This window comes from Scylla paramamosain, chromosome 12, assembly GCF_035594125.1.
Source record: "Scylla paramamosain isolate STU-SP2022 chromosome 12, ASM3559412v1, whole genome shotgun sequence".
NCBI classification, from domain to species: Eukaryota; Metazoa; Arthropoda; class Malacostraca; order Decapoda; family Portunidae; genus Scylla; species Scylla paramamosain.
Genome location: NC_087162.1, coordinates 23,852,948 through 23,992,947, shown reverse-complemented (window position 1 = coordinate 23,992,947; position 140,000 = coordinate 23,852,948). Strand labels below are relative to the sequence as shown.

Sequence of the window (140,000 nt, the reverse complement as noted above, 5' to 3'; positions counted from 1 at the left end):
GTAGTGTTACAGAGTGGCAAGAACGCAGCCTCTGCTCTCACAACACGCGGCCAGCAGTGCGGGTGAGGCGGCGGCGCAGGCGTGTTAGCGTCACGACAGCCAGGAAGTGACTGCCTGGTGCACCTGTGAGCTCACCTGCCCGGCAGCGACGTCATCTTACGTTGTCGTACCGCTGTTAAGTTCTTGCGGTGGCCGCGGTGACAGTCTGGCAGCCATGTGTCACTCGCACTATTATTGCTGCTACTATTTTGCCACTACCAGCATCCATCCTACTACTACTAATACTATTGCAGTTCCCACCATCATCACCACTAATATTACTACTGCTATTTCTGCACCTCCTCGTATTTTTGTACTACTACAGTAGTACTATCACCATTACTACTTTTACTATTATTATTACTACTACTACTACTACTACTACTATTTCTCTCTCTCTCTCTCTCTCTCTCTCTCTCTCTCTCTCTCTCTCTCTCTCTCTCTCTCTCTCTCTCTCTCTCTCTCTCTCTCTCTCTCTCTCTCTCTCTCTCTCAGCTTCAGTACAGTTTAATAGTAGGTTCTCCACTCTCTCCGTCAGCGATGATACATCATACAAGTGGTTGGTATCGCTCCTTCCCTTCTCCGCTGGGCCAGACAAAACCGCTCGGAGCCCTGCCAAGCACTGGGCCCGCCACCCTGGTGATAATTTCTTCGCACACTCCCGTCGTAAATCTTAATGACATCATGTGTTGTCTATGATTCACTGACTTTGACTTACACAAGGGAAGGTGAAATTACCTATATCGGTCGCTGAGACTGATAAACATTAGATAAATTTACAGTACATGCACAAATACATTAACACAAAAGTTATGTTAAAGGCGGAGGAACATCGTGCACTCCTGTAACTTCTGTTCTTCACTCGGATAAAACTCTAAGGCACCGTCATTCCAAGTAACGTCATTCTTATATTATATTCACGTCTGATACTCAAACATCCCATTGTATCTTTGCATCCTATTATAAATCTCTGCGTTCCATCCTAATATATATACTTGTCTGACGAGGGCTCTTCCTTATCAATTTATTTAACGTCTTCGAGAACATACTGCAATTCTTCGCGAAGCGCCATGAATATGCATGTTTGGGAGGCTGTCAGTGAGCGCCGCGCCATAAACATCGCACCAAATATTTATGAATGATCTACGCAGGTTAAAGGCAAGCGTGTATCAGTCAGTGCTTTGTTTCCATACTGATCGCTAGTATTGATTTGGGACAACGAGCAGTGTACGATACGAGAGAGAGAGAGAGAGAGAGAGAGAGAGAGAGAGAGAGAGAGAGAGAGAGAGAGAGAGAGAGAGAGAGAGAGAGAGCATCCAGAGGAAGCAATGAATTTCCTCTCTTGTTCGACTGGATGACGCTGGCACCACAGCATCAGTAAGCTGACCTTCATGACGCACATCACGCAGCTCGCTAGAACAGCGGCAGGAAAATTAGCCTTCCTCAGGACGATCTCCTGGCTTCTTGACAGCAGGAGCCGCCAGCTGTTGTACAAGGCCCAAGTCTGCTCCTCGCTGGAGTACCCTTGTCTTACCTGGGGCGGTGTAGCCCCCTCGCATCTCGCGTTGCTTGACAAGGTCCAGGGAGGGCGGAGAGAATTATTTAGGATGGCCAGCCTGGCCAACGGACCAGCCTGGACAGCCTGCAGCACCGCCAGGACGTGGCAGGCCTGACCACCCTCTACAAGGTGACACAGGAGGGAACGTCTTACTTGCAGCCACTCCGGCAGCCACCTCGGCAAGTACACACGAACACTATGGATACAGCCCCACTGCCCTGGCCACACCGTGCTCACACACATCCCATCACCAAAGACAGTTCACGCAAACGTACGTGAAGTGATGAAGTTTTCTAGCCTCAAATATGTGTCAGGACGACCTGAGTGTTGCCGTGTGTGGAGGTCAGAAATTTAAAGTGTTGGCGCATGTCTGGTTCAGTGGTGCGTGAGAGTGACACAAGTACTGGTAAATTTACTATAAAGTATATATACCAAGGTTAAGTTTTAAGATAGTGGGTACTCACACTACCTCCTTTAACCTGTAAAATCTTTTTCTTCCCTATGTACCTTGTACCTTTAAATGTATTAAGAGAGAGAGAGAGAGAGAGAGAGAGAGAGAGAGAGAGAGAGAGAGAGAGAGAGAGAGAGAGAGAGAGAGAGAATTTGGACAGATTAACCAATATAGGCAGTATCCAAGAAGTCGGTAGGTCTATATGTAGTAGTCCCTGTATAATACACAACATATACCAATGCTTATATATGTACATGTAGCTACCTATAAGTGAAAACACACACGGAAGAATGAACAGTCACGCAGTTAGAAACACACAAGAGCAGACTACCAGTGACTAGACCAGCACTTATGTAACAACTATAAATAAACATTAGATCAAATTAATAAATAAATCGTTTGATAGCCATAAAAAGTTTTTGTCCCATGCGCAGCCAACCAGTCTCCAAACCCTAACTGCGTGGATCTTGTGTTGAGGTACGTGACTTACCATCAGCCCGTTAAAATGAGTTTATTACAAGGGCTAGTCCTGACCGCTTGTAATAATCTAAAGTCCCTTTTCTCCTTTGTTTAAGAGTGGCACATCTACAGGTCAGCGCGCTCCGTACACCACCCAAGGTAAGGTGCAACCATCAAGTTTTCATTGCAGTGTGAGCAGGCGTGTTGCTGTCATGGATCTCAGGAGCCTATTCCATCTCCCAGGACATATTCCGTCGTTTTTGGACTTGTGCTAGTAAAGGGTCGCCCTAAAATCTTGTTATTCTTTAGCAAAGTTATGTGCCTCTTCAGGCTCGAGCACCACTTAAATCGCAAGTGAGCACGTGAAAGTTTACAAAAAAGATTGACACAGGTCCCTGTAATGATAACACGTCAGATGACATGTGACCTCACGACAATCAATCTGCTCCTCCTGCACGCTCAACGCCATAATCCCTTTGGTTACAGCTTTCAGTTTTGCGTTCCTTCATCATACCTTGTTGTAGCTTCCTGATGAACACATCAACAATGCGAATTCAGAAAATTAAGTTGATACCATCTCCTTGCAGTTTGGAACTCGAACTCCGTGGAGCAAATTACACGGTCAATTGATTTCCAGATTCTACAGCTGAACGTCCTGCCGAACTAGGATAATTTTTTTTGTTACAGCCCTTGATCAACTGACAAACAGGCTTGTATCTTATTGGCAAGTTGTGACATCTGACCTGACAAACTGAGAAATGAAGACTAAAAGCAAGCCTTTATCAACACTAGCCAAAATTTCAAAATTACAAATGGTTAATGAAACCCTGTTACACTTTGCTACAAGAAGACCTTTATTCACATCCTTAACCTACAATGGACTAAAGAATATGACACAAACTGTTCAACTGCACATCTTGAGACGAAGTCCTTATCAACAAAAATAAACTTGAACTGTACAGCCACAGGAGGTCCTGCGAACACCTCCACTCTGTCCCTCAACAACTCTACTATACAATTTCATACAAATTGGTGATTGATTTTTAACAATACTAGATTTGTATTTCTTGGCCATAAGAGAGCTGTGGCAGTCCTTCAAGCGAGGTAAGTGAAGAGTGTTGCTGTCAGGTGTGGGGGAACTGCTGTTGCTGCTGCTGCTGCTGAGAAAAGTGTTTCCCTGACTGCCTTCACACTGACACAAAGCTTTTGTCCACTTACTAAAATATGTCCCAACCTGAAGGTTTACAATTCTTACATCTAACACAGATTTGTGCTTCAACACACCACCTCCAGGGTGCAATAGTTCCACCAAGACAAAGACCTGCTCCACCCTTGAGAGAACACCAGAGCAGGCGGCCACGGCAGTACTGCCCACCCAGCCCACTTCTTCACCACTGCGGCCACCAACACCCTCCATGAAGACACTTTACAGCAGGATGAAAAGCCTCAGGATATAAGGGCACCTTATTTACTACATGATAATACTACTTACATTAACTACTAGACAGCCTTTCAAGTATATTATGAACCTAAGTAGGAAGGAGGGTGGAGTTTGTACATGCTTTGCGCCCATGATTACTTTTGCATATGGTACGAAGTGCTATCACAAGAGATGGATGATGCCATGCCTCTGAGAACCAGTCAAGCTGAAGGCATGTTCAACTCTTTGGTAACATCAGTTGCTGGTGGCACTCAGCAGTCCTTGCCACACACCTGTATCCTTGGAGGCTGAAGGAGAAACACACCTAACACTTTGTGAAGAACTTGCTTCTTTGATTCTTGCTTCATTACTGCAGAAGCTCCTCAGCAAAGGCCATCATCATTATATAGAAATCTACATCATATAATATCTAAATATCTTAGGTACATCTCATCACATAATTCCCTGGAAGTTAAGATCACATGGAAATAGGTACATATCACTCAATGGAATTAGTATCTTTTCTCATTTTTGCACTCTGGCACACTGTTTATGGCTACTTTGTCTTACACACACATCTCTGTCATTACAGATTCCTCTGTAAATTTACAACCTTTAAGATGCACTTTTACTTCAGTCTGAAGGTCCTTACTATTGTAGGTTATACAGTTATTGGTCTTCTATTGATATAATTTACCAGTCACCAAATCAACTCAATTTTACTATAATCCTCAAGTAAATGACTTAAGATTATCACATACCTTTACAGCATTTTATAACCACTTCAAATGCTGCAATTACCAAATAAAGCATAAACAATATTGTAATGACAAGCTCCAGTGTCACAAAGAATAGCAGTAACAGCAAATTAATTTCATAAATAAACAAAATAACTGCTGGAAATTCTGAAAACAAACAATATTTTACAGTAATGTTATACATCACCTGGGTCCCTTAAATATCAGAGATTTCTATATTCTGAGGTATAATGAAAATTTTTCATCATAAAACCAAGTTTGTATTAATCTGCACCTGGCATATCTTCCTCAGAGAACTAAGTCTTACAGCCATCTTCAGCGAGGAATTGATATATATACTATATATATATATCTATATATATATTAGAAATTCATGTCACCACATATTAACATTTATGTCAAGTAGCTTTCAGCCAAGCACCGCAAGTCACAATGACTTTCTTGGCTCCTATCTGGAGCACCAAAAGTCAACATCAACACAGTCCTATACCATATAATCTCAAATCCTGCATTCTAAAATATAAAGCTTCGACTGCTGCCTGCACAGGGTGGGATGCGTGTGGTCAGGTGTCCTGTGAGGAACAGTATGTGTGCAGCACCTGTGGTCAGGCCTCGCCCTCCCTGGCAGCAGACACTTTCTGGACCATGCATGACCGAGCCACCGATTCAAACAACCTGCAACACCAAGGTCATGTGCTGTTACACACACTTACCACAACCAATAACCAGCTACTCATCATATTGTGCTGACAGTATAGGTAAGACTGAAGGCTGCCCAGCAACACCTGCCTCATGCCTCCATCTCCCTCCCTTCACTTCCTTCTGTCCCTTTGCCTCTCCTGTCTTCTATGTCCTACTGGCATGACCACAGCATCTGCTTTGCAAGACACAATTCACTACGCTATATGTACACATTCAACATGCATATAATAAAAAACATTAATATTGAAACTCATAAATTTACATACTATTGTAAGTCACTAGACAATGTGTATATATACCATTATAAAATACACAACATCCTTAAATGTATGATGTCTAGGCTCAGATTCCTAACTATTATAATTTCATGTTACTACTTTCTTGCTTTATGATTTAGTATATGATTCTATATATAACAAAATTCAGCCTCTAGATTTCTATCTATTCAATATATATTCCTCATGCACACATGCATATATAATGACAGTTACACAAACATGTAAGCAAAAGACAGATACTCACTTCTCAATTTCTGGAGCACACTTTACAAACTCATGGCTCCAGAACTTGAATGAGGGATTCTTGATGAGTTCAATAAAGGTGATGAGGAGTCCCCATGGGTGTGGGCGGTTCACTATCAGCCTTTCTAGCAGGACTCGGGTGATCTGTTCCTGGATTGCTTCTGTATTGGCTTCAGCAAAGAGGTGAAGGAGGGTGCAGCTGAAGTAGTGAGTGTGACTGTTGGGGTAGCGCAGCTGATTGGCAATGGCGTTCAGGAACAGGTAGCGGCCTGCATTAAATAACAAGTGTCAGGAAAAAAATTTGTAATAATACTAATCACAAGATGATCAAAAGCTGAGTACATTTTATTTTAATTTTTCCCTTCCTATATATCAAAAGTACCATAATTAAAGCCACAATATTTTACATTCTAAAATGAGACCACTAAGTGACTTGCATACAAAAGTGATCCATGAAACAGACAGGACTTGCCTTCAGTATCCAAGTCAACACCAAGATTCTGAAATATGTCCATGTGGGCGGAGTGTGCAATGGTGGACATGGAAGGAGTGAGGCCCTTGCTGTGGATCTGTGCAATGGCCTGCATGCCAACATACAAAACCAGGGCATTCATCACCGACATGTTGTACCGCATTCCAGGCTCACTAGAGACCTGCTGCAGGAGTAGAAACATCTTTAGTGAAGGAATTAATTGTCAATAATTACAATATGGCATGGAAAACAGTACACTGTGAACATCAGTGTTTAAATGTATAACTATACACATTATCACACAGGTTCTGATTAATATGATGTACCTGCAAGTAAGTTCTCATGTCAGAGAGAAATGTGACTGGTGTTCGGTTCTTTAGGTAGGAATCTAAATTCTTCTTGAAGTCAGGGGGCTGGATTAAGTTTGCAACAGTGGTGTGGATTTTGGGAGACACTGTAATCTCTGGTAACATGTCAACTTTGAGGTTTGGTGTGAAGGGATCTGGAAGGCGCATGTTTCTAGGAAATGCTGAAAGAATGAGGTTGCGCATCTGAATGCAGTTTGGAGGGATGACATCACAGAAACCATAGTGGTATTCACACAAGAATTCTGGAAAGTCATGCAACAGCACCAACAGCACACGCAGGGTACCCTGGAAAATGAAAGCTTAATTAGCACAATTTTCAAGTTCAAATATTTCTTGAATGTTTACGTATCCAAAAATACAATTATGCCATACTTCTTGAGTATCCATCAAACCATTAAGCCACACTAATAGTTAATCTCACCTTGTACAGCATGGTGAGTGGCTTTGCTAGCTCTGCATTTCTTAGGAAGGGAGCTAAAAACTTGAACAGATCTGCCAACAACATTGAGTACATTGACCATCCCTTTTGTTGTGGAGTGATGGCCAACATGCGGCCTATGAACACCCTGTGACTGACAATTTCCAGCCAAGCATAAGCAAACCCAGGGCACTTGCTGGGCCGCAACAGGTGCAGTGTCTGGGTGAAGGCCATCAGCACCTGCAAAGAGATCACATTATGTCTATGGACATAAATCCCATCAACAAAAGAAAGTGCACACAATCCTAGCAAAAAAAAAAGTATATAAATTCCTCACTCAAGAAAACTGTCATCTTTTTTACTTTGTCTCTGGGAAACCTTATACTCTTAGCTGTTCTTTACATACGGCTCCACTCCTCTCCACACAAACTGATCTACCCCTCTCCCTTGTAACCCTTTAAGTCCTGTAAGTGCAACATGTTTTAAGCAGCACATCTACAGTGGATGTTTCATTATCTGATCTTGGTGGAACCCAAGAGAGTATATTAGATAGGAAGATTCTTTGTATAAATGGTAACCCAAAATATCTAAAATTGACAAAAAATATACATGTATAAAATAATATTCAAATACAAAAATTCATATAATAATTGTCTGACATCAAGAGCATCCATCCTCTTGGAATGTTTTTTGTTCGATAAGACAGCTAAATCAAACTGTGTTGGATCTAATACACTCACCAAGGATGAGCTCTCACAACCACAACAATAATTTGACAGTAGTGTGGTGCCACACCATGCTGCACTACAGGTGCTACAGGGCATCACTTCAATAGAGCTTTCATCAGGTAAATTTTAACTGAAACTGAAACTTTGTGGAAGATTCATTAGCTGGAAGCATTCATAAGTTTTCCTACACATCTATACCATCATTTCCTAATTTCATGTTCTACCATCTCAGCAACAAGACTTGGAAAATTATCCATGTGACCTAATAATGCACATCTTACCTGCTCTTTTGTGGTGAACATCTAAATTATCTCCATTCTTGCCTTACTTGCTCTTTAGAAGTTGGTAAAAATGTGCTCTTTCTTTTTTTCTGTACTTTCTGCATAAATGTTAGTCAACCAAGAACACTGACCATCCATATTCACTCATCTTTGGTTGGCTACTCAAATGCAGATTCTGATCCCTAAATATCCAGACACAAATTCTGCTTTATTATGTGAGTTTTTTAATCATGAGACCATCAGGTGGCTCACTAGAACATGCATAAACAACTGATGTGTATATATGATTACACCTATCTAGTAATTAAGTCTGTAAGAAGAACTAGATGAGGAGTTTGCATAATAACCGACACTATAAATATGTTTAAGGCTGTACAGTCACAGATGCATCAAGAACAAAAATATTTGATCAATACTATACTATGGTATAGTGTTGTGCTTGTCATAGCAGCATCAAGTCTGGGACAAACCTTGTCCCAACTACAATTTTGAACAGAACTTAAGTCAAGCTCAGACTGGTAAGTTAAAAATAAGTTTGCCAAGCCACACTTGAGACTGGCTTAAGCTAGCACATAATACTGGTGAAGATAACAAAATGCTAACTTATAAATTAATAAACTTTCAAATTATACATACATGTATACTAAGAAACCAGTCTCCTAGATGATAAAGCATTATATATTTTTTATCAAGGTGATTGCCTTCTTTCTCAGAGAGAGAGAGAGAGAGAGAGAGAGAGAGAGAGAGAGAGAGAGAGAGAGAGAGAGAGAGAGAGAGAGAGAGAGAGAGAGAGAGAGAGAGAGAGAGAGAGAGAGAGAGAGAGGAGAGAGAGAGAGAGAGAGAGAGAGAGGAGAGAGAGAGAGAGGAGAGAGAGAGGAGAGAGGAGAGAGAGAGAGAGAGAGAGAGAGAGAGAGGAGAGAGAGAGAGAGAGAGAGAGAGAGAGAGGAGTCTGTCAAAAAAGGTACCATTCTCTAAGGTCTCATCAATATGAAACTAGAGACACTGCATAATGACAGAATTTTATTTTTTCTTTGTTTCCATAGCTTCTGCATGTTCTCCAATTCCAAGATTCAAAATCCAACACACCAAGCTGGGACACTAAAATGGCAGGTAATCATTGCAGAAGATTTGAAATCCCCATCAACAAAAGTATGATTGAGGAATGAGTGCCCAGTTCAGAGATGGGCCAAAACTGTCTCATAATGGTGTCCTCATGGTTAAGGCAGTGTAAAGATACTTCCAGCTATGGAAGGGATCTGCTGATATTGGCAGTGGCCACCAGATCCTCCATCTATTCTAACAAATGGTCTGAATTGGTAACCATCTCAAATGAAACAAGACCTTAGGGGTTGGGGGCAAGCAGCAGCAAAGTATGTGGAGGCTTTAGCCTCTCCCATATGCTTGACAGACATTGGAGCAGGAGCCCAGCATGACCATGTCTACACTGTAAGATCAATCACAAGTATATGCAAGACAGGGGACGAGAATTCATTGTCTTCATGTAACAACAGCCGTAATGTAGTCAGAAAATATTACAAAATTTTCCCATTGCCAATGGATAGAGTTTACAGAGTTAGTAAGACTTCAGACAACTCTGGTAAAACTGAGGTGTATGTAGAGGACACTGCCACACCAGGAAATATCTGGGAAAAAGGCTCCAAAGCCAACACCAACATCAGACGTTAATCCATCAGTAAAAACTGGTGTGCAACCCTCATGCTGGGATGCATGATTCAAAATTGATAACATGCCCTGGTATATCTGCCTTACTTGATGGTAGTGATCATCACAAGTACACTGCTGGGAGCTCCCGTGGTGCCAGAGAGAGAGGTCGTGTAGCTGCAATGGCAGGACAGGGAAAGGGCAGTTGGTCAGCCAGCATTCTTTCTCAAAAACTGAAAAGGCTGTGGACTTCTATGATGGGCTGAGAAGGCACGATTGAAAAATACATCACACAAGACAATCTAAGCTGAATTACCTGGAGGCTTCATGACCAGTGTCAGACAACAACTGTCCTTATAGGTCAAAAAGAGATATTCTTGGATCAACAAGATGTCTGGGAATGGGTGATGACAAATAAACACCCACCAACAGTTGAACACCAGCATGGTGAATAAAGTCAAATTACCAAAGTTTTAAGTATTAAGAAGCAATACAAGTGGGAAACAGCAGCAACTCCTCCATAAAAGTGTGACAGCAAGTGAAGAAACAGCACAAACATCTTGCAAGTGTATATGCTCATGTAATACAGTAAGTGAAACTGGTCAAACATCATGCCCAGAGAAGGATGTTTGCCATACAGATTAGTTTAGATCATGAGAAATTCTGGATAAAAAGACAAGAAGTAAAAGATGTGGAAGTCTGCCTGACTGGCCAGTGCCAGTATTAAAGGAATGAAACTCTAGACCACAACCAAGCTGGAGGAAGCCCTGGATTTGGCAAAATAATTCACATGAAATGTTTACCAGACATCCTACAAGATAACCACACTATTGATGGACTAGTTTAGCAGCAAAGCACATGTGACATAGCCTCAATGGTTATCCTAATGAGTAGACATACAACACTGGGAGTTATGATGTATCTCACTCTAATGGTTTATTAGATGAAACATTCTGGATACAACAATAGGAAACCCTTGTAATGTAAGTTTCTGTATTCTATTAGGGTAATACACAAAAAATAAATAAATAAACAAGATCAGCTGTAAACCATTCACCCTAGTTCCCTCTGACCCCCCCCCCAAAAAAAAAAATCAATAAAATTAATTAAATCAATAAACCTTAGCTGCCTAATATGCAAGATATAATAATATAAACAAATATAGAAGGACAAGAAACACAAAGATGTAGACTCCTGAGTAAACTGTGAACTGACCAGTAATGGAGCTGCAACAAGGTCATGTGGCAGTGGCTGCCTCTTCCAAGCAAATGACACAAGTCAGGAGCAAACTCACAAACTTCTGGACTCAAAAGAATGGGTATGTTTCAAGTTTTTGCATCCTTTCTCCTACTACTGTCATTTAGATGGGAGTATAGACTAAGATCATGAAAGGGACAAAGTTATAGATAAAAAGGAAATTATGCAAATTGTCTGAAGTCCATGAAAGATTGTTAAATATGAAAGCAAGTTAAGTATATATAAAGAAATTGGTAGATTTAGTAAGGAAGCTGGAAATTATAGCAGATGGCACATATCATAAATCTAACACAAAATGCAGATTTTACATATATTATATCCTGTCATTAAACTATTGATTTCTTTCTTTTCTATGTCCATAAAACTATTCCTCATCAACCAACCAAAATTGTTAATGACAGTGTGTGTGTGTGTGTGTGTGTGTGTCAAGGTTCTCATAATTCCTTCTTAGTTTCATTAAAGGCTTTTTAGCAAATGCTGCAACTTAAAAATGCATAGTAAGATATTTCTTAAATGTTGTCTATTTGATTCTTGAAGTATCAAGATACTCCAGGTACCAACGTGTTCCATTAATAGGAAAGAGCGCAGAAAGCAGAATATAACACGATGTGTAAAGGCATTACTTAATCTTGCAGCTAATTCTTTAGAGGTTTTTGTTAAATCTTAGTTATGTTTCTATTTTTTGGATGCTACCTCTCATATCCCAAGAAAATCTAGTTGTATAAATAAATTTAAAATAATGACATCAATGATATGAGCTTACTTCACATACCGGAAGATTGATTGACTCGAGGATTGTTTCAGGAGCATTCAATTCCAGGAAGAGCATAATGAGGATACGATGATATGGCAGCTGCTGGAAGTCTGTACTGTTGGATTCTATATCATGAATCATAATCCCACAAACAAGGCCCAAAACCTGAAATTAATTAATGAATGAAAATTCAATATTTTCATCTTCAAATGAAAGACATTACTTTTCTCACACATAAAATTATTGTTGATCTGTATGTAATTAAGTATAGACAGCAACTTTCTTAAATCACTCTTTTAAAGGATATTAATAAAGTATGTTCAACTAGTTATCAGTATAAGACTATCACAATTAGTAGTTTCCTTTACCTTATTAAGTAAGTTTATTTTTGTTGTAGGGTTGGTAGCTTCTCCTGAGTGCTTGACTAATAAGGCAATAAGCCGCACAAATGCATCTAGATTTTGGAAGCATTTGCTGCGTACGTAGGTGGGTGATGGCCCCTGCCCTTGCTCCAGGATGGAACGCACGCACAGGTCACGACACATACTGATGCATATTCTAAAAAATCTGAAAATCAACATTAAATTTTAGATGGTGATACATAACATATTTAGATGATTACTGCTATATGCATGAATCAATTTCTCTTCTTTACAAAGAAATTCTTTAGCTAACAAATTTTATGTAAAATACTATTTAAAGAAAAATTTAAACAAATAATTCTGACAAATAATTCATAAGAGATTATGTTTGTTTGTTTTTTTATGTAAGGACACTGGCCAAGGGCAACAAAAATCAATAAAAAAAATGCCCACTGAAATGCCAGTCCCGTAAAAGGGTCAAGGCAGTGGTCAAAAATTGGTGGATAAGTGTCTTGAAACCTCCCTCTTGAAGGAATTCAAGTCATAGGAAGGTGGAAATACAGAAGCAGGCAGGGAGTTCCAGAGTTTACCAGTATTGACTACCATTACATATTTACATCATTTACACAATAATCACTAAAAAATTTTGTGTAAAATAGTTTAAAGAAAAGTAAAACAAACAAATAATTCAGAGAAGAGATTAAGTATCAACTACCATTCCATATTTACTAACTTACACAATAATTATCGTACAGATATTACACTGTGACTCTCCTATCTTTACCTAGTAATGAGATCATCTGTCTTCAGAATACCATGAAGATTCATCTGCTTAACAAAATGCTGGAAGGCTGATGCAGACCCCTGGCCAGCCGAGGGGGAGTGGTACATGTTGATCCACTCACGCAACAGCACCTCTGTCTTTTCTTGCAGTGCTGGGGGATCCTGGAAGTCCCTGGCTTGTGTCACTCCAGAATGGAAGTGAAGACTTGGCCCAGCAGAGATAGGATTGTTCAAGTTACTGAGACTGTTGCTCCCAGGGATGCGCTCCCCAGTCAGCAAGTCATGCTTCATGCGGAGAGCTTCAATGAGAGCAATAAGACCCTCTGGAGCTTGCCTTGAGTGGCACAGACGTACCAGAGCCTCCAATGTTAGCTGCAAGTCGGTCTCACTCAACACACTATTGCTTGGGTCATCTATAAGATACATCTGTAGGAAAGAAAAAAACAATAAAAATAAGATACTAGTTATGCAAATGTGTGTGTGTGTGTGTGTGTGTGTGTGTGTGTGTGTGTGTGTGTGTGTGTGTGTGTGTGTGTGTGTGTGTGTGTGTGTGTGTGTGTGTGTGTGTGTGTGTGTGTGTGTGTGTGTGTGTGTGTGTGTGTGAAAGAGAGCAGATAGAGAAGAGGTGCTTGTAATATACAATAGTCTTTTTTCACAGTACAACCAAACTGTAAGAGTAAATTCATGTTACAGTAAAATAAATATGAGGGAATTTTCATCCATTACTCATAATATTACAGGTAAATTAGTTATATATTTGAAAATTCAAATCATATAACTCCACTAACCTGGACTAGCTGCATCACAAAGAGAGAGGGGAAGTAGGAGTGAACTCGGGGATCATCAAGGGTGCGTGCGAGATGTTCATCAAGAATTTGATGGTTGAGCAGGCTGGAGCGGATTAGCCAGTCTACCACGTCCAAGTTATATTTAACCTCATCCCGCCCCTCTGTCCAACACCTGTAAGAAAAGTGGTTAGTTCAGTGATTTGCAAACTGTATGCCTGACTATCATCAGTGTACTGCCTAATTTTCCTAAAAACTACACTGCCCACAGTGTTGGTGCAGCCACAAGTCCAAGATGTACCCTTAGTGTGCCAGTAAGCAACAATGTCTGAGAACCATTGGATGAAGCATGTGTCACACCTCTGGGCATCTTTGCAGGATTGCTAGGTTACACATGAAAAGTTCACAACCACAAGTCATGAATCCTGGTACTACTGATGGTGAGAAAAGAGAATACATAAAAGTAAACTTCTCTTATCTCTACAACATTATGACCAACTCACTTGGTAATATTTTTTGAGGTCCAGGGAACACCATAACAGCGATGATCAGCCATGGCCTTGAGCACTATGAGATGACAGTCTCTGAAGCGGAGTGCCAACTGGTTAAGCTCAGGTTCACTAGGCAATTCTCGTGCTCCCTCAATCAGGTTGTCAACACACTGCAAAAAAAAACAATCAGTTTGGATGATGCCAAAGCTAATTCATACAAAAATATCTACACTTAAAAACACAAAGATTACCACACACACACATACACACACTGTACAACCAGAGCAAAGGGGCACAAACCTTCCTCAAGAGTACTTGAGCAGTGTGGACATCTCTGTTAGTGCGTGTGAGTAGCAATCCTTCCCGTAGGGAATGAAGCATGGACAGCAGTGGGGAGCTTGGAGCCAAGGTAGTGAAGGTCTGAATGGTGTGCTCTAGTTCAGCACTGATTCTCTCTGTCAGGACAAGGAATGCTGTTGCTTCTTCATTTCCAAAGGCTTGCTGTTGTGTGTGAGGCCCTTGCTGTTGTTGTTGCTGCTGTTGCTGTTGCTGCTGCTGCTGCTGTTGTTGTTGCTGCTGTTGCTGCTGTTGCTGCTGTTGCTGCTGCTGCTGTTGCTGCTGCTGTTGCTGTTGCTGTAAAGAATTACAAGTCAATTTAAAAGTTTTTTAATACAAGGCCTCATATGACACTTTCATTTACAATAGGGGAAAATTCATTTATAAATAATAAATTCACATGGTCTTACCGAACTGATAGGCACTGGTTTGGCCAAAAACATGGTGTCCTGATCTGTTATGGGCAAAAAGCCTGGGATGTTACGGGCAAATTCTTCATACACAGCCATCTGTGGTGGGGTGATGCCGCCCACTTTCAGGCGTATTTGTTCAGGCATCCGTTCTACTTGGTAGGTCAGAATCATTGGATCACAGTAGCGGCGTCCCTCTGTTCGAGCTACTTTGCGAGCCTCATATTCCTGAAGGGAAAGATAATTGTGTCTAATGTACAAAATTACTTCTTCATTTTACTACTTGAGAGTTGATGGTTTGTCCATAACTTGTTTCATTCAACATATGATGGTTTATAATTTGAACTATGATAGGAAGTCAGTTATAACTAGATATCATGGTACCTGAGATGGCCAGATGAACATTTATAATATAACAAATCCTTGAAAGTAGAATGCCATATGATAATGAAATAATTCAACAAGGCATGGATGTGCTTTTATGGACTTCTACATCCTCACCTGTGTGTTTTATAAATAGCTAATTCCACTAAATATTTGAGACACAGTGCTACACATCCATTCAGGCAACTGGGTATTGTTTTCAATTAGTAGCCAAAGACATTACAAGTATAGTTTCCTTACAGCTTACATCATCATGCATTACTAAAACAAGTGTAATGAGATACCTGTGACAATCTTTTGTCCATTTCATTTACAGCTTTTTCAGCAGCATTTTTTTGGATGAAGGCACAAGCAATGCCAACATTCTCCTGTGCAATGGCAGCAGCAAGTTGCTCCATCTGTTCAACAGGTTGTGGCAGCTGTTGAGGATTAGCCTGAAAATAAAAATTTAAACCTAGTCAAAAAATCATTGAAACACCATTTCCTACACAAAGAAAGATGAAGTATTATTTCTTAGTAAATAAAACCACCATTTCCTATACAAAGAAAGCTGAAGTATTATTTCTTAGTAAATAAAACCAAAACCATAAAATTCTTGACCATATATTGTTTTACAATTTTAATTACAATTCCCTACCTCAATTATGATTACCTCACTTTTTCCTTTCTCTTACACATTATAAACCCTACTGGTACTACAGTAAGTACAGAGGGTGTCTGAGTTACAAGGTAACAAGTTACAAATGTTCGGAGATACGAACAGTCTACTCACAAAACTAGACACTTCTAAGTTTACAAATAGCCAGACAAACCTGTCTTATGCTTTCCAACAGCCACCTCAATTAATTATATGAATAAAGGCATGTATAATCCAAAAAAGGGAGGGAGGGAGGGAGGGAGGGAGGGAGGGAGGGAGGGAGGGAGAGAGAGAGAGAGAGAGAGAGAGAGAGAGAGAGAGAGAGAGAGAGAGAGAGAGAGAGAGAGAGAGAGAGAGAGAGAGAGAGAGAGAGAGAGAGTGTCTCATTTTAACCCTGGTTTGGCAGAACCCTGAAATCTCAATAATATCACATCACCCATAAGGCAAGGTTCTCTCTCTCTCTCTCTCTCTCTCTCTCTCTCTCTCTCTCTCTCTCTCTCTCTCTCTCTCTCTCTCATGGTATCAAGTAAGCAAGCACTACATTGTTTGCAGAATGTATGATACTTTTTTTTTTTTGTGTGCTGAAAAATTACGACAAGTTACGACCAAAACAACTTACAAGAAGCCTTCCGGAACGTATCTCGCTTGTAACTCAAACACCCTGTGTAGACTGGACAGGTGTGGGGTACAGTACAAAATCACTTACACGAGAGAAGGCCTGCATCAGTCCCTGTTTGATACTCTTGGTGATGTTGGTGGCCAGGTAATCTCGGCAAGTGATCATGGCCATAGCTGCAGTCAAGTTGCGCACCATGTGATGGGTGGCAACTCGCATCCGGGACTCGTCTGGATCCAGGGCAAAATCTTTCTTAATGATGTGTTCAGCAGTGGTGATGGCTATCTTGATGCTGCGCTCAATGACTGCTGCAACAATTTCCTGGACGGCTAGCTCCACAGCATGACGAACTAGCTGCTTTAATTGTGCATTGGTCGCCACACCACAAACCTGAAGAAGAAACTTTACACAATAGTTTTATGGTATTTCTAGATCTATTCAAAAGCACATAGCATATATAGCCTTACATTTCATATACACATAAACTTTTTAGCTTTAACTCACCTGAGGTACAGAGACAGATATGTGAGGCTCTAAGCCTCTAAGTGAGGCAACACTAATATCTGAGTAAATAAAGCGTGGTTCAGAGGCAGGTGGTTGCTGAGGCTGAATAGGAGTTGGAGTGGTGGAGGGATGGGGAGGCAGCACAGTGAGTGGGGTGGGAGTGGCACCAACTGAAGAGCTCTGGACACTGGCTGTGTTTGTGTCCACAATTGCACCTGGTGGAACTGCTTGAGACCAACTTGGGGTCTTTGCTATTTGAAGAGAAAATTATTCATTTAATCTCATGACTAAGAGACTCAATAATGATTAATTAAAATTGCTGTGTGTGTTAATTTGCAATAACATTCTATGCAAATACCCATAAACACCTCTGTGACAGGGAGGTTATAAATTAAGCTGAAAACTGAGGAAAAAAGTAAGTGGTTTAGAAATTATGCTTACGCATGAAAGAAGCTGTAGCAAAGACTGGCAATGCTGGGAAGAGAGGTGTAGATTCTGCTCTCTTAGATCCTCCAGGCTGTGAGAGTTGGGGCTTGAGGCGAGCAATGCGTTCCCGATCATTTAGTACATTAGCTGGTTTCAGATCCTGGGGAACAAGCACATTACCATTATTCTAACCATATTCTACAAGTAAAAAAAGATTAATAATAAAACCACAATAGCTAAAAACTCTCACTGTTCACTTAGTCTAGAAAACTTACATCCAGATTAATTTCCAGCTTGTTGCAGAGCACCTCTATCTCAAACTTGAGATGCAGTTTCATTTCTGGTTCCTTATGGAGCTCTGCCAAAACATTCATGATAGCCATAGTCCAAGGATTGGGAGCCTTGAACACCCGACTTTTGGCACAAGACTCCATCACCTTAGCAACGAAGGGTATCACATACTGCATCTCCTGTTATGGAAGACATATGTTAGCAAGAGTCTATACTATGAGTAATGTTTATTCATTCACATTAATGCAATATCTAACAACATAACTGCATAAAATTCAATTACAGAGATCTCATGCTCTGGCATAATGACGATAGATTTACCTGTAGTCCCTTATTGTAAGATTCAATCAGCAGGGATTTCATGTCAATATCTGTGTGAAGTATTGGTTTGTTTTTTGCTAAAGTGAGCATACCCAACCAATGACCAAGGTTCTTCAGCAAGGATTTGTCTGAGAAGTTGGCAACAGACTTGTCAGCCCTTAGAAGTACCTGTGTAATTAATAAAAAGCTTGGTTATAATCTTGCAACCAGTGCATAGATGAACACTGTGACAAACAATTATAAAGTATCTTGTAATCAAGTATCTTATCACACTCTGCTCACCTTGATGTTTCTGAGTGTCTCCCGACAGACCATCGAGTTGAAGGAGTTCATCTTGAGTTGGTCAAGAAAGAGTGAGTAGAGAGTGTGGAAGTTATTTTCAATGGAGGCTCTCTTCATAACCAAGTACTGAGCCACCCACAACCAGTACTCCTCTCCCACCACTTCACGTAGTTCTTCACACTACAGTAAAAAAATATTATTACCTCATGTTTTATACATATATATGTTTTGTACATGGTGAATGAACATTAAAAGTAACTCAATAAACCTGATGAAAGAAGGGTGAATAAAGTTACCTAATTGATCACTATAAAGTATGAAACCTTGAACACAATAAATACAATGGCTAGGCAATGATTGGAAATGGTGAATACTTTCAAGTGCTTTCAGACCATCCTATGCATGTATGGAACTGTGAAGGGAAACAAAAACTCAATAGTTCTGTTAAGCACAATGGAAATCCAAGAGAAAGATAAATTAAAAAAGCAAAGACAAAAACAAATTATACACACAAAAGAAAATTCACTCACCTTCTGAGGTAAATTGACTTGAGCTAAGTTATTAAATATGAAGGCAACTTTGTCTTGAATGTGCTCTGGAGGGGGTGTTATTTTCTCCTCTTTCTCAGTGGCCACAAGAAGCGTCTCAATATTGGTTGTAGTAATTGTTGGCTGAAATTAAAGCCATATCTTACTCATCACACAAAATTAATTCCACACTGTTGTGTCTCATAGTAGTAATAACTAATGAAGGTAAAACAATGACTTCTGCAATGAAAATGCAAAAATTAAGCAATAAAATGTACAAATTAACCAACATCCCTTTTTCATTTTCACCCACACAATCTTTTTTCATCATAAAATGTGTATGTTTCCAATATGATGAGATGGAATAATACCAAGAAAGTAGTCAAAGTTTTTCAATAAATATGAGATGTATCATAATTACCTTTCCAGACCCAACTGCATTGTTGGCAGCCAAGGGTAACTGAGGCTTGATAATAGCTGCAGCAGTGGTAGTGGTGGTGGTTGTGGCTGGAGGCAGACTTTTTGCTACAGATGATGCAGGAGGCACTCCTGGTGGTGGGGGAGCCCCTCCACCAGTGACTGGAGCAACCACAAGTGAAGATGAAGTTCCAGGCACAGATGAACTTGGGGAAACATTGATGGAAGGAGGCAGAACCACCCCAGAGGGACGTGTAGGAGGTTCTTGGGACTGTGTTCCATACTTGATATACTACAAGAAAATTTAATCATGACTATGTGACCAATATGATCTTTTTTTTTATGTTTACAAGAATTTTTGGATGTAAGAGATGCCATTAAAAAATAGGACCATCTCTAGCAAGTATAAAATAGACACTGTGATTCTTCTTTATCCACTGTCAGCTTCCTACAACATGCATGACTTATCTGATACTGGAATATTTTCATTTTTTAACAATTACTTTTTATTACAAGCTGTTACCATACTGATGTTTGCACCAAAAATCCTTCAAAGAACAGAGTCAGCATCACATGAAATGGTTAAGAGCATTGTGTAACCATAGTAATTAAATATATATCAACATATCACCTCAAGTATCATAAATCATGAATCTGATGACCATAGTTAACAAAATTTCATCATATACCTCAATTAAATGTGGCTGAAATTCATTGAAGTGTTGAATTGCCATCAGGTGTTGACAATATCTTGGGTACTCCTTGAGGCGGCTCCGAAATCTATCTAAGGCCACTATACCAAAGTAATACATCTTGCTGCCATGCGGCTTCTGAAGTGCCTCCATTACATATCTCAGAGCCACTCCAAGTGCCATGTATCTAGAAAACAAGAAAGGATTAGAAATGATATGTAAATTATATTTTCAGTATATTTCACCATATCAAGATTTCAAGATTCTATGTTGATCTTTACAAAAATGAAGAGCTTAACAAGAATGATGCAGTTATACATACTCAACTAGACCCTGTTCAATAATGCCACCAAACAGTCTTGCTGTGGTGAAGAGTTCCTTATCTGGATATGTCGGAAAAAATCTATATTCTTCAAAGAGATTTCTCAGCATACAAGAATAAACTTCCCTCTCTCTCTTATTTGAAGATTCATGGAATTTCTTCAACATATCTAAAACCTGGAAATGGACAAAAGCATTAAGTCAAGAAAATTTTTCATTACTAAAATTACAACAATGTTACATCAATTGATGTAATATTATCTGTTGTAAGAATCCAGTTATTAGTCAATCAATTAGTCAATATATATATATATATATATATATATATATATATATATATATATATATATATATATATATATATATATATATATATATCCAGGGGACAACCTAGGACCTCCTCCTCCTCCTCTAGGAGGGCAGGTCTGTGGCAGAACTGCTGGCAAGGGTTTCTGGTCTATAAAATTCTCTGTGGCTGCCCTCTGCCCAGAGCAACTGGTAGGAAACCTCCTCACCCTCTATGGGCAGAGTTTGTGCCACATGTGGTGACTCTTGCCGCAATTCAGGCATTGAGCAGGACAGTTTTCCCCCTCAAATCGCTGATGCACTCTGAGGTGGGATGCTAGCTGCTGCAGACACCGCAGAGAACCCAGGACCTGCAGTGCCTCTGGACATGCCCAAAGGCCTGACACTTGAAGCACTGCGGGGACTTAGGGGTGAGCCTCCTGACTGAGTACACAACCCACGAGCCTAGGTCAAGGGAGTCCAGGAGTTGCCCCCTGAACATCACCTCTACCTGACATGTGGGTTCTCTGCGGCCGTGCCCTTTACGAAACGAACACCTGTAGACAAACACAAGGCAAGGACACGCCAAGATGGCCTCAAGGGAGAAGGCCAATGGATATTGCAGAACAACACCCTTGGCCTCTATCATGGCCTCATACAGGATGATGCCGAAAGGTTTCTCTCGCAAGCCTTGTGCGAGGAGAAACACAGTCTCCTCATTCTTGGGCTTGAGCATAACTTGCACCCAGACAAGAGTACCAGATGCAAAAGGCTTGGGTACTCCTCCTCCAGCTGCCTCATGGCTTGGAAGGGTGTAAGCTCCTGATGGGGCAGGAGCTTATACTACTGAAACAAAGGCGGGGGTTGGGGAAATGTCTTGTAGCACCTCTTCCCCATCACCTGCCACGAGCCTCACTAATTCTCAGGTGAGAATAGGTTAAGGTGCCATCGGGCCATAGGAGTCTGGGGCATGGTGCAAGAGTCCCCCTCAGCATGGGTCAAAGACATCTGCATAATGCGAGAGCCAAAACCAGAAAATGTATAAATGAACTGTACTAAAACAGAGGATGAAACTCACCTCCTCTATGGATAGAGTGGGATGTGGCGGATGATTGTAGATACGTTGGAAGTAACTGTTGGCCTCATCTTCTACCTCCTTGCTTACTGACTGTGGCATATCAAAAATTTGTGACATATCCACTGAAAAAAAATAAATAATAAATAAGTTTTGTTGTTCTTTTTTCTTAAATACATAATTCCCATGGTTATTTATTTATTTCTAGCATTACATGAGCACAATACACACACAACCTCACTCTTCCATTAGCACCTCTTTCACACATGTACTTCTTTACCCTATCTTTCTATCTCCTAGAAGGCCTTCCTTTCCTAACTCTATTTTCCCTACATGCATTTTTCATTCCTTTCACTCTTTTGTCCATCTATCTCTCTGATGTCTCATTCCCACCAGGAGCATAACCCACAAGGGATGGCCATGACAGATTTGCCCATTCATCCTTTCATTATGACCAAACCACCTCTATATAATTTCAATGTCGATTAGCATCCACAAATGAAACCTCTGACACCAAAGATACAAGACTATGCTAAATTAGAATGAATGAATTAATTAATTAATGCATGAATGAATAAATGAATGAATGAATGATGAATGAGTGAATGAAGAAATAAATAAAAATGCAAGACATCATTCTCCTTATCTCACACTACAAATCTGTAACATAGCATCTTCCCTATCTCATGCTGCTTATGATCAGTCTTCCAGCACTGGAATACTCACTTTGTCTGGGGGGTGCAACAGTGGGTTGGACTGAGTGAGACCTCAGTGAGGAGGGCAGATTGGAGGAGGCAGGCAGTGCAGGGAGTTGAGATCCCACTGGTGCCACAGGAAGGGCTGGTCCCAGAGGAAGATTAGGCAATATGGAGGACAAAGGAGACTGGGATGTTCCTGGTGCAGTAGAGGGTCCAAGGGGACGACCTGGGGAGCCCGGAGCTGCCCCAATTGATCCTATCCCTCCAAAGCTCATCGAAGACGAGACAGGGGTTGGGAAAATTGAGGAGGATACACCAGCACCACCAAGGTTCAAGTTGCTGAGGCTGGATGTTATGTTTCCCAATGGACCTTCATTGGATGGAGTTGGTCCAGGACCAGGAAAGCCAATCTGGAAAGGATCACAAATTCTTTCAATTACCTCACATAAGCCAGATAAAATTGAATTTTCCCTTACAGATGTTACAAAGGATACAGATTAATGACTGGTGTGTGGCTTTAGGTTCCCACTTACCACACCAACTTGTGTTCTTCTGTTCATCAAGTTACAATTCTGGAACATCTGGATTATGGTGTCTGACAGTTCCTGGGACACATTCCTGTAAGACAACAAACCATAACACTTTCCAGTCACCACATATGCTCAAATTATACTTCTTTTCTTTCCATTAAAGCATCCTCTAGTAATCATCAATCCCTAACACTCATGATAATCAATGACTGAGGAGTGATCCACTACATCCTCCTCTAAAAATACTTGGGAACAAATATATGGATACATACATGGCACAAGCATTGAGGCAAACAAGGATGGTCCCCATTGTCTCTGGAGGTAGTTGGGAGGACTTGGGCAACATGTCTTCCTTCCCTCCCATCAGCTGGGGACACCTCCGCTGAAGAAACTTTACACAAGCTGATATGAATGGTTCTCCATGTTCACGAATTTTGTCGGTCAACCATTTGTCCAACTTTAAGAACTCACCTGCAAAGAATTCAAACATAAATAAAAGCTTGATTTGACCATCATCTAACCTGTGATGTGATTAATGGCACAAAACTTATAACCAAGCGGTTTGACACTTAAATCCCCAGCTAAGTGGAGACAAACTGGGCTTATCTCATTTCATGTTACAAAACTTAGAATGGCAGCACTTACGTCTGTAAGCCAGGCAAGCCAAGTCCACAACAAAAGGAAAAGACTGGGCGTTGAGGAGCAGAGATAAAGCTTTGAGGTCCTGTGCCACATCTAGGATACGACTCAATCTTGTCTGGTCGTTTTCCACCATCATGTACCATTCAGACATGGCATGCATGATGATCTGACGCACAGTGTTCGTGTGGTTCTGAAAAATACGAGTTTGTTAGGATCCTATTTGAAAACTGACCAAAAGTTCAGACTTGAGATGCATTTTCTGTACAATAAAACAGAAAAAACACTAACATGACACTGGTAATAGCACATCATATTTTAAGTCAATAAAATATAGGATATGGATATAGAGGGAGAGAAGGAAAGCAAACAGTTAGCAACAGCACACACACACACACACACACACACACACACACACACACACACACACACACACACACACAGAGAGAGAGAGAGAGAGAGAGAGAGAGAGAGAGAGAGAGAGAGAGAGAGAGAGAGAGAGAGAGAGAGAGAGAGAGAGAGAGAGAGAGAGAGAGAGAGAGAGAGAGAGAGAGAGAGAGAGAGAGAGAGAGAACTAGAGTAGGAAAACTAACCTGTGTGTGCCAGGCATGGTGTAGGATGATGGCAGCATTCGGGTGATTTCCAAGGAATATTGGGATGAGTGAGGTGATGAGATCTTGTCGCAACATTGTGTAGGGCAGGTTGACCTGAAACAGATACCAAAATTACATTCGCTTATAATCTGTGACCTCATATTTCCTGATATTGACTTCAATTTCATGGAGGGCAAATAGCCACAGATTACATGATTTGGTATGTACATTCATTTATACATAACTCTATATTATAAAAACATGCAAGCTGTGCTATGAGTCCCAAACATCTAACACTGGTAGTCTCTTTGGACTCATCAATATTGTGCTAATTAACTTCACTGTTACAAATGCTGAATCTCAAAAATGGAATGAAAATACCAATAAAGGTATAAATTTTGTTTTCTATGCCTATTAAGAAGCATATAAAAGGGAGTGCTTAAAGAGACAGTCACCAAAGGCCTTGGAGGAAGGCTCAGTGACCTGGGAAAGTAAGATCTCACCTGCACTAAGCCTAACACCAGAATATCTGGACAATGCTGGATAGGAAATTTAAAGAGCTCCTTCACAGATGTGTAGTGGCCAGCTTCACCCAAATACAGGAGGATTTCTAGCAATTGAACAGACTTCCAAGTAGCAACCTGAAATAAAGGTGGAGTTATTTTTACTTGACTGTAAATGATATCCTATGAAGAGAGAAAAAACTTATTCTAGGGAGAGAGAAAAAGTTATCATCATTGTGAAAAATTATAAATGAACATGAGACATTTGGCAAGTCTACTATAAATAAAAGAATAAACAGTTAAGCTCAAGCATCACTGAGATCACCCTTTCACACATACTAAATATGTATGAATCTCTTTTTTACAAATATGAATAACAAGAAAAGAAGTGTACCTCTTTATTATCCAATTCTGGAAGGGTCTTAAGGCAATCAGTTGAGATCATGTGGCAGTGAAAGTCAGTAAAGCAAAATATTTCAGGATTTTTGAGTATTTGTGTGATGAGATTGAGTTGCTCTTCTGTATTCTTCCACTGGTGATAGAAGCATTCCACCGGAAATAAATCAAGCCGTATTCCTTGGCCTTGAAGGAGACACCTGAAAAAAAAACCCTATATATTAGAATGGAGTCACAATACACCAGGTTACTCTTACAAATTTCAAGAAAAAAAGTTATCATACCAAACATTACTAAGATGTATACCTCAGACCAGTCATGAGAAGTTTTAAGCCCTGTCTGTCTTTGACCAAGAATCCTTTATGGTCCAGCTTGGTGAAGATTTCCTTAACGTTCAAATTGGGTACAACTTCTAACAGGCCCTTGATGAACACCTCAACGTTCCAGCCGTGAGGTCCCGAGAGGCTGCCTGAGCCTGGTACACCAACTTCATTTCCACCTGACTGTGACTGACTATTAGTAGCTTTGTCTTTGCTGTCACTCCATAAGGAACTGGGGGTGTTGAGGTTTTGCAGTCCAATCTGTAATAACCCAATGTTCATTAAATAAAACAAATTATATAATGACACTATATTTGGAAAAGTACTATCAATCATTTACTCATAAAATCCTTATTCTTGAGTCAAGTGAAGATTCTTAAGAATTTAATCTACAAAACTACTACTCATCCATATTCTGCTTTAAAGAATTCCCATTACTTGAAGAAGTGGCTCTAAATTCAGAAAATTGGTAACAGAACTTCACCTGTTCTGAGGGCAGACCAGTATGGGTGCGCACCATCACACCCAACACCTTGGCCACAGCTGCTGGGGTTATGGAGTTCACCCCAAAGTTGGCCAAGTTGTTCCGACATTCTTCAACAGTATTACAGAAACTATAGCCCAGTTCAAGCACCAGGTCCGCTAATGACCCATCCAGCTGAAAATTAAGATACATTAGCAGGATACTAGTATCAAGTAACAAACTTTGTTTAGTTTCACTCAATATAACAACTCATAAACTGCATTAATAAAACCAACAGGATATTACTAGGTTTTTGGCCATATTAGAAGGTTGTTCTTGAGTCATCTTTTCCATGAGGATGTCCGAGTCTGGGTAAAGCAAAGGAGCCAAAACCACAGGTACTCGTGATTGAGGAAACTCTCGTTGGAGTGCAGATATGAAAGCCTGTATTGACTCCTGAGGTAAGAGGGACACTGGTGGATCCCTCCACAAATGTACAATGTGTGTCAACAATAGATGTAGAGCTTCTGTTGAAAGCTCTAATAGTTCACGATCCTCAGATTCTGGGGAGAAAATACATAAATGTAATGGTCACATGCTACCTGACAGTTAATTAAATTTGTATGAACCTATGTTTTCTATTGCTACCCAATATAAATTGCAATCAAGTATATCAATGAAAACAGTTCAGAAACTCAAGACAATATACCATCCCAATAATTCATGAGGGACTCAAAGGCTCTGCCATAAACATATGCATCAATCATATGCATTCTGCAATTAAGTCATAGTAAGTTCTTACTGAAGTCACCTGCAGGATCCATGAGCAGCTGGTTAATCAATAACCACCACCTGCATCATAAACCTTTCCCCTTATCATCATTTGCTTTTCATGTTTTTATATTTATCCCATATATTCTGTCAATCCTCTATTACTCCCCTATGCATAAAGAAATTTCTTGTGACAGAGAATTATAATAGGTAGATCTGGATACCATAAGTAATTATCACAATTAGCACTCTACTGTATAAGCATGGACCAAGACAAATCTAAAATTAACAATGCTCACTTGAATAGGAAATACGGATATTGATAATCTTTCATGGCATACTTAATTTTCACAATAAAACTTTTATGATGAAAATCTCATGCTATGGCTTATGATTTACCTGTATCAGTATATGCACGAACAAGATCTGGAAGTTTAAGCTTGAGGATGGCAATGGACTGACTTCGTACTTCTTGGTTGGTTTCCTGAAGCAGGTACAAGCAGAGGGTGACCTCCTGAAGACGGGAGAGCTTCAAAGCCCTACACACGCCACTCACCCACTGTGGCTTGACCTGAAAGTATATAAATAAAAGTCCTATTTTCTTTAGCAACTATCTTTGGTTTTGATTTCAATAAAACAAAGGAATACTTAAATAATCTCTTTTACTCTTTTCCACATTTTCTAAAAGTTGAACTTACCCTATTTTTGCAAATAAAGCTGCACTTTACCTTGTTGGGATTTGGTGGGTTTGCTATGGCAAATGCAAGACTAGCAATAAAAGTTGAAGAAGGAAGAGTGGCCCCCAGATGCTGGAGAAGGAGGGCACTCGCCCCCCCGTTGGTAGATGACCAGGTGAGGGAGGCTACACCCACACTGCTCACAGCCTCCTTATCCTGAAACATCAATATTCACATCATCCAACTTTAATACACACCATCACTAAAACACAAATTTTAACAGTTGTCCTACACTGAGAGAGAGAGAGAGAGAGAGAGAGAGAGAGAGAGAGAGAGAGAGAGAGAGAGAGAGAGAGAGAGAGAGAGAGAGAGAGAGAGAGAGAGAGAGAGAGAGAGAGAGAGAGAGAGAGAGAAACTGTGGCTGACAGACAGACAACAGATGACAGACCAAGACAACAGAGACAGAAAAATAAACAAAAGAGAAAGACAAAGATGACAGGAATAGTCAGCATTACCTTTGCTAGATCAACATGCAGAATGGTCAGTGATTAGAAACAATTACAAAGAAGAACACTATTTCTTATGTAGAGGTGAAAACTACAATTGAAGGCAAAGGAATGAGCACAGGAATGAAACATGGAGTGGTTGGCCACTTCACGAAAAGAATAACAAAGTAAAATGGCCAAGAGAGTGAATATACAAATAGTATATGTCATTGGTGCAAGAGAGAAAATGAAGGATAAATTAAAGGAGTATGTAAGAGCATGGGATGAAAGAAACATGGTGAGAACATTCAAAGACAAGAATAAAAGGAAAATTCTGCTACAGGCATCCCTCTGGAGTTCTTGAAAGTATGCATCATATTAAGGTAGTATATATTATCAAATCAATATCATTCTATGGAATTTGGCAGGATATAAAAGTTACCTTGTTGTTATTGTTGTTGTTATTTGGTGAAGGCCGGTGGCTATCTCCTCCCTGAGACCCAGACCACTCCAGGTGACCAATCAACACCCGGTACAAATGTCGCTCTGCCTCTCCACCAAACTGACGTACCACCTATCAGGGAGAACACTGAAAGATTACTTGACCTGACAAATAATAGAACCAAACACTCAAAACATGGATAAGTTGTACAATATCAACATACAGTTAGCTCACACTCAACTCACAACTTCCTCAATATTTTCCTTTAACCCTCACTCCTTCGATATGCTGGTAATTTATCAGTTAGCCACTCAGTATTGTAATGGTAGTCAGCACATAAGAGGATTTATGACAGAAGGAAAATGTCAAGCACAGTGGAAAAGAATGCAATAGGTTACTGGCACTATGAGCAGTTTATGTAACAATGGTTATTGCCATTACTGATAATTAAAAACTATGCAGAGGCATTAAATATAAATCACTCATAATATAATCAAAACAATAATACCATTTAATGACCAATTACAAGTATGGCAAGTACTAAAGACCATTAGAAATTTTTCAATCAAGTAAAATATATAAACATCTGACACTGCCATATTGGAGATGGATTGTGCTTGGGGGAGAGAAAAAAAAATCCAATAAAGAAACAACTGCAAACTGGTATGACAACAAAGCTAATGTTGTATATTGATATTCTTAGTTATTTCTAAGTAATCCCACTCTTGATAACAAATAAGTATTTATATAAGTCTAAACTTATATGGAACACAGAAAACAATACTAAGTTGCCATAATAATCATTTTCTGTTGCATCAGTTCCTACGTCCACATGCATAACAAATGCAATACTTTAAACTTAAAATAATGATTTTCTTACAGCAATACAAAACTAAGTTACCATGATTTTCCAAGGCACAGGTTGTAGAGACCAGTTCCTGCACCCACATAACATGTGATGCAACCTCACAAAGACTGCTCATGTTAATTTAAGGCATGGTCAGTTCAATGTCCCTTTTCTCTTTCTGACTTGGGTAGGTATAATATTACTTAAAAGATTGCTATGTGCAGTACAAATGTGGAATATACTTATCATCATTATAACTACCACTACCCTCGTCAGGATTAAGTTTACTCCTGTCTGTCTGTTTGTGTGTCTTCCTCTTTATACAACACGTGATGCAAATTATCATCACAATCATCAATATTACTTTATCAATGTTACCACTACCACCTTCACAATAAATAAATATAGATCATGAAGGGCAAGGGAAGGAATATATTTTGTTTCCATGAAAGCAAGACTCTCTAACAAGCTTCCCCTTTAATGACCTTGTACGCACAATCCAAACATCAGCTTTATCTCTGTGATAATCATATAAAGCCAAAATGTACACACACACACACACACACACACAAATATGCATATATCATGTTCAAAGCAGCATGAGTAGTAGAACATGTGAAAGAAAACTTTTCAAGAGATCTTAAGCACATATTGAAAAAGACCAAATACCTAAATAACACTAAGAAATGTTGCTTCCTATGTACAGTAAAACCTCCAAAAGTCGGCATTCTATAAGTTGGAATTCCACACAGGTCAGAAGGCAACAAAATATTTAATAAAAAATAAAGGTCCCAAAAGGTGATTTCCCAAAATGTAAATCTGCACAATGCTGCCTTAATCAATTCAAACCAGACCAAGAATGGCACAATCTACACAGCAACAGCAACAATAAATGAACAGTATAGTTTATGAAATGATGCTACAAAGGGCTGTTGGTTCTGGTTGAAGGTTGCAAGGTTTAGCTATTGCAAAGGCACCTACCTGACATGGAGCTTTTTATGGTTTCATTTTGCAGTTTGACCTGCTCTTGTTTTTTTTTTCTCAAATATCACTTAATTTCCCTTGTACTTGTACCAAGCTGCTGTAGGGAAACAAACCCTGTTTTTGTTTACTTACAGCAGCTTGTATCTCTCTCTCTCTCTCTCTCTCTCTCTCTCTCTCTCTCTCTCTCTCTCTCTCTCTCTCTCTCTCTCTCTCTCTCTCTAAGTTGCATGACTCTCTCTCTCTCTAAGTTGCATGATTTCATAAAATCATTTTCACGGATAAAATTCATATAATAAAAATATTTTTATTCTTTGTGTTTACCACTACTTATGAGAATGCTTCTGGCCTATCATAGCAAGGGTTCACCAACACACATGTACGCACGTGCGCCCACAAGCACACGCATGCACACAAAGACTGCACTTTCTCTAGTACATTCTGGAGTATCTCTAATACATTCAGGAAAAATACTGCCATAACTATTCTGTAATCAGAGAGAGAGAGAGAGAGAGAGAGAGAGAGAGAGAGAGAGAGAGAGAGAGAGAGAGAGAGAGAGAGAGAGAGAGAGAGAGAGAGAGAGAGAGAGAGAAATTCTCTTGCTGAACACATGCCCAACCATGTGTGTGTGTGTGTGTGTGTGTGTGTGTGTGTGTGTGTGTGTGTGTGTGTGTGTGTGTGTGTGTGTGTGTGTGTGTGTGTGTGTGTGTGTGTGTGTGTGTGTACTGTTTCCAAGCAAATAAAACTGAGGCATTACTTGTTTACACAAAATTAATGAAGAGTTATTTTGGCACAGAATTTCCAACTTCTGGGAACAAAAATATACATATTCCTGCCTTACTTCACTGGATATGCTAGAAATCATAGAAGAGTAATAAAAAAAATCACTTCTAAAAAAATAATAATAATAAAAAATAAATAAAAAATACCTGCCGTTTTCCATAAGGGATAAAAATCTGGACACTACACACCACATTGGTCTATGTATAGAATACTCAAGAAGACAAGTTAAGCTGAATCAAAGTAAACATTGGATGGATGGTGTAACCACAGACTTTTCCCTGCATGTTACAACTTGGTCAATACAGGAAAGCACAGTTGTTGGCCCTCCATTCCTGCTATAGCACACACAGGACACCATGAATACTAGCCTTTTGCTCCTGCCAGGGTCCTAAGAACACAACTCCACAACTTAACACTGACACCAACAGCAAATAAATTCTAAACAATACAATAGCTACAATCAAACTGTTCAATACCTGAGGCAGCTTGCTCAAATAAGGAAGAGATGGACATCAGTTCATCTTGTGGTTTACTGTATTATACCTACTCACTACATAGATCCTCTTTTACTAGGAAACCCAAATGTCTTTATTAATTTGGTCAACTGATGTTTCCAGGGATTTTTGTGTAGATTAAATTACCTCTTACATACATCATTCTCTTTCTGGGTATGGATTCTTCTTCCCCTGATGGATCATCCAGCCATTATTTTCAATATTCTATTACTTAATTATTTCTTATCTCGTGTCAAATATGACAGACAGCTTGGTCACGACCATTTGGATTATTATGGTAAGACAACTGGTCGACAAGGCAACTCAATGACAGGATAACCAAGTGACGACAAACAGGGAACAACCAGGTTGAATGTCAGGAGTTAGGCTGCTGGGATTTAGTTGCCAAAAAAGTAGCCAGTTCACTGGTTGTGTTTGGAGTTCACATCATTATGAAATTCATTAAAAAAATATTTCCAACCCTACAACCATGGCCAACTTCATAGCCTCACACAGATCCAAAGATAAGACTGTATATAAAGCACTACATTCACCAGGGACAGAACATGAAAATTTATTGAAAATGTGATCAAAGGGGAAAATAGGAAATAGAAGACCATGTCAGTCAGCAATGAAGTGCAAGTAACCAAGGATATAACACATCACACAGAGCTAAAGTTTTAAGACAACTTTAAACACAAAACAGTCAACCAGCAAGTGAAATCATCTTATTCTGTTGCCCAGTTCTTCTGTCTCAAAGTTGACTACTGCCAAGCTGTCCTGTTGCCTATTTGGTTCTTGCTTAGGGGTCCCTTAACCCTTTTTCCAACTGGGTTCCTTGCAGCTCTCATATGTGACTCACTGGAATGGAAGTATGAAGACCATACAAGGCAGCTCACCTCAGTTACTACAGCCCCTTTCACACACCACTACCAATGGCCACCACTAGTTACCTCCCATAGTTTGCAATGGAGCCTTTCATATGAGGCCAACACAGTGGTGCAAGCAGGTAACCACCACCAACAGTGGTGCACAGTAACTTACTGCTTCCAGCTACCCAATCTTTTCACACTGGGATAAACAGTGGCTGCAACCAGTGGCATTGTGAGAAAGAGGCCTAAGGTAAACATAAGCTACACTTTTAAGTATACTACAGATGCTAATCTGTTCATCCACACCTGAAGCAAGCAAACTACATAAGCCTCCGTGAGTTAGGAAACTGAGCACTGATGGCTATGTACTGCCATACATTCAACAACCTGTGATTTTTTTATCATTACATAAGTTGGTGGTAAACTATTTTCTTTACACTGCTTTTGCAATTATGATATTTTACCACATTTCACAAATATGCAAAACCAATAACATTTACAAAACTGATGCTTACCATGAAAATCAAAGATTAGTAAATAAATATATATCAATGTATATTCAACCATTTCTTATTTCTGACAATAAAGATCTTCTCATGGTATGTCAGTCAGTCAATAAATGCATTAACTGGCTTACCACTCAAAAATATTCTTACATGCTTGAATTTTGCAATTACTATCTTTAACCATTCAAACAATATGATAGAATATTGTAACAGTAAAAACAAGATAAGACAAGGCACAATAACTGTGAAAGACTACAAGTGACCACAAGGCAGCAGCCTGTAAGCACTGTTTCCATATAGGATAATGCCATTTATTCAGTTCAGGACTTGAACAGATTAAATATGGCACCAGTCCAATGCAGTGCCCATCCCTAATGAATAACTGCCAACATTTTGCCTAGTACAAGCAACAGATAAAAATCTCCTACACTATACAAGCAACAGATAAAAATCTCCTACACTAATCATTGCCAGGAACATCTGGTGAAAGCACATCTATCAGTTCCTAATTACATGCATCAACTGACTCAGTCTCATCACAACAATAACAAAGGTCACAGGTGAAAAGCTACAGCTTGCAAGCACCTTTACTATATAGCCATTTCATCCTAGAACCTATAGAAGACAACCAGTTTCCTTATTAGTGCAGTTCAATCCAAAACTTTTCCATAATCTACATAGTGTTCTCTAGGTCTGATGCAGCAATGCTTCCAACAAGCATTCACATTCACTCTTTTACCTTGTCTTGTTATTCCATGATATTCAATTTCTTGTCACTGATCAATCCCTGATAAAATCTTTGTCTAGGTTCTACTTTTAGTCACAATTTACAGCAAATCTGTAGTCTTAAGTAATATTTCTATTTTCCTTGATCCCTTCCTGTTAGGGAGAGCAAACATCTATTGCCTTTCAATAACTGGATGGAGATTCACTCCCCTGGATTCCCACAAAGTTGCATTAACTGCTGTATATCAGTCTCTTTGCTAAGCAACAGTGACATTTCAAAACTAAATGTAACCAAATGTTATCTTACATGGGAGGGATATTTTTTTCATTCAACATGTTGGAATTGCCATGTACTACCAGGTGACGAGACCTATTTTTGTACAGTTTAAAAAACAAGGTCCTTTTATGATATTTAGATGCCCAGCACTGTTGTGACATAGCCTGACACACACGCCAACACATGTGGTGTAACTCAGAACTTGTACATACATAAAATTTGCATTAAAAACTGTATTTTCACTGTAAATTTTGTCATCTGTAATTCCTCTCTCCATTTGTGCCAGCCACCAATCTGATGGCCTAGCTGCAAGTAGGAGGCCCCTGTCTTCACCAATACGTTGATGGGAAGAGTCTTTTTTTTTTCTTCTGCACTACAGCTAAAACCATATCTACAAATTATGTACTAGCACAAGGCAACCAAGACAACATCAAAAAAGATTATGGAGAAGCCAAGACTCAGAAAACACTTTAGAATGCAGCATAGAAGGTTCCTCCCATACAAGTCAAGACGCCGTCTGCTGACTCACTGGTGGCTCACCACTTGTTTCACCACTCCCTACACCATCACACCAACTGCAGGACCAACTTGCCAGACAAGACATCTTTGCACTTCCAACAAAAGAAGTTTGCACCTGATACAAGAGACACTCTCTTAAGTGCCACTTTTTCAACTACAAACACTGCTTGAATTATGAGCCCAGTGCTGTCATGCAGGAACACTTTGACTGTGACAAGGTCTGATGTTGGCAACACCCTTACCTTTGATTATTTATTTACTTATTTTTTTCAAGGGAGACCAGATGCCTTGTCCTTCTCCAGCAATGAAAGCTACAACTAAAGGAAAATTTTTGTACTTATAAATTTTTAAATGTAAAAAGAAAACTGGAAAAATGAGGAAAAATTAATATAAAAGTTTTTTTCTTGATGCCAAAAAATAAATAAATAAATAAAAAGCAGATATATTAACAAAGTTCCTGTGTTTTCTTCAAAGCAATTAACTAGAAAATAAAATATGTGAAACAAAAAAGATCTTGTGTTTTCTTTGAGTCTCCTGTACACATTAATCCAAATTTCCTGAAATTCACAGAATATCATACATTTACACCAACAAACAACTCACTAAAATTTCAAAGCCATAGGATGTACCATATGCCTGGTAGGTACCCCCCCTCCCCTACCAGATTGGCCCCAATGATGCAGCTTTGTGCAAAGTATCTCCTTTACCTACATGTATTTTCAGGATCACACCTCAGGTAATTTTTGTAATGGCTAGATTGGATTACTTTATCATATAACCTAATATAACCTAACATCATTACCCTGAATATAGCTGATGCATCTCATCAAGTAATCAGTATTTTCATAAGTGTTGTGCTTAATGCTAGATACTATTGATTTTTGCATGATTCCTTTGTATAAAACATCCCCTTTCTTCAACTCTTCAGTTAAGTCTACACACCAATCATAAAACCACAACAATTTGTTATATATATACATATATATATATATATATATATATATATATATATATATATATATATATATATATATATATATATATATATATAAAACATTGCATCACAGCAGGAAATCATCCTCGCAAGCCATCCAATACACACCCTGACCCAAGAAAATTACACACGAAACAGGAAAACATAACCTGCACAATTTTATGCGGATAATCAATTATTGTAGAGAAATTTCTGACCACAATAATTACAGCATTATGTACATTATTATAGTCTTAAATTAGACTTAGACATGAATGAATACCAATGACTTCACTTAAAAAATCATACCTTGATGGAGCAAATAGAAAAATATTACCATAGGAAACTAATGCATTACAAAACTTATTTAAAGCAGACGAGCAAATCTCACCATTCTAAGGAGCTTTGCGGGACATGGATTTGTTTCATGGTGTCTCTGGCTTATTTCAACCTTTAGAATTATTTAGTTTAATTCATAGACACTTACTTAAACAGGAAAGTTGGGATGATTGGGAGGCTCTAAGAGTAATTTTCAATGTGATGGAGCTCCCCCAAACACCCTCCAGCTCAAGACCCCTGGGAATAATGTGCTGAAGCCCCCCCATGAAGGCCCCTGGAACACCCCAGTGGGAAACGGTATTATGGTAAGCTCCCTTACACCCCCACATGGATATTAACACAACACATTTGAGCTGGAGGACATGCACATCACAACCACAAAGACACCCATGAAACAAAGCCCGGGAGAGAGGGATAGAGGCGGTGAGAGGCAGAGGGCGGCGGCGGCGTCCAGCTGGGGAGTGAGGGAGAGTGAGGGCGACGGGCAGCTCTCACTTCATCACACACTCATTAAACACTTGCACACTACACCTTTCCCACCCAACACTTCCACGATCAACACACAAGGAACAGAGGGACACTTACTTCCTGAATCTCTTGTGCACTAGAGTTCAGGTTTTTCTTTGTCAAACTGGCGACCAGATTACCAATATGAGACAAAGCAGCAGTTAGCGAGTCTAGGTTCATAGTGCCATTAAAACGGCATCGAAAGCTTCAAATTGGCTTGAAGCTTTCGCGTACACCTTCTACAACCACCTAGTGAGTGTATCGGTAACTTCTCGGAGTCCAACATTAGGAAAAGTGGGGAAGAAGGTGGCCACACACTAGGTTATCTTTGCCTGGTCCTCCATGTTGGCTCACTCCTCCTACTCCTCCGGGCGAGAGGCGGCGCCACTGTCTGCCTCGCCAGAAACAAAATACTCCTCACTCTTCGATTCCTTCTCCCCGCGCCTCACCACGCCACATATACAATCCGATTTCTATTTATGATATGGTTTATAGAATCGAAATATAAATAGACGCGCCATTATGGAGATCTATTGAATTACAGACGCAAATACTACTACTATTCTTGCTGAAAATAGTTGAGTCATTAGCAATGCATGTAGTATATGGTAATGTAAATGTTAATCGTCATGAACGCATTTTCTACTAACCGGCATAACCCCTTTTGTTGTCTGAAAGTTTAATGTCATCCTTCATCAACACTGTCAGTCCCGTCTGATGGGGCTCATCGGGTGCCTGAACTAATCCCCAGAACACCCTACGAGGACTGGTTCTGCATCAAGGATCGCTGATATCCAGGATGGAGACCAGGCAGGGCTGAATGCGCAGACACAAAATTTTCCCGTTAAGTAACAAGGCATGTACCCTATGACCTGACGGTCAATTGACCGGGGAACTCAAATCCCACCTTCACCTTCGTAAGAGATGTATCACCTTCCCTATGTCGGCCACCAACCCAAATGAGAGCAGATTAATGAGATAAACCCCCTACAGGTTCCCATCTACTGACGAGAGAATGAACCAGGAATATGAATATCTCATTCACCTCTGGGAATGGACAAGGGCATCTCCAGTCTCCACGCAGCACAGGACTTGTGCATCAAACCCTCGCCTGCAGTGCTGGACCGGAAACACACACTTACCACCTGACAGGAACTGGACCGGAGGATTTAACCATTCTCCACGCACGACCTCGCTCCGTTCGCCACCACCCAGCGGAGACCGCTGTCTCCACCACACCACTCCACAAATACTGGAGGCGGCCGCACAATGAATTCCTATTAAATTTGTGGAATCGGCCTAATTATTAGGACACCACTAGGTGTCCAAGCAATGTGGAGGAGCGCACACTGCAGGTTAGATTCTAGCGCACACACACACACACACACACACACACACAGGTTATTAATACAGTTCTCGCACCTTTTTCTTTATATATAAAAATATATATATACTTAAATATAAATAGCATGTAGAGTATTTAGATTACCTCCTCAGATCATTCATTGCTGAGAAATCTGCGTAGCCGTCAGTTTTATAATCGAAATAGAGGAAGTCGAGGCGGTACTTATCGAAGAGCTGCATCAGTTGTTCCTCACTCAGTTGTTTTAGGTACTCAACTGCTGTGTTCTTATTTGTGTCGCCTCTGTTCTCCCAAGTTAATTTGAAGTTGTGAGGCAGTCTCCCGTTCTCTTGCATCATATCTATCAGAAAGTTAATCTCCTCTTCGAAATGCTCATATTTGATAATGTAGTCAAAGTGGAACTGACACACATGGCAGTGCATCACGACAGGGCGCCAGTGCTCGTCGTAATCCTCAGGGTCTGTGTGAATAAGGTAGTCAACGAACTCTGGGAAAGTGGGTTCTTTTCCTAATACTATATTCTGTGGTGAGTTTTCTTCCTCTTTTCTCCTGTCAGTCATTCTATTTATCCTGAACCTTTCCACGATGCGCCTGCCATAGGTCTTGTAAAAGTAGGCACCATCTTCTTGGGTGTAGGAATCCTCGAGCTTGTTTCGGTAAGCGGAGACGAGGCGATCGAATGGATGCCGAACGAAGAGGTACTTGAAGGAGGCTTGGATTGTCTCGTTCACTCGTTGTGGGATCTCTCTGATTGCAGATAAAAATGAGTTATTGTTATACCATACATATTATGCCATTGCACATCCTATGACATTCAAACCAAGTAAACCATCTATTCAAAACAAGTAGCTATTCAGAATACTAGAGGTTCTAGTAATTAGATCTACCAGTAAGAAAACAAAAAGATTAAAAAGATCTGGGAATGATAGAAACCAATTTGTGAGTTTAAACTCATCGTCACTGATGATTGCCATGTTCACAACCATCACCACCACCACTAACACCTTTGGGCATCCGGTTACGGCAAGGGATAGACGTTACATAATAGCAACGCACGTCATCGTCTGCTTTGAGAAGACTGTCCATCTCAACTTGTCTGTCTTGGTTTTGCCAAATTCATTAATCATCTTCCCTCGCTTGACTGATCGACCCTCTGAGAAAAAAGCATTATGACCATTGAAAATCTAATTTACAGTACAGTAGGGCTTGTGATGTTTATGCGTTAACAACTGAATAATTAATATGTAAAAGATCACTCAAACGAAGGAAAATAATTGTTGAATTTTATTATATAACTGGTGTATGGAAGGTTATCCTTCTATCTATCTGGCTAGCTTTCTATCTGTCTGTCTATCTATCTACCTATCTATCTGTCTGCCAGTCCGTCTGTCTGCCTACCTACCTGTCTGTCTGACTATATATCTATTTATTCATCTGATTTTAACTTTACCTGTACTTCAGTTCTAGTTCTTACGCACCTCCCCACTTTAGTGTGACTTCGATCGTTGTTGCAGCATCAAATTTTCAACCAGTCAGTATAACCACAGCTGTTGCAGCACTGTCGTAATGACTTCGCCGCACATGTGAATAATACCCCATATTATCTACACTAAGTCAGCGAACCATAAACCGTTTTGCGCCGTGACCCATTTTAATGATAGAAATTTCCAATCCCCGAACAGCACTCTCAAATGTATTTTTTTTTTAAGCATTTAATTTTATTTTCTCTTTACCTCGCTTTGTTTGCTATCTCGTGTTAAGTTTCGCATATACGTAATACATACTGTACCTCTTGGATTCATCTTTGCACTTCAGATTTCCTAAGAAAATATATTATATTTGCTTCTCCTTTTCCATTTATTTTGTTCTCATTAGAAGAAGCCATTAGCGGACACTTAAAATTATCTTAAATATTTTTAACAAGCTCAGGTGAAAGTTATGGAGATTTTCTAAGGTGCATGTACGATTCCAGTGTTAGTATAAGAAATATTCTGCATCACCAACTAAAAAATAAGCACGAGAACCTCCGTAATCATCTCTGTGGTCTCTGAAAACAGTCCTGATGAGAGAACAAAGCGTTTAAAAAAATACGGACCATTGTGTCGCTGGCATCTATAAGGTATTCATATTGACTGAAGTGATATTATCCTTTCCAGACGAGAACCTGGCTAGACCATACAAATAAAACGTCGCCACAAATAGCACTCAGTTAACGTCAGAGAGAGAGAGAGAGAGAGAGAGAGAGAGAGAGAGAGAGAGAGAGAGAGAGAGAGAGAGAGAGATTTCCACAGGAACCTGTTAAAAGTAGAGGAGATGCGACGCTGAGGTATTTCAGAATATGGTCCATAATCATCCTTACCTGTGGGCGGTTCTGAGGTAAACTTGAGGTGATATGCTACTTGACACCTTTCTCATGACACCCTCCGCCTCCATCAGTGCCAATGCCCACGACGATGACGCCACCTGTGAAGGAGAACCACTACTATGAAAACCATGAACTGCAGTACAAGTAAAAGTTGCATGTAAAGGATTGACAACAGTGTAATGCATGGAAAATAGCAGAGGAAAAGGTCAAATTAAAAGGAGGAATACAAGAATGGATGAATAGATCATTAAAAAAAAAAATGTGGATGAAAGGTGACTAGGCATATCGATGGAAGTGGAAAAAAATGTATGAGAGAGAGAGAGAGAGAGAGAGAGAGAGAGAGAGAGAGAGAGAGAGAGAGAGAGAGAGAGAGAGAGAGACCATACTGAGGATCATCACAGACATAAGAACATAGAAAAACCTGCAAAAGAAGAAGAAAAACAAGAAGAAGAAGAAGAAGAAAGCACAGCAAGACCCATCATACCTTTGGAACGAGACACCAGGTGAAGTTCTGGCGAGGGAAGTAGACCATGTGAAGAAGCGCTGCTTTCATGTGTAGATTGTAGTAGTGAGCAGCCAAGTTAGTGGTGACTGCGGCGGCGTCCCGAGCGTTGTGTTCCATCCTGGTCAAGGGCGGTGGGTGGGCAGCACATTCCGACCTCAATCTGGCGGCGCGCTCCTGAAGGTGCAGCTCCATTGCTCTTCTCCTTCCCTCTGCCTCCTGGTAGTGAATTAAGAACCATTATAGGAACGTTCTTCGGTTTCAGATTTTGTGTGTGTGAAGGAAAATAGCGAGTCGTTTTATAATTTTTAAGTAAGTGAAGGAAAATGGAGAGTAAAGGCTTAGAGTAAGCTAATACCGAACATTACACTAAATCAATACAAGACTAGCAGGCTTGGTAACCTAAACAACTTACGTATATGAAATAAAAGTCGGGTGTCAGAGAAGGAACACAGCGAACAATAAATTACTTAACAAATATTGAACATTATCACAGTTTAAACAAAAGAATAGCAGGTTAATAATCAAAATAAATAACAAATATGCAGCAAGATAATTTTTACGCACCGACACAACCCCATGTATGATGAGGAGGAAGTAATAAAGGTACAAGAAGTAGGTTATACAAGCTATGAGAAACCATAAAATCCTGTACTCTTTCATGGCAGATGACAAATACAAAGAACACGCCATCGCTCTTCACCTCACCTGCAGGAAGTCATAACGGCGGTGTGTCAGCAGAAGGCAATACAGCAAGGCGCAAATGAAGACAGTCTTCCACGCTCTTATGCCCCGAGGAGGCGTGGTAGTCAGGTAACCCCGTCGGCGCCACCTGCAGGAGTGTTTTCATTACTATGATAGTGTTGCCAGCTGTCGTTTCAAATCAACCTGTATTATATTCAAAGAGGTGAACGTTTATATTCTTAAGTTGATCATAATGCTAAGCACCATAATTCATTTGTTAATTTTCCTTATATTCCATTGTAAGATTTTGATAAGTAATTTGGTATCTGAATGGTTCTATTTGTATGCTAGTCTAAGGTCTTCTTAAAAAAAAGTGTATCCGAGATAACACTTGTGTTAAGTCTCAATATACGAATGAAAATGCATACGAGGGAGTCCCATTTCCCTCGTTCCGTCAATTTAAGGTGCCTCTTACGAAACAGGAAATACTTGTGTCACTATTTTTCCAACTTGGACGCATCACCAGACCGTGTCTTTTTATCACAGGCACATAATATATAAAAGTTCAAAGCCCCAGGAGATAAGATCCACTTCGAGTAGCATTCTTGTCAGAGGAAAACTATGCAACATTGGAAAGAAAAATTACATACTGACTGTAATGATACACACGCACATCTTATGACGCACTATAACATCACGTCTGCCGGGATGCTGCACCACTCACCTGGTCCTGCACATTTCCCACGTCGAAGAGAAGACATCGCGGAGCCGATCCACTGCGCCCATCACAGCCCAAGTGACCTACTGGTGCTGGGAAGACGACTGCTGTCTGACCCGGCACCTCGAAGCTTTAGGAGTTTCCAGCCTGAGTAATAATTCGCTCCCACCAGTATACCCTGGCTGGTGATGAACACTTCCAGTCTTTACGCACAAACCATACATGCAAATCACGTCTGGATGATATAATAGATGTTTCCTTACTTGAAAGTGAGTTGCACAAGGAAAAGCTATTAATGTACATACTTCACTGGAAAGTAATGAGTTTGAGTCTCCAGTAGGTTAATAGAAACACAGTGAAGGAGTAATGCAATGCATACGGCTTCGGTTAATGATAATATGGGCATAGGCAATGCTACATATGATCCAGCGATGAATAAAGGAGACTTCTTACGGAAAACTTGGCAACTTTGCAAACCTAACGGGACACAACCAGCTCTCTCAGCACACCCCAGTGTTCCTTCAGAATGTAGGATATCATTGTTAATGTTCATGTAGTTGTTACTTATGCATCATATCGATATCATGATTAGATGTGTCACTGGCTAGTGCTTTTTTTCTTTTGTTTTTGTTTCATGTATATAAGAATTCATACTTCCTTCTAGTTCTTTTCAGACTTGCTGCAAGGACGTGACAGGAATCTAGACACGTTTTCACATTTATCTATGATTTTTTTCTTTTACAGTATTTTATTGACACGTGATAGAAATCTAGTAATTTGAGCAGACAAATTGATAGTTTTAATTATCATTAAGTAGATTAACCTGTTTATTTGCGGCGATCTTGTTTAGTTTGACATAAAGAAGTTCGTTCCAGTAGACTACGCCCGGCAGCGGGATATGATCTCTGGAGGCGTACGGTGGGAGAGTTCAATGACCCCGCCCGATTTCCATCAGCTCAGCGGGAGGAAGAGTATATACCGCATATAAATTAAGGAAATAATACTGTATTTGCTCCAATCTGCATTCTCAATATTTTATAATACCTTATCTCTTTTAGTACCTTCGTTTTCATTAAAAAATTTCAGTCACCAAAGATGACACTAACATAGTAATGATACATTTTTTTACTGTTAGATTTCACCATTATACGCTCAAAGAAATTAATCATTCAACGCATAATTGTTTTTTTACAGAATGAGCAAGATTTTTCTCGTAATAACAGATCCGTCTGACAATAATAGAGGCTGGCGAACAGGTTACCGTTATGAGGAGACCAGGTAGGTCAAGGGAAGGCGAGGGCCGCGAGGCACTGATATTCAGTATGCCTGGTGCAGACCACGTATGCGAGTCTCTGCCTCCGAACTCCTCCATCTTTTAGTGTGTGGATACAAAAGAAAGTCTAAGAATTATTGACAACATGGAAATAACAAATTTTAAATGTTGATACATTTATCTACACCGAAATGTAGAGTGTGTGATACACATGCAGTCTCCACCAGTGTAACATGTATTCCTTCAATACATTTAGGTACTTAAAGAGATGTGCATGTCAAGCGTAAAGTGATGAATAAGTGATATATCTAGAAAAGAAAAAAAAATACATATACATATATAATACATTGCTTTCGGGTTGCGAGGTGAAAGACCAGTGTCGGCCAGATTGTGACTCCAGCATTTCCTGGACACAAGTTCTTCCCATGGAAAGATGGTGCTCCCTGGAATTCTCCGACGGGTGAACAAAACCCTTCCTGTTTTAATTCAAACCATCGCCATCATCTGCTTCATTCACTACATTGCAAAGGTCAGTCTGCCAAATTCGTGCTCATATGTTATATATATATATATATATATATATATATATATATATATATATATATATATATATAGAGAGAGAGAGAGAGAGAGAGAGAGAGAGAGAGAGAGAGAGAGAGAGAGAGAGAGAGAGAGAGAGAGAGAGAGAGAGAGAGAGAGGTGTAAGGTACTCAGTTGAAAAGAACTACAAAAGATCTCAAGAGAATACTAATAACAACCGACCTTTACATAGGTTGTAACTAGATGACATTGCTCTGCACTAGATTATTATATAGAATGCTAGCTATAATATCAAAAAGGAGAGTATGGTCTACGCTACTGTTTGCGAAGGTGGTTATAAATAAACGTTTATTGGTGCATGTTGCAGAGGGAAGCACAGTGTGTATTAAGTAACGAGTGCTGTCAGCAAACTTATGAGGCTTATTTGATCGGCAGGGTGTTCTTGTCAAAGTTCACACGAAGACGTCACATCAGGACTACCACTTCCGAACCAAAGCAGGCTCCCCCCACGCGCACGCCGGGCGAGGGACGAAGCTTACTGTAGGAGCACGCCCTAGCAGTTCCGGCCCACGCCATGCGGCCGTCAGCTCCTCCACCACTTCTACTACAACTGCCACAACCTCAACCACCACGCATATGCCCGTCTTTCCCGATGAAGTCATAGAACGAGAGCAGCAGCGGAGACTGGACACGTTACACAAAGCCTGCACCAGGTCGGAAGGTGTCACATACACACACAGTTGACGTACTAGATTGTGCTATCGTCAAATAATCCATTTACAAATTCCATGATGCTTATAGTAGTAACAGTGACGATGAATATGCATGGATCAAAGCTGTCCAATGCTCCAGGAACATGGTAATGTCAAAAATGATTTAAAAAATTTTTTTTTCTCATTTTCAGGATGAATATGGGATTATGGGAAAATGGAGAGGAGAGTAACTTTACAAAAGAAGAGAGTGTGGCCATAGCCGCTGTGCCCAAGATCCCATTGTACCAGGCACTGCTTGTATCTGAAAAGAAAAACCTCGCAGTGTGTCCAGTAGTAAGAGCAGGGACGCAGTGGGTGTCACGGCGCCTTCTGCAGCTAACAGGGAAATTCACCAAAACTCAGCTTTATCGGCTACACGAGCCTCCTTCTGCCGTTGTTCGGCATCACTATGCTTACCTTAGTTCTTGGGAAAAATACCCCGTGGTCCTGGCTCAATGTGTTACAATACTGATGGGGCGCCACCCACTGGATCGTCTCTTGGCATCCTACCGCCATGTGCTGGAAGACCCAGACAAGAATCACCACGGATATCTCCACTACGGGAAGCGTATTGTGCGCTCCTACAGGAAAGCACCAACACCCTCAAAGGGACCAACTTTTGAGGAGTTCGTGAGATTTCTTCTGGAGCATGACTCTCATCATCTGGATGAAGCGTGGCAACCCACCATTCGTCGCTGCACGCCTTGCCACATCCCCTATAACGTGGTAGTGCACTATGAAACTCTCTGGCATGATATGCAATGGGCGTGGAAGAAAGCGGGTCTTGAATCACTCAACACTACTGACTATTTTGTTCAGACCATCACTCCACAGATTCGAAGAGAGTATTTCTCTCAACTAACTCTTGCACAAATTATTTCATTGTATAAGAAATTCAAATTAGACTTTGAAATATATGGTTACTCCTTAGAGGAGCACATAGCCTATGCCCAGCCTGGAGATGAGGCCATAGATCCTGTCGTTATGAATAATTTACCTCGCAATAACCCAGACCTTCTTCAGAAGTATATGAAAGAAGAGGAGGAAAAAATGATGAAGAAGAATAATGATGGAGATGAGCTACAACTGCCTTTGGAGTCCAATTCTGATTTAGGGTTCTCCCTCACAGGAAAAAGGGGGCCTGCAGAGATAGCTGATAACTTTATTCCATATAGAGATGACAAGCAACCTCCTCAGGTCTTCAAAAATTTCTAGGTCTCTGTTGACTGGTCATTGACACCATATCTTGAAATGTTTAGAGCTATGTATAACCCAAAACACTGTTACACAGGAGGGATTAGGGTTATGTTTATATACTACTAAAACGTGAGGTTGGGCGATTAACGCTGATGAGAGGGTCGGGTGGGGCTGTCCTCCCTCTTAGCTCCCTCTAGAAAGATTTGTATCTATTCCTTCCAATAAAAGAGAGATGACACAGTCTATAATGATTGTTGAAAGGATTTATTGCACTGTATTTATGTGAATTTCCTTGTCTGCCCATGTTGCAGCGAGTCTCTGATATATACTGATGATAGCAGCTTAACGCCTGTATGTAAGGAAATTCTGGTTGACAGGCAGAATCAAAAGGTCAATTGATCGAAAGAAAATTAATGACCTCAGTTGAACTGAGGAGAAACTAAGGACAATTGAAATTGGAATCAGAAGATGAGCAAATGCAAATTAATGATTCAGGGCATTATATCACAAATTAACTCTGCATTTACAAGGGAATGTTTAGGACATGACAACATAATGTGATATCACTGTCTAAGAAAGCTGGGTGTTGAAAGCTGTTAGCTGAAAGATGAGATGTGACAGGAGTTTGCTGTAGCTATGAATTGAGGGCTTCCTGAATGAGCAGAAGCATTGTTTGTAAACTGAGTGATTTTTTAGTGATTAAACATACTCTTAGACTGGAAAAACATGAGAGAAATGTTGCAAATGTAACTGACCTGTCCCTATACCATAGGTATTCTCAGCAGGTATAACCGCTTTCATAAACTTTGTGCTGATCCCACTTTACTGTTGGGATTTTTTTTTTTTTTTACATCATATTGCACTCTTGTTTTATATTGTTGTCATGTATAAATCAATGGATGAAATTGTCTATTATGTTCTTTACTTAAAAAGAATAACAAATAAAAAATAAGTAGATGAATATATCCAGTAACTCAATTTCCTTTTTATTTATAATTTTCCAAAGAATAATGCATATTTTTAATATTTGAATTATTATTATTATTTTTTATTATTATTATTACTATTACTATCATTATTATTATTATTGTTATTATTATTATTATTATTATTATTATTATTATTATTATTATTATTATTATTAATATCATTATACAAAAATTCATTTGTGTTATACTGTGCTGCTTTTGGATCAGATTATTTTTGCCTTAATTTTAGTCTTAGTTTAATATTTTGTATTTTATTCTTTACTTATAAATCTGATATTACATGTACTGTGGTTTCATGTAATACTTTCTTAATCAACCTTGTATCATGCACCATTTTTTCCAGACAATGCTGCACCTTGCTCCAAGTTGAAATGGGGCAGAGATGGTCACATTATTATGCCAATGAATCACATGGTTTTATCAATACACCCTTTGTCTTTCTTTGTGTTATTCATGATGCTCACAGGTGATGTGTCATTGCTATTCATGATGCAATAAGTTTTGAAGGGATATACTCGTAACAGGGTCTACTCTTTTAAGTTCCCTCTACACTCCAGTCTATATATGTGTGTGAAACCTTTATCCTGATTCCAGAGGTTTTAAGACACTTATCCAAAGGTTGTATGATACCTAAATGATGAGATATTTATTTATGTATTTATTTATTTATTATTATTATTATTATTATTATCATTATTATTATTATTATTATTTTACTATTTTTTATATTTTTTGTTGCTTCCATTAATACATTGAAGTCCTGCCCTAGACATCCATTGACTTAACTTTACTGTAATTAAGTAATTTGAATGTTTAAATGTAATTTGCCATCATGAATTAATGGTTTCCACCTTCATAATTTCCATGATTTTATGATGAAATGCCTTGTTTGATAAATAACCTTGTAATATACATTACAACTGTATGAACAAAAACAGCTTCAAAGGCAGCTCATGGAGATACATATATTTTCATACATTTATTATTTGTGCATTAAAGTACAGTTATGTTTCTTGTCTAAGCTAATAGCTTTTGGTCAGTATGTACAACCCAGAACAAAATTATGTTGTATTAGCTGACAAAATTGCTTCTCATTCCTAGGAGAGACAAGTGGTGGAGAAACAAAGGAATAATAAATGCCATCTCCACTCATGACTAGCACTAGAGCCACAATATCAGATGTATATTACAGGTTTTAAGCCTGCCAAGTGGAGGGCTGTAAATAAAACTTGAAATCAAACATAAAAGAAGCAATGCTATATTGCACTACTGTCTCCCAGAGAGCTCATTAGCTAGGCATCAGCTCCACTTGGCATTGAGTCATTATACATTTGCAAAATAATAATAACTGAGAAAATTAGTCTTACTATATACTAAGCAAGCTGAGGCAGAACCAGGAATGCTTCAAATATAGGCAGAGTCAACACCCATGTGACATACTGACCACAGGTGCTGTAAGGAACAGGCCCTAAATTGTCATGACATAAAGAGAAAGAAAACTGTGAAAAAGGGTGAAGAAAAGTTACATTCAAGGTCCTTGTTCCTTGACAGCAAGTAAAGTTCCATAATCATTGTATGTATATTCACTTAACACTTTATAAGATTACATTTTAAAAAAGTTTTTTGTAACAATTCATAATGTTTCTACTACTCTTTCATTAAAACATATTTTTCCTGTCTAAAGGACTCTAAGGAGTGTGACAAGATGTAATATTAGTAAATTAGTTTGGAACAGGCTGAAAGTAGTTCAAGATGAAATATAGTACTACATAATATGTTTGCCTCGCCATCACTTTATGTAGTATGTCTTCCCACACAAGTTATCCTAAATTATGTTAATAAGCATGACAGCATGCTAGTCAAGTTCTCATGTCAAGGAATTTGGTATATTTCTGTAAACTAAACAAGGGATACTAATAACACTACAGATGAAGGGAATTCTTATGTACTAATTTGTCTAGGAAAATTCAAGCTCTTTGAAGTACATAGCATGATACTTAACTATACACCTTTAACACAGACCTCTAAAAACATGTTACATGTATCTTATCATAGAGTATTTATCTGTATGCATATGAGTATATTTGCATGCTTCATTTAATTTATAAGATATATATGTAGTATGTATATATATATATATATATATATATATATATATATATATATATATATATATATATATATATATATATATATATATATATATACTTCTAATAATGCACTGGCTTAATTTAGGACAACAATGAAGTGGACAGGAAGGTGACATAGGCTAAGCCGAGCAAACCCTTATGTAAACACCATAATACTTCACTCACTGCACCCATACAGTGACAGGAGACACAACAAACATATGAACTATACACGTAACCCAAATCTAGTGTCTCTCATAAAACTACAACCAAGACAATTTTTGAAGACACTTCACTGGTTTGCCGCCAGCAGTAAGCATCACAGGTTGGCACATAGTATCTAGCTCTTAATACTTGTAATCACTGAACAGAGGAAACTCTATATCCTTATCTGGAGGAATAAGATGTAGATACTTGATGGTATGCACATTCTCAAACTAATTATAACAAGCTCTATTACAACTTGTGTATAAAATCAATCTGAGCACACACACACATACATACATACATACATACACACACACACACACACACACACACACACTAGCAAAAATATAAATAAACCAATAAGATAATTATGAGAGGAAAAATCTTGTTGGATGTACTTTTGTTGTAGCTCTGACATAAGTAAGTTATTATTAATTATAAATGGAGTTATTCTGTATTAAAAATTGCAAATAATGTCAGAAACTGAAGATATACTCTATTAAATTATTAAGTTCGTTTGACACATTTCTAATCACAGTATTAGATTATGTCAAATACTTCCTCTTTCAGTTCTATAAAATCATTAGTGGGTTCAGATTTTTCTAAGAAAAAAATTAAGGCTATGTAATTTACATCAAAACTTACCAAAGTGTATATCCCAAATTTTCTGATATACCTTTTCACAAAATCTAAACATGAAGGAATACTGGAATACTGGTTTATATATATATATATATATATATATATATATATATATATATATATATATATATATATATATATATATATATATATATATATATATATATATATATATATATAATTATTCTGGAATCTCTAATATTTGTTCTATTGTCCTCAATTACTGTACTGCTGAGTTCTTTAGCTTTGTAAAATTTTAGTACCTACAGTTGCAGAAGATATTCAGTGATTCGATAAAATGATGCATTCATTTCACATTATGAAACAGATTTCTTACTTTATATTTTGATATTCTGCTTGTCTTACAGCATCACAATTTATGTATTCCACATGAATATTTCCATAACCTTACATTATGTAATTTTGAGAGAGAGAGAGAGAGAGAGAGAGAGAGAGAGAGAGAGAGAGAGAGAGAGAGAGAGAGAGAGAGAGAGAGAGAGAGAGAGAGAGAGAGAGAGAGAGAGAGAGAGAGAGAGAGAAAGTTACTGTACGGTGTTCTTCACTTTGATAAGTGACTTTTTTAATGAATATGTAATCCTTCAGTTACAATTTATTATCTATTGTGCTAGTTGAACATCTGTTGCAGTAAATTATGATGATTTTGAGGTTGTATTTAGTATTTCTAAATGCATCTGTTTGTAACAGTTACTTATACAAGATAGTAAGTAAAAGGAAAGGCCTGGCTTACAGCCACAACATAATCATTACAAGTACTTCAATTTTTATTCAATTTCAACAATGTAAAATGCCACTGAAGATTTCAACATAATATTAATTATGTATGCTATACTATTAAAAAAATCTCTTTCCATTAATATATTCTGAATAATACTGTCAGTCTCTGTCTGTTATCTCATTATAATTGCTAACAGTTAAGAGAATGCTTGGCTGACAGGAAGTCCTTCTGAGAGTAATACACAATATTGAACAGCAACACAAACAGCAGCACAGACTAAAGTGCAAACCAGTGGTTTACTGTAATAGTGAGATGTTACAAACACCCATGACTGCTTGTATGGAAATGAACATAGTATACTGTATAATCAAATCTCATATGCATAAGAAATAATGAGCATTATACTTAATGCCAACATGAAAAGCTAACACAGCAACATGTGAAAGAAAGGAAATATTTGTACACTAAGGAAAATATCACAACCATTAAATAAATTAATGAATGCATCTCTTAGATGCTCACACTCCAATTATAAAGGTATGAATTTTCTGCAAAAGTTTAGTAAATTTGTTACATCATTTACCATGGCCTGCTCACTGGAAGCTGAACCAAGCACAATGTAGGAGCTTATTTGAAGTTGTAAGCCAAGTGCTGATAAGCTGCTGTCAAATTCACAAACCTGTGATTTTCATTTATTGTTTTTACTGCATTTTTTACATTTATGTGACATTAGAACAATTGATCATATTTCACAAATACTAAATAGCAATAACATTCATAACATTCAAGCCTGTCAAAAGAAATAGAGGATTAATTAATAAAATATATGAGTGAAAGCACCACTGACATTGCCATGTGAGTACATGAATTAGCAATACTACCACATGTCCACTATACAGGTATGCATTACCTCCTCAAATGTCATTTTCAGAATGAGTTGTAAGGAACAAAGATTCTGTTACTTTTTATCATAAAATCAAGAATTATTTGAACTTGAATACTTTACACAAGTATACAAACAGAAAATGAAAATATTTTTTGTCTTATAACAAACATTCAAATATGAATACAAATGAACCCAATTACTGACACCAAATATAAATACTCCATCTGTTAATGACATGGTAGATCTAACATGTTGGTACTGCATAACTCTCACATACCTGACAGAAATGTTGCTAATACATTTACTGATATATAGTTCTTTCTTATCAATTCTTCATTTTCGTTACTATAGGCTTGAATGTAGTGATTATTAGCTTTTTTAGTACTGATGAAATGTGATAAAACATTCTAATTCTGAAGTCAATGAAACCATGAGAAAAAAAAAAAAACATAGTAGAAACAATAAAAATCAGTTGTTAATACATGGCAGAAGCCAATCAATCCTTAACTTACAAACTGGCATGCAGCTTGTTCAATTCAGTTTTCAGTGAACAAACCACTGGATCATATCTGTTGAGACAAACTGAATACATACTTTACTACAAAGGTGGTTATTTACTGATTGCAAAGGGCCAGAATTCTTGTGCTATTAAACCTTAAAGATAAAATGTTGAAAGTTTTAACATTAATTATGCCCTGGTTATAATTAGTAATGTTATTTCAGTATATGTATGGAAAAAATGCATGAATAACTGGCAAATCATGTAAAAATATTATAGTACATAACTAGTTGTTTGCTTCTACTATATACCTCTTATTAGCTCAGATTTATCATGTACAATATCTTTCTCAAAGGAGAGTTTTACAGTCAAACACTGAAACACACAAAACATGTATAATTTTTTTTTGTTTTTCATGAGGTTAATATATACACTTTAGTAAGGAAGAGTAGGGATGATAACTCAAATAAATATATAGAATCAAACTAAATTACACAACACTTCCATTCTCTGTCTCTTGCTCCCAAACACTGTCAATTTCATTCAACTGAACTCATCAGAACTGAACACATTCCTCAAAAGACAGACACATTAAAAATATAAGTTAATTATGCAAAGTTCTAACCATTTCCTGAAGACATAACTCCTGAGTGAAGAAAAATCTGGTCTATAGAGTTAGCATGAACCAAATCTTCTGTTTTACAGGAACAATGGCAAAAGTACCTGCATTGTTAGAAGCAAAAAAATATCATGTATATGATTTCTGAAAATCCTATGTGGTATGACTAATGACACTCCAACAACTGTTCTAATACAACTCATCTCATACAAATTATCACCCAAATTACTTCTCAAACTATAGCATACATATAGAGAAAACAAACTATATAAATGTACATCAAAAATACACAAACACAACACAATCATAATACAATTTGCTTCACATCACAACTTCCCTAGAAATACATTCACAAGGAATTGGAAAAATGAGAATCCAAGGAAACCCATAAAACAGGAATGAATTACAGAAGATAACAGCAACCCTCAAAATTCCTTTGATGCATAGGTAAATACTAATAAGGTTATAAGGATTGCTTGCAAAGCAGCCAAACTCATCCATCAACTAGTTTCTCAGATTAGGAAAAATATAGTATTTCCTCTCCAATATCTCTACTGTGTAATTCCTATCTCTATACAGAAAACTCAATAGAAAATTCATGTGTATGATGTTATGAACAACAAAATGTTATAAGAATTCTTAGATAAACTGTGCAAGTTTTATGAGAGAGAGAGAGAGAGAGAGAGAGAGAGAGAGAGAGAGAGAGAGAGAGAGAGAGAGAGAGAGAGAGAGAGAGAGAGAGAGAGAGAGAGAGAGAGAGAGAGAGAGAGAGAGAGAGAGAAAGGGGAGCACAAAATGGGAGCCAACAGTCATTTATACTAATAACCCAAACTTATGCATGTGAATGATCAATAGTTTATGATTGCTCCCAAGTTCCTGTACTGATTGAAGTTTATTTTTTCCCTTACTACATAATTATATTAATACCTGGGGAAATGCTAAACCTACCACATGTAATAAAATATGTATACTACATAAATGTCAATGTCACACATACCATGTCAACAAAAAATATTCAAATTAAATTGCCTTACATTTATCATGGAGTTTAAATAAAGCATTTCCAAACTTTGAGTCAAGAAAATCAAAAGATATAATAACATGGAAAATATATGAAATATAATTAAATAACTGATCGATTCATGAGTATAATGGTTGCAGCATAATACTTCACTAGGCCGCTTTCAATTTCTTATTTACACTATAATAAGCTAAAACATCTTATACATGAATATTCCGTGAATGTACACTTTTGTTCTTGTTAGTAAAAACTGCAAAGGACAATGCAAATATGATAAGACTGCTAAACACTTTCTATATAATTGATGAATGAAACAATGACTGCTAAACATCCTCTGCTTCTTTTGGCATTCAGCATGAGCTCCTATCCATATTTCATAAAATGAAATTACCACAAACTTTTCAACAGCCACATGTGAAAATTGCAGAACTTTGGTGTAACAATGTTACTTTGTAAGTACTCCAATGTTTATTGTGCTACTTTGCCATTAAATCACTTGGCAAATTATATACTGTACAAGTCTACAGACTAGAAAAAGTAAAATTTATCCAAACTGTAATATAATTCCAAGGAGTGTGGGAAAATGCATATCACTGGCAGGATCATGAAATTCAAACCCAACAGTCAGGCAACACACCAATGATGAAAGTTATACTTAAAATACAAGGCTGCTGTACAGTATAGTGCGGATCAGTATATTCTTATATAGAATGTTAACCCCATGTCTGGGATATTTGGGACCTTAGGATTGCTAATCAACATTTTTTTTCTGTGATTCAGCACATAAAAAAAAAAAAAAGAAAAAGAAAAAGAAAAAGAAAAAAATGCATAAAACTTACACTACCTAATTAACTCAATTAAAGCTCTGGCTAAAGATGAAGGAATGTTTAATCTCTAATAGTTCATCATACTGTGTACTGGATAACATCTCTTCATTCATATTTGAAGAACAATAGAATGTACACACTCCCTCATAACCTCTCCCCAAGCCTGTCATAGAAGACTTCTATCTTGCCAGGGGAATCCTCTCTTAAGGGCATCTTGGTGTCCTGCCTGACCTCCTGCTATCAAGTACACTACTTCTAGTTAAAATATTCATGTCCATATTTATGTGGATTTTTAATGCCTACAGTAGCCTGTGAATACTGTGTAAGACATATGTACTGTGTGATCATTAATCATGTGATTATATTGCACAAATGGACATGTTGAAATATTACTTTGTTTTATTCCTACTTTGTTCTTGGGCTATAAAATACTGGTACTTTCATAATCTGCCTGTAATGAACCATACCTATATTAAGGAGCATTTTCTTATTTTATTTAGTCATGGATGAATTATAAAGTAATATTATGCAGACATTAAATTCACCAGCAGCAAAATAATCAAAAGTGTATTTTAAATTTATTACACAGCAAAGCATCAATTCATTTATACCATGAGCATATCTAATCAGACTTGAAATAACTAATTCAATATTAGTACCTCACACCCGCAGCCCTGGGGATCAGTCAGGAACCACTGATAAAAAAAAAAAAAAAAAAAAAAAAAAATAATAATAATAATAATAAATAAAAAGTAAAAATAAAAATAAAAATAAGTGAGGGAATACAGTTAACTGCATTTTATTTTAATGGCCACTAAAATACAACTGACCTTAGATTTCCTATGAAGATATAAACTATTGGAAAAGCCTCTGATGGCCATTTTCACTTTTCTATGGAGTCCCCATTGTTCTTGACCATGAAGATATATTTTCAAAGTGAATTCCACAACTGTAGGAATCCTTTGCCTGACTTACTCTTTACATGCCACAAAGTTTTTATTATATCCTGTCTCCCACCACTCATTGAAGATCTACTATCTCTTGCCATTCTTGTTTATCTTATCTGTCTCCCTCATTTCTTGCCTACCTCTTCCTATTTCACATTTCAACTATTTTCCAAGCAATCTCTTTGCCACCGTCTAATAATTTGTCTTCTCCATTTGGTCAAATCATCTCAAGGTATTCTTCCTTTTTTCTCTGATGTTCATATCGAACTGCTCATGCAATCCAAATTTATTATTTCATTCCTCCATGTACATACGTTTTACATAAAGAGGTTCTTGGTATTTCTTTCTTGGTAAATAGATATTTCTTTATCTACTAAGATTTTTTTTCAAAATTAAATTTATTGTGAAATAAGTAAGAAAGTTTGAATAAGGAATAAGATTGCATTGCAGAGTATTTTTAGTTTTGAGCTTCAACAATAATAATACACTGAAATTTTTCAAAAATTCCATAAAAATCTTTGTTTTCAATACATTTGCTAGGTTTCTTTTTTCCTTTATGTGTAGCCACATTTCATGAGTGGACTAAGCTTTATAGAAAAATGAAGTTGAAAAACAAACTGAACTTCATATAGCCCATACTTCTGTGAGAATACTCATTGGTGAAATCAAGCCTTGAATCATTGCAGCAGCAAGTTATGTACATCTCTGGTCAGTTATAAAGCCATAAATAAAAGTGTGACTCACAATAACTGATGTTAGGTGATGTGGTTTTGAGATTAAAAAATATTTATCTTTTTTTTCATTTTTTTTTTTTTTGTGATGGCTCTTTTCAATAATGGTGGCTTAAACAAGCCATTGTGTTGAGTGATAATCAAACAGAAATATATCTGTGATGGGTTTCCCTGTCCCCAAGCTGCATCAAGACAATCTGCAGGCCAATTCAACATTCTGAATAATGTCAACATTCTTCCATTCAGGTAAAAGAGAATGGTAAACTGATAAATCATTACACACATGGCAGTGTGCTGTCAACGATGCTTCAGTTACTTCATGATGTGATGCAATGCTTATTGTTAAATATATATATATATACTTTTTTATTTTGATATCATGAATTTATAATTCACCCAGCAGGTTTTAACTATAATGTATATACACACAAATGATGATAACTGTTATGAATACACAACTGATGATAGTTAATAAAGAGAAAGATGGATATACAAGTAGATATTTTGTCAAACAGATAAACAGACAGAATGATCAATAAATATCACACACACACACACACACACACACACACACACACACACACACACACACACACACACACACACACACACATCTACAAATACAGTGTACATACAACTTCTTATGTACTAGTAAACACCATGGAAATTCAGGACTGCATAGTAATATTCTTGAGTATTTCTATATAACAGAAACAAACAAAATAAATGAAGTAGGGTAGTCACAGGTCAAAGCAGGTGACAAGTATTTGTTTTCATAATAATTAAAGTAATGACACAACATCACTTGCCCAGTGTCTGCTCAATTTCTTGGTTCTGTAGTGCTCCTGCTGTTTTAATATAGCAGAAAGGTAAGCACTATACTTTGAAACCAAGCATGGCACCAACCCTCTATCTTTGGTCCATCTGCCAGCTCTTTTACATCTTAACTGCTAAAGTAAACAGATATTACTTTTATACAGCCTATCACTTTAAGCACACCAATTTATAAGCTACATCATGTTTTCAGTGGTACCTCACTTACATGGAGTCACATGAAACTGGGTTTTTGCAGGGATATACTTAAGTATATCAATTATAGGAGTGTCTAAGCATCTTTTAAGAACATCTTCATTTATGACAATAACATCCTAAAAACCCATGGTAACATTCACCTTATAAAAGTAATAAATAAGAACTGAACTCATTAGTCCAATTTGACATAATGTTCACAGGATTTATTTCAAGCACAGCCACCACACTGAGGTCTGCCAGTTATGTGTACTTAATATGGGGAGGCAGAGAGGAGACACACATAAAGGGGGACATTAAGGGTTTAATCTAATAAATTCTCCCAGGCTTACCTCTGTTTCTTCACTTCCTCTGACAAAGGCCTAGGATGATGCACCTGTAATAAAACATTACAAATTACATACACTTATAAAGAAAAATATTAACTAATTTCCACGATAATTATGTATTAAAAACAAAACATAGTTTAAATTAGAATAATTCTGGTCATTACCATAAGGTTATCATAATGGTTGAAACAAAAAGCACTTACGAAGTGCAAAAATGACAATTTGTTCTACAATAAATGCTCTATTCAGTGAGCACTTCTCCATTCCTAAGGCCTCATCTATTATCAATGACTGTACAGTGATTTGTGTAAGGTTCATGGATAACAAACCACAGTGATTCATACAGGTTTACCTTGGTGTTTATAATAATGACAGAACTTACATTCTCTGTGCTCCTTTATAAGCCTGTTCCTCTTTCTTTAAGTAAATTTCCTATCCTTTGTTATATTTCCAATAAAGTTTCTTTACGGAAAGTCATCTGAGATGTGAATTTTACAACCCATAGACCAGTTTTCTCATAGTGACCCTTTCTACATATGCTCAAACTTAACTAATTATTCTGTATTTCTTCCCAATCAATATTTTCATCTTATTTATCCTTATTTTGTATGAATCAAAATCCATTAGTTACAAAACAACATATTTTTATGGAAAATAATTAATTTTGCAACAGTTACTTACTTGTGCAGAAGTTTTTCTATAAACCTCCATCATTTGAGCTCTGACATCTTCCATTAGTCTTGGCATATCTTCTTTAGTTAAGCCCTTTGTAGAAATTGGTGGCAAGCAAGTAACAATTATGTGACCTGCATAAGAATAAGTAAATTGTTACATACTGTACTTATGAAACTTTACACATGATATGATGTAGTATAAATATGTTATATTATATGAGGATCACATGTATGAGCAGAAAAATAAGTGCCCTAATATACAGCATAATTACAATCAGCATCAAATTCATTGCAGATGTTTGATTCAGTTATATTCTACATGGCAATGTTTTTTCATAAGTACAACCTCTTTGAGATACGCATTAATATTCTTTAAATCTATCTACTCTCCTATCTATATCTTTGATGTCTCACTCCCTCTAGGACCATTCAACAAGGAGTTGCCACAGCAAAAGAGCCTCCACACTTCCTTATCCAAGCACTCCCTTTTTGTCTGCTCAATCATTTGGCCTCTACTAATACCTGTACTCCTTTACCCAATCCTTTCATATTCAAAGTGGCATTAATTTCCTATTAGGACCTTAAATTTCATTCATGTATATATCCCTTTACAAGCTCATTGCTCATCTTGCCCTCAATATGACTATATAATCTCATGCACTGACATTTTTTTTGTTTATATCATGTGATAATAACAATTTTAACTTTCATCTTTGATTTATCCATCTTTACAAAACTCAAAAGCAACTTCAACTTCATGAAACATTCAACTGTAGGATGGTGTTTAACCTAAGCAGACAAGAACGATTTTTCTAATACCTGGGTTAAATATCTTGCAAGGGTGATTAAGGAACCCTCTATATGAAGAGTACACAATTGGTAGAATTGGCAATTGTCCTTCAATTGCCAAATGAAAGGCACCTTTCTTGAACGGCAACATTTCATCCCCCATACTTCGTGTTCCTTCAGGGAAAACCCAGAGTTTCACCTAAAACAAGAATACAATTTATAAATGGAATGAAAAAAATATGTAGAAATAATTCATAATTATTACATTCAAAGTTCCAATTGGTACATTAAACACAATGGATCACATCCTATCAAGCATGACAAAATGTCCACCAGCATATAAAATTTTGAGATACTTTGTGGCAATAAGTCTGAATTCATTCCAGCCACCAGGATGAGAAGGATAAAGATCAACATCATAAACATACACTATTTTCCTTCACATATTCTAATGCTGCATTCATGGATGCCTTGGCCTTGTCTGGGTTTCTACGGTCAATGAACCTAGTGCCGCACAACCAGGCCGTCAAGCCAAAAGGCATGGCATAGAACAGCTCCTTCTTGGCAATAGCAGTAATCTTGTAAAACATAGGCCACATGTACACCATTCCTGAAAATGACAATCATGATACTTCCCATTAATAAAAGTACTTATAGATACTTAAATACATTGCCATGGGTTAAATGGTTCATTGTGCTGTTTTTTGCAGCAATTGGAGTGTGTGTGTGTGTGTGTGTGTGTGTGTGTGTGTGTGTGTGTAACTAACTTTGCCCCTAACCCACAAGGTTCATTTAGATGTGGCTTATACCTTCAGTATCTGTATCAAGAGAAATACGGAAGCAGTTTATTGTATTTTCCAAGTGGTACCAATTGCTACAGCATAATAATCTACCATTAATACACCAAATACATAGAAGAAGCATGTCTAACCTAAGAAGTCAACGGAGCTCTGGTGGTTTGCAACAACAATAGCAGGACGATCTACTGTAATGTGTTCTTGGCCGTGCACCTCCCACTCTAGACCAAGGAGGAGGTTTAAGGCTCGCAGGGGAAATGTTGCAATTCTGGGAAAAGAGAAGATACCAGGACTAGCATACTTCAGTGAGACGGATTAGACTGCATCATCTCAGCTTGAGGGTCACGTGTTAATTTCCCATTAACTTTGAGCTTTTATGCTACGAGAAACTAGCAAGCTCAAAAGGAGGGTATGGAATATCTCTTTTGTCATTGTTAGCTTAGTTAGAAGAGCATATGACTGCAACTGCTGATGCCCACATCACAATAAAATACTTTCCACTTAACATGTGACCTTCGCCTTAAATAAATATCATATACAGCACTATACCAAAGAGAAGATACCATATGTATGTTTTATTTGTAAGATTATGCTTTCACCTAATTATATGCTAAACTACTCAAATAGCAAATGCAACCTGTAAAATGACAGTTTCTATATTTACAATATAGAATATAGTTTCTATATTTACAGTGAGGATATGTACTGAAGGCTTCAATATTTTCCAAGCACATGTACCAATTCATAATGCAAAATGAATTACAATAAATTCATAAATATTTAAAAAAAATCTGAGTAATCATATTATAAAAAGGAATATGCAAGATTAGGGCGGGGGAGAGAGAGAGAGAGAGAGAGAGAGAGAGAGAGAGAGAGAGAGAGAGAGAGAGAGAGAGAGAGAGAGAGAGAGAGAGAGAGAGAGAGATTTACTACTCAGATAATACTTATGATATATCAATGAAGTAGTGGTGAAAATCTTTTGTAATCTTGTTTAACTTCATCAACATTCACTAGGCTACATACTTACTGTGGGTATATTTCATATGCAATTAAATGCACAGTATAAGCAGGGAAGAATAATTACATAAATAAAATAAAATAGAATAAAATAAAATAAAATAAAAATAATGATAAAAAATAAAGGCATATCATGGACTTTTGTAGATTCCTAGACCAAGACTCAGAAATAGAAAAGTAAACTTATTTGTCCAGCTTTTACATGAAAAACTTATAGATACATGAATGTTTACAGTTACACATTTTTTTAGACTGCTGCTTAGTGTTTTGCTTGACGCTACAATGTGGATAAATTCTGCAAGCGTTTTTACCTACTGTCAATAAAACAGGATTTGACAACATTCATTAAGTCATACATTCTAAGAAATCTACCCAGTTGTAAACAAAATGAGAAATAAGAAACTATACCTTCTGTGTTTGCTTCACAATAACACTTCACTGACATTTCCTTACATTTCCTTTCTCTTTCAAGTCAATCCCACAATAGCCACATCTGACCTAGACAACTACAGTAACTATACCTGACCTAGATGACCACAGTAACCACACCTGACCTTGAAAACCACTCAGTACCCATATCTGACCTTGACAATCACACAGTACCCACACTAATCATTAAGACCACACAGTACTCACACCTGACCTTAACCAAAGTACCTGTACCCACACCTGACCTTAACATACATAGTATCTGTACCCACAATTGACCTTGAAAATATACATCATCCACACCTGGCTTTGACAATCACACAATACCAACACTTAATCTTGATAACCACACAGTACCCCACACTACACTAGAAAACTACATAGAATCTACAACTATCCTTGACAACCAAAGTATTCATGCTTGACCATGATAAAGAAACAGTGCCTACCATGACCTTGACAAAACTAGCTCTGTCTAGATAACAAAATCTTATCTCTACGAAGCAAAAATCCTGATTCCTGATTAAACAGTTCTCACGGCAATCCTCAAAATGTATGAATCACAACATTCAATCTAACCTAACGTAGCCTTCCTCAGTGTGACAAATACTGCTGTAAATATACGGCATCAGCCTCAAAGGATCTTGAGTTTTTTTTTTTTTTTTTCAATCTTAATGCAGTTTTTTGTAAATTATTTCCCTAACCTACCTATTTTGTGCATTTCTTTGTAATGCTACTCTTAAACTGCAAACCTGTTGTATATATTTTTCCTCATCCCTTTGGAATGTGACAAGATTACAAAATTTAGGAAGATATGACCAAAGCATGCAAATGAAAGACAAATTTGTCAAAATTTGACATTATATGCCAGACCACCAAAGTTGAAAAAATAACAATTTTCCTGCCCTAACTGGGCAAACAATTAGATAAAGTAGATATTTACTATAACACTCAGATCTGAAGCACTGGGCCCACCAATAAACTGACGAGTCCAGTAGATAAGATCCTAAGGTAGGCTGCTCGAAAGGACCATCACAGGTCGGCAAGTAGCCGGTACCCACCTCTGATCTTCCTGACAACCCCACAGTAGCCACACCTGACCTTCCTGCCACAGCATCCAGGACTTACAGGGTGTTCCTCACGTCGCCCGGCCGCCAGATGATCAAGGGAATACACAACACCGAAGTCACCATCACCATTGTGTAGTATAACATAAATTTCAGGTACAGACGAAACCGGTGACTGAACTCGTACAGAAAGGAGGTGACCATGACGACCGCCACCAACACGTTGGTGTACTCAGACGCCAGCATCTTGGTGTTGTTACTGGCCTCTTAACACTGCGTGCTGCCGTTTTCGCCGCGAGTCTGTCACTGGTAAGTATAGACACGAGAGAGAAATATCTTCCTCAACAGCTGAGTGATAACAAAGCATCGTATACTCTGTCCAGATAGTATTGGATTTTAAATCGTTCGGACAATTTTCTTTGTTTATAGATTTGCATACTCCATGAACTGTCATTCAGTGCAGTGTGTTTATCAATTTTATTCGATTCTGTATGTAACTTTTTATGATCGTTGTTTTAAAAGATTGGCCAAATTATTAGATATTATGATTTTCTTTTCAGCTACTTAATAAGATGTCATAATTAATTACTCAATCGGTGTTCGCCAAAAGATAACTATTGTACCTGAAACAAATATTGTCTTCACATCGTTATCTTTATCAGATACGCTGTGATTGGATTGTACTTTTTGTGGGATAACTTTCCACTGGAGCTCAAGAAGAAAATAATCTCTCTCTCTCTCTCTCTCTCTCTCTCTCTCTCTCTCTCTCTCTCTCACACACACACACACACACACACACACACACACACACACACACATATATATATATATATATATATATATATATATATATATATATATATATATATATATATATATATATATATATATATATATATATATATATATATATATATATATATATATATATATATATATATATATATATATATATATATATATATATATAAACATACCCCCCACCTGCAGGAAAGGGGCGCCTCACACCGTTGCGAGGTCCGGGCCCCCGGGGCATGTGTTGTGGAGGACTTCACATTGGCGGCTGGGAACGGCTGCGGCTCCGACTCGGTCACTCTCAGTGAGAACAGTCACACAGGACAGGGAGAGGAAAACACACTTCTTATGTCCATATATTACACAACAGTACACAAAGTCACCGTGCAATACAGTCACGACACACATGCAGGTACAGGGGCGGCAGGTATTCGCACCGTCAGTCAATCACACGAAAACTCTACTCGCAAGGATTCGCTTTTCCTTTTCTCCTTCCTCATACCTCTTGTCACGTCGTGGTTTCGGTACTCACTCTCTCGTCCCTCAGTGCCACAGGATGCCTCAAACCCTCCCTACCATGTCATCACTTCTGCCAGGCGACACTTTACTACACATATTCTAGCTTGCATGCTAGTACGGTACGAGTCATGCAGATTATCAATAATGGTAAAGATAATTGCTACTTATACTATACATGCACTCACATTCACATAGCTACAATTAAACGGTACCGTATAACAATTATTCCATACCAGGAGGAGGCCGAGACGATAATTACTCCCAGCACTGTTCAGGGGGTTCTGTGAACTTATCATTAAACCCAGCTGTGACCTCACTGAACGTTTCCCTTTGTAGCCACCACCTGGCTACGACTACAGAGTCACTCTCAAACTAAATTTATCTGTGCTGTATACCTCTCACCTAACTCCTCTGACTATAAGAAATTCTTTGATTACTTAACTTCCAAAGTGGAGCACATCCTGACCTGACCCTCTTCCCTATTGCAGAGATCTCCATTCTTGGAGACTTCAATGTTCACCACCAGCTTTTGTCTTTCCTCTCCCTTCACTGACCATCCTGGTGAACTAGCCTTCAATTTTGCTATCCTCCACGACCTAGAGCATATTCCTGACCGTCTTGGAGATACGCCCAACATTCTTGACCTTTTCCTGACCTCTAATCCAGCTTATGCTGTCACCCTTTCTTCTCCGTTGGGCTCCTTCGATCACAATCTCATATCTGTATCTTGTCCTATCGTCGTTCATAATTGGTTCCACCCACAGGGCTGGTACAGCCTTGCCACGCGAGTGCTTGTCTTCATTCACAAGAGATTCTCACCTCGGTAAGCAAAAACATCGTATTAGGTAATAATCTTTATTACATTAAGAATGTCACATTGGAAAATCGTAAAAAAGTGGCATTAGATAATCATATATATATATATATATATATATATATATATATATATATATATATATATATATATATATATATATATATATATATATATATATATATATATATATATATATATATATATATATATATATATACACACACACACACACACACACACACACACACACACACACACACACACACACACACACACACACACACACACACACAAAGAAATGGATGATTAATTAAATGTATATGAATTGGCTGATGTGTGCAAGCAAAATAAACTGATTGCTGATTGATGAAATGTTCCTAAATTAATTGTAGCTTGTGTGATGTGTGAGAGGAGCAGAGAGGGTAGACATCCTGGGGGAAGCAGGAAGGCTTGTAGCGGTCGGTGCCTTTACTCCGGGATGAGCAGCTGGCACGGCAGCGGAGATGCCCCTGGCGAGTTCAAGCTGGGCTCGGGATACAGCGAGGTTGTGGTTAGGGCAGACAGTAGAACGTGAGTTTCCTCTTCAGCTGAGAGTGGCTCATCCATCTAAGAAAAAAAAAAGTAAATAAATAAATAAACTAAAGGAAATAAATGATAAATAAATTAAACACACACACACACACACACACACACACACACACACACACACACACACACACACACACACACACACACACAGACACACACACGCAGATATATATATATATATATATATATATATATATATATACACACACACACATCAATGATAGATAACACTGCATACAAGTATAAAACACCACAGTGTGTCCTACACTCAGGTTCACATGAGAGAATGAAGAGCATATTGATTACCAGGGCCTAACTTCGTGACTGGTGTGTCTTTGTATCATGAATAGTGAGATTAATAACAATGATCTGCCTGACATATAATGCGGGCACGCGAGGGCGTCACGCGACGCAGGTTCAATGGGTATTATGTACATTCATAGGAAGTATTATTTATTGATATATTAATTTCAGTATAGTCTTATGCACCAATCGTGTTCCCAGTTGTGAAATGAAGAACCCGAAGAAAAATTATATTAGGGAGAAAGTTACGAAAGGTCATAGTATCATTGATCTTCCTCACTAGTACAGTATAAAAAACCTTGGTAGTGTACCTAGTGCATGATTAAGGCAGTGTGTGAAGACACAACTAGGTCTGTGTAAAGAGAAAAGGACGTGACAAAGAGGATAAGGAAGTTAATTAATCTTAAGAAAATGTCCATGATTTAAGGATAGTTATGATGTAAACCACCTTAGTGACTCAACTCAGCTAAACGCAGAGGTGAGTCAGACTGCCTTAAAGGAGCTGGTGAAGGACACAACTGATTGCCTTCAAAAGCGGAAAAGAGAAGTATTACTACCCACACACACACACACACACACACAGACACACACACACACACACACACCTGGATGCCTAGGGAGTGAAGATCTGGAGTTGATGCATTGCGAGTAACAGCAGAGTGATCACTGTTCCTCAATATCTGGTCGCTCCAATGTCGTGTTCTGGGCAGGGAGTCACTTCCAGACACCTGCAGAGCGCTTGTGTGCGATTCGCTGACAGCCATAGCTACGGCCATACCTATCCTAGTGACACCTTGCGCTAGGGAAGCCACATCAAACTCAATGCGTCCTTCAAAAGGCAGGCTGGAACTCTGCTGGAGTGGTTGATCTGATTTTTGGACGGATGTGTAATGAGGGGGCGGCGTCTGCAGGCCGAAGGTACAATCATAACACGGAGGACCCGCGGGGGCCTCTCTGCAGGTTTCACAAGATTGTCTTCTCTCACGCCGCCAGAACAGTAAGTGTGTCATCTTGCGCTAGTGTCACCCCCACGTGCTTTTGTTCACATTTATTGATACACTTTACAGGTATCAAGACATTAATAAATCCAGATAATTAAGCACAGATCACCTCTTGTTTTCTGTAACTTAGCAGGATATCCACAAAAAAAGTGTGCAAAATATTGATTGCACTTCAAAGATAGTGTGATGCGTTGTCTAATGTACGAGGCAAGCGTATGAAGTGACAGAGGCTCCACGCAGCGTTAAGTTCGATAAGTTGGGCGAGCAGTGAAAGAGTTACCAGTGAGTCGGTGACGAGAAAATCTTTTCTACAAAACTTGAGACGCACTGCCTTCCGCTGTCTCAGGTGGTCACGAGTAGGAAATTGTGTTTAGTTATGAATCATACACACCACGGAAGTCCGTCATTGTAAAGTATATCGGAAACTTGAGTTAGGAAATAACATTAAAAAGGAGGGACAGAAGCAGTATGTGAGTCTTGGATTTATGGCATCTGCAGTGGAAGGAAGGAACGTTTCCACAGTTTGATTCACGTGGTGCAACGTGCTTATCATCTGTACTGACAGTTGAATCATCATAGTCTCTCTCTCTCTCTCTCTCTCTCTCTCTCTCTCTCTCTCTCTCTCTCTCTCTCTCTACTTCCTTCCTAATATGTTTACTTAATATCCATGATTATACCAGAGCTGAGCAATCAACTTCTGAAATCACTTCCGGTTAAGTGAATGATTTCGTTTGCGAATTTGCATGTGTGACAATTATCACGGAAATTTGTTGTTTTTGTGTACTTCCACAAAAACAAGTACCCACAAACCAATTCTCTCTCTCTCTCTCTCTCTCTCTCTCTCTCTCTCTCTCTCTCTCTCTCTCTCTCTCTCTCTCAATAGTTTGATATACTATCATAAAAAATATAGTATAATATATATATATATATATGTTACAGTCAATACCTGAATCCAGACAATTTGTAAAGTGACTTATTTTTTCAGGCAATTTGTGAACTGCCTGGTTAGGTTAGGTTAGGTTAGGTTAGGTTAGGTTAGGTTAGGTTAGGTTAGGTTAGGTTATAACCTAACCTAACCTAACCTAACCTAACCTAACCTAACCTAACCTAACCTAACCTAACCAGGCAGTTCACAAATTGCCTGAAAAAATAAGTCACTTTACAAATTGTCTGGATTCAGGTATTGACTGTAACATATATATATATATATATATATATATATATATATATATATATATATATATATATATATATATATATATATATATATATATATATATATATAAACACACATGAGAACCGCCGACCTGTAATCTTTGCTGTGTTCATTGGAATTGATCTTCTTGAAAGCGCAAAACGTTTCAAAATACCATTTCGTATGTGGATAATAAAAAAAAAGGTATATAACTTAATAATGATAACTAATATAAGGTAATCTTTTTCCATATGTACATATATTGATAAACAAATGGAGTGTTGTTGCATTATATCCCATAACGTTTTACAACTTCTACACACTCCCGCTTATCTGTACCACCTGTAACCTGGTACAGGCTTCTCCGAAATGAGGATAAGTGTCGCCTGATAAAGAAAAAAAAAATCATCTTGCGCTAATCTGTATAAGATTATCTAACAGCACGCAACATACTTGGTTTCCGGTAACATTTTCTCTCTTACTGGCAATGACTCAGCGAGGGACTTCCCGTTCCTGGCTCACCCTCTCTCTGTATGCTCACTTCTCTTCAGGACACCACCAATGTTTACAAACAGAGGATTGCTTATTATTATTATGAATATGATTGTTATTATTATTATTATTATTATTATTATTATTATTATTATTATTATTATTATTTATTTTATTTTATTTTATTTTTTTATTATTATTATTCGCATTGTTTTGGCGGTCTTTTACGCCAGATACCCTTCCTGACGCAACCCTCCCCATTTATTCGGGCTTGGGACCGGTCACCGGTAGCGCATGCGGATTGTGGGCATGTCAAGTGAATTGTGGACATTGGCAAGCGGAATCGCCGTCCAGGATACGAGTCGGAAGTTTTAGAATACTTGATATATGGAAGTTACATTAGTACTGCTGTTATTTTCTTTACATTCATACTAACGAATGATGATGATGCTTGCTCTAAAAACAATATCAATCAAAAATAACTCCCCAAACACGAGTTTGAACTAAGCTAAAAAGAATGTCCACAATTCGCATGACATGCCCACAATTTGCATGCGACACCGGTGTCGTATGCGAAGATGGAGACATTCGTGGGAGGACAGAAGGAACAGCATTGTGCATTCATAGACTTAGAAACGGCTTACACCGAGTGCCAAGAGAAGACTTGTGGTACTGCATGAGACACTCGGGAGTGGCAGAAAAGTATATGAAAATGGTGAAGTACATGTACAACGACAGCATGTATGACAACAGCATAACAGCAGTAAGGCGTGCTGCAGGGTTGACGGAAGGTTTTGAAGTGGAAGTGGGACTGCACCAAGGATTGACCTTGAGCCCTTTGTTGTTTGCAGTTGTGATGTACAGGTTGACTGATGAGATCAGAAAGGAATCCCTACGAACCATGATGTTTGCAGACGACGTAATGATTTGTTGCGAGGATGGGGAAGTAGTGGAGGCAGAGCTGGAAAGATGGAGAGATGGAGATATGCACTAGGGAGAAGGGTACTGAAAGTGAGCAGGTCCAAGACAGAGTACCTGTGTCTCAACAGAGATGACTGGGAAGCAATAAGGCTGCAGGGTGTTGAGATGGTAAGGGATGGTGAATTTAGATATTTAGGATCAACAGTATAGAGGAATGGAGAGTTTGGTAGAGAGGTTAAGAAGAGTGTAGGGTGGATGGAATGGCGGGAGGAGGAGTGACTGGAGTGATATGTGACAGAAAAGTTTCTGCAAGAACAAAAGGAAATGTTTCAAAATGGTAGTGAGACCTGCCATGTTGTACGGTATGGAAGCTGCACCAATGACAAAAGGACAATTTAAGAGGAAGAGATGGAAACAGCGGAATGGAAGATGATGCAGTGTGCTCTTGGAGTGACGAGACGAGACAAAATAAAGAACGAATACATCAGAGGGCAGCACACTTAAGTACATCGGTTTGGGGACAAGGCAAGAGAGGCAAGACAGAGATGATTCGAGCATGTCAGAGGAAGGGATGAGGCTGATGTGGGAAGGAGGATGCTGGGATCCGGCAGGAGGGAGAAAGGAAGACCAAAGAGATTTATGGATGCAGTGAAAGAAGACATGCAAATGGTAGGTGTGACAGGAAGACGCAGAAGGATGACCCGCTGTGGCGACTCTTATTACTTCCTCTCGCGGTATCAGAACATACATATCCTGAATTGCTACTTCCTGCAAATTTACACTTGACTCAATAGAAGCAACTAATGGCTCCTGGAAAAGAAGGAGAAAAGAAAAAGTAACAACAACAACAACAACAAGAAAAATACTACTACTACTACTACTACTACTACTACTAATAATAATCATCATCATCATCATCATCATCTTTCGGCTGCTGCCATTAAGCCCTAATTCCTCTCTTGATAATAAACAACGTTCTGTTTGAGGTTTATTGAATTAGCGTGCTGATAACCATTTATAGGTCAGAAATTCGCAGAAGTGGCTGACTGACGAGACTTGCTCTTCATGGCCAAATAGTGTGTGAAGAGCTGCTTGTTAAGAGAACGTTTTCCCTCCTCGTGTAAAAAAAAAATGTTATATCAATTTAAAATACAATGATTTCGTCTTATATATGTATATATATATATATATATATATATATATATATATATATATATATATATATATATATATATATATATATATATATATATATATATATATATATATATATATATATATGTATATATATATTTTTTTTTTTATAGAACATTTGAGTCGTCACATATATGGTGGATAATCTGACAGGTACAAAACTTAACATCACTGTCAAATAAAACCCAATAACAGGTACAGTCAGCTCCAAATATGATAAGCAGCCTCCCTATCTAAATTTCTAATGAAAGTGGCATGCTTTTTTTTTATTTATTTATTTTTTTTTATAGCACCTGTCATTGGCTGGAGCTGTACCTTTTTCCCATGAAATCTAATTTAACCTAGCCTTGAAACTAACACTAGGAGATTATATAGTAACCCTCGCCCAGTGAACATGGTAAACTTTGCCATACTGAGTTTGATGAATCCAAACCCTTATCAGCATTCATACCTATGAATATACTTGTCCTTTAGGAATAACCACTCAGGCTACTCAGTCAGAATCACATTACGCTATGAAGGAGAAGGTTTGATTATTTTGAGAAAGTCGAGGATGACGTTGTTGTCAAAGGATGAGATGATATGTCTCATTTTTGGTTGTCGTAACAACCATAACAGTTTTAGTGAGAGGTTGACAAGATTTTTATTTTATTATCAGGAGAAGCACTCTTGAGCACCCAGCGAACCATCTTTGTAGCCTTCGAAAATAGTGATGGTGAACGAACAAAGCGTCTTGGAGGGGATAATTTCTATCCCGGTGCAGCGCAGCGCCTTCCTCGCCCACGCGGCATTGGAATCGGCGCAGCAGATAAACACAGTGATCAGCGTGGTTGTGCTGGTGGCGGTAAGTTGGACTGTTCATCTGTATATTTTTCCTTGGGGCCACTACACTAGAATGTGGTGCGGGCATTATAGAAATATCCATAACCTACTAATTTCCAAACATTGACTGTTTATTTTTTGGCAAAATATGGCAGTTTTGGATAATATTGAAACAACAACGTTTTCATCCGAGGGTTAGGTTAGATTCATTCAGTTAATTAATATCACAGTTGTCTCCTTCATTATGTGGATGACAACTTACAAAGACAAGCGTTATAAACATTGAAATAACTCGTGTTTTCATCTAGGGGTTAAGCTAGGCTTAGATTTAGATTTTTTTAGTTCATTTGGTTTTATCTATTTCAACCAATACACCGTACGTAACTATAGCTCTTTGCAGGATCTACATCTCACTGTTTGAAGCATTTCTAGCTCCCATTTTACCCTTTCGAAAATTAATAAGTTTACCTTATGGGGGTTGGGGGGGCGTAGTTTTGTGGTTAGGAGGTAACAGTGTTAGGTTAGGTTAGTTTACCTTATGGGGGTGGATTCAGGGTGGCAAAGCTCTCCCCAGTTAGGAGGTTACAAAATGTCAGTTTATTTTATTTTATGGTACGGTCTGTGGAGGAAGGGCACAAAGTCCCCTCAGATAGGAGGTTATAAAATGTTAGGGTAATTTAACTTATTGGGTGGTTCCTGTAGGTTAGGAGTTAAAGGGGGAATATTGGTTGAAATTGCATATTTACCATTCATTCATTTCACTGTTGATCGCAACTGTATTGGTCATGATTTGAAAAAATGTTGTTTTGCTGAGAAATGATTAGTCTGCCTGGAAATTAGTAGGTTAATATTGTATCCTTAATTCAATATTGCACTCTGCATAGTCTACATCAGTGGTTCCCAACCTATGGGTAATTATCCACAAGTGGGTAATTTGTATAATTTGAGTGGGTAATGGAAGACTGAGAATAAAGGCATTCATATTGTTATGAATTTGTGTGTATGTATGTATCTGTATCTTGTCCTATCACTCCAATCCCTATTCAGGATCCTCCAAAGCAGAGGTGCCTCTGGCATTTTGCCTCTTATAATTGGGGACATATTATTCTGATTTGCCTTGGAATGACTATTGCTTCTGTGTCAGAGAGCCATCTCTGTGTGTTGAGCACCTAACAGAGGCGATAGTGTCTGGCATGGAGGTGTACATTCCTCACTCTTTCTCTCGACCTAAACCTTCCAAACCTTGGTTTAACACAGCCTGTTCTTGTGCTATACATGATAGAGAGGTGTCTTACAAAAGGTACTTGAGCCTTCCATCACCTGAATCTCATGCATTCTATATATCTGCCCCGAATCATGCCATCTGTTCTGCAGCTAGCCAAAACTCTTTCAATAATAGAAAGTCACAAATTTTCAAGATCTAGCTTGTAATTTCTGGTACCTAGCCTCTCCAATAACTTTGCTTCTTCATCTTTCCCCCCCTTTATTTCAATCTGATTTCACCACTGCCATATTATCTATCTCTAAAGCTGAACTCTATGCTAAAAACTCTACTTTGTATGATTGAGGGGTTGTTCCTCCCTTTCCTCCACCATTTGACTATTTCATGCTGCCTATTAAAATTCTTCGCAATGATGTTTTGCATGTCCTCACTTGCCTTAACCTTTGAAAGGTTTATGGACCTGTTAGGGTTCCTCCTGTTGTTCTCCGGAACTGTGTCTCCATGCTTGGACCTTGCCTAGTCAAACTCTTCCAACTCTGTCTATCAACATCTACCTTTTTTTCTTGCTGGAAGTTTGCCTACTTTCAACATGTTCCTAAAGTGGGTGACCTTTCCAATCTCAGACTACTATCCTATTGTTTTAATTTCCAGTCTTTCTTAAGTTTTTGAATTTATCCTTAACATGAAGATTCTTAAACATATATCATTTCACAACCTTCTAAGGGTTCAAAATTTCTGATTGGGGCAGAGCAAGCTTAGTATTATCTAATGCTTCAAAAACTAAATTTCTCCATCTATCAACTCGACTCAACCTTCCCTCTTCTTCAGTGACACTCAACTGTCCCCCTCTTCTACACTGAACATCCTCAGTCAATCCTTTTCTTATAATCCAAACTGGGAACTTCACATCTCATCTCTAGCTAAAACAGCTTCTATGAAGTTTGCTGTTCGGAGTTGTCTCCGCCAGTTTTTCTCCCTCTCTTAATTTTTGACCACCGGTTTTGACTGCTTTTGGGGACTGGCACCTCAGTGGGCCTTTTTCTTATGTTTTTATTTATTTATTTATCTCTCTTTCTCCCTTGGTTGGTGATCTTTCTTAAAAAAAATAAATAAGTAATAAGTAGTGTTTCAAGCATTTTCCATTAGAAGTATTAGTTTACTAGTCTCAGTATTTTCACTGTTGTTTACTAGTGATTGTAAAAAGGGATAATAATTATTTTCTGGAGTGTTCAGTAAGGTTTTTTTCATGAAGGTGTGTAAATAATGTAAGTATTGGTATTGTTCATGTATTTTTATATATTTTTAATTTTAATTTTTTTTTAATTCATTTCATTGAAAAGTTAAACTATTTACTCATACATACATCTAAAAACTGAGATTATGTAAACAGAAATAAAACATCAAGCTTTCAGAATATTTTTGATAACTCTTATTTGTTTATTGTATCATACTCATAGATATATACTACTACAATACTTACACTTGATGATGTGGGTAACACAGACTTGAAGTCAGTAAACAGATAATGTAATGAAAAATGTTGGGAACCACTGGTCTACATCAAGTTTTCTTCTTTTTCTTAAAGTTTCACATTATTTAATATAAATAATGTATTAAGTATTAAGTATTAAGTGACGGGTCTACAATGCTTAATGATCTTTCGTACACTTTTCCCCCGTATCATGACTGTTGTGCTCATAGAACTGGTCACATATTTGAGAACAAAAACAAAAAAGTAAATAAAAAGTGAAAACAAACGAAAGGGAACTAAACCAAATCAGGATTAGACTGGTCAAGCTGGTGAGGAGTACATAGCTGAATGATTTTAAGAGAACAGCAATAGTACAGAACCTGGTAATATTACCTAATCTTAACCCAGATAAGAATATAAGAAGGCTACCAATTTTAGGTTTCGTTTAAACCTGCATCTTTATGAAGAACTCTTCTTAGGATCAGTAGGACTCATATTCTTGGATGTTTTGGCCTCATAAGGCCTATTTTCAGATGCTGCAGAGATGACTATTCTGGTTCTCATGGATATTTTTGCTATTGATGATGCAGAATTCTTGTTAAATTGTAGCCAGAATCCTATAAATGCCCTCAATAACTTCCGCTGTTGGTAGCTGGAGGTTCACAAGATAAATCACTGAAATGTTTAAGAATATCAACTGAGGTGTAGGGTGAAAGCTTGTTGATAGTTTACTGGTACTGCTGCTTTCTTGGGTGATCTCCATTTTACTCATATATTTTTTGTTTTTATGACTCGTTTTTAATTTATTTTCAGTTTTTTATGATGAAACATGTTTAGTTTGTATCAGTAGAATGAAATGGAGGAATGAATTATATATGAATCTAAGCCAAATATTACTTTTAATCTTTGGTAGCACCAATTCTCCACAACATAAACCTTATAGTGGACTGGTGTAACAATACCTTATTGGGTAATGTCCATCCAATCTCTTAGATGCTGAAACTCTGACCCACATCCATAAGGATGAGTTGAAGCTCTTCACTGTGAGAAGATATATGGACATAATGAAATGAGGAAGGAATTAGAACTTGACAGATGCTATTTTACAAATTAATATTGCCATTCAGATTGCTTCTTCATGTAATCTGGTTAGGATAAGTGGTAAATTTTGGTAAATCACATCCTGTCAAATTCATGACCAAGCTATTTATTTTCTTACACTTAATTTTGAATTGTTGCTTTCACTGTCTCAAGAATATATAGACAAGCTTCAGTTACAGGTAAAAAGAAAGAAAAAATAATAAATAAACAAGTAGAATTAGTAGAGAGAAAAAAAGAAGGAAAGTATAAATGGCTATTAATTATGCTTACTAATGATTTTCTTTTCTTTTTAACAGAATATAAGAAGAATTTTGCAGCAACTTGAAGCACATTTCACATAAAAATGGCAACTCCAAGTGAGTAATTTTATGTTTTAAGTTCTTTAAATTAAGTTTTGTTTGCAGTATGAGTATATATATATATATATATATATATATATATATATATATATATATATATATATATATATATATATATATATATATATATATATATATATATATATATATATATATATATATATATATATTCTTTTTTATTGCTGGAAATATTTTATAAATTACTGACTTTTTTTTATTGAGGTGTTGATAGGTTTTCCAATATAATGTTGTTAATAACAGTAGTCTAGGTATAGACAGAGCAGATGGAGAGATGTCTGAACCGGATAGTGACCCAGAGGCTGTCTTCTCTGAACCTACTCAGTATTATGATCATATAAATGATTTGCATAAAGGCATCCCTGTGGTTTCTAACATGCATTAGGTCTCTAGTGGCGCATGGGTGTGATGGATGTGTTTATAGAAATTATTTACCTATGTAATTTGTTTCAATAATTTTTCTGAAGGGTTAATATCTTGATATTATTATTGTTTTGTATAGGTTAAAAAAAGAGCTTAAGAGAAGGCTGATTGATAATTATGAGTGCACTAGTCAATGACCCTGCCAAAAAGGGAGAGGAGGTAAGAGGTATGTGACTTTTAGGTCACTTTAGCATATGGCAGTTATAGTTTTCAGAATGCAGACTTGCAGTAGCCTTCATCATTATACGCACGGTCCGCGCATGGACCGGTACAGACTCAGCGCGATTCCCACCGTGGTGTGAGCCATCAATCAATAGTATTTCCCTTCTAGGTTAGACTTAGCTTTAGGATTAATGTTAACTATTTCCCCACCCCCTCTGTACATTTTCAGTTTGTTAACTGCCTGAATGATAAACAATTTATTATTATTATTATTATTATTATTATCATCATCATTAAGGCAGGTCATGAGTAAGACTAAAGACATGCTTGCATGTTTCCATAATGTGGAAGGAAAGAATTTATTTCATGAGTTTTATCAGTATATTGCTGATGAATCAAGATTTTGTACTCGCGTACTTTTAATTGTTGTTAGGAATTACATGAATACAAAATATTTGGACAAATGTCATGTACAGAATTAAATTTTGTATCAAACAACATGCCAACACACATCATGCTGTACAACATATTAGGTCTTGTCATCATGGCAGATAGTATCCCCTTATTCTTTATTCCACTGACTTCTTCCCATTACACTATACATATGGCAGTGGTAGCAATGATACAACAACTTTATAAGGCTGAAATGGAATTAGTCTGATATCAATGGTGCTTTTAACTGTAAGTAAAGTGTTGGATCTTCTGTCTCAACTCAGTAGGATTGCAGTTATTGAAGACTGGAAAAACCTTCACTTTTTCTTAACACTACAGCTCAGTGATTTTTGTGTCACACTTTTATTGTATTCCAGAGGGGTTTTAGAGGAAGCAAGTTCTTTTGTAAACTTCAGTACTTCTTAAATAGCATGTAGAGTAAGTTGTTGTTGAGAGTTATATTGTGCATCACAAACATTGAAGTTTCTTGTTCTATAGTGGTTTAATATGTTTCTTGATAAAATCACCAAAAGATATGCTACTATGATGGAAACAGCTATAGCGCCGAAGATACCCAGTATTTTTTCTACACTGAATCCCATTGCTGCTCTGTTGAGTGTGGAATTATTATGTGGTGCATTGGTCTTGGAAGATTCACCTGTAAAGAGATCTTATGTTTAGTTCAAATTTTGTTATTACCTATTTGAAAAAAAAAAATTTAGTATAATCATATGATGTTTATTTGATATTTTTTTGTGTAGATATGGCATAATGACTGGATACAAATATTTGTTGGAAACTATGACAAACTTGATAAAAGCTGGTGTGGATAAAGTACCATTTCTTACCTGATGACTCAGTTGACCATTCTGGAAACACTTGCAGTGTTGATGTTGTTTGGATGTTTGTATACGTAGTATTTAAAAAAGAGGTAGGTGTTATATGTGTGCTGACTGTTAATTCTGGCAATGTTATTGTTGAAAGTGTTCTAAGAATAGGACAAAGGGTGGCAGTCAGTAGGGTAATGTTTTGAAGGTGTTCTGGGTATGCACAAATGGTGTACTCCTCATTCTCAAGAACAAGTTTCCCTTCCCTTACATGATCTGGAATCCAAGAGAGGTCACAGGTACACTTTAAAGGGTTGAAACTTATGTCAAGGTGAGTGATGTTGGGTAGCTTATGATTTTGAAGAGATTGTGGCAGTCTAGTGATGCCACACCTGGGCATACGTAGAATTTTCAAACTATTTAGGATTCTTGTAGGTGGGGAATCAAGAAAAGACTGAGCTAGACCAGGTGACCCAGAGAAATCCAGGACAGTTATGAGAGGAAGCTTCAAGATGGGAGTAAACATTCTTGTAGATATGAGTATTATATTTGTCATCCTGAGAGTGTGGAGTGTGCTCATGTCCTCAAATGCAGTTAAACTTGCTATACTGGAAAGAAACAATGCTTATTTAGTGTGTGGCATTAGTAAAATATACATCTTTATCACTGTGTAGTTTGAGAAGTTACAAAATAAGGATAAACTTTTTTTTTTTTTGCTTTTTAATTTTTCATCTTGAATATTTTTATTCTTTTCCTTATTGGCCACCTCTGGAAAGATTTCTTTGTAAAATATTTTGCTTCAAATTTTGTACTTTGAAGATCATTAGCTCACCTACAGAAGTCAAGCTCCAGTGTGGTTAGTGAAGTAGTGGACATGTTTTGTATGTTTCTCAGTGCTTTATCAGGTATGTCCAGATATTGCTGAGAAGTTCCTTTCAAGTGAAGACTCCTAAGAATAGGGAATTGCTCTTGAGTGAAAAGCCTAGCATTGAGATTGAACTTTCTTCCTCCGAGACAAAGATCCTTCAGGCTTTTTAAGTTTATCTGGAATAAGATCAAGATTATTTTTTTTTGCTTCCATAAAATGGTGAAAATTTATTATTTTAGATGTATGTATATGCTTTGACCAATACTATGATAGTTGTGTTATATATAAATTAATAAATTTGTTATATACTCTGAGATATATATGCTGTATTAACAGAGAAAAAAAAGCAATTTTTATTACCTGTTTGGGATTGATGTGTCTAATCAGGTTGTAGCAGAGGTTTAGATTTGTTAAATAATTAAGTTTGAGCTGAGGAGCTTCCGGGAGCAGGTTATGATGTACTGAGAGAAACTGCAGATATGGAGGTAGGCTTGTGGGTATGGTGATCAGATTATTGTGAGACAAGCTCAATTTCTGAAGACGATGAAGTGATGTAAAGGATCCTTCATGGATAATCTGTGGAATAACCAGAAAGTTGTTTGTTTTTCACATGCAAATACTCACTTGTCTATGATGGCTACTAATTGTTCTTTAATGGTAAATTTTTAATTATATTCTACATGGTAAACTGAAAACTGTGATTGGGAATGTGCATGTACTACAATGGGAAAGGTGACACACTTGAATGTAATAACTATGTTCCTGTGTAACTCTGACATTAGTAAGTCACTTCATTCATGAAAGTTGAGAGATCATTCAGATCAGGATAAATTACCAGGATTAAACAAGCAACAATATTTTCTTCAGTACACTCGTTTTCTCATTCCACTTTCCATTAACAAGCTGTTCCTAACTGCATCTTAGTAAGTTACCATCAAATGGTTGTAAGGCTTATCCAGATAAACTTGGAACCTGCCCATGGACTCTGATCTTTTTTTTAAGTATTAATGTGCATTCCTATTTTTTACTTGTGTAGCTTTATTGTGCTCATGATAAAATGTAGGCTGAAATTTACACCTCTATATTAAAATGATAGATTAACAATAAGTAAACCAAAGTAAATTAAAATATAAAAGTAGTGGAATTGGAATTCACCCTCCAAAACTTAGATTGCCACATATACATGAATGGTGACTGGCTGATTTACAGATGTAGCTCATGTGGAAAACCTTAATGAAAATTTCATATCGCCATTTAAATGTCAACATACAGCTCAGTTGTATTTGAGCATAATCTTACCAAGATATTATTGTTATCAAGGTTTAGATCCACAAGTGTAGGGCAGTAAACAAAAGTATTATTGTAGATCACTGAGATGTTGTTATTTGTTAAGCTGAGTTCTTCAAGATGTTCCATGACCTTCAGGGCCTCAGGCTGTATAGTTGTCAGACCAGCAGCATTAAAACCAAGGGAAACCTGAAAGAGCAAAAGAAAATTGTGATATTACATATCTCAGAGATTTCTTATGTAGAAAATACTTGCTGATGAACATGTAGTGCATGAATTAGTGTTATATACATACATACTAATAAAATACTGTTGATTTGTATTTTAAACATAACTTGTTTTTAATATGCATTGTCTTATGTCAAGGTGAAAATTTGTTTTTTCTTAGTATGTCAAGGAAAACTTGATTGAATGCATTAATGTCTTAAAACAAACTTATAATCTTATGTCAAGGCAACTACATTGTTTTGCATCCCACCATGTGCTGCAGATGTTTGGTGATCATAGGAGAGAGTTCAGGAATGGGCGGATTAGCATTGTTGAGATTAAAAGTTTTGATCTTTGGCTCCATTTGGAGTATGCCTCCTCCCTCACACAGGGCAGTAGAAGCTTCACATGCGCACCAATGTGGGCATTGTGTTGGGGGCTCAGATGCTCCTTCTGTTTGCAGCACACTAGCCATTATGAATATAATTGTATCCAGTATCATCATTTCTTTTTATTCTATATATCTGATTTGTAAATTTATTGGCTGAAATTTGATTGTTATTTTCTATTTATATTGACAACACAAATCATACTTTTTCTCTTCCATTTCAAACTCTATAGCAACTCATTTTTAACTGTGTTCTGTAGATTTCATTGTATAGAATTCACTGCACCAATCCTGCAAGTGTACACACACATGGATACATGCTTAAAAGATGATGATATCCACCATTACAGTAAGATCACAAAGGAAGAAGCTGTATGTACTGCTCAAACTTTCCTAAATGTCAGACTGTGAGCATGATTTCCTGTCCCCTTTGTTTAACAAGTAAGGTAACAAAATGTTAACATGATTTTTATTTGTGTGCAGTTTTATTATAAAAGATTTAATACTCAGGTTTTAAAAATATCATGGTATTTTCACTTTCATATTCTTTTTTAAGTCTATTTTTAAATGAAAGGTAGCTGACTACATGGTAAGTGTTATGAGTCATCTGTGTGTGGATATTCCCACTTACCTCAGACAGGATACTGATAATGAAAGATTGATGTACACTTTTTCTCTGTATCTCCTGTATTCCTTTGTAATATTAATTTCTGTGCTATGAATCTTGTTCTTACTTTTTATTTTCTTAATTACAGATCTCAGCTTTGGTGCAGGAAGCATGACAGGCACAGCACAGACAGCTCCTGGTAACTAGATTGTGCATGACCCTTAAAAAAAGTAAACAAAAACAAACAAACCCATGTATTGAGAAATAGGCATTCAAGGTTGATGGAGACAAAATCAGAATTAGATTTGTCTTTAGTATTGTAGAGGTCATAGTTTCAGAAGTATGTATACTCTTATATTGCAACTCTGAGTTAAATAATCCATTATCATTATGTGGAATAAATTAAATATGGCTTTGGTCATTTGTTTCAAGAGGGTTGAAAAGCTCACATCCTCATTTTTCTTTTCTTGTTAGTGGAATTGTCACCAAAAGTGTGTGTGTGTGTGTGTGTGTGTGTGTGTGTGTGTGTGTGTGTGTGTGTGTGTGTGTGTGTGTGTGTGTGTGTGTGTGTGTGTGTGTGTGTGTGTGTGTGTGTACACCTTATTAATATATTAGTTAGAATTTTACTTTCATTATAAACATGAAAGAGAGTTGCTCTGCATTGTCATATATTTGGTGTACATGTATGTTTAACAATTAGACTATTAAGTACTTGTAGTATATATAGTACATATAAAGTTGCACTGGTCAACAGGATCACTTTTAACAATCATGTTTGTGCACAGTTAATTCTTCATAGTCTTTGCAGCATTATGACAAACATGAATGGTCTAATAAGACCATTGACTTCTGGCAGCAACATGCCAGAAGTAACAATCCCTCCACTGGCCTCATAGTGTTAGGAAGGGCATCTAGTCTCAAATATTGATGTTCCACTAGCTCCATGTTAGCCATATTGAACATGGCACTGATAATGATGATCAAAAGAATACATGGTGCAGTATGCATGTAAATTCACAAAAATCCCTTTATTTTCCATGGCATTTGGAACCTCAGGTGCTGGAGGAGGAGGAGTAACAAGTGGTGGTGTTTTGCATGAATTTACTGTAGTTGACTACTTGCATAAATGGAGACAAAACTAGAAAAGAAAAATGTACTGAAAAATACCCTCATAAGTGGTATTTGATATGGGAGAGGAGATTTATAATAAAAGTATATTTTGTGAGATGCACTTATACCTTTAACATCATAGAAATGTTAAATGAGACAGAGGATGTTCCTCTTTTAGGAGATGCCAACTTGGCATAGAGATAAATATTTGAAAAAAGAAAGTGTATTACATCAATAGATAGTGAACAGATGGAGAACATATATCTTTCCTTCATACAAATTATTTTCATATCTCAGGTTTTCTCTTTGGAAACCCAGTCACTGCCCAGCCTTCTACAGGTAACTATGGATGATTTACACTTTATAATATGCAGTAAACAGAATCAAAGCTAGATAATTCAAATGCATAAGTTGCAACACTTTTTCAGATTGCTTTTATTTTCCTTTACCCTGGCTCTGGGTTTGGAACACCTAGCATGAGTAGTGTTGCTTCTCAGCCCAGTAAGTATCCTACTCAAGTTGATTTTTTGATTTTTTTTTTTTTTTACCAAACATTTTTTTTTTCTATTTCATTATGGTTATGATATTAACTAAAAGTTTTAATCAGATTTTTGTGTTGAAGAATAAAATGTTTTTTAGCCCATACTGTTTCCAAAGTCTATAAGAATATCATAACCCAACCACCACTACTGGTGCTTAAGACATATACCATATTTCCTTGAGGATAATTCAAGTTCTGGAGGTCAAATATTTAACCAAAAGATTGGGAATTGACCTTTACAAATAGGTAAGATTTCTTAGTTTGAAAATTCAGGATTCAAAACATGATATGAATGTCCAGTTGTAACTTTTTGCTTCAGAAATAAAATATTTGCTTACTATGACCAGTAAACAAGAGAAATCTTGACCAGTTACTTAGTAATGAAGAGATGTGCTTCAAGCAGATAAAGCATACAAATTCATAATAGACTACTTGGCTTCTTTATATTGTAGTTTCAATGGTCTTTGTTTAAATGTTAAGCACAGGCTTGGTCACCATATACAATGGTGGCCTTTGAAATCAGTGTGGTAGATCTTGTTTTGGTTACCCTGTCTGAAATTCAAACTCTCCCACCTATCTTTATTATGGTTAAACATTGGCTGAGTAGTCATACATCTGGCAGCTTGGAACAGTATTCCATTGGTACAACAGTGGTTGCATTCATATTTCAGTTGCCCTTGAGCTGTCATAATATGACAGCTCAAGGACAGGCCATGTTATGGGCTGGAGTAATTAGTTGTGCTGTTCTGCAAGGTCAGCTATTTTCTTACTACTGTATCCTGCATTGTGTCTTGTTGCTAGATAATAGTTGATGATAAGGACTTACGAATTGATGAGATTGCAGTTATATCATCCCTCTTCAAGGCAGGAAAGTGTAACAAAGAAATTTTTGCTATAAGTGGAATCAAGTTATGAACTGTACAGACATGGACTAAAAGATAAAAAAAACTGACACCACTGATCCACCCACACACAAGAAGAGGCCAGGCATAGAGGAGCACTCTTAGAATTGCTACTTGTGGAGATTGATTTAATAAGTATAAGTAATTGAGAATAAAAAGATAATATGAATAATATAGATAATAATGATAAAGTAACATAATAAATAATATAACTCATATAATAAATTATATAATAAACATTATAAATATTTAGTGGTAATAGTAATGTAGAATTTTTGCAGCAACATCTGTTCTTAACATCCACACATTTTTCAGGTTTTAGCTTTGGGAGCAATACTCTAACCCAGTCCACAGGTAAAGTGAAAATTTTATAGCAAGTAGCCTTGTATTCTGAGAAGTAATTTATTGCTTTAACTGTCTTGCTACTATTGAACTATAGCCTTCTGGCTTCTTTGAAAAATTTTTATGACATGACATAGAATTCAACTCCTGTATTCTAGGATTCAGTTTTGGAAGTACTGTAACAATTTCAATAGCTACACATAAGTATTTAATTCCTAGATATGTACAATGCCTTCTGCTTTATGGATTGAAATATGGCATTTCATTGAATACTGGAAGATTCCTTTCAAGGTTTCTTCTTTTGGGTGAAATGGGCCATATATATAGTGATATGTAAAACATCAAACTAGTAATTATGGTGTGCAAGAAGTGAGTCATTCATTAATCATACTGCCTGTTCTGTTATTTTATTTTCTCATTCTTTGTTTTTCAAGCTGCATTTGGTGCAACTCCCTTCTCTACCAACCCAGCTCCTGTCAGTTCAGGAACAGGTACAGTTCATTAGTTTATTATGCATAGATATTTTTGACAAAGTATAATGTTCACTCATAGTTCATATGTGTTCTTAGTTTTACTTAAAGATGGGAAGTGCCTTTTTTTTCTGCCGAAATCTTAAGATTTGTATATCTGAGCGTAAGGGAACTTTATATTGAACACATTTACCAATTGCTAATCCTAGCTTTTCAAGAATCAGCCATCACTAGGAACAATGATTACAAAGTTTAGGAACAGGACTTCAAAATCATTTATAGGGCTAGGAATACTGAAAATTTCTGATGCTTTGTATATCATGAGGGAGGAGGTGAATCTGAACTGTAAAGAAACAGTATGTGGATAATTCATTTTAGTGAATCCAAGACCCATTTAACTATCATAATAAAAATATAATATAGTAAACATGTTACAACTATTATATCACTCCCTTTAATGTAATTATAGCTTAAGTTTGACCAAACTGGAACACTAACAGGTATTTACTATTTATTACAAGGATCATCTGCCCTGTTAGAATTGCAGCTTGCAGTGGTCGCTTTTAAGGGAAAAAGTTCATACAGCATATATTTCATAAATTTTGGTTGCTCAAGTTATTTTGAAAGATATGCTACTTCAGATGAAAGAGCAACTATATCTTGTCTTACTTTTTGCTTGGCTTTATATTAACTTCTTTTCCCCCTCCAAGAGCAGGAGATGGTACCAGGAAACAAAACTAGCCATGGTGTATGTCTGTGGTTTACAAAATTGGTGTAATCACAGAAACTTTCATTTTAATTTTGGAGCATATATTTAATGTATGTTTTAAAAATTTATAGTGATAATGTGATATTTTGTTAAAATTAAACATAACCTATGTAAAATTACTAATTTCTACTAAAGTAGCTGAAAAATATTGGTATTATAAGGGATCTAAATAACCTTAATTCAGATCAAAGATAATATACCTAGAAACATAGAACTATGCATATAAGAAAATGCACTTAATCATTACTAATACATATTCATCCCAGAATGTCACCAGAGTAGTATTTGTAACAACTCACATTTCTGAGTAAATCTGTGGCCAGAGAAAGGCCTTCACTCTGTCTGGTTTCTGTAGCATTCAGAGGAGGTAATCAGTCTGCTTGCTATTACCAGGGTTTGGCTTATTCTCTAACTTTGGTGGAGGTCCACCCAAGCCACATCTCTTTGGCCTTGGGAATGTAGGCGGAGGAATGACTAACACAGGGCCAACAGCCTCTTGTGAGTACTGCATTACTAGCTTACTACTTTTGATTCAGATTATGCTTACTATGAGCTCCTTGTGTTGTGCTTTGCTACACCTTGCCTGTCATGCTTGCTACATCCCTCCTGTGTATATCTGACACAAGATGTTGCAACACACATGCACACACACACACACACACATATATATATATATATATATATATATATATATATATATATATATATATATATATATATATATATATATATATATATATATATATATATATATATAATAAGATCTAGAAGAAAAATAATGAATAAAATATGTAAAAATGATAATAATGAAAATAATAATTGATAAATAAATGGAAATGTTTACATCTGGAATAGACAAGAATAACAGATAAAAGTAAGACATGTACATCAACTAAAGAAAAAGAACACACATAATGTATATGGAGAGGCCACTCAGTTATAGTTTATGGTAAATACCAAAAAAAAAAAAAAAAAAAAAAAAAAAAAAAAAAAAAAAATATATATATATATATATATATATATATATATATATATATATATATATATATATATATATATATATATATATATATATATATATATATATATATATATATATATATATATATATATTGGCAAGTTTTCCATGCCAAAGCTAGATAAAGAATGGGCAAGATTCCACATACTAGATTATCACAGCACAATTTCTTGAAGTTGCTCAGAACTGTCTTAAAATTTTTTTGTTATAACCATTTTGTTGCTCTGGTCTGTGAAGGAACAAATAACTGGATGATCTCCAAAAGGGAGTGTTTTTAAGTCATTGCTGAAGGTTAATGAAAAGTGGAACCACATACATTATAATTAATAATGATATTGAAGGTCATGCATTTCCATGTGGAGAAGCCTGTCCATTATGGTCACAATTCCTTCCAATTGCTGACACTACCAAAAGTTGATGAAGATCCCCAGAGTAAAGAATGCAAGTATTTATGGCATTCAGATAAATACCCACAAAGGAATATTGATGATGTATGTACCTAAGGTTTTAGCTTTTTATACATGATTTTGACACTGCTTTTTATCAGGCTGCACTCTGACATACTTGGTGATTAGTAATTTATATAATTTTCTCCCTTTTCTGTGCTAGTTTGTACCCTTTGTAAGTTTCAGAAAGCTGTAGAAGTTTACCTAAATATTTGAGTGAATAAAGGATTCAGGTGGTCCTACAGCAAGCTTTTTCTTGTTATGTTGTGCATTCAGTATTTTAGGTTTCCAATACTTTTTTCTCATTTGAATGTTCCTTTGAGATGTAATATCCTGGTATTTGTGTATATTGCCTGATAGTGTTATGTCTCACTGTGCATTCTGTCAGCATCATCTTGTGGTTCTTGCCGTTAGTTGCTTTTATACAGGCTTATTTAGATCTTTCATTTTATAAATTTGATGGTAATTTCACTGTATGTCTTGTGAGGCTTTGTTCTTTGCCTTTATGTATTTCTTGTGTCACCACTCAGAATTTTTTTTTAGGCCACTGGCTAAAGGCAACAAAAATTATGAACATAAAAAGAAGGCTCATTTATTTCCAGTTCCCATACAGATATCAGATAGAATGGTAAAAAAAACAAGAGAAGAGTCTTGAAACCTCCCTCTCAAAAGAGTCCAGTTCATAGGAAGGAGGAAATACAGAACCAGGCAGGGAGTTCCAGAGTTTCCCAGAGATAGGGATGAATGAAAATACTGGTTAATTCTTGCATTAGAAAGGTGGACAGAATAGGGATGAGAGAAAGAAGAAAGTCTTGTATAGCAAAGCCACAGGAAGTTAACAAGATTAGAAGAACAATTAGCTTGAAAACAGCGGTAGAAGGTAGCAAGAGGTGCAACATTGTGGCAATGAGAGAGAGGTTGAAGACAGTCAGTTAGAGGAGAAGAGTTAATAAGACAAAAAGCTTTTGATTCTAACCTGTCTGAAATAGTGGTATGAGTGGAACCCCCAAACATGTGAAGCATACTCCATACATGGACAGATAAGACCCTTGTACAGAGTTAGCAGCTGGGGGCGGGGGGGGTGAGAAAAACTGGCGGAGACGACTCGGAACGCTGAACTTTATAGAAACTGTTTTAACAAGAAATGAGATGTGAAGTTTACAGTTTAGATTATAAGTAAAGGACAGACCAAGGCTGTTCAGTGTAGAAGAGGTGAACAGTTGAGTGTCTTTGAAGAAGAGTAGATAGTTATTTGGAAGGTTGTGTTGAGTTGATAGAGGAGGAATTGCATTTTGAGGCATTGAACATTACTAAGATTGCTCTGCCTCAATCAGAAATTTTAGAGAGATCAGAAGTCAGATGTCCTGTGGCTTTCCAGCTTTGTATGTCTCATAATTTTCATAATTTAATTGAAATTTGGTATTTATGTATGTCTTTGTAGGCATACTTTTTTGCTATTCTGGGAAAGTGATATTAAATATGCAATTATTTTTCTTTTGCATTTAAGGTTCCTTGTTTGGCACCACTACAACTCCAGCACAAAAGCCATTCTTAATTGCACCCCAAACCAACTTTGCACCTTTTGGGTAAGTCATACCTCTTGTTTTTCTATTGTAGTATTTGGCTCTAGGTTTACTGATTGTGATGAATGTTCTCTGTTGAACTGCTTTATCACAGTGCAATACCATAGTGAACTACAGTATCAGTCATAGAATATACACTAATCTCAGTGAAATGCCTTATTTGAAAAAGCAGCTTTCGTTAGTTCTTTAAAAGTTTGAAGTTATTACCATTTTTCTTGACTCTTAAATAATAAATATTGATTTTCAGAAAATCAACACCGGGAGCTCAAGGACCAGGTATGTCAAGTTATATTTACTGCTGAGAAAACTTGATTTACTCATGGATTTAATTTTTTTAATGCTTTTAGATCTGTGAATTAGGGATGATGATATATTTTTTTTTATTCCAAGTTTAAAATATAATACACCATTACATGCAGAAAGCAGTGAATTACTTGTAAAACCATTTGTTTTCCAGATGCTACACAACAGCAGGGTATGGCAGGCCAGCCAGACCCTTCTCTAGCATTGCACCTGGCCATCTGTACACCTTCCTACTTCAATAATGAGAATGATGAGGTTTTGCGAAAATGGAACCAGCTGCAAGCTTTTTGGGGAGCCGGAAAAGGTAAAGCAATATACTCGTATATACTTGTATATGAAATTGTTACTGATATATATATATATATATATATATATATATATATATATATATATATATATATATATATATATATATATATATATATATATATATATATATATATATATATATATATTTCGTTAAATGTGATTGCCAGTTAGGCATTTATAATTTTCTTGAAGGTACTTTCTCTATACCTTGGCAGAGTCTCATATTCTTTTTTCAAAGAGGTGATGGCTTCTCTGTAGCTAGGCATTGGCGCTAGATCCAGATTTTGGGTCTCTTGACCCTTCTTCAGTAGCTGGTAGTGTTCTTCCTTTGGTGGTAGAAGTGAGAATGACGGGACATGTGGGCATGTGCCCTTTATACCTCCCTGCCATATATATATATATATATATATATATATATATATATATATATATATATATATATATATATATATATATATATATATATATATATATTACCCCAGGAAGTATGAATGAAATATATTTTTATTTTTTATTATTATTTTTCACCAATGAAGCCAAGCCTGTGACTGAGAGTTAGAATGGGAATGTTTTATGCACCTGTGGAACAAAGAAAATTCCAATTAAAGTAATCTTTCAAATTTTATGAAACAGTTGCTCTAAACACATGAACTTTCCAACCCTGTAAAGGAAAATAAGGCCTAAGTTAAATGATGGTAGGTTCTTCTTCCTCTTTTTTCAGGCTACTATGCTCCAAATATGCCTCCTGTTGAGTTTACTCCAGAGAACCCTTACTGTAGGTTCAAGGTGGTATGCTATGCCAGGATCCCCTCCTATCACAATGAAGATGGCATTGTACAGATTGTCATTGGGAAGTCTTTGGCTGATTTGAAGTAAGTAGATACTTTATGTTGGCTTGTTTCAAGTTAATAATAAGTTATGTTCAGAATATTTCTTATTGGTAAATACAGTCATATCTTATAATGGGTCCAATTAATTTTATAAAAATATGTTCTGTGTCTGAAGATATATTTATGTTTTGGGATTCATTTCTATCCACACTTATGACAACTATAGATACGCAGTATGACTCAAACACTAACCTCAGCAGTTTTTCTCATATGACTTTACAAGTATAAATTTCTGTAGATCCAAGTCATTATGTGAAAGAAAGTTAGGATGAGAAGAGAATGAAATTGGTGAAGTTAGAATACATACTCTTATAACAGCAAGCAATTATGTTTGTTATTTTTTTCTCATAGAGGTTAATTTACTGATTTCAGACCCCTTGAACAAAACTTTGTATCCACCTTGAATGGAATATTTGGTGTTGCTGAGGTGGTCATCAGTGAAATGTTTGCAGCTGAACTTCCAGACAGAACCAACATACGATTATATGTACAACAAACCCTTGCAAATGGTAAGTGTGAATGAATGATATCTGTCTAATTAAAGAACCTTTGTACATATGTAAAATATTATTTTGGGTTCTTAGGAGTGATACATAGAATATAACCATATTTCCCTTAAAAAGAATTAAGGCAGTATAAAAACACACTTTTTAATGATATATATTTTTATATCAATATTCTTCTACTTTTCATAATTTAATCAACTGTAAACTTAGGAGAAAACTTTTAGTCAACTTTTTTTTTTGTATAGGTCTGGATGTTAGATAAAAAAAGTGAAAAAAATTTAAGTTAAAAAATTTGATATATAATTTTTATATTAATATTCTTTTACTTTTCATGATTGAATCATCTGTAATCTTAGAGAATAATTTTTAATTGCAAAGCTTTTTAAAAATTTTTGTACACTGTACTGTTCATGATTAAACTGTAATATTAGAGGAAAATTTTGAATTGCAAACATTTTTCAATTTTTGTACAGGTATGGACCTTAAAAAGTTTAAAAAATTTCAAATAAAAAATTTTAATCTGATAATTGGGATATGTTTGTTAATCAAAGAAGAAACATTGCACTGTACGTATGTAAAATATTCTTTTGAGTTCTTAGGAGTGGTGCATAGAAAATAACCATATTTCACTTAAAAAATTAAGATATGATATATTGATTTATATACTTTTTATATTAATATTCTTCTTGTACTATTCATAATTTAATTATCTGTGTTCTTTAGAGAAAATTTTTAATCACAAAAATTTTTGAATTTTTTCTACATATATGGACTTTAGATAAAAAAAAAAGTGAAAAAATTTCTTTTAGAAAAATTCCGTCTGATAATTGGGATGTGTTCCTTATTTAAAGAAGAACTATTGTACATATGTAAAATATTCCTTTGAGTGGTGTATAGATAACCATATTTTACTTCTGAAAAATCAGTACACTTAAAAAAAACACTCAAAGGAAAATTTTCAATAGCAAATATTTTTAAATGTTTTGTAAAAAAAAAAAAAAGTGAAAGATTTTCAATACAAAAATTTTCATCTAGTAATGGGGATAGCTTCCTTACTTAAAGAAGAACAACTGGAATATACATAAAATATTTCTTCCATTTCTTAGGAGTGGCGCGTAACCACATTTCACATTTATAAAATATTAAGACACTAAAAAACACACATTTTTAGTTGATATTTACTTTTTGTATTAATGTTTTCTTACTTTTCATGATTTATGCATCTGTACAGGTACCTCAGTTAAAAAAAAGTGAAAATATGTCAGTTTAGAAATTTTCATTTGATAATTGGGATATGTTCCTTACTTAAGGAATGATTGGAGGATTTGAAGGGCTGACCTCAAAATCTGTTTCTTAGTTGTGGAGAATTTCATTGATCAAAATATTGCCTTTTGCTTAAATGGAAAGATATTTCTACCAACAGTAGTTATTCTTGTAACATTAAATTTCATGAAAATACATATAGATTAGAATCCATAGTAGGACTACAAAGTGTTAGAAGCTAAATTCCTGGACTAAAATAGACTTGTGTGGTTAGATATATAGGAAGAGAGAAATATGTTGCACGTAGAAGGGAGTAAATGTTTTCAGTTTTACAATAGGTATATGATTTACACACTATCCAAAAATTGTCTTGTATGATGTGTTGCAATGTTATTCATTGCAGAGTTGTGCATTTTTATTGAATGTTGGAAGTCATGTTATGAATAATGTTTCAAAAGAGCAACAGATAGACAAATTTCACTTCAAAGAATGGTTATGAATAATATGTGCTATTTTCTGTAGGGGAAAAGGAGAGAGCAACAGCTACAGATGTGGCTCGGCATATGTCCCAGCCAACATACACTCAGACACTGAAGGTATGAAAGAGTAGCCACTAGCAATAAAAAGCAGTAGCACAGTTATATAATGATTCTAGAGGTGAATGCTTGTCCCAGTTTCTTAAAAGGTTTCCATATGCTTTTAAATTCTCTTGTCCCTAACTATAATATACTGTTAAAATATATTTCAAATTCTTATTAATTATTTTATGTTTTAGTGAAAAAATTAGGATTGTCTCTACAGGTCAGTTATTGTGATTATTTGTAAACATTTGAGAGCAAATTTGTCATCTCACTAACACATCAGCAGCAAAGTGCTTTGTAAGAAGAAAAAAGATTGTGTCATTTACTCTGACTCCCATTAATGCTGAGAATAATTCATATATTTTTCTCATTTTCTTCTACTTTGTTGCCAGAATGCAGTGTTTTGATAATTTATTTTCAGAACTTATTTGTCCTGGAAGTTCTCCCTTTGGTGAATCTGACTGAGGCTCAGTTGAAGGAATATTTGGATACTCCTCAAAGAGGTATGTAGCATTTTTACATTAGCACAATTATTCACAAATTGACATGTTAAATAAAGTATTTAAAATGCTCTTTTCTTTATGCATCTTCTGTAATCTGAAATGTACAGAGAAGTTATGGATTCTTACAAACAAAACTGAAAACTGATTCTCTCTCTCTCTCTCTCTCTCTCTCTCTCTCTCTCTCTCTCTCTCTCTCTCTCTCTCTCTCTCTCTCTCAATGAATGGGTAAAAAATTAGAGTTTTGGATATTTCCAAGGTCATTTTCACAGCCCATTTAGTGTTCACAAAGTGTTCATCTTCAGGTATTGATCCAGCACTGTGGGAACAGGGAAAACGTGAAAATCCTGATCCTCAGAAGTTCCTCCCAGTTGTAAAAGTTGGCTTTCAGGAGTTGCAGAAACAATTTAAGTAAGTTTGTGAAGTTTTAAATTTTAGTTATTTACTTGTTAAACATTACAGTTATGAAATAAGCATGATTTTGCAGCATAACTGAGGAAAATGTGAGGTGTCAATTGCATGAAGGTTATAAGAGTTTTTTTTGCAGACAGAAGGAGAAAGCATTAAATTTGGTTTGTACGAGTATATGATTTGGAAACTTCTATAAGATAAGATTGAAAATGTGCTGTATACAGAGCAATCCTCTGTAGGGAAGAGGTTCAGAAGGGTGAAGATGGATATGGAAGGTTCAGCATTGGAACAATTTGTATGGTTTTGTGACCTGATAAATATTGCATCATCAGGCAGGATGAACTGTAAGATACGATGAGGAGAAGCGAACATTTTGTAGATATATGGATGGTACGAGTATTTAAGGAGGCAGCTAATGTAGGAACAAAATTTAGGGTATTTAAAAGGATAAGTATCCCATTTGTTCATGGCAGGATGTTATTGTAAGTCACAAATGTCAGATTTTTTTACATAAATAATCAAATAATTGGAATATTTGCTTTACTTATACGAGAGTATCCTTTGTATCAGGTATATTTCATGTTTTCTTTGGGTTGTGACTTTTTTTTTCACCCTGCATGAGTGAGAAATAGCAAGATACATATAAAAAAGAACAGTTATGCTGCTATATTTGCATGTTATTTATGTGTGGCAAATCCACTGTGACTGACTTTTATATTCTCGTAATGCAAAAGCCTTCAGGAAGACCATGCCAAGAAACTGCAAGCCAGCATGAACAACATCATGGATGAAATCACACAGCTGAGACACAAACAGACCATGATGAAAGCTGCCATACAGGATGCCAAGTGGAAGCAAGCTAACCTAACACGGAGGGTGCTCAAGGTGGGAAGGAAACAGCTTACGGTGTTAAGTAAAAAAGTTGAAGTATACATTTAAATTTATCATATTATTGCCACTAAAAATCTCTTTTGTTTTCAATGACCAGCTTGTGTCAGCACAAGAAGTTGAAAGGAAGAGAGGGGTTCCCCTTGACCAGACAGAAGAACAAATCCGCATGAGGTTGGAGGACTTGTACATGCAGTTGATGCAGCCCACACAGTATAGAGTGAGTAATGCAGCATGTTACTTTAATTTTCTTTAGTTATATTTGTGAGTTTCTTGTTTGCTTTCTTGTGAAAACTGATGCTGAATTGTTGAGTTGTAAAACTTGCAAGCTGTGTTTACATGTTAAAGTGTTTTAATTGTGATTTTTTTTTTCATTTTTATTTTATTTTTTTATGTAGGAGGGACACTGGCCAAGAGCAACAAAAATCCAATAAATAAATACAAAAAAGCCCACTGAGATGCCAGTCTCATAAAAGGGTCCAAAGCAGAAGTCAAAAATTGAAGGATAAGTGTCTTGAAACCTCCCTCTTGAAGGAATTCAAGTCATAGGAAGGTGGAAATACAGAAGCAGACAGGGAGTTCCAGAGTTTACCAGAGAAAGTGATGAATGATTGAGAATATAGTTAACTCTTGCATTAGAGAGGTGGACAGAATAGGGGCGAGAGAAAGAAGAAAGTCTTGTGCAGCGAGGCTGCGGGAGGAGGGGAGGCATGCAGTTAGCAAGATCAGAATAGCAGTTGGCATGAAAATAGCGGTAGAAGACAGCTAGAGATGCAACATTGCGGCGATGAGAGAGAAGCTGAAGACAGTCAGTTAGAGGAGAAGAATTGATGAGACGAAAAGCTTTTGATTCCACCCTGTCTAGAAGAGCAGTATGAGTCGAACCCCCCCAGACATGTGAAGCATACTCCATACATCGACGAATATGGCCCTTGTACAGAGTTAGCAGCTGGGGGCGGGGGTTGAGAAAAACTGGCGGAGACGTCTCAGAACGCCTAACTTCATAGAAGCTGTTTTAGCTAGAGATGAGATGTGAAGTTTCCAGTTCAGATTATCAGTAAGGGACATACTGAGGATGTTCAGTGTAGAAGAGGGGGACAGTTGAGTGTTATTGAAGAAGAGGGGATAGTTGTCTGGAAGGTTGTGTCGAGTTGATAGATGGAGGAATTGAGTTTTTGAGGCATTGAACAATACGGGTCTCTGACACGGAAGCAGTAGTCATTCCAAGGAAAATCAGCAAAATACCTCCTCAGGTCTCCCCAACTAGCAGAGGCAAAACGCCAGAGGCATCTTCGCTTAGGGGGATCCTGAGGAAGGATTGGAGTGATAGAACGAGATACAGATATGAGATTGTGATCGGAGGAGCCCAACGGAGAAGAGAGGGTGACGGCATAAGCAGAAGGATTAGAGGTCAGGAAAAGGTCAAGAATGTTGGGCGTATCTCCAAGACAGTCAGGAATATGAGTTGGGTGTTGCACCAATTGCTCTAGGTTGTGGAAGATAGCAAAATTGAAAGCTAGTTCACCAGGATGGTCAGTGAAGGGAGAGGAAAGCCAAAGCTGGTGGTGAACATTGAAGTCTCCAAGAATGGAGATCTCTGCAAAAGGGAATAGAGTCACTTTGGAAGTTAAGTAGTCAAAGAATTTCTTATAGTCAGAGGAGTTAGGTGAGAGATATACAGCACAGATAAATTTAGTTTGAGAGTGGATCTGTAGTCGTAGCCAGATGGTGGAAAACTCGGAAGATTCAAGAGCTTGGGCACGAGAGCAGGTTAAATCGTTGTGCACATAAACGCAACATCTAGGTTTGGATCGAAAATGAAGATAGAGAAAGTAGGAGGGAACAGAAAAGGGGCTACTGTCAATTGCCTCAGACACCTGAATTTCAGTGAAGAAAAGATGAAGTTTAGAAGAGGAGAGGTTGTGTTCTACAGATTGAAAATTAGATCTTAGACCATGAATGTTGCAGAAATTAATGAAGAAAAAGTTGAGGGGGTGTCAAGACACTTAGGGTCGTCGTCAGAAGGGCAGTCTGATCTGGGGACATTTGTGGTCCCCTCCCCAGATGGGGACTACAAGGCTGGTATAGGAGTTGCCATGAATTTTGAATTTTTGAGTGAAGGGTGTGTGTGTTATTAGGTGCTTGTAGTTTTGTGTGGAGGAAGATAGTTGTCTTTAGAGGGCAGGCTGTGACTGTCCCTTTGTGTTGCAAGACACAAAGGGAAACATTCAGTGAGGTCACAGCTGGGTCTAATGATAAGTTCACAGCACCCGCTGATCCAGTGCTTTAGACCTCACTAGGAGAAATTATCGTTTTGGCAGGTGCCTACTGCCTCCTCCCTGGATACTCATGGTCATTCCTTCCCCCATCTCTCTCTCTCTCTCTCTCTCTCTCTCTCTCTCTCTCTCTCTCTCTCTCTCTCTCTCTCTCTCTCTCTCTCTCTCTGGCATGCTTTTCAGTTCCATAATTGATTCTGCTCAACAGTTTAATAGGTATATTTATACTTTTTATGATAAACTTATTTTAAGAATAGATTGAAGGAGATAACAGGTGTAATGTAAATTATTGCTTTTTCTAGCATATAATTTACTTCTTTAAGCTTATCACATGCTGTAAAGCTTAGTATTTCCTTTTTAATGATTGTTTTTATTGGGTGAGCTTACAGGTCATGACAGCTGGTGAATGGTTGGCAGTATTAAGCTTACTGTCTGACATATGGTATTCTGAGCTTGGCTTCTTGGTTGCAATCACACATTTATGGGGAAAAGCCAGGCTACATGAATACTGTTATAGTATGGCTTCAAGACAGTTTTTGATGCATCACAACCTCTGATTGCTTTACCAGGGCTGCCTGAATGAGTTGATGGCCCAGATGTGTGTCAAGCCTGCAAGCTCCCAGGGTGGACCTCGCTATGGGCTGGTGGGTGACATGGAGCGAGAGGTGTCCCAATATATGGCCTGGCAACATGATGCTCTCCAGGCTGTGGTTGGAGTGCTGAAGGAGGACCTGACAGTAGTTGACAGCATGATGGAGGAAATCCAGTGTAAACCTTAAGTTTGCTATAACCAATCTCTCTCTCTCTCTCTCTCTCTCTCTCTCTCTCTCTCTCTCTCTCTCTCTCTCTCTCTCTCTCTCTCTCTCTCTCTCTCTCTCTCTCTCTCTCTCTCTCTCTCTCTCTAAATATTGGGTGGTATTATTGAATTTAATTTTGTACTGACCTATGATAAGACCAAGAGAAGGTGCATATTTTGATTACTGAAAAAAATAGGCACTTTAATTCACTATTTTTCTTATTTGAGAGCATTGGTGTATGTAGAGTATACCATTTTGTAACACACACACACACACACACACACACACACACACACACACACACACACACACACACACACACACACACACACACACACACACACACACTTTTTTCTCTACATCTTGCTCAATTTCTAAGGCTACATCACTCATATATATATTTTCAGCTTTGTGGCTGCACTTGTTGATAAATTATTATTATTATTATTATTATTATTATTATTATTATTATTATTATTATTATTATTATTATTATTAATATCATCATCATTATTATTGTTATTGATTAGAACTGGAAAATAATATTTGTCCTTTAATTTGCATAAAAAGCTAATGCACTTACATTTTTATGTCATTAATATTAAAGGCATGATGTCATTTATCGTAAGTGTTCCTTGATCATTGTTTTTGAAATATACTTCTATATAACTGCATAGATGATTTATCCTTTAAGATTTTAAAGTTACATTAAGAGTGTAGTAAGGTGGTAAATATCACTGCTACTCTGGCATTCAGTCTATTCCTGATGAAATTTGTTGAGGTTCTGTGTTAGCTTGTTTTGTGATCTCAAGAGGCACTGCTCTCAGCCACTGATATAGATGTTTGGGTAAATTTTTGCTTAACAGAATTCTCTAGATTTCAAGGTAAAACTAGTGGTACTATTTTACTTCTTCACCATAATGCTTTATTGAAATGAGTGTTCCATTTTCATTATGTGATATATTTTGAAAATAAGGTTTTACTCAGTATATTTCTGTTGCTGTTCCCTAGTTTCAGAAATGATTTTTATAATTAGAACTTGGCTAGGTGCACATGTCATTTTCTTCCCTACCTTCTATCCCAAGTAGTGTGTGTGTGTGTGTGTGTGTGTGTGTGTGTGTGTCAGCAAGGACTGTATATCAGGAGGACAGTCCACACCAATGAGCAAGCTGGTCATTGTGTAAAGGCAGTGTTGCCAAGTGACTAAAGAGATAAAGCACTCAGCTCTGAAGAATGTGAGTAGAGGTGCAATTTATCCACCTATGCAGCTTTTTATTTACATGTATGTTGCCAAGATGGGTATTCAGTGATGTTCAGCAATGGACTGTTGAAATAATTCCATGTGGAATAAGGATTTGTCCTTTTTTCCACTTTCCTAAGGATCTTGAGAGGTGAGATAATGGTTTTGTAGAGTCAGTAGTTCCTCCTTATTTTGTATGATCAACTCCTATCTACCTGAGGTCTGTGTCTTTGATAGTGTACTGGGCTTTCAGGTGGCAGGTTATGTATCAGGATAATGGTTATGCGGCATCGTGACCCAAGTACTTGTGGTCATTCTTTGAATTAAGCTTATAAGTTCTCATGTACTGAAGTGTTGTGTGAAAGTGGTTGCAGCGTGGAATTATATGCCACAATGTGTTGGCTCACTTATCATGCCGATATTCAAGTCCACTCTGCACTAATATCCTAGCAGTATGTTTAAGTATTATGATAAACATCTTATAGGCATCAAATAAGCTGAGATATGATTCCCAGACATGACTATCCAGGTCACATGGTGGCTATCTAGGTGAGCCTGTGAATGCTGATTCCCATATATTATTCTATTTGTCCAGAGCCCCAATGCCATTACTTGTGACTTATAACCCAACCTTGTGATTCAACCTGGTAATTGTTAAGCTAGCAAACAATGATCGGGTTTTCTCTGTGTCTTATATGACATTGAGTACTATATCAAGTATGGCAAATACACTCGTAAGATGAATTTAATTTATGGATGACATCATGGTGTGCTGTTAAGCAAAACCACTGATTAGCTTCAGATGATTTTACTGTTATATATATATATATATATATATATATATAAAAAAAAAAAAAAAAAAAAAAAAAAATATATATATATATATATATATATATATATATATATATATATATATATATATATATATATATATATATATATATATATATATATATATATATATATATATATATATATATATATATATATATATATACGGTTGAAGATGAACATAAAAAAAATGTTCAGCAACTTTATATCATACAAAAAAATTTAAATCGAGAGTGAACCCATAGGACGTGTTTAGGAATTTACATTATTTATTTGGTGGGGAAAAGTTGAGGCCAGCTCATGAAAAAGAAGTCAACAGATAATTAACTCAGTGATATCAGAATAAATGATGTAACAAGTATGCCTACTACTGAACAAGGAATAAATTATTTGTTATACAGATAATTAACTCAGTGATATCAGAATAAATGATGTAACAAGTATGCCTACTACTGAACAAGGAATAGATTATTTGTTATACAAGTATGGAGCTATGTAAGTATACTATAGAAGGCAGAGAGAGATGTGGATCGGGTATGTCATAATACCTATATGGGTAAACAAAGGGAGTAATACTGTTTCTACAGGATTAATAATAATAATAGTAATAATAATAATAATAATGCCACAAAGAATCAAGGGCCATTCATGGCCCGCGGGCCCGCAGCTGGACCGTACTTCTTTTCATTATAATTCATGACCATAATACCTTGCAAAACTGAGAGTGGTTTTTGTCTGCCTTACGTACCGATTTTCCGCCGCCAGTCAGTCGTTTGGGAGATATTAGTCTGGGAACCGCGACCCTGCCATTGTATTTTTCGAATCGTGTTTCGACCTGCGAGATCCAAGGAAGGGATTGTTCGGACAGGAGTGTGGAACCCCGAGCTGAAGTGCGCCTGCGTGGTGGATGCGTCATAGCCATGTTTGTTGTCAATGGTGCGCATGCTCGATAGCGACGTGACGTTGAGTCACGTGTTAAGACCTATGATGACGTGAGGTTACCTGCTGCGAATCAGGTCACTCGGAAATTTATCGGCCAATCACATATAAGCACGTGTGTTTAGAGGAGGAAGCAGCACCCGGGACTGTCTGTGCTACGTTAGTTAGACCATGGCTACGGAAGAGAGACGTGTGCTGGCTGTAAATAAACAAAGAGGCAGTTTACCGACAGTTCCCTCAGCTTCTTCTTAAGGTATTTTTCGTTAATTACTGTTGTTATGTAGTGATGACTGACAGAATGTGGGAGGTTACAAAATGTTTCTTATTTTATGACATTTCTTTGTCGCCGTATTTTGCACATTTCAACTTATCGAGCGTGCAAAATGCACGAATTATATGCCACAGCTCGCTTCATATACGGTATAGCCAGTTTTGGTTGACACCATCAGACTCAGCAGTGACTGTAGAATCAAGATGTATTGTAAAAACTTGGAAAAAAAAAAATATTACGACGAGTTGAACTGTGAAGATGTCAAGTGTTTATAACATGTTTTACTTGTGCTCGCTATTTTCAACAGTTAATCATTGAATGCTGAAATATATAGTAATATTACATTAAGTAGGAAAAACCCTCGTGAACATGACTGTGATCAGAATACAGATAAAGCTCCACATATTGAAAACGCAGTCATTTATAGCAAGATGTCACTCGCCGCAACTATCACGGCGGCGCGAAGCGGGTGTGGCGTGTGTAGGCGGGCTCCCTATGACCAGGGGCGGTACCTACGAAGAATACTTAGTATTTCGATTCACTTACACTTAAGTATCGTCCGACAGCACGTAGCTGAGCAGGGCACTTAAGTATTACTTTAAAAAAGAGTGCGCGCTCGCTCAGCAAAGTATTCTTGGGAGAACTTAAGTGCTGGGTATCAGTATGAAAAGAAGCAAAGAGCAAGACATATAGCTATTAAAATGAAAGAAATACTACTGAAAGCACATAGAAAGTTAAATTCAACGTATTAACAATGTAAATGGAAGGAAATACGAAATTTAGAGATAAGAAATAGACCGAAATATGGAGAAGAGTTAGGTGACCTTGCCGTAAACGTAAAAAAAACGGGGGGCACGTGTCTAGTATGGCTGTAAAAGCACTCGAGTGTGGAGAAATTCGTTATTTTCTAAGTCCAGCGAGCTTTGCACTAGTCAGAAGAGTAAACATTGAAATGGTTCTTTGTTTATAACTGGCATATGTGAGTAGCGGCATATTAGGATTTCATGGTATCTATACAACTGATCATTCCAATCTCCCGCTTCCACTCGTGAGGCCATTCCTGAGGCCATTCCTGAGGCCGCCAATTACGACTTTCCACGGTAGGTTCAGTTACATTTTTCATTTGTTTTAGAGACGCGTCAGGCGTTCTGATAGAGGCTCACTGTCATTTGTTAATATGGCTACCCAGTGCAGGGAGGTGAAGCGAACAGTGCCAGTGTTCAGCAGGAAAATGTCACTATGTGAGATATTTAGCAACAACAATGGTTAAGATGCGATATGCAGACGCAAGGAAGAAGTTCCATGTGTTTATTAAGGAAGCCGCCAAACTGCACCCACCTTCATCGCCCTGAGAATCTCCACACCGTACCGGTAAGGCATAACGGTATGATTTTTGAGGTCCTTCGTTAGGTTAGGTTATGCTAGGTTAAATCAACGTCCAAGTGGCGGTGGGGGGTCTAGGGGCTAGGATAGGTTAGGGAAATTCGAAATATTAAGGTAAATTTCCTTAGAGTTTTGAACACCCTTAGTTCACTTATTTTTCAACCCTCACACCCCCCCCAAAAAAAAAAAAAAAAAAAAAAAACCCACAGTCCCTCAAGCTTGTTTGAGGGTTTAGGGGGTAATGGGGGAGAATGGGAGGGGATTTATCAAGAAATACTGAAATATGCAATTTGAAACTATTTTTTGCTTCTTTTTTGCTTGCTTCTCGATTTGGTTAAGGAACGAAAAAAAAAAAACAAATAAAGGAAAATTCGGGCCAAACTTAACAGTGCAAGACAAGAGAAGGGTATGCATGGATTGAGATAGCTACTGTCGTCAATTCAGCCTTTCCCCTGGTTCGAAGGTCGCGGGAGCGAACAGAAAAGAAGTGGCAGAACCTTCTTTGTAAGGGCAAACAAAGCCTTGCAACAAGGAAAAGGAACCAATACCAGACAGGTAAGACTGATTTTTCTCATTCATTGGGACATTGAACACCCCTGATGTGTGTGTTTGTGAAGTATTCAATTATATTTATTTATTTTTTATCTTAATATGTGTACCATCTGTGGCTCTCACCACTCAGGGAAGCCACCAGTTGCTATGAAGTCAATTTGGTTTCGCTGAATATCACCTAGACTGATTGGGAATTTTATAAATCTTCTCACGAAGGTTGGTATTACAAGGGTATCCAAAGTTTGCCCTATCGCTTGACTAATAATGGCTTGCTGGGATAAGCCAAGGTCATCGCCACTGCAGAGCTACATTTTCCCAGTAGCCAAATACTGCAGTGTTGTGGCCACCTTCATTTCCACACTTATTGCCTTGCTCCTGTTGGTCTTGGGTGCGATGGCATCTGTCACCATATCGCACACCAGCATTATCCCCTCACGGCCCAGTTTGTACCTTTTTGCGAGTTCAGCGTCTTCACATTTAAAAGGTCTTTTCTAGGCTTATACATCCTTGGTCTCCGTCTCCTCTCTCTTTATTGTGGTGCGTCTATCTTGATTGTGAATATTTAACGTAACTTCGTTATCCGCTAAGTGTACTTCGGCAGAGTAAGTGTTTAAGAAGGTAGGACTTCAGCATTTCGCTACTACTAAAATGTAAGATTTAAAGATTTCGCCTGCTAAGTTTACTTAACAATATTAAGTATTCTTCGTAGGTACGGCCCCAGGTCTGCGACGTGTCTAAAAATTAGAACACCCCAGCAGCTGGGGGAAGGTCCTATAAGTTGTTCCGCAGCTTAAAACGCCTATTAACCGGTTATTCTATTTATTTTATTTTTATTTATTTTTATTTATTTTTTTTTAGACTCGAGAGAAATCAACAAACATCACTCTTGCTTCTAAGATACGTCCTATTTTAATATAATTTCCTCTCTCCTTTTCTCGACTTCATTGCTCGTTCTCTGGTTCACTTTCACTTCGGAGCATGAGAGTGAGGCAGAGTGAGAGTGATACAAGGAATGTAGAGTGTCCTTTGGGGGATCAAGGTGTTGTTAGCGGTGGTGAGAGGACTTCTCTTTCATCGGCCTCTTCATAGTCCTACTGTAGTTTGTTCTTACTCTTCCTCGTCTTCGCCCTCTTTTTCACCTTCCTCTTCTCCCTTGCCCTCGTCTTCCCGCATCGTCCTTATTCCTGTTTTTCCTTCGTTTTTTGTCTTCTCTCTTCGTTTTTTGTCTTCTCTTTTCTCCCTCCTCTCCACTTTCCTCAGACTTTTTGTCTCTTTAAATTTCGGTATCGTTCTTCGTTTCTTTATCGTCTTTCTTATTCATTATTATCTCTCGTTATCTACTCTTTCAAAATCCTTCTTCCTCATAATCTCGATTTCATCGTCTGTCGTCTCATTCTGGTATCTTCCTCGTCCTCTACCACCTTCTTTCCTCCTCCGCCTCCACGTCCTCATCCTCGTCCTGGCCACACAAGCCACCGCCACACCACTGCTGCTGTTGCTGATTTCACCAGTGAGTCTCAATATTTGTATTTAAGCGAGTTTTGTATTTACAGTATATTGCAAGCGTAATTTGTGAATCTCTCCAAATAAACTTATGATCTAGGTAGTTTTTCGATAGTTATCATTCCCCCCCGTCCTCTCTCTCTCACACACACACACACACACACACTCTCTCTCTCTCTCTCTCTCTCTCCATTACCTAATTCATAACAATCTTCAATACATTGTGCAACCAGGCTCCCTTTATCACAGGCTGACTAGAGGAGATAATAATGAAGCTGAATGAGAACTTTTTTATTTCGTTATAAGTAAAAGCCGAATTGGTCTGAAAATTATAAGATTATTTGATGAAAAGTTTTTTTGCTTCGTCTAAGCTGCAATATTTCAAGATCTTAAAAACTACTCTGAATATTAAGTCAGTTCTACTGCGTAAATTAGGGACTGCACAAAGTAGTATACTGGGTGGCACTTTACTTCACAATAATGTCCTAGAGAATTTTATCTTTTCATTGCCTGAAAAATTCTGAGAGTTTACTCAATGCATTTTCGTCTGAAATCCCAAGTTTCACCCAACCCAACGAGAGCTTATTGTGGCCATTAGCGAACTTTGGAGGCTCCAATTCTCACGTTCGTTAGGTTAGATTTAGTATTGAAATGTCCTCACTGCAGAGCGGCAGGTAGGAGATTGTCTCCTAACAAAGGAGGAAACTCTTCCTTTGTTAGGAGGTTATAATGGATATTTAAGAACATCTATATTTGCGACGGAAATTCATGTCAGAATCACTCCAAACGCATCAAAGCCCATAAAAAATTGTGTCATTTAGATCCGGGTGCATTGTGGTGAAATGAGATTTACTTGCCGAGATGTGGAGAATGACAAGCATCTAGTGGGCAGAAATTGGTTACCAGCCAACATTTGACTTCGGTGATAAATTATATCACGGTCACCCTATTCTAAATAATCTTGGCCTGTGGTCTCAGCGGGCACCAGCACAACCACAGCAATCGCACACTGCCTCTTGAAACCAAGACTCTCGTGGAATTTTACGGAAGCGGTATTGATGTCTTCAATGGCAACGATAGCGAAGAAACCCTCCTGCAGCATCTGACGGGCCAGGGCCAGGGTGGCTCTGCTTGCCAGGCTTCTGCGACGATGGTGCGGCAGCGTGAAGGTGTTGCCCATCCATCCATTTTTGGTTGTGCGAATCCATGACACTAGTGTTTCCTTTGCCGCCTCCTGTAGTGACCCTGCACTTTCGGTGAGGCTGCGCTCACGGATACCGATGGACGGGAAGTGGGCGATATCATGCCTGATATTGTCCTCAGAGTCAAGAAAGTTGAATTCCCAGTTTGTCCAAACCACCGACGCCTCGTCCTCGTTCAGGCTGGACATGTGGTATGCTGGAGGCAGCCTGCAACAGTGAACCGCAACACCTGTACCGTCAACTCTAAAGTTAAAAATGTCAGGATTGAGTACTGTTCAACAAAATAATAATCGATGGAGCATGCTTCCGCTTCACTTACTTAGTGCCTATTATAGCAGGCGCCTCGAGGTTGTATACATGTCCCTCATGCTTCAAATGAACCTGCACCCGCCGGCCGCCGATGCTGTCCAGCGACTGGAGCTGCGGTAGACGTGATAATGAGACAGTGAGAGGAAATGGTGCTGTCAGTAATCAGTAATACAATAACTTTTCATTTGTCTTTGGACACACACTACATCGTTTTTACCTAGTGTAGATAGAAATACGAAAAGTGAACACTCACTGCCGGCAACAGGATTCTAGGAAAGCCTATCAAGGCCTGGGGCTGACTCCAGTCCAGGTCAGGGATGAGAGAAAGGTACTGAGCTACATCCTTGACAGTGTGCTCCTCAGGGCTCCAGAACACCTCGATGCACTGCGTGTCCTGTAAAGTCAGACGTTCAGCCGTGTTGTCGCGCATCAAGAACAACTGCTCCCCCTCAGCTGTAAGTGGAGGAGATTTTCATGTGTTGCAATGAAAACTTCAATCGACAGTTACTTCACATGATCCACTCGTATGGTGTCGTGGTGTCCCTCACAGGCAGACTCTTTCATGGTGATGTAGATTGCATCACCAAAGTAGGGCCGTCTTACTATGGTGGCCAGCCATATGCTTACCTCCAGCTGCCCGGCGTCCTATGTACTCGCTACTCGGCAGCATGCTGGACAGTGGCTACGTGCACAATGTATACTCACGCCGGATCCTATGGGAGCGATGATGGTGAGGCAGGAAGGGCGCGGGCCGACGGGCACCAGGATAGAGGCAGGTCGGAAAGAATGTAGGCCGTAGCGTGCCGCCAAACTCAAGCCGCCATACACCTTGACACAAAACGACGTTAGTCTGCTATTCAAGGCAAGATAAAAGAAAAGCCTTTATGGACCATTCACGTGCAGGTGTGTACTCACAACGACAGAGTGAGGCAGGTGACGGGCCAGCCTCGCTTTCAGTGCGTCCAGCTCGTCCTCTCTCACATGGCGCAGTGCTACCACACTCTGTGGGGCCATCGTAGCGAATGAAGCCCCCAGCTGAGCTGGGGCCAGAACCGAAATCTGGCATAAAAATTAATTGCAGCCCATGAGATGCCAGATACCGATGGATTACTTTTTAGAGCAGCATCTATTGAGTGAACCAAGAGCACTCCGATTCCGCCCGCCTGTATTTGATTTTTTTTTTTGTTACTTGGGAAATATCCAATATATTGTAACGAACAGACTACTGCGCCTGATTTTTAAATTGTTAATTGGTAGTTGCTAGTTGAATGGGTATGTAATCACTGTGGGGGAAGTGGGAAGCGAGGATGTGCGAGGTGTCGGCCGAGACTGGTAAGGCGGAGAGCAGCTGATCGCCTGACTTCCCACTGGTGCCTGCTTTACTTCACTCACCAACTCACCTGAACTAATGCAAAGAAAGCCATATAAATAAAACAAGTGTTAATAGGACACCATTTCTTAAAAGCAGCAGATATTGCAATTAGAAACGGAAAGAATAAATTTGCCATAGCTTGGTCTGGATGTGCATCAGAGTTTGATAATTTGATGGCGAAAAATGTTGGCTGTGACCCCTGTAGTTTTCATGTAATCTCTAAATGCTTGCCTTATGAGGATTGAAATCTGTAGCACATCTTTCCATCTTAACACTTCTGATATTTGTGAGAATGATTTAAAAAAAAAAAAAAAAAGACAATTAAGGTACCTTAAGAGATAAGAAGAGGGAAGGCCTTGCTCTTATCCATATCAAACTTATCTGAAAACCATTCTTAAGGGACCCCTCTATCACACTATGTCACCACGAACTCAGCGTATACCTAGCCTGGCCTTGAGCTCAGCATAGGGCCTCTCCAACCCTAGCTCAACAGTAAAGGGTCTCTATAAGACATTTCTGTCTTTAGCTCTGTTTAGTTAGGTAAACAACGAATATTTCAAGATAGGAATGCAGCAAATAAAATAGTGGGAAATAAAAGAGTAGTGGGGGATAACAGAACATCAAAATCTTCTCCCATTGCATATGTCAAGTCCTACTACCATGTTTTATCCTTAAAATATTCCACAGACAATGGAGCATCAGTAATTTGTCAACTCCATAACGATGTTGATAATGCGTAAAATACATAACATGGTGGTAGGACTTGCCACTTGCACAGGGAGAAAGTTTTGGTGCTCTCTTATCACTCACTACTCTTGTTTACTTGCTCCATATCAATCCTAACATATCCACATACAGTGAAGCAATAGTAATTTGTCAATGAAACCTCAAATAGTAGTTGATAATACGTAAAAAATATATAAAATAAGTCTCCTCGATATAGTGCGCATGCGCAGTGGCGTCTGTGGGCTTTAAATTTTTTTTTAATGTATTTCTTATGACCTTCGCCAGTGTCCCTTGTACATAATATTCGTTCTTCTCTCAAACAGATACCAGGAGGTCTATGAGTGCCAAGTCTGTGGTTCATAAACATGCTGTGGGCCAGGAGGTCTGTAAGTGCCCAGTCTGTGGTTCGTAAGCATACTGTGTGGGCCAGGAGGTCTGTGAGTGCCAAGTCTGTGGTTCGTAAACATACTGTGGGCCTGTGTGTGTGTGTGTGTGTGTGTGAGAGAGAGAGAGAGAGAGAGAGAGAGAGAGAGAGAGAGAGAGAGAGAGAGAGAGAGAGAGAGAGAGAGAGAGAGAGAGAGAGAGAGAGAGAGAGAGAGAGAGAGAGAGAGAGAGAGAGAGAGAGAGAGAGAGAGAGAGAGAGAGAGAGAGAGAGAGAGAGAGAGAGAGAGAGAGAGAGAGAGAGAGAGAGAGAGAGAGAGAGAGAGAAGAAGAAGAAGAAGAAGAAGAAGAAGAAGAAGAAGAAGAAGAAGAAGAAGAAGAAGAAGAAGAAGAAGAAGAAGAAGAAGAAGAAGAAGAAGAAGAAGAAGAAGAAGAAGAAGAAGAAGAAGAAGAAGAAGAAGAAGAAGAAGAAGAAGAAGAAGAAGAAGAAGAAGAAGAAGAAGAAGAAGAAGAAGAAGAAGAAGAAGAAGAAGAAGAAGAAGAAGAAGAAGAAGAAGAAGAAGAAGAAGAAGAAGAAGAAGAAGAAGAAGAAGAAGAAGAAGAAGAAGAAGAAGAAGAAGAAGAAGAAGAAGAAGAAGAAGAAGAAGAAGAAGAAGAAGAAGAAGAAGAAGAAGAAGAAGAAGAAGAAGAAGAAGAAGAAAACGAGAACCATAGCCTCGATAAGTGTTTCAAAGACATGCTCATCTGACCAAGTTTACATAATTGTCTCTAGATATGTAAGCACTCTTTAAGCCTGATATCAGTAACCCTCTCAAAATTGAACTAGCATCTATTACAGATGTAAGTTGAGGAGACCAATGTAGCACCAGTCTATAGGTGAGGGGAGGGACGTCGACGTTTGTATGTGTGGATATCTCCTGCTGGTTGGCTGTGTATAGTAACTGGGAGTACAATAGCCGGTCACGATGTCCAAGGTGCTGTCCCTCTGTTTTCCCAAGGGGCTCGACTTCCTGGCCGGTCAGGATGTCCAAGGTGCCGTTCCTCTGTTTTCCCAAGGGGCTCGACTTCCTGGCCCGAGGTTAGGCTTGATTTATCTCGCCTTCTGATAAACTCCTCAGTATGTTTACAAATTGCTGAAAAGGGACTAATGACAATGGTGGCAAACAGTGCAGAATCCTCACTGTAACCTGAACATCTGGGCGAGGATCGCTTCCACCACTCTCTGAAGGAGTTCGGCCTAATACGAAATGCAATTAAGTCTTTTATGAACACTTTAAGTACCACAAAATTCTCACGAGAGGGAATAATCTGCAATGACCGGGAGAATAAAGGTCTATAAAATGATTTCTTGCAATGGCGATTATCACGGCCTTAAAATGTCTAAGGTGTTGGTCCTGTTCTCCCTGAACCTCATGCCTGGCAAAGGCTTCTTTCATGGCTGAAGATTTATTTCGCTTTCGATCAGTTTCTCAGTTACAAAAATACTGCAGGCTCAGGCTATAAATTTTGGGAGTATTAGCAATACAGAAAACTTAAGAGCGAACAGATTGAGCGAACAGATTGGCAAGAAGTATGTCACTCTAGATTACTAATCTTATCACACAATATACACATCACACAGTATACACCAAATTTAAAAAGTTAACCATGTACAAAATGGTTCCCACCCTTTTCCTTCTTGAATGTGACAGTCACCAAGAAAAAAATCTTGGTAGATTCGTCATGTACCATTTAGGCTTTTCATAGAAACTGAGAAATTGATTTAAAGGTGAAATGGATCTTTGCGATACAGTAACTAGGCGAGGGACGAATCCCGACTGGAAAAGATAATTGGCGCAGTTCTGGTGCCTGAGACCACCACTCCCAACCAAGTTCAAGGTATGAGTAATTTTGAGATTTTTGTCCTTCCACTCATGAACACAGTAGACTAACCCCATTCCCCTCCCCTCATTATCTTCAAGATCTTGTTGATGATACCTATGAGATACCCGGCCAGATACCTACCTAAGAGATACCCGGCCAGATACCTACCTACAAGTACACCAAAGGTTATTTTATTAGTGGGGATCTAAACTGTTGTCACTATGTCTTGTCCCTTTTGGGACAATTCATAGAAACAATGAGGGATAGAGGTGGGATAGAGATCCTTAGCCTCTGCCGGGGGAGAGAGACTCTGTCTGTCTGTCTGTCTCTCTCTCTCCCTCCTCCTTGTGGACCGGGTGGGATAGAGATCCTTAGCCTCTGCCGGGGAGAGAGACTCTGTCTATCTGTCTGTCTGTCTGTCTGTCTGTCTATGTCTCTCCTCTCCCTCCTCCTTGTGGACCGGGACCACACACGCTTCCTTCTATACTGAGTACCACTTCTTCTCTCTGTCAAGATGTGAAGACGGTGGTGAGAGGAGGTCTGTTGAGTGGAGGAAGAGTCTCGCGGTGACATGCTCCTTGCTGCTCCTTTACCAGATTCCACCAGGTCTTGGGCTCTCTCTCTCTCTCTCTCTCTCTCTCTCTCTCTCTCTCTCTCTCTCTCTCTCTCTCTCTCTCTCCCCCAGGGTTGGTGAAGACTGTGGCTGTTTCCTGCCCTTGACGTCCCGCAAGAGAGCAGCTTTCATGTCAGGGATAAATATTTGTGGATACCCTCAAATCCCTGTCTATTCCATTATTATCGTGTGTCTCGGATGATGTACAGCCGTAGTAAATAGTAGAGTAACATACCTAATACATTGTACTTATTTCTGTTTAGCGTTTTCCCTTCAAAATGCCGAGGAAGGGGAGGAAGAGGTAGGTATTCAATCCTGGCGAAACGAAACTTGACGGCGAGAAACGAACGAAGTCCCAGCAGCCGAAGACGCGGCTGGCTCGACAGGGCCAGTCTGGGTGAACGAGGTTGTCGAGTAGTTGCGCTGCTCCCTCTTGTTTAAAAGGGGGGTGGTAGTTGCCGACGCCTTAGTTACTTCATTACATACACATGACCTAGAATTAAAAAAACGTAATTGACTCGTTTTTGAAGTTGCCAAGGTATAATAATAACATGGTTCAAGTAATATATCCATGGGACTTGCCACACCACCACCTCTTCCTATTGATATACTACTACAATGGACACCACATACTGATAGCTATAATATTCTTACTGAAACGCATTATTTATTCAACATTTCATCTTCCCTTCATGTGGGTGAGAAAATATATAATACCCGCATGTGATAAACAAACAAAACTCTCTCTCTAGTGTTTGCTTAACGATTTTATATTTGTTATCTAGAGAGGTGTAAACACACACACACACCCAAGCGCTGCGATGAAAGGACCTGAAACGAGAGAGAGAGAGAGAGAGAGAGAGAGAGAGAGAGAGAGAGAGAGAGAGAGAGAGAGAGAGAGAGAGAGAGAGAGAGAGAGAGAGAGAGAGAGAGGAGAGAGAGGAGAGAGAGAGAGAGAGAGAGAGAGAGAGAGAGAGAGAGAAAACTGCATCCACACCAGCAGGAAAAGAGACACGCATACATCGAAACAAATGAGAAAACATGTTAACCCTGCACACTGAAAAACAGCCGTTAAAGATACACTATACGGCAACTCACTCACATGTACACTCTCACATTCAGAGTCACGGAGATCCAAGAGCATACAATTAGAAGCCAGAAAACAGGAAAGGTAGTAAACAGTTAATTAATTCGATAAACGACCAATCCACTCCTATACCCTTTGAAATCCCGCCAGATCCCCCTCTCTCTCTCTCTCACCCGCCATCCACAGACCAACGGGCGGCGTCGCTTGTATGCAAATGGCCAGCTCGAGTTAGCTAGAATTTTATGCGTAATATTGAATTCCATTACGGGGCTTGAATTTCATTTTTGGATGCTGGAAAAAAAAAAGAGAGGGAGGAGAAAAGAAAGGGATAATTTTGTGTGTTGGTGTGAATTTGTGTGTGTGGAGGCCAGCAGTTTATTATTCAGATGTAAGAGGAGGTGATGAAACGTCATAATTATTTTTTCTATTTTTAATTTGGCATGCGGAAAAAAAAGAGGATAAGGATAAGAACTGCACTGCTTAATTTTGGATGCTTAGAAAATAAAGAATAGATAGTGTGTGTCTGTGTGTGTGTTCAAGGAGGGGAGGACTGGAGTAGCCAAATAGATGAGAGGGAGGGAGGGATGGAGAGAGAGAAGGAAGAAATTAATCAAGGAAGTGGAGAGAAAATGATCAGGGAGAGAAACTAGGGAGAGAAACAAGAAAGTAAGGAAGAAAGTGGAGAGAGAAAATGATTGAGTTACAATGCGGGAAAGAAGCCGATAGAAGGTCAGCTAGGGGCATGTTTTTATTTACCATAATAATAATTGTTTATATTTTCAGTGCGTGCTTATTGAGAAAATAATATATATATATATATATATATATATATATATATATATATATATATATATATATATATATATATATATATATATATATATATATATATATATATATATATATATATATATATATATATATATATATATATATATATATATATATATATATATATATATATATATATATATATATATATATATATATATATATATATATATATATATATATATACTATATATATATATATATTACGCAAATAACACCAGAGAGAGAGGAGAGGAGAGGAACCCTGACGCAGCATCGACGAATTTAGTCCCGGTGGAGAGAGAGAGAGAGAGAGAGAGAGAGAGAGAGAGAGAGAGAGAGAGAGAGAGAGAGAGAGAGAGAGAGAGAGAGAGAGAGAGAGAGAGAGAGAGAGAGAGAGAGGGTAACCAAGATTCTCAAGCCTCAGTGCTTACTGGTTGTCACAAAACACTCGTAAGTCCAACAGCAGGTCTCACTTTTTCCTCGCGTCCCCGCCACGCTTGCCTGTGCAGGGAATAAACATCATTAATATGTACAAAGAAGGAATTGTTTTAAAAAACGCAATAATGAATGAGAAGGATACAAGAATGGACAGAGGAAGAGACGAGGAAAAAATCATCAATAAAAGAAGAATGGTTCTAAACGTTGTAACGGAATAATAAATGAAAAAAAATGCAGGGTAGAAGACAAGAGGAGACTTACAAAATAAAGAAGGGAGGAAACAAAAAAGGGAGGAAAAGTAATAAATAAAATAGAAAATGTAGTTTGGTGAAATTTATATGAATCTAATCAAGAAAACGTCTGAAATGAAATGCGCCCAAATTTCTCAGTGGACTCTTGAAGCATGCAAGGGAATTGTAATTGTGGTACACAAGAATGTCACTCACAGGTCCTCAAGTTATGGCACAGTGGCAATACACTTTGTTCTCTAGTTTATTGTTGTAATACTTTGTGTGGGGTTGATCTATTGAACTGTTTTGTACCGCTCCTCACAGGGCGTGCCAGTGATACAGAATAGCAAGGGATGAATTGGTAAGAAATCATTGTGTTTTTCCGCCACGTGCACTGAAATAATTCGGTGAGAGGTGAACACTGCTACGCTGCTGCTTAATTTCTGGCACTCAGGTCATGTTTGTAATTATTCCTCCACACGATGTAGCGTAACCACACACACACACACACACAGTAAAATGGATACAAACTTTATTTATGCTTTTCTGTTGCATCTTTGTTGAGAGAAAGATGTCATGAATGATCTGGATTAATGTTTTACACAGTTAAATTTGAACTATTTAGAGAACTATTTCGAAATTACTCTCCCCTCTCCCTTTCCCTTCCCCGCAAAGAGGCGCCACAAGCCCGTATCGCCACCGTTCTCACTCTAATCGGAGGAAAGAGGGTGAGAAGAATGGCCAGCGAGCACGATGTTAAGTGGAGGCAGTGGAATGAGGAATGATGCGTGATGGAGGAGAGGGCGAAAAAAGTCGAGAGAGAGAGAGAGAGAGAGAGAGAGAGAGAGAGAGAGAGAGAGAGAGAGAGAGAGAGAGAGAGAAACGCTTGGTTTGGCTTGGAGTTTTAAACACTAACAAGATAAGCTTTCAGTACTAATAACGGAGGGTAACGGGAGATGACGCTGGAAATTAGGAGGAGGAGGAGGAGGAGGAGGAGGAGGAGGAGGAGGAGGCCGCTGCTTTAATATCGGGCCAGCACTGATAGTTAAAGGCGAATGGCGGAGTGAGCGCAAGCGGGACATACACAAACTGGAACGGACATTTATCGGTACTTGAAGAGAAATAATTGCGTATCACTTAAGTAAGATACGTGGCGAATGAAATTGGTACGTCCCCCCCGACCTCCCCCCCCCCACTCTCTCTCTCTCTCTCTCTCTCTCTCTCTCTCTCTCTCTCTCTCTCTCTCGGACATAATAAGAGGAACCTTCGTGGGTAGAATTCACTTAGAAGCCTCCCACGATTTACATTAGGTTAAGTTAAGTAAGGCAGGGGAGCTTATTTTCAAGTGCAATTGGGTTTCTTTGTAAACTCCACACAGGAACATAACACACTCTAGTACTACTGAAAGGGTTAAACTGTCCACACACCACAACCACAAATACCACCACCAACAATCCCAGCTCACACTCACTCATCTCTGCGCCACATTTTCTCTCCTACAGATCCCCATTCACAGATAGGTTACGTCAAACTGCCGGCGTCTCTGTCAGCCGAGGTGCCTCATTGTGAGTGTCGTCCCTGGAAAATGGAAAGATTATTATATTTACATAGGGTGATTGATGGATATGATTTTTTTTATCCTTTATTATTATTATTAATTTTTTTTTTTTTTGTAGGGGAGAAGCGACGACAAATTAACGCTTTCTTCCCCATTTTTTTGTCACGGTCGGTCTCCTTCAGGCATAAAAAAAAAAAAAATAAAAGAAAGGAATAAAATAAGCATCGCTCACAACACTGTAAAACCTGAAATTCGTGTTAGTTTACGCGCTGCAATCCGAAGAGCATTAATGCAAAACTCATACCGTCCGTTGTAATGCAAATGTTGATATCTAAAACCGACTCCCATTAGGGCGGGCCGGCGTTCAATAAAGCGTTGTGCATCATGACTGTGTTTTTAGTGACGGGGAGCCGGGGACGGGTTGTCGCGGCGTGCATGACAATGTATTTTTGGATCCGGCAGCGGTGGCAGGTTAGTGCAGCACTGGTGGGGATGGTGGGCGGGGGGACACGAGGGCTGGGGATTGGACTTTTTGTAAATTCCACACGAGAACATAAAAGGAGTAAAGTGGAGAGAGAGAAAAAAAAAAAAGAAAATCCACACGAGAACAACATGAGTAAAGTAATTCACTAAAATAATTCAACCTTCACTTCCCAAAACTTATAATTGGGAATTTCGTTTTGCAAATTCCACATAAAGAACATAAGTAAATCCGTAAAATAATTCCACAAATGGTAAATTGCTTCCTAAACTAATCCTATATGTAATGGGGATTTCTTTTTGTGAATGCCACCCTAACAAATTGATTACCCAGCCTAATATGATCTTAATTTCCCCTAAACTAACCTAAAATATGAGGGAATTTTTTGTAAATGCAACGCCAAGACAAAATATTCTCCAATCTAACCTAGCATGAATAATGGGAGGAGGAGGAGGAGGAGGAGGAGGAGGAGGAGGAGGAGGAGGAGGAGGAGGAGGAGGCGGCTTTCAATTAAATTCCACCCGTAAAAAAGAAAAAAAAAAAAAGAAAAACTACCAATGACGAACTCCGCCAACCTAACCTCGGAATTCATCAATGAGGAAATGACTTTTGAGGTAGTCTAGGGAATGTTCACGGGGAAATCTTGTGGTGGTGTCCAGGTGATGAATTTCGCACCTGGTGATATCTATGGGAATGGAACACTGAAGAAAATACGTAGCTGGAAGAGGAGTGAATGCGGAGTGGTTGAACAGGTAAATCATGACGTGTGCAAGTACATTACAGTGTTATTATTGAGGTTTTGGACACATGGGACGCAGCAATTATTTCGTGGAGTGTATGCATGAATGAAACTGAAGGAAAATTAAGTAAAAACCGAAGAAAATAACTGGAACGGTGGAATGAGCGTGGTAGCTGAATTACCCGGGTAAATGGGCGGTGAGTACACTGAGGTTCTGGACACGAAGTACTGAAGTGTATACATGAAATAAATTGAAATAAAAAAAAATACTGAAGAAAGCAGCACAAGGAAGCCAAGGATGTGAGGAGAAAATAGTGTAGTTAAGAGTCTTCACGCTTCTCTCCCCCGCCACGTCAATTCCTTGGGTCGCGCATGAACCGACGGCAGACTATCTAATATTGTAATGCACAGGGAAGTACCGTTGGAATAAAGACGCTCAGTTCACAGTTTAGACGTCTTCGCTATATGCATAACATCACCAGATTCCCAGAGAGGCCACAGAGGCGCCGCTGCTGCCCTCCCGCACCGCCCCGTCCCGTCCCAGCCACCGCCTCATAGCACACGCCATAAATTTACTTCCGACTTAAAGAGTGCAAGTTGCGTTTTCCAAAAGTGGCAACATAAACTTCCTGGAGCGCATTGCTATTCCACCATTAAAAAGTTATTCATGGTTAATTTTAGTAATGGAATTCAGATTAAACTTCCAGACTTTTAAAAATCACTTAATTGAATTGCATGTCCAGCGTTTGACTTGTAATTCAGTTTATAAATGTAAATAGGCAAAGGAATTGTCAGTTTTTATATACATATTATACACCACATACCTACAAACACTGCTGGAACTGGCCTGCTGCATCCCAACCCGTGGCCTCGGCGCGCAGGAATAAAAATGAGATACAAGACAACGTTCGAAAGTTCAGTATTATCGTGCAAGGAGAAATATACGAGTTAAGTTTCCGTCACGGACAAGCAACAATGAGTGCGTGACCGTGCCAACTCACTGCAAGGGGAGGGGAAGGCAACATGCTCAGAAGTCCCGCGTAGCAATGAACTGGGCACTGCAACAGAGAGCTCTGGTACATGTTCAATACCCTTCAACTTAACTCTTAACTAAAGCTTTCTTCCCATACTTACAAAATATTCTACGAGCAGACGCGCCTCACCACCTGACAAAAGGTTATTTCCAGCAAACTTGAGAATATTGATGAAGCGAGATTTACACGCACGCTGCCTTAACATTTACGAAAGCTGAGCGAGAGAGAGAAAAAAAGTACATTGCAACATTTCGAAAACTTAAGATATTTTAATAGTTTGAGTCTTCCTCGTATTTGTCTGTTTTACACACACACACATTGAGAATGAGGCATATAAATAAGGAGGAGGTATATAAATAAAACATTCTTTAGTCCCGGTAAAATAAAATACTGTCCTACGAAGATTTTCTGCTTTAGTGCATTTTTGTAAACATTTTTCGGTATCAGACTCACTCCAGCTGAGCGCCTAACCCCCAGCTGAATGGATGGTCTTCCCATTTTCTTCTCTCGTTTGTTCATATGGTGTCGCTCTTCCTCACTTACTTGCTACCTGTATTTTCCTCTATTGTTTGTTGACATGGGTCGCTCCTTCTCACTCCCTTGCTGTCTGTCTCTTCTTTCCCTTCTGTCATTTTTCCCTTTAACAGATTTCAATGCTTTCTGAGATCTTGTCAACTACTTTTTATTAACTTCTATTCTGTTCTCCTTTGATGTTTGGTAATACGGGATCTCTCTTCCTCACTTCTCTGTTACCTCTCACTTCATTCCTTTGTCATTTATCTCTTTATATTCATTCTGCTAGATTATATTGCTTTCTTCGACCTCTCAAGTCCTTTCATAAATTTCTACTCTATTCTTACACCTGTCATAACTTTCCCTTTATTCTATTCCTTCGTTAACATTCAAAGGACTTAAAAAAAGGTTAGCATGGAGACAAACGGAGAGAACTGGGAGCATGAATGTTTCTCTTAAGGCAACAACAAGACTGTAAGATGAAAGCAAGTACCTGATATGCTACTCCTATGAAAATAAAGATGCATCACCGAGGTCACTGGTCACAATACTGTCTCTCTGCGTCGCCCTGATTCCACGTCCAAACAAGCTCCGTGTTCGGTGCTGTGTTGTCTGATTAATTTACAGTCTTGAATGCCTGCATCAAGCACAGACAATTTGCTCCTGTTAATGAATTAAATACGGATGGATGAATCTCACCTCGCGATATTAGAGGAGGAGGAGGAGGAGGAGGAGGAGGAGGAGGAGGAGGAGGAGGAGGAGGAGGAGGAGGAGGAGGAGGAGGAGGAGGAGGAGGAGGAATCACGAGAACATACGGGGAACTGCAAAAAGCCAGAAAGCTTATCGGACTACCAGACTTATCAATCTGTATTGAAAAAATGACAAAGACTAGGAGGAGGAGGTAGAGCGAGAAAATGAGTAATTACTCTGACCTCCCGTGGCTGTCAGGCGTCTGGGATTAACAACTCAAGCGCCACTGTGTTCACGACTTGCCTCTCCTCCTCCCTTCCACTCTCCCTCCCTCCTTCCCTGCCTGCTGTGTAGTAAGCAGCCTGTCCCTCGCCCCCTCGCATCTTTGCTCCTCTAATTTGTGCCTCAATACCATACTTTCCTTCTCGCATTTCCCGCCAACTGTCTGTCCCCGAGCCTGTTTTCTCAGTACGTGTTTGCATGTGCTTGTCGGAAATCTCTCTCTCTCTCTCTCTCTCTCTCTCTCTCTCTCTCTCTCTCTCTCTCTCTCTCTCTCTCTCTGGGCCTCCTTTGTTCGGGTCCGGAATTGCAACATGGCCGCTTCACAAAGGGACTCGGTGGCGGCCTTAAGGGGACGAGCGGTGGACTGCAGCCTTTGTTCGTGCATCAGTTAAATTAATTGTTATTTTTCTTCCCCGTCCGAGGCAGCGGCGCAGGGAGCCTCAGCCAGCGTCCAGCCTCAGCGGTAACAGCCAACAGCCAACAGCCTCTCCACCTATTGCTTGTATCCCTTCCCTCATCGGATTCCACCTCTCGTTTCCCTTTTCTCACGCATCCTTCATCTCTCGCTTCCCATTCCTCACCCTTCACCATCTGTTATCCTACTTTCCTCCTCCTCCTCCACTCCATCTCTCATCTTACTTTCCTCCACATCCTCTTACTTTAATTTCTCCTTCATTTCTCGTCTTTCCTTACTCTTCCTCCTTCACTTCGTTCTCGTCTTCCTTTCCTCCTTTCACATTTCCCTACTCCACAGCCTCTCGCCTTCTATTTGCAACTCCACCTCTTGCTTTCCTTTCCTTCTCCTCTTCCACCACTAGTATCCTTTTTTCCTCCTCCACCTCACGCTACCATTCCCTCTCCAACCTAGCCTGAGTTCCCTGAGACGAGGATGACATCTGGCTGGCGGGAATAGTGATGTTGCCTCGTGTTCCTGTGTGCACGTCAGTCTCTGCTCATTCTTACCTAAACTTTAATTTTGGCGTTGTCTGAAAGGAAGTGTAGCGACAGTTTAGCTTTTGGGAGAAGAGAAGAGAAGAGAAGAGAAGAGATGAGCAGAGAGAAGAGAAGAAAGGAGAGAGCGCGCAACTAACCCTAATCATCCCCATGTGCAGTGTTTACATACGATAACGCAAACACAAGATCATATTTTGAGCTCCCCTTTGTATTTCCTGAGCGAGTTCGAGGAAAACGAGACGTGGTCCGAGTGAAACATTAACGAGACATGGAGGGCGGAGGTCACACTCCCGCTGCCACGAGCACACAAGCACGAGCACACCGCTGGTAATGAAGAAGTCACCGGAACGTTAAGTCCAGTGACAGCAGCTTGGAAATTACGAGATGTGAGAGAGAGAGAGAGAGAGAGAGAGAGAGAGAGAGAGAGAGAGAGAGAGAGAGAGAGAGGCGAGTTTCTGAGGGCATATATGGATGGAACGGAAAGTCAATGCATGTGATTAACTCTTTGGCTACTGTGGCTTCCCTTCCAGCTTTATGAAATGGTCTGGGGGGAGTATATAGCGTGATTTTGAAAGACCAGTCACAGCAAAAGAAGAGATGGATTAGTTCAGGCCATTCTGTGCCCGTTTTAATTTTGTTTAATGAATTCATCTAGAATTAGTCAAAAGAAACGAATGTCATCCGATCTTTTCCCACTGACGGTGTAGGATTCTTGATAAGCTAACGTGAAAATAAATCCATCTTTGAAAACCCAAATAAAAGGTAATGAAGAAACACCAAGAAGAGATGAGACACGTAAGAAGAATAAGAGACAAGAATGAAAAAGGAAGTAAGAAAGAAAAAAGTAAATACGGGAAGAAGAATATAAACACGAAACAAGGTACCAAGATTACAAGAGCCTGGTGGATGACAGACAAGTGACCACCGAGGAGAATAACAAGATACAACGGGACTCAAGAACGGGCAGTGCTTTTGTTCTAGTATATCAACACGCCGCGTCTCTTTACAAGTGGATACAGCAGTAACTTTACTCTGCCTCGGACTGAGTGTAGTTTTTTTTGTATGGCGCATGAAAATTTACTGAAGCCACGCACCGCATCAGCTACGATGCATCCATCAGCCAACCCTCCTACACAACACTTCAAGGAGCACCACATTACCACACCACTCACATAAGGAATGGCGTGGCCTGCTCCTTGCTTCCCCAGACTGACTACTGCTTGTGCCCCACCGCCAGCTGGTCTCCGCCGTGAGCCAAGAGCCTCCCGCCTACCGGAATCTCCGTCAGATCTCCGGTGCCGCTGGTCACTTCCGAGGAGCAACGAGACACCACTCACGGTAATTAAAGTCTGCTCGCTCGCGCTCTCTCTCCCTCTTTCTTCTCCACTACGCAGCGGGAATGGAGGAAAATTGCTCTCCTGAAGGGAAATTTTCACTTCGTCTCGTAAAGCGACAAACAAACCTCTTCAATATTTTTACGACAATGAACTTGAGAACTCAACCAGTAAGACAACCTCCACTCCAACATTCCCGAGTGACTGAGGGACGAACAAACACAAGCAAATTAATACAAGTGGACAAGGTACAAAAAATGAACAAATTACATACGTATGGAAATGGTACACAGAAAATAATCAACAAATGAATACGCAGCCATTGTTGGCCTTACAATCTTTATGGTTCCAGCAAGCCCACGACGTCCTACGTCCCCACACGGGGGAAGAAAAAAAAAAAAAAAAAAGCGCCCTAAGGTATAAACCCTTTCTTCTAGGAGAGAAAGTAGAGAATGTAGCACTTGAAAACGCCGGATTCATAGAAAAAGTACTTGGTTTATATATGTCCCCTTAACCTGACAACATTGTACTGCTACCACCCCCACCAGTACTAAAATACATAATACTTGGTTAACTGACAAGACCTCTCCGAAGATTCTCAGCGCCTCACAAGAATGACCCAAGAGCCCCATGCATCTGATTCTACCGTTCTGTAAACACACTAATTTCCTAGCCTCATACACCAGGCTAGCCACGCTCTCCCTATCCTCTTCCAACCCTCCCCTTGCAGTACTCAGCTCTTCTTCTTACTCCTCCTCCTCCTCAGCTTTCCATCACTTTTAGATCCAAGTACTTGCTTTTCTTTTACATTTCTCACTATATTTCTATACTTTACTGCTTTTATTTTCTCTCCCTTTCTCTCTTTCATCCTTCTTTATCAAGTGTTCGAAGGTCTCGCTTAAAACCTTCCATTTATTTCCACCCAGGCCTTCCCCCCCCACTCTCTCTCTCTCTCTCTCTCTCTCTCTCTCTCTCTCTCTCTCTCTCTCTCTCTCTCTCTCTCTACCGGGACTAAATTCGTCGATGCTGCGTCAGGATCCCAGCTAAGGCAAGCAAGTCCAGTCACGCCCCAAGTGCAGCCACAAGTGCAATCTTTAATACGAACTAAGCTAAACCGTTTTCCCTTCCCTGCTCTTCCCCTTAATTGCTTTCACCAGCCGCTTGCAACGACGTGCCGGGTCTTGCTACATTTCCCTCTGGCTGGCAGTCGTCTATCGCGTAATGTGCATAAAAAAAAAAAAAAAAAAGAAAAAAAAAAAAAACGGAAATCGTAACAGTTTGTTCCACGTGAAATGCTGTTGAAGCAATTAGCATCCTGTCACTTGATTTCTCGTTACCTGGAAGTATTTATTGTCTGACTGTTTCGCGAGCACACATTCACAGTCTCTCTCTCTCTCTCTCTCTCTCTCTCTCTCTCTCTCTCTCGTAAGGTTCTCCATCTCCACTCCTTTCTTACCTTTATCTCTCGCTTTTGTTTAATCTGATAACAATGCCATTTCGTGTCATCTTCCTTCATTCTTATCGCCTCTCATCAGCCATCAGATTCGCGCCACACGACCATGTACAGATAACATTCAAGCGTGCACTTACTACATTCTCCAGCTGTACCCTGTTTCGTTCCTCCACCTAACTGCGCCATTTAGTCTTACCTTATCACCATCACTAACACAAGTAGATGCGCCACGGTCACGTATACGCGACATTTCAGCCAATTACCAGTCTTAGTTAGAATACAATGATTTTTTTTTTTTTTTCGTACTGTTTGATTTGATGTTCTGGCTTTGTATCTTTTGTATTCTTTGTATTCTTGTTTGAAGTTCTTGCAAGCTGGCAATACTCGTGCTGAGATCTATTCTGGTATAATGTGTTTCGTAGTTTAGAAATCAACGGCAAATTGTTCAATCTCGAGCTTCGATGGCTGTGTTACCACTCCTCCTTCTCCTTCTCCTTCTCCTTCTCCTTCTCCTCCTCCTCCTACTACTACACAACAACAATGCTTTCTATTTCTAGCCTTACCCCTCCTCCTCCTCCTCCTACTACTACTATTCGACAATGCCTCCTCCCCCCCTTCCTCCTCCTCCTACTACCTCGATGATAACATCTAACCCTCCTCCTCCTCCTCCTACAACTACTACTCGACAATTCTTCCTCCTCCTACCTACTACTACTACTACACGACAATGGTTCCTATTCCTAGCCCTCCTCCTCCTTCTACTACTACTACTACACGACAATTCTTCCTCCTCCTCCTCTTACCTATTATTACTATTACTACTACTACAATGTCTTCTAACTTTTCTTCTCTTATTACCACTCGACAATGCTCATCACCATCTCTTGTATTTTCAGAACTAATAAACCAGTACCTCCTGTCAATCATCCTGCCCAAGTTCATCTCAACCCCGTAATTCATCTTTTGAAGACCTCGCGGCTTTCTGGCTCCGAGAACTCAGTACGCGGCCGCCAATTGTGCAACCATTCAACTGTTATGGCTCCTCAGGCTTGTTAAATTGGCCTGGAGCACGGTGTGGGTAAAACTTGGTAAGACAACACTGCAGTACCAGGACTGATCGAGCTGTTTACTTTTGCTCAGTTAAAATGGTCTAGGGTTCCCGAAATTGATCAAAGTGCCGTAGTGTCATTAACAGAATTAGATTAATGCGTGAGGAGGTTAAATCTACGTCTCAATGAATGTTTTTGTATGTCCGGTACAGAAAAGAAGACCATAGTTCATTTTTCATCATTAGCGTGTCAGTTAACGGTGTCAGTCAGGCAAGGAATGAAGATATCCGGTTTGAGCCTCCAAGTAACAGTTTCAGTGGCAATGGGATGGGCGAGGTGGTAGCGTGGGTGGTACAGAGTTGCACTACTTGCGGGGTTGTGGGCGGAACAATGGCACGCGGGATTTAATTAGTCAGCGTGCATGGGCGTGGGGTAATACAGCAGCGTGGCAGGCCCGATGCTTACCAAGTGTTGTGTCACCGTGTCCAGCAATCACATAATCACATCTTGGTAAAATCACACTATAATACATTACACTGAAGCTAAATTACGAAGCTAAACTGTGTTGGAGCCATCGCGCCTCACTTATTTTAGCCAACACACACACACACACACACACACACACCTACGAAATGTTATTATAATTGTCCCGCGCTGAGAGAGAGAGAGAGAGAGAGAGAGAGAGAGAGAGAGAGAGAGAGAGAGAGAGAGAGAGAGAGAGAGAGAGAGAGAGAATGAAGACCCTTGCGGAATGAGTCGAATCGTTTCATACTTTAAAATATTCTCCCAACACTAATCCAAATCCTTTTAAAACAAACAAATCCGTCATTATTCACCGAAGACATAATGCAGACTATTTAATGTCGGAAAACACCCTCGAGAAATTAACTCCAAACTTTCCATCAGAGGGCGCAGTGAAGATACGAAGAAAACCTGATTGAATATCGACCAAAAGTATAAATCGATGCCACATCTTTCTTTCTTGTAGCAATAACTGAACCACTTAAGCTTTTGACTGATAAGGGTCTTCATTGAGGTTAAGATAATATTCTGATGCAACACTTGATAAAAGTTTAGAAATAGACCAACGACAAAAGGGAGAGATAACGCAGTTCAAACTTCATGGTGCAAACAGTACAGCCGCCCAGTGTTCCTTACTCACAATGAAGCAAGAAGTGTCATACAGTTATTAGCAGTCTGTGATAAAACCAAGCCAGCCTCGACCACACTATCTCTCTTTTATAACACGTGCGGGACTTAACACCAGAGAGAGAGAGAGAGAGAGAGAGAGAGAGAGAGAGAGAGAGACTGTCCTCTTCAAAAGTCACACGATTTTGAAGCTTCATAAAGTAAACAGGCGGCGGGAGAAATTGAAATCAACCGAGTATGGAGAGTAACCGCAAATATATAAACCAATAAATAAATAAATAAACGGAGGATTAAAAAAAAAAAGTGATCTTTTTACAAGGTTTCATGAGCTTCTCTCCATTATTCCACGGCAATAACCAGGTGCTAAAAATATCACAGGAACATTATTAGATTAAAAAGATAAAGAAAAAAGGGATAGGATACACTGGGAGAGAGGAGACTAAAGGGTTTGCTCTTCCACGCGCGTCCGAGCTCCCTAATCCACTTACATGCTCTAAGGGGAGTTGCTGCAGCGCCGGGAACTCTGTCTGTCTTGTCTTATTCACCAACTGACGAGACCAAGGCCCAGGGCGGCGCGGTGGCTCCTCCCTCGCCGTGTCGCAGCCTAGGGGAGGGAGGTGGGGGTAATGGTTGTTAGGATGATGCCTAACTGAACATCCCCTATTTGTCTCCTCTCTCTCTCTCTCTCTCTCTCTCTCTGTGTGTGTGTGTGTGTGTGTGTGTTTTGCTCCAGTCTGTCTGTCTGTCTGTGTATCTGTTTTGTCCCTGTCTGTGTGTGTCTGTTTTGTTTCTCTCTCTCTCTCTCTCTCTCTCTCTCTCTCTCTCTCTCTCTCTCTCTCTCTCTCTCTGCATGCATTTACATTCCTCTTAATTTGTCGATCACTGATGGCATAATAATCCTTCTCCCTCACCGGTCCCTTCCCCTCCATCCCTCCTTCCCGCCCCTTCCTTCTCGTTCACCAGTCCCTTCCCGTCCATCCCTCCTCGCTCACCAATCCCTTCCCCTCCATCCCTCCTTCCCGCCCCTTCCTTCTCGCTCACCAGTTCTTTCTCGTTGCCTCCCTCCCGTCCATCCTTCCTTCCCGTCCCCTCCCTCCCGTCCACCAGTCCTGTCGCGTCCCCTCCCTCCTTCCCGGCTATAATTATGAGTCTTCCTTCAAGCGGCCCGTTTTCCTTTGTCGTCGTGTTTACCTCGCCGCCACCTGCACCCACGCTGCTAGTTCCCAGATTACTACACCTTAATTAGTGGCCGGACAAAGGGAAGGAGTCACTCTGCGTCTCGTCTAATTGCAATTATGAAGACGATCAATAAATGTGCCAAGAAGGGAGTGAGGTGAGGCGCCGCGTGACGTCAACCTATGTACAATAATTGTGCGTTTACTGCCCACCTGCGAATGACTTGGCTTCTGTTATGCATACTGTATACCTAACATATCCTATCGTAACGTTACGTAACATAACCTTATCTAAGCAAAGTAATACCAAACCAAACCAACCTAATCCAACCTAACCTGATCTAGGCTTATCTGATCTAATCTAACCTAACAGATACAGCAGGCCTACGTCTGTCTGTCTTTCTGGCAAACGAAACCATATTTTCTGGTGACACCGTATACTTCCTCTCTACATTTGTAGTTACGACATCAATAATAATAATAATAACAATAACAATGATGAATGAATTAAAAAATATTACACGTGGCAGTTAGGTTAGTTAACAAATCTGCGTCGGTTATGATGGAAGCTTGTTACCACACCAATAGTTACCTTTGCCGATGTGGAACAGGTGTAATTCTATAAATTTCCCAAGTAACCATACCTAATATAACAGCTCCACTCTGCAGCCTGATCCACGTGCACCGGGCGGCCTGCTGTCTGGGTCTGCCTCAGCGCACTGGTTCGAAACGGATTCGTACCCATGCATGACTTCACCTGCTTTGTTACGCTAATTGGCTATCGAGTTTAGGTTGAGTAATCTAGAATACATGAAGGCGTTTAGTAATAATTACTAATTAAATCACACCATCTGTCCATTGTATCCGCATAAATGGAATAATGGGCAGGGAAAACCTTGAAGGAAACCACTCATGTGAGACTGATGACCCATCAAGGTGTTTTCCCGTCACTTGCGGCGGCTGTTGCTATAAAAAAAAAAAAAAAAAAAAAAAAAAAAAAAAAAAAAAAAAAACGCGGACTTAATGAGACCACTCTTTATCTCGGTGTTCCCAGGGAGTTATTGGATTTCTTTGGAGACCGCGGTGTGACGTAACGTGAACTGCGCACGATGTCCCCACCAGCACTACCAGCACCAACACATCATCGTACAGACAGGCAGTTGTACCCTTCCCAGAACACAATAGTACTCGTAGACCAGACCACACCTAGCTAGTTTTCTCTTACTACGATAATTGATAAATGTTAGATAGTAAAGTTAAAAAGCGTAGTGTTTAAAATTCATCGCATTCCTGCACTTCTGAACTACCTTCTTGAAAAATAGTCTTTTGATGCTTCCTCAAGACGTAACGGCATAATGGAAGGGACGATAAAGGTTGTTTTCCTCCATAAAGTTACTCGAAGGACGAGACGAGGCTACATGACACGAAACGAATGCCACGAGGAGGGCGTCTCAGGTCTTTACGTCTGGTACTCTTGTTCATTATCATTAATTTTTGACGAGTAAAGTTGGAAGTGCTGAGATTCAAAACAATGTCTGGGTTATTACTTGTCTTGTACTGGATGATAATAGTGCAATTAGACAATGCAATGTTTTCTTTCTATAATAAATGCTGGGTAGTTTGTGAGTTACTAAGGATACAATGCAACTATAATATTAGTAACAAGCTATAACTACCTCCCGTATTGGTTGGAAATGCAATATAAATCATGATCGTTTTCATAGTAAGTGTTGGTTTTAAGTGTTAGCAAACTACAATAAACCATCTCTTTCGACATCTAAGGTTGGCGAGTGTGTAAGGGTAGTAACGAGGTAGGCCCATCTTCTGAAACCCTTCACCGCCGCACCTCCACTGTTTTCAAAAGGCTCTAGTTCAAGTTACAAGTTTTTATGGACGTTTCTATAATTCTAGTGACATAACAAGATTTCTGCATTATTAACAGGAGAAACACTATTGAGAACACGGCTAATCACCTCTGTGGCCTTTGAAAATAGTCGCGGTGAGAGCGCAAAACGTTTCTGAATATGGACCATAATGAGACAAACTAAATCACCATCCGCTAGTCTGATTACCATCCCCGAGCTCTTGTTACACTAAATGACTAAACATTCCACTATATCAAGTTCGAGGTATTTCCACGTCCTCAGTTTAATAAGGCGTTTTTCTGCAATACGAAGAGAAAATTAGTAGATGTAATGCAATATCAGATCCGTCACCAGGGACCGAAGACTTGCCAACTATACCGCGATGACAACCGACAGGGAACACACATTCTCGACACATACAAAACGACGCTCAAAATAAGGGATGCAAGGCTCTCCAGGCTCATGTCCATTGGCTGCGGGATCCACGAGAGACGGATCGCCAGGTGCACTGAGACCGGCGACTCGTACCACCACCGAATGTTGAGAGAGAGAGAGAGAGAGAGAGAGAGAGAGAGAGAGAGAGAGAGAGAGAGAGAGAGAGAGAAAACGCATATTCACGATAACAATAAATGGCATACTTTTTAAACTTTCGAAATATCTAAAAGCTCTAGTCTAGGGGAATATTTTTTGACCTAACAAAACTTAACCTATACCAAAACACTTCATTACCTTTCAAGTGGCACTGTTACCTATTCCAAATCTTGCAACGTTCCCCAGTGCCATTTCTGTTGCGTCATATCAACTCGAGACATCTGCAAGTACCAAACAGCCAGTAAGATCAGTAAAAATGTGGTATGTTTCCAGTATTATGCTGTCTGGCCTTGATATTGATATGTGTGGCCAGCTGTGCTATTCCAAAGCTCCTCGGGGCGTTAGTACTGTGGGCCATGAGACTAAGAGTGTGGATGATGTGTACGTGTGTGGTGCTTTGTCTGGGCCACCTTGTGTGAAATTGCCGGCCTTGTGTATAGATGTAAGGACTAATGCTTCCCATGCCAGTTTCTTTCAGAGTACTCTACCGTTATTAGCCGACCAATACAATTTCATAATAAACCTAAGCCAGCGTCATAACCTGCGCCATACTTAACCAGACGCATCCTTCTCGCTCGCAGGGCACCAGCCGGAAGGAGGGAGATAATCTTTGCCGGTTCATTAGCTTTTGTCTAATCCCTGCCACAAACACGTGTCTCCTCACCTCTACTCACCAGCGCCACATCATCGCCTCGCCATCAACAACACACTCAAGGTTCTCGCATTAAAGTGGGCTTATACTGTACCTGCAGCGGCGTCGGAGGCACATAAAGGACGTCCACGAGCCCAAGTCAGCTGCTGTCTGTTTCGGACCGGTTGCTCACCTCTCGGCTAGGGGTGATCCGGTACAGCAGCAGAAGGTCGCCTTGCGCGCCTCACTCTCCGCGTAAACAGGAACGATTTTAATTATGGAATAAATTAACGCTAAATATAATCCAATTAACCAAACATACAAAATAACGTACTCCAAGTGAAAAATAAAATAAGCTTATTTGTGCATATATTGTCCGCACACGAAAGAAGGAAAAACAAACCCACAAGAAAGAAGTATACAAGTGATGGCTTACCTGTATGACTTAAAGTAATGCTGGAAATCAGGCGTTACAAGACCAAGACCGCTGCTCCTCGCTCAGAGTACGAAGGACACTTAACAAGGGTCACGTTATCAGGTCAACTTTTCCTCTTCCACTCTCAATCTGCAAACAGAAGTCATCTAAGTCTCTGTAGTGATATAAATTTCAATCCGACAAAATGATTCAGGGTGTGGGCTGTTTTGAAATACGAGCCTTAAATCCGCTCTCCGCCCATCACCACTGTAGCCTCTGCTTACTACCACTGCAGACTTATCTTCCGTCAACATCCATGGACCAAGGAAGGAAGATGAAAAGGTGAGACTCTCCAGAAAAGAAAAGTTCCGAGACTAAACACTGTGCTGCCTGACGTATGTTTAAAATAAGGCCATCACAGAAAATATATGGTTTAAGCGGTGACTATTGTATTATTAGCTTACTGCGTGTTTCCATTCTTCGTTTGCTTGAATCTATTTTCGTTATTTATCTATTTTTTGTCCCCAGCTCCTGCATGCATTCTGATGCGTCACGCTGCCATGGCGCCACGTCGGTCACTGGGCAGCCCTTCACAATGACCTCGTATCACTGCCACCTCATCTTCACGTGAATTACTATCTGCCACGCAACACCCTTTAAACTTTCATCTTATTTCATTATTATTTTTACGTGTCATGGAGAATAGTCAAGGGAATATATATATAACGCAGAATAGTCAAGGGAATATATATAACACGTTCAACTTATCACTACCAAAATGTTAAAGGATAAATCAGATAAACACACCCAGTTTAGCTCCGGTACGCCATCTGTTACGTCACCTGAGGAACCCTGAACAAATTCACTGAACAAAAATATAACTACAGGCAGATACTGAGTTTTTTTTTTTTTTTTTTTTTATAACGCTATCATTTCTTTTTTTGTTATGAGTGGTGTCTTTCAAGATTATACTCTGAAGTCGTATCTGAGTATTTTATTAAACTTGAGAAGCCTCAGCAATCAGAGGGTTAAACAAACATTAAGTGGCGGCGCGTTCGTCACGTCACGGGATGGGGTGGGATGGGGAGGGGCAGAGTGGGACGGGGTGAACTTCCCCTCTCACTCACGTTTCAGCAAAGACCAAATGACCAGCAGGTAATGCAATAAACGATGAATTAGCATGCTGACGCTACTCGGGTAACTGCTCACTCACACGATCCACATCCATCGGACAAGGATGAAATGCTCCCCTGCAAGCCCTGCCCCGCCCGCCCGCTCAGGCAATAAACCTCTTAACTGCAGCACCGAACCACGCCAGCAGTTCCCTCACGCAGGCCATTGATACTGCAGGAACAGCAAGGGCGGAGCGTGGCGGCGGTTGGAGCATAAGTATCGTGCCTGTTGCGGCGGCCCGGCCAATAATCCCCCAATTCCCTCCGTCAGTATGAGCCTCTCTCCTGAAGCAGACTCCAAGTGATTCTCCTTGATCGCGCTTTCCACGGTAACCTTTATCCTCTTGCTCTGATTACACTCCAGCCATTAAATGTACCTACACCCGATTGAACGCTTTCTAATCTTCATACATTCTAAAGCTAAGGAGAGGGTCGCAAGGGGCACGCCGGGAAGTGTTTACTCGAGGTGTTCATTCCCGATACACGAGCCGATCCGATGCAACCTGAAGGGACAAGGAGACAACGGTAAGATTATCAAGTGAACCTTCCCTTCCCCCTTCACTCAACACCTGCAAGGAATAGTCACCCTTATGAGTTTCCGAATACGTGCTATAATTTTCTACACGTGGATCTGCAGAGAATTGGTGGTTTAACTGTATAACTACTATGGGCGTCCTCCAAGTAAGTCTTTCCCCTCCACTCAACTCTTACGAAATTCTCAATAACGTGCTACAACTTTTTACATGTGGATCTTTAAGAAGTGGGTGGTTTACCTGTATAACTGCAAAAGGTGGCCTTCATTAAACACAGCGTGAAAGTTGTGTGTGTAATGACAGAGGAGACGAAAAAAAGAATTAGAGGTTAATCTTATTTTTTTTATTTATTTATTTTTAAACAACGGAAGTCTTCAAGAGTTTAGTATAAAAGGTAAGTGTTTTAAAAGTTGTTGGTGATTGAAGAGAAAAAAAAAATGTACAGCAGAAGAGGCAAACAAGGGACAACATATGTGTTTAAGAGTTTCGTAAGAAAAAAAAAAAAGTCTTTTAAAAGTTGTTGGTGATTAAATGATTAAACTGTGCAGCAGAGAAAGGTTTCATAATATTGGCCAAACGAACAATGATTATTACAAACTATGTTAACTATTTGAAGGGAAAATTCCTAATGGAGGCCATGTTCATTCCCTTCAGGTGTTGGACAAGCATGAAGGCGTGCGTGGGACAGCACGTATAAACCTTTGTCAGGCGGGAAACAAAATGACAGCACAGGCTCAGGCGACCCAGCGGGACTGAGGCGCACTGTGTCAAGGTTTGTGGGCGACTCGTATTCACAGGCATAATACATTTTGCCTTCAGGAATAATAATAACAAAAAAAAAAAAAAAAAAAAAATGTAATAAATAAGTAAATAAATAACGCAGGAAGATTCAAGACTCAAACAGGAAAAAAAAAAAAAAACTAACAAACTAACGAAGTAACTAACCTACTAAATAGATCATTCAATAAACAAGTAAATAAACAAACAAATAAGTAGATCAAAAGTGATTTTCCAAAAGGCTGTGAAGCGTAATAAACAGAAACAGATCAATCTAAATAACAGTAATAGGTAACTAGTACAATAGTGTAGTAAGCATTATTAAAACTACGCTTCTCTTTACGACAACAATGCAACACGACAACGACGACGAGAGAGAGAGAGAGAGAGAGAGAGAGAGAGAGAGAGAGAGAGAGAGAGAGAGAGAGAGAGAGAGAGAAAGCGGCGGAAAGAGGCGGAACAGAGACACAAAGGGAGAGACAGGAGAGCTTTTAGTACCAAGAGTAGTGATGCCTCGCGATGCACTTTCTCTCTCTCTCTCTCTCTCTCTCTCTCTCTCTCTCTCTCTCTCTCTCTCTCTCTCTCTCTCTCCAATACACGTGTGACGATCCACTTACAGGTTCTGAGGGACAGGGCGAAGTGACTGGGCGAAAGGAATGACCGGAGAGACGCGGGCAAAAGGACGGTGACGGAGGGAGTGACGGGCGGAAGGACGGGGGGAAAGTGACGGGGAGATGGAACGTCAGTTAAATTCAACTTGCGCGCAGCTTCCCAAGGGTAGAGAGTCTCGGTCTGTGGAGTCTGTGAGGCAAGTTTGCTAGGAGCGTTTGCAGCCTCGTAGAAGCAACGCTGCCAGGAATATCAAGCCGCCGCAATTAAGAGAGAGAGAGAGAGAGAGAGAGAGAGAGAGAGAGAGAGAGAGAGAGAGAGAGAGAGAGAGTGTGTGTGTGTGTGTGTGTGTGTGTGTGTGTGTGTGTGTGTGTGTGTGTGTGTGTGTGTGTGTGTGTGTGTGTGTGTGTGTGTGTGTGTGTGTGTGTGTCAGCCTGGAGGTGCGGCGCAAAACAACTCTCTGTATGTGTTTCTGTGTGTGTATGTGTGTGTGTGTGTGTGTGTGTGTGTGTGTGTGTGTGTGTGTGTGTGTGTGTGTGTGTGTGTGTGTGTGTGTGTGTGTGTGTGTGTGTTTGTGTGTCTTCGGGAGTGGTTGTAGAGAAGAGGAGAGAGAGAGAGAGAGAGAGAGAGAGAGAGAGAGAGAGAGAGAGAGAGAGAGAGAGAGAGAGAGAGAGACCTTACAACACGGTCACTCTTCACGCGAATGAACGAAAAGGAAACGACGAAAAGAAAGAGAAAGAAAAAAAAAATCAAAGTATTGTGAAATGTAAAAAAGTTTCATTGTACAATTAGTCCACATCATTGCCTCACTTTTCAGGTTAATCCTTTGACTGCCACTTGGTACATCTTTCCCTAATTACCAGTTACTCTGAGACATCTACAGCCACATCCAATCTTTAAACTGGGTAGAAATTGCAAAATCTATTCTTTTTCATCCATAACTTCCTTGTAGATATTTTATAAATATTTCATACATTGCATTATGCCCAGCTAACAACGCACGGTTACCCACCCTTCCCTTCTCCTGGTAACAAGGCGAACACAAAGGAACACAAAGGGATAACGACCCGTAGACTTCCTGGCTATTACGAGACTGTTGGTGATAAACTGCTATTTTTATTCCGACTGTTATGTTTCTTTCCTGTCTTCCTCCTCTTCCCCCCCCCTCTCTCTCTCTCTCTCTCTCTCTCTCTCTCTCTCTCTTGTTGTCTACTCAGTAAATATTGCTCGTCTTCTGACTTAAATATTTGTCTTTTCTCATGGCATGTTTTATACGTAGAAGGGACTGCCACGTGTAGGCTTGATGGCTTCTTGTGGTTTACGTTTTCTTATTTATGCTCTCTTCTTCCTTTTCTTCTTTCTTTCTCTTAATTTTATTCACTTCAATTTATGCCTTTTCCCTTCTTCCTTCTACGTCTTCTCTTCAGTATATGTATTACTCATATTTTCTATTGCTTTACCAATGTAGATAGGAAGGTCTCTCTCTCATATATGTGTCTTCTAATCTTAATTCTCTTCCTCCTCCTGTTCCTCTTCACCGTACATATTCCCCATCTGTTAAGCCTCTTCTCTCCTTCATTCTCTTCCTCCTCTTATTTCTCTTCACCGTACATATTCCTCATCTGTTAAGCCTCTTCTCTCCTTCATTCTCTTCCTCCTCTTATTTCTCTTCACTGTATATATTTCTCATTTGCTAAGCCTCTCTCCTTCCTCTTTCTTCTACGCTACTCTGCACTTATCATTCATCTTCTGCCTGTTATATCTCTTCCATTCTTTCTCTCCTAAAAAAAAACTCGTACATTCGTCTCACCTCATTGACTTCTAAATGTAGTGGACATTAATGTCTTCGTACAAACTGTAGGGGAAGCATAAGTATGTGTATAACTCCCTTTGATTCTCTACTAGTGCCTTAAAGAGCTTTTGAACTCTTCGTAATGCTCTCTATAGCGTGAAAATAAGGCATTCAACACCCCTTTAGTGGTATTATGAAAATGTAGAGGTGAGGGTGCTGAGAATATGAAAAAAAAGGCAACGATCTTATTTTGCATAAATGTGAGGGAAAAACAGTTTCTCTCTCTCTCTCTCTCTCTCTCTCTCTCTCTCTCTCTCTCTCTCTCTCTCTCTCTGCAAAACTCTATGGCTTTTGGGATTTTTTTTTGACACGGAATTGTTTGTTGTGCCTCTCTCTCTCTCTCTCTCTCTCTCTCTCTCTCTCTCTCTCTCTCTCTCTCTCTCTCTCTCTCTCTCTCTCTCTCTCTCTCTCTTTCTCCCTCTCTGAACTGTATGGCTTTGAGGAAATTTTTTTCTGACACAGGTTTGTTTGTTCTCTCTCTCTCTCTCTCTCTCTCTCTCTCTCTCTCTCTCTCTCTCTCTCTCTCTCTCTCTCTCTCTCTCTCTCTCTCTCTCGCACAAAACACGTCATTCCTCGGGGCGCAGCCTCGAACCTTCTCCGAAACAACAAACGAAGTTTCAGTAACAAAACGACAAACAATAGAGATGCGCTTTCTTTTTTTAGCTAATAATTTGCTTGGCTGATTTACACAATTTATTACAATTTTAAAGAGGCAATAACAACAATAAAATGCAGACTAATTCTTCCTCCGACTCGATTTTGTGATGGTATTGTGTGAGGGGTGGCAAACAGACAGAGACAGAGACAGAGAGAGAGAGAGAGAGAGAGAGAGAGAGAGAGAGAGAGAGAGAGAGAGAGAGAGAGAGAGAGAGAGAGAGAGAGAGACCTACACTGACAACAAAAAAAAGAATAAAATAATGAATCGTGCGAATGAAAAAAAGAAAAGTGCAATGTAGATAGGAAGGTCTCTCTCTCTCTCTCTCTCTCTCTCTCTCTCTCTCTCTCTCTCTCTCTCTCTCTCTCTCTCTCTCTCTCTCTCTCTCTCCCTGTAAAACTCTCTCGTCACAACAAAACGAGTAAGGGAAAAGTGTACAAAGGGGAAGAAACAAAGAGAAGATAGAAAGGAAGAATGGGAATGAACAAAAAAAAGATAAGAAAATAAAAAAAATAAAAAAGAACACTAAATATTATATATGAAATAAGGGAGTAGAAAAAACAAAAAACAAAATGGAGAAAGGTATAAAAAAAAGAAAATATTGAACGAAAATAATATAAAAATGAACTAGTCGAATAATAATTAGACATCAAAGCAAAGGAGGTAAAATAAAAAAAAATAAAAAAATAAATAACGAAAAAAAGAAAACCATGGAAAAGATGGAAAATAATTGACTATAGTGCTCTTGATTTTCTTTCCTTTCTTTCCTTTATTAACATTTTCATTTGTTCATCATCAGTTTACTATTTTTTTCGTCTTTTCATAACTATAAAACGGTTTGGTGATTTGAATTTAGTTCGTGCGCTCCTGTGTGAATGTGTGTGTGTGTGTGTGTGTGTGTGTGTGTGTGTGTGTGTGTGTGTGTGTGTGTGTGTGTGTGTGTGTGTGTGTGTGTGTGTGTGTGTGTGTTAAAAATGGCCTCTTGATTTTTTACTGTGTCCATTTTTCGTATGTTACTTCCTTTTATTTTTATTATTTTCTTTCGCTAGTTCATTGTCATTGTTATTGCAGCACCTAACGTCCGGGTACAGCAGACTCCTACTGCTGCTGCTGCTGCTGCTACTACTACTACTACTAGAGTCAACTCCACTACTATTACCACCGCTACTACCACTGTTGCGAGTACTAATAGTAACCTATCTTAACTTAACCTAACCTAACCTACCACCACCACCACCACTACTACTACTACTACTACTACTACTACTACTACTACTACTACATCACCACCGCCATCGGATCTGTCGGTGTAATGTGTTGAGCTCCACCGAACGCCGTGCTGAGACAAGATATCCTGCCGCGGAAAGAGAGAAGAGGAGGAGAGAGGAGGGGAGAGGAGAGAAGAGGAGACGAGAGGAGAGGAGAGGAGGGAAGAGGAGAGGAGAGGGAGGTACTAAGTAGGAAGAAAAGGATGGCTTGACGATGCTACTTCCTCTCTCTCTCTCTCTCTCTCTCTCTCTCTCTCTCTCTCTCTCTCTCTCTCTCTCTCTCTCTCTCTCTCTCTCTCCATCTCTCTTTATAGTTTTATTGCCTACTATTTATTACTTTATCGATTTCTCTTTTTCTCTTCACCAGTCGTCTCTTTCTATCTCCTATTCTATCAATCAACTTATCCATATATCTGTGTTAGTCTCTTTCTCTAACAATTCGTCTACAAACCTATCTATCTATTTATCTATCTATTTATCTATCTATCTATCTATCTATCTAAGTTTATCTATTTATATATCTAAGTAAAACAGTATTTTTTCCAGCCTTACTCTTGAATAAAATTTTCGTTCCAATTTAACCAGGAAAAAAAAATGAATTGGTAGTAGTGGTACTGTTGATGAAGGAGGAGGAGGAGGAGGAGGAGGAGGAGGAGGAGGAGGAGGACACAAGACTGAATGAAATTAAAAACTCTTGGAGCTGGAAAGGAAAGAAAAGGAAAGGATCTCTCTCTCTCTCTCTCTCTCTCTCTCTCTCTCTCTCTCTCTCTCTCTCTCTCTCTCTCTCTCTCTCTCTCTCTCGCTAAACGAAGAGTTATGCATACCACTCGTCGGTGAAATACATAGAATAAAATCCACCACTACAAGCTTTCAAAACAACCTCCGCTGAATGACAAACCACTTTACTCTCTCCCTCTCTCTCTCTCTCTCTCTCTCTCTCTCTCTCTCTCTCTCTCTCTCTCTCTCTCTCTCTCTCACACACACACACACACACACACACACACACACACACACACACAGAAACACATACAGGCAGTTGTTTTCGCTAGGTATGGTGCTTCTTTAAGGAGGAGGAGGAGGAGGAGGAGGAGGAGGAGGAGGAGGAGGAGGAGGAGGAGGAGGAGGAGGAGGAAGAGGAGGAGAAGTGACAACATGAGAGAGAGAGAGAGAGAGAGAGAGAGAGAGAGAGAGAGAGAGAGAGAGAGAGAGAGAGAGAGAGAGAGAGAGAGAGAGAGAGAGAGAGAGAGAGAGAGAGAGAGAGAGAGAGAGAGAGAGAGAGAGAGAGAGAGAGAGAGAGAGAGAGAGAGAAATGAAAATAAGAAAAGATATATAACTAAAAAACAAACGTGAGATATTGCAGTTATTGCCATTGGTTTCCGAGAGAGAGAGAGAGAGAGAGAGAGAGAGAGAGAGAGAGAGAGAGAGAGAGAGAGAGAGAGAGAGAGAGAGAGAGAGAGAGAGAGAGAGAGAGAGACCGGGTGAATGAACCCCTTCGGGGTTGAACAAGTTGGACTGTGTGTGTGTGTGTGTGTGTGTGTGTGTGTGTGTGTGTGTGTGTGTGTGTGTGTGTGTGTGTGTGTGTGTGTGTGTGTGTGTGTGTGTGTGAAGTACTGTAATGCAGGCTTGCACTTTACAGCGCTCTTGATGACAGCAGTGGTGATAGAGAACAAGACATGGAAGTAGTAGTAGTAGTAGTAGTAGTTAGGAGAGGGAGAGGAGGAGGAGGAGGAGGAGGAGGAGGAGGAGGAGGAGGAGGAAGAGGAGGAGGAGGAGGCCTGCATTATTAAAAAATAATCTCTTTTGCTATATTTTTCCGTTATTATCTCTCTCTCTCTCTCTCTCTCTCTCTCTCTCTCTCTCTCTCTCTCTCTCTCTCTCTCTCTCTCTCTCTCTCTCAATAATGTAATGTTTTCACTATTATAAAACATTCTCTAATATTTTCCCCGTCCTCAACATATTTTCAAGGAACTTCACTCGGTTACAAACTGAACTTTATCGACACATAACAGAAATGAACAAATAAAAGGACAGAGAAAATGGACATGAATAAATAAATAACGACACGGGAGAGAAAAGGAGAGGAAGGGAGGGGAGTGAGGGAAGGAAGGAAGGAGGGAAAGAGGGGGAGGGAGTGAAGGTGATTCAATTTTAATCTGAAGGTTTAGGTTAAAATTTAAGTTTGTTTGACTGTTTCTCTTGCCTCTTGCTTTGGGGAATGGGAGAAAGAGAGGCAAAGACAAAGAGATGGAAGGGGGTCAAGGGTGAGGAGAAGAAAGGGAACTAGTGGGAAAGAGAAAAGGGAAGGTTAAGAACGGTGAGAGAAAAAAGAAAGAAAGAAAGAAATAAGACATAATTAGTTACATAGGTAGACAGATACTCTCATAAAATTCTATACATGAGATTGAAATATTTCATAGCAAGACTAACAAAAAAAAATGAAAAGACTAGATGAAAATTTGTATACTGCTGTAATACACTCAGGTGATTAAAAAAAAAGAGAGAAAAAAATAAATGTTCTCTCGTTAATAATGTAAATGAGTGAAGAAAAAGTAAATAAGTACCATACAACATGTGTAGGGTTGAAGTAGTACTGGAGTGGCCTTTACTCCACACAGAGGCTCAATAAAAGTGGCCTGTTAGTTAAAAAGTAAGCGAAAGAAAAAAAAACGAAGCAGTGTCCTATAATATAATGTAAACACTGGCGTACCCACTCTGTTTACTTTCCTTCCACTTGTTCATACTCGGCGAGAAATCAATGAAAAATGAAGTGGTCCATAATGAAAAAAAATGACATGAATTGATTAAGAAATGGAAAATAAATAGATTGAAATGTACAATGAGTAGAAACTGGTAAATGAATAAATACGTGTGTACATGAAAAGATCGCAAAAAAATGTCACAAGGAAAACATGAAAAGACAATTGAGAGAGAGAGAGAGAGAGAGAGAGAGAGAGAGAGAGAGAGAGAGAGAGAGAGAGAGAGAGAGAGAGAGAGAGAGAGAGAGAGAAATATACTACTAACATAAACACATGGAATAAAACCCACAGAAATATTATCATTATACACATTACCATACATGAGGGGTGTGTGTGTGTGTGTGTGTGTGTGTGTAAATGAAAGCCGTTAGCTGCCTTGACTTATTATAATGGCAACTATCGGGTGATCGAGTAATTTCTAAACACACACACACACACACACACACACACACACACACACACACACACACACACACACACACACACACACACACACACACACACACACACACACAGTTTCCAACACAATTATAAAACGGAAAATATTCTGCTCACACTAAAAACGCTTCATACTTATAACAAAAAAAAGAAAAAAAGTAGAAATATATTAAAAAGCAAAAAAAGTACAATACGCAAGACATGAAAAAAAAGTAGAGCACCACAATGACAAAAAAAAAAAAAATAAATAAATAAATAAAAAAAATAAATAAACATGAAATAAAAAAAAAGGGAAATCAAGTAATAAATAAAAACGAATAAGCGGACAAATAAGAAAGTACACGATGAAAATAATAATAATAATAACATTACCAAACCGGAAAACCTCATCAACTCTATCATAAAATTAAAGGAAGTAAAGAGACGCGTGACAGGATGAATTAACGGAGAAATAAAAGATAAACACAAGAGGTATATAAAAAAAAAAAAGTGAACAGATCAATGAACGTAATGAATAAACAGGCAAATAAATGAATAAATACGCCGTGAAAATATGCAGCACTAACAGAATAGCCGCCACATGACCTCGCATCACCACCACCACAACTACCACCACCACTACAACAAGCACCACCACTGCAACAACAACCTCCACCACCACCACCACCACCAAGCTTAAGAGTAACGCGTCTCACATAACAATACTTCAGCGGGAGGTCCTTGGTGGTCACAGCGGTCACGGCACACAGCGAATATCCTGCCACAGAGTTTGTTTACTTCTGTAATGAACACCACCACCACCACCACCACCACCAGCAGCGAAATCAATACTGCAGCAAGCTATTGGTATTAATAATGTAACAGCCTCTGATATTAGACAAACCAGAGTGGTGGTGGTGGTGGTGGTGGTGCTGTCCTGTTGCTCTCCACCACCACTACTGCTACTAATATTCCCGCCACCACCACCACCACCACCATCACCACCGCCACCACCGCCATCAGGAAGCACTTGGGTACGCTGAAGAATTTCCATAATATGTTCAGTGCTGCCAAAGTATTGCGTCGAAAGAGGAGGAGGAGGAGGAGGAGGAGGAGGAGGAGGAGGAGGAGGAGGAGGAGGAGGTAGTGGTGGTGGTGGTGGTAGTGGTGGTAGTGTTGTGAGAAGTATTTCTATGTAAATATCTGTTTGAAATACGTCCTTTAGAATGTTGCTTTAATATTCCCTCCTCCCTCTCTCTCTCCCTCTCATCCACACCCGCCGCACCCACCGCCTCTCTACTTCCCGCTCCTCTACTCCCCCACGCTCCCTGACAGGACACAAACGCTCCATAAAGGCAGCGTTTGCATAAAATTGCGTGCGTGTGTCTGTGTCTCGGCGGCTGCTTGCCATGGTGGGGGTGAGAGTGGAGGGGCGGTGAAGGGGTGAGGGAGTTCGCGAGCGACGCTCGTCTCCACCCTGTTAGATAAGAGAGGGGAGGGGAGGGGAGGGGAGGGGAGAAGGGAAGAGTAGGAGTGATAACAAGTGGGTAAAAATTGATATGACAGAAGCGCAGACACAAAAGAAGACGAGACAAGTTGAGAGAGAGAGAGAGAGAGAGAGAGAGAGAGAGAGAGAGAGAGAGAGAGAGAGAGAGAGAGAGACAGAGAGAGAGAATGAATCTGGTATGTCTCTTTGCTTTACCGAGACTCGATCTTCTCACAATTAATTAAGAGACAAGCATAATTAAAACATTAGTGGCCGAACATGAGCAATTTTAAAGGAAATCAAATATTTGTCCTGGGAATCAGACTTTCAATGGAATCTAAATACTTGCACGGGGAATCTGAACCCATGTAGTAGGATTTGATCGCTTATAAGGAGATTGGAACACTTGAAGGGAAAATGGAATCTTTGTAAGGCGACTGGAATATTTGTGATAGGATTCAAACGTTTATAAGAGGATTGGAATACTACATGTGGAATTTGAGTGCTTGAAAGGGGATTCACAAAGAGATTCGAGTACTTATAAGACGATTCGAACACTTTTAACAGGATTCAAACACCTTTCACGGAACTCAAACACTTGTGACTTCCGTAAACGGTTACTGAAGATCTTAATTAACAAAAGTCACCACTAGGAAACCGAACACTATTATCATTATCAGTACGAGTCAGCACAAGTAGATATACACGAAACCTGAGCGAGGCGGATATTTATCGGAACACAAATGAATACAAAGGAAAAACAAATAACTTTCCTCATCCTTACAATAACTTCTTTGTTTATTTTTATCATGATTTCCTCTCCTTTCACTCTTTTGTTATATTTCTCCTTTTCCTGTCTATCTCTCTCTCTCTCTCTCTCTCTCTCTCTCTCTCTCTCTCTCTCTCTCTCTCTCTCTCTCAGACTTCCTAGCAGAGTATCATGTGTGTCTGGAAAGCCAAAGTGTGTGTGTGTGTGTGTGTGTGTGTGTGTGT

The 140,000-nt window shown here is 38.8% G+C and overlaps 9 protein-coding genes and 1 long non-coding RNA gene across 51 annotated transcripts in view; 3 read left to right on the top strand and 7 right to left on the bottom strand.

Annotated features, from left to right (window-relative positions):
- LOC135105918 (transcription factor Sox-7-like) overlaps nucleotides 1-112 on the bottom strand; it is a 33,150-nt gene extending 33,038 nt beyond the window's left edge. Inside the window, exon 1 of the mRNA XM_064014626.1 lies at nucleotides 1-112. This exon is cut by the window's left edge and continues 138 nt beyond it. The gene's annotated coding sequence lies outside the window, so the exon portion shown is untranslated.
- A 3,225-nt stretch (nucleotides 113-3,337) lies between these two features.
- LOC135105914 (CCR4-NOT transcription complex subunit 1-like) lies at nucleotides 3,338-36,511 on the bottom strand. Of its 11 annotated transcripts, none has more exons than XR_010271051.1 (39): nucleotides 36,213-36,511; nucleotides 28,311-28,442; nucleotides 27,435-27,599; nucleotides 27,106-27,277; nucleotides 26,242-26,498; nucleotides 25,957-26,130; nucleotides 25,459-25,733; nucleotides 25,151-25,352; nucleotides 24,757-24,894; nucleotides 24,254-24,367; nucleotides 23,667-23,853; nucleotides 23,294-23,492; nucleotides 23,025-23,109; nucleotides 22,520-22,901; nucleotides 21,797-21,918; nucleotides 20,435-20,610; nucleotides 20,110-20,299; nucleotides 19,425-19,712; nucleotides 19,007-19,147; nucleotides 18,477-18,656; nucleotides 18,195-18,362; nucleotides 17,858-18,052; nucleotides 17,598-17,742; nucleotides 17,157-17,407; nucleotides 16,743-17,054; nucleotides 15,684-15,833; nucleotides 15,016-15,243; nucleotides 14,570-14,902; nucleotides 14,282-14,439; nucleotides 13,782-13,953; nucleotides 12,995-13,419; nucleotides 12,217-12,415; nucleotides 11,858-12,013; nucleotides 7,170-7,406; nucleotides 6,707-7,033; nucleotides 6,381-6,564; nucleotides 5,910-6,177; nucleotides 5,475-5,562; nucleotides 3,338-5,360 (listed from the first exon to the last, which is right to left on the bottom strand). XR_010271051.1 is itself a non-coding variant. In XM_064014617.1 (38 exons), the coding sequence occupies exons 1-38, from the start codon at nucleotides 36,312-36,314 to the stop codon at nucleotides 5,291-5,293; spliced, it is 7,659 nt and encodes a 2,552-aa protein (XP_063870687.1). In that variant the 5' UTR covers nucleotides 36,315-36,511; the 3' UTR covers nucleotides 3,338-5,290. The 11 variants fall into 11 exon arrangements, 7 of the variants coding, with proteins under 7 accessions (XP_063870687.1, XP_063870688.1, XP_063870691.1 ...); XR_010271052.1 differs by having other exon boundaries at nucleotides 5,475-5,559; XR_010271054.1 differs by having other exon boundaries at nucleotides 11,867-12,013.
- A 1,036-nt stretch (nucleotides 36,512-37,547) lies between these two features.
- Nucleotides 37,548-42,241, bottom strand: LOC135105916 (carbohydrate sulfotransferase 11-like). The gene is made up of 5 exons (XM_064014625.1): nucleotides 41,773-42,241; nucleotides 41,073-41,196; nucleotides 40,347-40,583; nucleotides 39,857-39,960; nucleotides 37,548-38,244 (listed from the first exon to the last, which is right to left on the bottom strand). The coding sequence occupies exons 1-5, from the start codon at nucleotides 41,832-41,834 to the stop codon at nucleotides 37,620-37,622; spliced, it is 1,152 nt and encodes a 383-aa protein (XP_063870695.1). The 5' UTR covers nucleotides 41,835-42,241; the 3' UTR covers nucleotides 37,548-37,619.
- Nucleotides 42,242-43,062: 821 nt separating this feature from the next.
- Nucleotides 43,063-46,489, top strand: LOC135105915 (carbohydrate sulfotransferase 10-like). The gene is made up of 3 exons (XM_064014624.1): nucleotides 43,063-43,568; nucleotides 44,015-44,292; nucleotides 44,484-46,489. The coding sequence occupies exons 1-3, from the start codon at nucleotides 43,473-43,475 to the stop codon at nucleotides 45,544-45,546; spliced, it is 1,437 nt and encodes a 478-aa protein (XP_063870694.1). The 5' UTR covers nucleotides 43,063-43,472; the 3' UTR covers nucleotides 45,547-46,489.
- A 9,325-nt stretch (nucleotides 46,490-55,814) lies between these two features.
- LOC135105913 (1-acyl-sn-glycerol-3-phosphate acyltransferase alpha-like) lies at nucleotides 55,815-62,235 on the bottom strand. The gene is made up of 6 exons (XM_064014616.1): nucleotides 61,954-62,235; nucleotides 59,514-59,647; nucleotides 59,011-59,192; nucleotides 58,613-58,781; nucleotides 57,801-57,925; nucleotides 55,815-57,166 (listed from the first exon to the last, which is right to left on the bottom strand). The coding sequence occupies exons 1-6, from the start codon at nucleotides 62,136-62,138 to the stop codon at nucleotides 57,119-57,121; spliced, it is 843 nt and encodes a 280-aa protein (XP_063870686.1). The 5' UTR covers nucleotides 62,139-62,235; the 3' UTR covers nucleotides 55,815-57,118.
- A 2,039-nt stretch (nucleotides 62,236-64,274) lies between these two features.
- LOC135105912 (uncharacterized) lies at nucleotides 64,275-66,174 on the bottom strand. Its single transcript, XM_064014615.1, has 2 exons — nucleotides 65,520-66,174; nucleotides 64,275-64,629 (listed from the first exon to the last, which is right to left on the bottom strand). The coding sequence occupies exons 1-2, from the start codon at nucleotides 65,922-65,924 to the stop codon at nucleotides 64,492-64,494; spliced, it is 543 nt and encodes a 180-aa protein (XP_063870685.1). The 5' UTR covers nucleotides 65,925-66,174; the 3' UTR covers nucleotides 64,275-64,491.
- A 4,221-nt stretch (nucleotides 66,175-70,395) lies between these two features.
- Nucleotides 70,396-96,164, top strand: LOC135105909 (nucleoporin p54-like). 21 transcript variants are annotated; one of them, XM_064014592.1, is made up of 19 exons: nucleotides 70,396-70,561; nucleotides 74,630-74,689; nucleotides 80,060-80,110; nucleotides 81,319-81,360; nucleotides 81,433-81,522; nucleotides 82,780-82,818; nucleotides 83,241-83,297; nucleotides 84,439-84,543; nucleotides 87,017-87,095; nucleotides 87,340-87,368; nucleotides 87,550-87,699; nucleotides 88,426-88,576; nucleotides 88,967-89,103; nucleotides 90,886-90,959; nucleotides 91,366-91,447; nucleotides 91,750-91,855; nucleotides 92,590-92,740; nucleotides 92,844-92,963; nucleotides 95,589-96,164. In XM_064014592.1, exons 2-19 carry the CDS (start codon nucleotides 74,677-74,679, stop codon nucleotides 95,796-95,798), a joined length of 1,686 nt encoding a protein of 561 aa, XP_063870662.1. In that variant the 5' UTR covers nucleotides 70,396-70,561; nucleotides 74,630-74,676; the 3' UTR covers nucleotides 95,799-96,164. The 21 variants fall into 21 exon arrangements, with proteins under 21 accessions (XP_063870662.1, XP_063870666.1, XP_063870672.1 ...); XM_064014596.1 differs by lacking the exon at nucleotides 84,439-84,543 and having other exon boundaries at nucleotides 70,398-70,561; XM_064014595.1 differs by lacking the exon at nucleotides 81,433-81,522 and having other exon boundaries at nucleotides 70,404-70,561.
- Nucleotides 75,623-79,727, bottom strand: LOC135105911 (slit homolog 1 protein-like). Of its 3 annotated transcripts, none has more exons than XR_010271049.1 (6): nucleotides 79,188-79,727; nucleotides 78,722-78,898; nucleotides 77,783-77,998; nucleotides 77,391-77,598; nucleotides 76,576-77,162; nucleotides 75,623-76,385 (listed from the first exon to the last, which is right to left on the bottom strand). XR_010271049.1 is itself a non-coding variant. In XM_064014614.1 (6 exons), exons 1-6 carry the CDS (start codon nucleotides 79,419-79,421, stop codon nucleotides 76,150-76,152), a joined length of 1,653 nt encoding a protein of 550 aa, XP_063870684.1. In that variant the 5' UTR covers nucleotides 79,422-79,727; the 3' UTR covers nucleotides 75,623-76,149. The 3 variants fall into 3 exon arrangements, 2 of the variants coding, with proteins under 2 accessions (XP_063870684.1, XP_063870683.1); XM_064014614.1 differs by having other exon boundaries at nucleotides 76,576-77,157; XM_064014613.1 differs by having other exon boundaries at nucleotides 77,387-77,598; nucleotides 79,188-79,726.
- A 1,914-nt stretch (nucleotides 96,165-98,078) lies between the features above and the next one.
- LOC135105908 (uncharacterized) lies at nucleotides 98,079-106,738 on the top strand. Of its 2 annotated transcripts, none has more exons than XR_010271046.1 (2): nucleotides 98,079-99,079; nucleotides 106,468-106,738. It is a non-coding gene; the product is annotated as an uncharacterized LOC135105908 (long non-coding RNA). The 2 variants fall into 2 exon arrangements; XR_010271045.1 differs by lacking the exon at nucleotides 98,079-99,079 and adding an exon at nucleotides 100,703-101,035.
- LOC135105907 (uncharacterized) lies at nucleotides 102,812-127,792 on the bottom strand. Of its 9 annotated transcripts, XM_064014583.1 has the most exons (12): nucleotides 127,504-127,792; nucleotides 127,183-127,314; nucleotides 126,575-126,657; nucleotides 123,294-123,409; nucleotides 113,041-113,147; nucleotides 111,333-111,402; nucleotides 109,237-109,494; nucleotides 104,962-105,451; nucleotides 104,752-104,874; nucleotides 104,300-104,440; nucleotides 104,057-104,157; nucleotides 102,812-103,944 (listed from the first exon to the last, which is right to left on the bottom strand). In XM_064014583.1, the coding sequence occupies exons 8-12, from the start codon at nucleotides 105,058-105,060 to the stop codon at nucleotides 103,482-103,484; spliced, it is 927 nt and encodes a 308-aa protein (XP_063870653.1). In that variant the 5' UTR covers nucleotides 105,061-105,451; nucleotides 109,237-109,494; nucleotides 111,333-111,402; nucleotides 113,041-113,147; nucleotides 123,294-123,409; nucleotides 126,575-126,657; nucleotides 127,183-127,314; nucleotides 127,504-127,792; the 3' UTR covers nucleotides 102,812-103,481. The 9 variants fall into 9 exon arrangements, with proteins under 9 accessions (XP_063870653.1, XP_063870651.1, XP_063870655.1 ...); XM_064014581.1 differs by lacking the exon at nucleotides 126,575-126,657 and having other exon boundaries at nucleotides 127,183-127,316; XM_064014585.1 differs by lacking the exons at nucleotides 127,183-127,314; nucleotides 127,504-127,792 and adding an exon at nucleotides 127,111-127,159.
- Between the last annotated feature and the right edge of the window lie 12,208 nt (nucleotides 127,793-140,000).

Bases quoted from the DNA above. Each gene is read 5' to 3' on its own strand.
- LOC135105914 (XM_064014617.1), bottom strand. From the start codon at position 36,314: ATGAACCTAGACTCGCTAACTGCTGCTTTGTCTCATATTGGTAATCTG. The intron at 7,034-7,169 runs GTGAGATTAACT...TTCATTTTCCAG, and splicing joins CACTCACCATGCTGTACAAG to GGTACCCTGCGTGTGCTGTT. The intron at 6,565-6,706 runs GTACATCATATT...CTACTCCTGCAG, and splicing joins ACATGAGAACTTACTTGCAG to CAGGTCTCTAGTGAGCCTGG.
- LOC135105916 (XM_064014625.1), bottom strand. From the start codon at position 41,834: ATGGGCGCAGTGGATCGGCTCCGCGATGTCTTCTCTTCGACGTGGGAA. The intron at 40,584-41,072 runs GTGAGGTGAAGA...ATTCACTACCAG, and splicing joins GCCGTTATGACTTCCTGCAG to GAGGCAGAGGGAAGGAGAAG. The intron at 38,245-39,856 runs GTAAGGATGATT...ATCTGCAATCAG, and splicing joins TACCTCAGAACCGCCCACAG to AGAGATCCCACAACGAGTGA.
- LOC135105915 (XM_064014624.1), top strand. From the start codon at position 43,473: ATGGTGCTCCCTGGAATTCTCCGACGGGTGAACAAAACCCTTCCTGTT. The intron at 43,569-44,014 runs GTCAGTCTGCCA...TTTGATCGGCAG, and splicing joins TCATTCACTACATTGCAAAG to GGTGTTCTTGTCAAAGTTCA. The intron at 44,293-44,483 runs GTCGGAAGGTGT...TCTCATTTTCAG, and splicing joins TTACACAAAGCCTGCACCAG to GATGAATATGGGATTATGGG.
- LOC135105913 (XM_064014616.1), bottom strand. From the start codon at position 62,138: ATGCTGGCGTCTGAGTACACCAACGTGTTGGTGGCGGTCGTCATGGTC. The intron at 58,782-59,010 runs GTATGTTTATGA...TTCTTGTTTTAG, and splicing joins AATATGTGAAGGAAAATAGT to GTGAAACTCTGGGTTTTCCC. The intron at 57,926-58,612 runs GTATTAGAAAAA...ATTCTTATGCAG, and splicing joins TTGCAAGATATTTAACCCAG to GTCACATAATTGTTACTTGC.
- LOC135105912 (XM_064014615.1), bottom strand. From the start codon at position 65,924: ATGACACACTTACTGTTCTGGCGGCGTGAGAGAAGACAATCTTGTGAA. The intron at 64,630-65,519 runs GTGTGTGTGTGT...TTTTTTTCTTAG, and splicing joins TTCACTCCCTAGGCATCCAG to ATGGATGAGCCACTCTCAGC.
- LOC135105911 (XM_064014613.1), bottom strand. From the start codon at position 79,421: ATGATGATACTGGATACAATTATATTCATAATGGCTAGTGTGCTGCAA. The intron at 77,999-78,721 runs GTAAGATTATGC...GTTATTCCACAG, and splicing joins TTGATAACAATAATATCTTG to ATTATCCATGAAGGATCCTT. The intron at 76,386-76,575 runs GTAAGAAATGGT...ATCTCTTTACAG, and splicing joins ATGGTCAACTGAGTCATCAG to GTGAATCTTCCAAGACCAAT.
- LOC135105909 (XM_064014591.1), top strand. From the start codon at position 82,066: ATGGTGGCCTTTGAAATCAGTGTGGTAGATCTTGTTTTGGTTACCCTG. The intron at 87,096-87,339 runs GTAAGTCATACC...ATTGATTTTCAG, and splicing joins ACCAACTTTGCACCTTTTGG to AAAATCAACACCGGGAGCTC. The intron at 89,104-90,885 runs GTAAGTGTGAAT...TATTTTCTGTAG, and splicing joins ACAACAAACCCTTGCAAATG to GGGAAAAGGAGAGAGCAACA.
- LOC135105907 (XM_064014581.1), bottom strand. From the start codon at position 105,060: ATGGCCCCACAGAGTGTGGTAGCACTGCGCCATGTGAGAGAGGACGAG. The intron at 104,875-104,961 runs GTGAGTACACAC...TTTTGTGTCAAG, and splicing joins ACCTGCCTCACTCTGTCGTT to GTGTATGGCGGCTTGAGTTT. The intron at 104,441-104,751 runs GTGAGTATACAT...CTGACTTTACAG, and splicing joins TCGCTCCCATAGGATCCGGC to GACACGCAGTGCATCGAGGT.